The sequence below is a fragment of the Phascolarctos cinereus genome, unplaced genomic scaffold, assembly GCF_003287225.1.
Source record: "Phascolarctos cinereus isolate Bilbo 61053 unplaced genomic scaffold, phaCin_HiC Scaffold_1;HRSCAF=81, whole genome shotgun sequence".
In the NCBI taxonomy this organism is placed as follows: Eukaryota; Metazoa; Chordata; class Mammalia; order Diprotodontia; family Phascolarctidae; genus Phascolarctos; species Phascolarctos cinereus.
The window spans coordinates 40,623,541-40,767,719 of NW_027555514.1; the positions used below are offsets into that span (position 1 = coordinate 40,623,541).

At 39.2% G+C, this 144,179-nt stretch overlaps 1 protein-coding gene, 1 long non-coding RNA gene and 1 pseudogene across 2 annotated transcripts; 1 reads left to right on the top strand and 2 right to left on the bottom strand.

Moving 5' to 3' along the window:
- Positions 1 to 522: 522 nt before the first annotated feature.
- On the bottom strand, positions 523 to 46,734 carry NPHP3 (nephrocystin 3). Its single transcript, XM_020987289.2, is given in 28 exon segments — positions 523 to 1,754; positions 2,545 to 2,660; positions 4,471 to 4,596; positions 6,774 to 7,014; positions 10,300 to 10,427; positions 11,358 to 11,433; positions 12,381 to 12,622; positions 12,907 to 13,096; positions 15,206 to 15,328; positions 16,440 to 16,534; positions 17,998 to 18,162; positions 19,427 to 19,559; positions 20,852 to 20,934; positions 21,365 to 21,467; positions 22,674 to 22,771; positions 23,732 to 23,875; positions 24,146 to 24,260; positions 25,282 to 25,385; positions 28,313 to 28,492; positions 29,636 to 29,710; positions 31,683 to 31,839; positions 35,449 to 35,609; positions 37,161 to 37,294; positions 39,088 to 39,240; positions 40,695 to 40,845; positions 41,887 to 42,012; positions 46,265 to 46,603; positions 46,605 to 46,734. Coding segments are annotated over 28 exon segments (3,999 nt in total). The 5' UTR covers positions 46,665 to 46,734; the 3' UTR covers positions 523 to 1,573.
- A 5-nt stretch (positions 46,735 to 46,739) lies between these two features.
- Positions 46,740 to 51,266, top strand: LOC144456381 (uncharacterized). Its single transcript, XR_013485498.1, has 3 exons — positions 46,740 to 47,433; positions 50,079 to 50,162; positions 51,020 to 51,266. It is a non-coding gene; the product is annotated as an uncharacterized LOC144456381 (long non-coding RNA).
- A 54,114-nt stretch (positions 51,267 to 105,380) lies between these two features.
- LOC110209206 (lysophospholipase D GDPD1 pseudogene) lies at positions 105,381 to 106,299 on the bottom strand (annotated as a pseudogene).
- Positions 106,300 to 144,179: the final 37,880 nt, after the last annotated feature.

Consider the following 144,179-nt stretch of genomic DNA (forward strand, 5'->3'; position numbering starts at 1 on the left):
GGAAATACAAAGACCAAAATGCACCAGTCTCTGCCCTCAAGGAACTGACACTCAAAGAAGGCATGTACACGTATATGCCGTGACACGAAGTCATCTGGCGCGGGGAGGAGCCTTGAGGTGGGGGGAGCAGGAAAGGCCTTGTCGTAGCAGGTGGTATTTGAGAAGAGCTGTGAAGGGAATGAGGGATTCCAAGAGGTAGACGTGAGGAAGGAACCCATTCCAGGCACGGGGGCACAGTCTGTACAAAGGGACGGAGGTTGGTGTGTCACGTGTGATGCACAGCAAGGCCAGCTGGGCTGGATGCCGGCATGTGTGAAAAGGACCCTCTACAATAACACCAGCAAGAAAGGCTGGCCACAGACCGTGAAGAGCTCTGCCAATGCTAAACAGGACTTTGGTTTTTCATCCTAGAGATAATAGGGAGCCACTGGAGTTTACTGAGCATGTATTTGACATGGTCAGAACTGTGCTTCAGGAAGCTGGGTAGAGAAATAATTGGGCAATCTAGTAAAAACTAGGAGATGAGGAAGACAGTTTTCCATTTTTATTTTAAGAGTGGAATACAGTTATGTCATTTTTCACCTTTGCAATTAAGGCATGTTACACATTAAAAACTACAGACATATAAGACAGACAAAAAAAATTCTATGCCTACATGACAATACAAAATCCAATATGTCCAGGATGGGAAGGTAGCATCTTCTTTATGTGGTGTGATCACCTTTGGAACGTTTCATTTTCAGTACAAGAAATGGCAGATGTCTCAAACGTGAATGATGAGTAGACTGACTTTGCATAGTAAGTACGCTTATAAATGAGAAGATGCCAGAGTTATATTTCGACAAGCCAAAAATTTGTTCAGAAGAGGTTCGGGGTGATGAGGTGCAGTGCCTTTTGTTATCTCAAATACCCAAGTATTGTGATGAACAACAGAGAAATGCAGGAGTCACTCATGAAGAGGTTTCTTAAGAAAAAATGACAGTGCAAGAAGTCACCGGAATGTAGCAGCCAATGCTTAACACCAATAGTTTATGTTCAGATAGTCAAATCAAGATATATTCTCTCTTTGATCCTCAAAATCTCTACGAGGTAGATAGGGTAGGGCCGCTTCTTAAAGGAATAAAACTTTGAAAAAGATGCCGCCGTCAATTTCTAGCAGAGTAAAGACGACCAGAAACCTTGAGTTCCTGATGTGAAAACTGACTGACTTTGTTCCAAGAGATGGGAGGGCATCTCCTTCCACATATCTTAGAACTGCCACCCCTAGAAGTGAATTCTCAAGAAAAGAATAAAAATATTCCTAAACTTGGCAAAAGTATCCAGGTTTAACTCCATCTCTCTTGACTCTTACTATCCCAAGAGTCACTTTATCCCATAAAAATACCTTAAAACACTAGATCAGCATGAGGCAGCCAGAGACAAATAAGTTTAAAAAAAAAAGCAAAAACCACCTTGTTACAGCTTGAAATAATACTGTCCCAAGCCTTGAATAATTCATTGTAAAGTGCACTGATGTTTGCTTTTGTCTGGGTAATTCGTGCTTTTCATTAGTATGTGCTCTTGAGATGGAATGCTACCTTTGTCCATGGAGAAGGAAAACATTGGGGGAAAGGGTTGTTTTTAAACTAAATGTGTCTCCACTGGATGAGTGCCTTGAGAACGCATTTCCCCCCACGAGAGATGTTTCCGCTTCTTTTATATCCATTGCTCTTTTGTAGAGCTCAGCAGCCTTTTCAAAATCTCCTCCTTCGTAGCTTAAAGAAAATGAGCGAAAGTTTAAAAAGCTGCAATGGTACCATGGCCATTTAAAGAGTCTATCGGACGAGGTGGCGATGTGGACAATAAAGCTGGGAATAAGAAATCAATTTTTATGGTGAGCTGCTGATCGAGTATGTTTATTCACTCAGAAGGATTAAAGAAAAGCAGTAGCCTCCAATCCCGCAGCCTCCTCTCTCCTAATGGGGGCCTATCCCTGGGCAAGGCTGGATACATTGAGAACGGGAGGGAGCCCGTCTAGTCCAGTAGCACAAATGGAAGAAATACCTGGAGGGCATGGAAACCAGGTTTCTAAAAAACAAGTTGTGAAAAAAAAAGTTTTGCCAATGCCTTTTGCATTAATGTCACAGTCATTTCTTGATGGGTTCCCCAGTCCTCCATTCCGTGACAAAGAAAAGCTATCATACAAATGATGAATCTGTTGGGACATTACAGTTCATACTCCACTCTCATCAACAAGCAGATTTTTCACTCAAGCTCCACACATTAGCCTGGTGGACACCAAACAGCCTGTGTTATCTATCTTAACACCAGTTACAAATTTAGGGTGGAAAATAATAAATACTGGTGACTTGCCTTCCACTACCATCAGTATATAAAATTATGTTACCTGGGGAGACAGGAATAATTATTTTCCCCAGCCACCCTCAAATGTATTTGTCAATAAATTTTCTACATTCACTTGTAAAGTGTGCAAAAAAATTAAAAACATCTTATTTTCGCCCCACAAGAATCCAACTACGTGAGGGAAAAGAATAACAGTCTTACCTCAGCACAGCCAAATTTTTTAGTGTTTCACCCACTCGTGGGTGCATCCGTCCCAGGCTGTCTTCATAAATCTTTAATGCTCGTTCATACAATGGCAAGGCTTCAATAGGCTTTTTCTTGAAGTAAAGAAATAATCATATTGCTTGCTAATATATGATAAATATACTGAATTGCTGAAATGAATATTCATGCATTAAAACAAGGTGAGTTACTTTAATATGCATTTGAAAAAAAAATTTTTTTAAGAAAAAGAATACTTTTACTAAGAGAATAAACAGTTTACTAATCAGGAGTATGGTAAGGCTACTGGATGAGGAATCTTGGGTTCCAATCCTAATTTATTTACTGACCTGACCTTAAATCAATCAGATATAAGTTTTCAGTTTTACTTGTCTTGTCTGCAAAATACGGACAATAACTCCTGCCCCTTCCCTTAACTTTTTCTTCATCACTTCAACAATCTCTGATTTCATCTGTGTGGGTACTCCTCTTCATCAACACAGAGGGCAAAAGCTCTATGACTTGATAGAGAGTCTTTGAGAGTGGCTATGGGCAGGAAAATTCACACAGGTCAGAGCTGTGCACACTATCCTGAGAAGTCTTTGACAGTAGCTATGGGCAGGAAAATTCACGCAGGTCAGAACTGTGCACACTATTCTGAGAAGATGAGCCTCTCTGAATTCTGATTGGGACTGGTCCTTCAATGATGGATATTGAGCCCAGCACTGGCTCTGTACTCCAAGTCTCCTCAACTTTGCAAGAGTTGCTAAACCTTGTGCTCTGTTAGCATTTTCTTCAAGAACCGGCAGTCACTTGCCCATCAGGAGTCGGCATTAGACTTTAGGGCAGCATTCTCTTCCTACTTCTTAAGAGCATGAAGATAAGTAAAGGAAAATATTGAAGGCATTAAACTCATCCATTTTACAGTTATTTAGTTTAATTAATCTAGAGGGCTCAGTCAACTCTATCTTCTCACAAAACTTGATTATAATTTTTTTTTTGAGTTTGTGTAAATGAAGGGTGGAGCAGCTAGTGAATAGAGTGCTGGGCCTGGAGTTCAAATTCAGACTCAGACACTTCCTAGCCTTGTGACCTTGGGCAAGTCACTTTACCCTGTTTGCCTCAGTTTCCTCATCTATAAAATAAGCTGGAGAAGGAAATGGCAAATCCCTCCAGTATCTTTGCCAAGAAAACCCCAAATGGGGTCGCAGAGAATCATACATGACTGAAATGACTGAACTCCTGAAAGACAGCATTAGTGTATTATTAGGGTGAACAGAAAAGACAACTGGACTTGAAGTCAGAAGTTTTGGGTTTGGCTCCAGGGTCTCTCTGGATCTTGGCTCCTTATGTGCCTTTAATCACTCTGAGCCTCAGTTTCCTGATTGTAAAATGAGATTGCTATTGTCTGTACAATTGTCTGGTCTCACAGAACTGCTGTGGGAATCAAATGAAATAAAGTGTGTGAGGGGGCTTTTTAAACCAGAAAGTACTGTTTTTGTAGAAGCTACTTCTACTACAATTATTTTAAAGGGCCATTAAACTAAAAGATTCCTTAATGCTATTCCAAAGGACATATCAAAAAATTTTAGTTCTCTTTAAATTATTTTGACTTCAAACTTCCTTTGCCCAAGCTAAATTTGTCTTTAAAAATATTCCATCAGATTGGAAAGGTTTAAGGTACCAGCCTGGCAACGTTCAGAGCTGCCATATTTAAGGACCAAATGAGCTAAGTTTGAAGAGGCCTGTCAATGGGGGATCGTCTACCAGATGATGAAGGGGTTTTTTTGGCTTCAGCAGCTCATGACACTGTCTACTACTTTGGGCTGCATCAGAGGAGAACACATACACTGAAGGCAATGTGGATATTTTGACATGTACTACAAGTTGGGGGATTTGTAGAAGTTAAAAAGTCATGGAACTTACCATTTGGCTATAAAGGACAGCAAGGTTCACCAAGGCAGTAGCTACACTAGGATGTTTTGGACCAAAAGATTTCTGACGTATTTCTACAGCCAATTCATATAACGGCACAGCCTTATCAAGTTTCCCCTATAAAATAAGAAACATTAAGGAAGTAAATTACATCATGTAATTAAATAGCTCCTTTTTTTTTTTTAAAGGAAGTACATTATAGGGGGAAAAAAAAACCTCATCACAGAATTATCTCCTGGCTCACTGCTCAAGGTCAATTATGAATATTTAGTAAATTTACTCATTTTCCTCAACTACTATCAATGTTGCATTAATTTCTTAATTCAACAAATATTTATTAAACACCTATATCATGTGTAAGCAATGTACTGCATGCATGCTAGGGACACAAAGATAAAATCCAAAACAGTTCCTGTCTTAAGAAAAACTCACATCCTACTGCCTTACATTGCAGGGATAAATGAGACTGGGCAAGGAGAGTGAGAGCTCATAAAATATTTTACAAGTTTCAGGCTTACAGCACCCCACACTTGGCACATAGTAGAGTGGTGTGATGCCAAGGTCATTTGACATTTCCAAGGATTTGTTGGCATGTTCCTGAATGTGCTGGTGTTCAGTGCAAATGGAAGATGGGAAACTGGACAGTGTTAAGCCCTACATAAGAGGAAACACTGTAAATATTCATTATAAAGTAGTTATGGATAAGTGTTTTGTTTCAAGCTGAAAGGAGAATAGGACATTGGTCTGAATTTGCTTATATCATCTACTGGATTGAAATGTGCAAACATCTAACTAATTCTTAACTTTCCTCCCCTTGAATAGGTATCACTATAGAAATGCCTAACTGTGAAGAACTCATCTATTTATTTACTGTATTTAATTCTTTACTAGCAGAATTCATTCTGGTTTCCTTCTTTATGTATTCTGACATCAAATGCTTCTCACAAGTTGGGAGAGTACATCACCTGGCAAAGAAACCCCCTTTGGTATTCCTTTGATATATTTAAATATAATCCCTACAAAAGAAGAAGGGTGCTTTCGTCAACTGCTATTTAAATGGCAAATTAGGATCAGGTATGTGATTCTGACAAAAAATAAAAATTAACTTTCCTTCAGGTAAGTGACATGTGAAGACTACGTTCATGAAATAGAGTTGAGAGTGGTCACAGACATTGAATACATGGATTTACCACTAAGACACTCACCTCCCTTCCCTCCTCCTCCTCAATCTCATCATCAGCTTTGTCAGGATAGGTGCCATGTCCTCATCTTTCATAACAAACCTGCTGACGTGGCTCTGCATGGAGTTGGGAGTTATGGTGCGGGCTGCAGATTATGCTACAGGGCCTACCGTGTTCTAGCACTAGGTATGTTCATTTCATAATATTACTGATTCAATGGGGAAAAGATTATGTGATAAAAAATGCTCAAGTAACAGAAGAGGCCACTTAAACCCTACCTCGAGGGGCCTGTACAACTGAGCGTTTTACAATGTATGTGGCTGGCCCTGCTCCACTGCCTACTTAGGTTACAGAGTCACAGTTCTTTCTCGTTCCATGTCAGTAGAAGGCAAGGTCCTCCCCTAAGCCACAAAGGCCCCAAGTCGAAGTCCAGGGATAGCCCAGGTGTTGTCCTGAGGATGGGCTCATTGGCAGACTAACTGTGCTCTGATCTATTTTTTGGCCACTATCACTCTCAGAGACCATCCAGTAAGTCACAGACAGGTGGTGGGAAATCATAGCCACTTCTTTCCATACTTTAAGGATCTGGACGATGGCTGAAGAAGAATCACTTCAGAATTGTAAAGATATCATTTAAAATTGGGGCCATAGCCTAAAATCATCATGCTGGTAAAAAGTGCTGCTATTTATAACATACACTTTAGAAAAACTTCCGTTGTAAATTGTGAATCATTTTATGAGCCTCTGAGATCTCATCTAATTAAAGAAGGGGCCTTCTACATCTTGTCTAAATCCTCTTCTTACAAATGAGGAAACTGAAGCCCCGGAAAATTGTGTTCACAGATGGTCAATGGCAAAGCTGGACTCGCAGGCCAATGTGTTTTCCCCAAGTCACAATGGCACCACTTTATGAGGGCTCAAATCACAAATGCACTTCCATTTATCCATCTACTTGACAGAACAGAAAGTCCCTGCTACATAACAGCCCAAAGAGAAGTTATTTATCAAAAAGAAGTGAAATCATTTATTTGACAGTACTGGTGATTTAAATGGAACATTCTGAAACACAGAACCTACACATACAAAGTAAGCATGACTAAAAGCAACACAGACCACTTTCTTGTACAGGATTGCGAGATGCTTCCCCGTGTACGCCAGCGAAGGGTGGTCGGGGGCCAGCGCTCGCTTCCTAATGTCCAGGGCTCGTTCATAGAGTTCCTCTGCCTCTGCATACTGCTTCTTCTCATTGTAGAGAGCGGCCAGGTTGTTCAGAGACTGTGCACAGTCAGGGTGGTCTGGGCCCAAGACTCGCTCCCTCATTTCTAAGGAGCGCTTTAGAAACAGATCAGCGGCCCTGTGAACAGCGACAACCCAAACGGTCTTTAAGGAAATTAGCAAGGTCTGTACGGTGAAACTCTTGTAAGGTCCCGTCTACTCGGGTGAAATGAAGTGGAATATCGAGCAGATATTTTTATATTTTAATACAGCAAGATAGTTTAGAGAACTTGGACCAATATCCTACCTTCCTACACAAAAAAGCCATCCCAAAATAACTGTTTTCCTAAAAGCAAATTTGGGGGCATGAGTCACCTAAACAACGGCCTCAGTGTTTCACTTCACAACCTATGTGACACATACCTGCTTTGCATAAGATTTTAAAACAAAAGTTCTTTAAAAATCAAATCCCTCCTTTGGGAGACCGTTAAAAAAATCCAAATACAATGTTCCCAAAATATCTAATTGCTAATGGATCTTAATACAGTGGCTTAAAATATTTTTAATATTTTTCTCAAATCCAAAGGTTTCAATGAGTTATTTTTTTCTACAGTACAAATAAAGTACCAATACAAATCCCTTTCTTAACAAATAAACTAAATGGGGGAAAAGATAGCCTTAAAAATGTCCTTGTTATTAATTACTAATTCTATATTAACCCCAAGGATTCTTTTCATCATAGTTTCAGATAACAGAATTTCCCATTTGAATTTATTTTTCATGAATACATTTAATGTATTTTCAATAGCTTATTTGATTCAACAGACAATATTCTATCCATTAGGAGAGTCCTTTATTTGGGCTAATGTTTTTCTAAAGGATGCGTCTAGTTAAGGGTGGCGGGATTCAGCGTGAGCAGACTGACCACAGCAGCTCATTAAAAGCCCCTAACCAAGATACAGGAAGGATTGGGTTAGTATTGGAAGACAGTGCAGTCACATGGATGAAATCATAGATGCATCAGATATTTAAGTATTTTTCTAAGCATGCTCATTGGGTTTGTGTAACTGAGTTTATTTCCTTTAATTATCATTTGCACATCCACTGGTATCTTAAAAGGATGGCAGTCTTTGTTTTGTTAAGTACTATGCATTCAGAATATTGAACAATTACTTTTTTCAGAGTTAAATACTTAGACTGAAAGGCCAAAATACCGAATGGAACCTGTTATTCAGTCGTTCAGTTGTATCCGACTCTTCCTGACCCCATGGACCACATATCTCCTGAAGACTGAGATCATGTTCGTTGCTTCCATGACACTATCTGCTCATCTCATCCTCTGCTGTCTCCTTTTGCCTTCAACCTTTCCCAATATCAGGGTCTTTTCCAATGAGGCCTCTTTTCTCATTAGGGGGCCAAAGTAAGCTTCAGCTTCAGTATTTGACCTTCCAGTGAACGGCCTGAATTCCTTTAAGTACTGACTGATTTGATCTCCTTGTTGTCCAAGGGACTCTCAAGTCTTCTCCAGCACCACAACTGTGGTGCTCAGCTTTCCTTATAGTCCAATTCTTACAACTATGCATTGCTACTAGAAAGACCATATCTTTGACTATATGTACCTTTGGTCAGCAAGGGGATATTTCTGCTTTTTAGCATGCTGTCCAGATTTGCCCTATCTTTCCTTCCAAGGAGTGTCTTTTGATTTCATGGCTGCAGTTGTCTTCTGCAGTGATCTCTGAACCCAAGAATATAAAATCTGACATGGCTTCTATTCTCTTTCTATTTGCTAGGAACTGATAGGACCAGCTGCCAAGATCTTAGTTTTTTAACGTTAAGCTTCAAGCCAATTTTTGCACTCTCCTCTTTCATTCGCATCAAGAGGCTTCATAATTCTTCTTCATTTTCTGCCATCAGAGTGGTGTCGTCTGCATATCTGAGACTGTTGATGTTTCTACCAGCAACTTTAATTCTGTTTTTTGATTCATCAGCCTGACACTTTGGATGACACATTCTGCATATAAGTTAAATAAGGTGACAATATACAGCCTTGTCAAACTCCTTTCCCAATCTTAAACCATTCAGTTGTCCCACATTTGGTTCTGTTGTTTCTTAACCCATATACAGGTTCCTTAGAAGACAAGTAAGATGATCTGGTACTCCCACCTCTCTGAGGACTTGCCACATTTTGTTGTGATCCACACAGTCAAGGGCTTTAATGTAGTCAATGAAGCAGAAGTAGATATTTTTCTGGAACTTCCTTGCTTTCTCTATAATCCAACTAATGTTGGCAATTTGGTCTCTAGCTCCTCTGCTTCTTTGAAAACCAGCCTGCACTTCTGATGATTCTTGGTTCACATATTACTGAAGCCTAGCTTGCAGAATCTTAAGCATAACCTTGCTGGCATGTGAAATGAGTGCAACTCCTCAGTAATTTGAACATTCCTTGGCACTGCCCTTCTTTAGGACTGGGACATAAACTGATCTTTTCTAATCCAGGGGCCACTGTTGAGTTTTCCAAATTTGTGGGTCTATTGAGTGCAGCACTTTAACAGCATCATCTATCACTTCTCCTAGCCTAATTGTTAGCAATGCTTCTTAAGATCCACTTGACTTCATTCTCCAAGATGTATGGCCCTAGACCAGTAACCACACCATCATAGTTATCAGCGATGTTAAAATCTTTCTTGGTGTATTCTTGCCACCTCTTCTTAATCTCTTTTGCTTCTGTTAAGTTGTCTTTTATCATGCCCATTTTTTGGAAACATTCCCTTGATATCTCTAATTTTCTTAAAGAGATCTCTCATCTTTCCCATCCTATTGTCTTCTTCTACTTCTTCACATTGCTCATTTAAGAAAGCCTGATCTCTCCTAGCTGTTCCCTGGAATCCTGCATTTAGTTGGGCATATCTTTCCTTTCTCCTTTACCTTTCACTTTGCCTCTTCCTCAGCTATTTGCAAAGCCTCATTAGGCAGCCATTTTGCTTTCTTGCTCTTCTTTTTCTTTGGAATGTTTTTAGTTGCTGCCTCCTGTACAATATTATGAACCTCTGTCTATAGTTCTTCAAGTACTCTATCTACCAGATCTAATCTCTTAAATCTGTTCAACCTCTCTGCTTCATATTTATAAGGGATGTTATTTAGGTCATACTTATATGGTCTGATGGTTTTCCCTACTTTCTTCAATTTAAATCTGAATTTTGCATTAAGCAGCCCATGATCTGAGTTGCAGTCAGCTCCAGGTCTTGTTTTGACTGACTGTTTATAGAGTTTTTCCACCTGTCAGATTACATAAGGAATCTGGCATTGAGTGAAAAAGCTTTCAAATATGGATGTAAGAGAAACTTCCTTATGTATTATTACATGCCTACCTAGAAGCTAAACCCCAGAGTGTCTACTTAATTTTTTTGGTCAATGCATTACTTACTCAAGATTATTTTGGAGATAATAGAGAACACCCAGCTCGTTGAGGGTTCGAGCATTATCCGGTGTGTCTTTGCCTAATGTAAGTTCTTCTAATTGTAGGGCTCGTCGACGTAGGAGGGCAAATCCATACTAAAGCACAAAGAAAAAGCCAATTTGTCATCAGTTTATTTTGAAGCAATGCACAGTTGTTTATTCATCATGCTTTCTTTTTCCTTTAAAGGCAACTACAATATTTAAGTCATGTCTAATTTAAAATTATTATTCATTAAAAATCATCCACATGCAAGTATTTTCATCACTCGTGTTTCATTAAAAATGCTTATGTGAAAGCACTTGGTGGTGTTTCAGAAAACAATTTGCCAGCATACCATGTTTCATTTGTCTTTTCTTTTTAAATGAGCAGAATTAGAATTATAAGGCTGGCCCCCTGGCTGCCCATTCAGGATTTTTGCTTTTTTTGTTTTTGTTTTTAAAGTCTGAACTTAACCAGTACCATAAAAGACAGAACAATTTAAAAAATAAACAGAATTATAAAAACACTCATTAAGTCATTCCTATGTGATTAAAATCAGACACGGACTGCTTTTAAACCATGCCAAACAGCTCCCAGGTGAGACATATGGAAATTGAGGCTTAAATGAAAATACTTTGCCTCATTTAAAAAAACTAATTGCCAAAAGTTTTAAAAATTGTGTTTATGTGTAGGGGAAGAATTTTTTTCTTGCTCCCTTACAATTTAAAATGCAAAGATCTTGATCAGGCTTTTGTTTAAGGAGACCCTGCTTCTTTATTCTCTCTGAATATTCTTCAGTCACATGCTAGCTCAACACCCAAAAGAGTTTCATAGCTCTTCGAGCAACTTACTGCCCGCCAGTAGTCAAGCTCATCGAGAATGATGAGGACCTCAACTGGAAAGGCCTTAGCTAACACTTCGAGAATGCAAAAAATCAGTTCTCTGATTTTGTGAAAGGAAAAAGCCTATGATGCTCTATGCGAAATTGGTTTTTGATCATTCTTAGGGTTTCAGATACATAATAAAATAAAACTTCATTTCTTTACCAAATTGCCTTTCCTCCTTGCAACTTTCTGTCGGATTTTAAAGGACTTTTTCCTTAGATGTTCAGCTTGTTCATATCTACGAAAGTAATTGAGAAGAAAAATAAGCTTAAAAGGACAAGCATAGGTTCAAACACATCACCGGTAAAAATGAAATATTTTTAAATGCATATGTGAAGAAATATTTTTGGTTACTTAGTAATGCAGAGCTTTCATCTAATGAAAATGCTTGTGAAATTTAAAGGTTTCTCATCTCATAAAACCAAAACCTGGATCTTTATTATTATTATTTTATATTATTACAATAAATAATGCCTCAGGAAAAAAAAAGGATTTAACTTACAGAATAGGAATAGCCTCTAGGGCTTGAGTTTTGTTTTTTTTTTTTGTGGGGGGGGCGGGGAGAGAAGGGGAGGATGTTTTGTATTCTCAGTGCCCAGAACATAGTGATGCTTAATAAATGTTTCCTGAATTAGCCTTGCCAGAGATCTTAGATTTCATCTGATTCAAACTCCCCCAACATCAAAGAAGAGGAGCAGGAGGCACTGACTTGCCTCAATTCAGCAGCAGAATCAGGGCTAGAACCCAGATCTGCTATCTCCCATCCAGTGCATCATGAGAGTCCTATTCACTTCACAGCAACAGTGGATGACCCAAGTGAGTTATAATCACAAGTTCCAGGTTGACTTGGTCAGCCATCCCTGTGGATACTGCTGCATTTTTAATTGGGTCAGAAATTTGCTCTACAGTATCTCTTGAGGCAAAATGAAAGTTTTAATTTGTAGTACTAATTAGTTACCTGTTGAACACAATGTGGTTCTTGTTCAATCCTGTTACTCCACATAAATTCATCCTAACAAATTCTACTTAAACCCCACTGTATACACAAGTTATAAAAATCAAGAAACACACATTCATGTCCTCATCACTGCTCCCCACTCCTCCACCCTATAACATATTTATTAAAATACAAACCAACCCAAAGCTCCTCCCCTGACATGGCAAAACCACCGGCTTCATTCTTACTTGTTTTGTTTCTGATACAAAGTTGCAAGTGCATCAAGCTCCCGGGCAATAAGAGGATGTTCGGAACCATAAGCATTCTCCAGGATTTCCAGGGCTTGTTTATACAGCTGCTCAGCATTGCCAAATTTTTTCCACTGCACATAAACGCTTGCCAACTGGTGGAGGGACTGGGCCACTCGGGGGTGGTCTGGATCCAGGGCTGTTTCTCGGATTTCTAAAGACCTCTGCAAGGGAACAACAGCCTGTCCCCCGCCCCCGCCCCCGCCCCCCAAAAATAAATAAATTAAAACTGAGAACTCTTAGAAACCTGCTTTCTAATGGATACTTTCTAATGAACAACTGCCGGCCCCCTCAAAAGAAAATCAAAATAAAACTAAAAGCTCTCAGAAAACCGCTTTCTAATGAAAGCACAATACCTGTAGTATTTCACACTACAGGTGGATCAGAAAAAGGGGAAGGGGAAAGGACTACCCATTTAGTCACAACATGCAAACCCCCATTTCCAGGGAGTCTCTGAGACCCTTACCTGACTGAGAAGGCCTAGGTCCTTGAGAAACCGACCCAGGGTTTCATAGAGATCAGCTAAAGACATCATGCTTTCTTCTCCCTCACAGTTTTTCTCATACTGCTTCAAGGAATCAAAATACTCGGCGGCCATGGATCCCTTATCTCTCCCAACAAGCTGCCAATAGCTCAGCAGCTCAGCAAAGTGTCCTCTGTTTTAACAAAATCATTTAATGAGAAACCACAAACACGGGCACAGAGACACTGACAGACACAGACACCCACAATAGCTTGAAAACAAAATCCACACCAAGTCGATGTCAATTTTGTCTGAGATTTAGCTTTTTTCCAATTATGACGTGATGTACAGAAGCTTATCCTGGCTACCTACCCACTTTACTGTGATTCAGTGGCTGCTTTGTACTAAATAGTAAATGTGGGAGAACTGTTACTAAGAAAACAACCAACTCCACACCTTGTTTCCTGATGAAAGCCACAACAAGTACATGGCAATTAAAAGTATTTTCATGAAGAAACACAACCCCTCGACTAGTCAAATGCAGATGTGTTAGGAGAAGGATCATGTAGTGACATCAACACATTAAGCTGACATCCAAACATCTAGGATGTCAAGAGCCAGGCTCACTCTTAATGTAACTAATGGGAAAAAGAACACCATAGACTACTGAAGCTGAGAAAAACGATGGGCTCTAAATGGACTTCTAGTCTGCATTTTTTACCATCAAGCTACAAGACAAAACAAAATATGTTTCTTCTGCAGATGATTCCAGGTTCAAGGAAGACTTGCCATTCTCCAATGGAGAATGCATTAAAATACATACAGACAGGAAACAAAATATCAATTAGATTAGTGGCCATAACGAAGTAAAAAGTTAACCTGAAGAAAGGTCACTAGAGAGGGGGGAAAAAATTAAAATCCAAGCATTTAGATTTGTAAGGATGATGGGGAAAAACATTCTGATATTCATAGCGAGTCACAAGTTGTAATGTCAGTAACATACTCTATATTAAAAGAAAGCATGGCACTAAATAAAACAGATGTAACAGAAAAACCTCAAAGTAAATGACCATTATGCTCATTATTAATCAGGATCGATTTAGAATATAGCACCCAGTCTCAAAAACTTAAACCTGAAACATAGGAAGGAAGGTAAGGGAGATATAAGCATTTATTAAACACTTATTATGTGCCAGGCAATGTAGTTAAGTGTTTACAAATATTAACTCATTTGATCCTTAAAACAATCCTGGGAGGTAGATGCTATTCTTATCCCCATTTTATAGCTGAGGGAAGGGAGGCAAACGGAGGTTGAATGACTTGCCCAGGGTCACACAGGTAGTAAGTGCCTGGGGTTGAATTTGAACTGAAGTCTTCTTGATCCAAGTCCAGCACTCTGGGTGCCTCTAGATATAGGATTAGAGCTATAATGGACTGTGAAATTTTGTCTTTTAGCTAGTCCAGTACTTCTTAACCTGGGTTCTGGACACTTATTTAAAAACATTGGATAATTATATCTTAACATAATGGGTTTCCTTTGCAATGCAATATAATTTATTTTATACATTTAAAAATATTCTTCTGAGAAGAGCTCCAGAGGCTTCCTCAGACTCTGTGGGGCAGTGACTCCAAAAATGTCAAGAAGTCCTTCCTGCTCTTGTCCAACGCCCTCATTTTGTAGAGGAAACAAGGGCTCAGAGAGTGGAGGACATTTGGCCAGGGTCACACAGGACATAAGTGCTAGGGCTGGGATTCAATCCCTACACTCACAGAACATGAATGGCAGATGCCTCTGAGCTGTGCTGAGAAGTGGAGGAATGTCAGCCTCTCCCTATCCTGACCCTATGATTTTGTGAACCAGTTATTCTCTTCTTACTCTTTCTTTTGGGGAAACCTGGCCATACTGGAGTTTTCTACATGCAGTGAGTGGACAGAGTGCTGGGCCTGGAAATCAGGAAGACCCATCTTCGTGAGTTCAAATCTGGCCTCACTTACTAGCTCTGTGACCCCTGCAGGTCACTTCACCCTGTTTGCCTCAGTTTTCCTCATCTGTAAAATTAATTGAAGAAAGAAATGGCAAACCACTTCAGTATCTCTGCTAAGAAAACCACAAATGGAATCATGAAGAGTCGGACATGACTGAAGATGACTGAGTAACAATAACATTTTCTATAAATGGCCCCACTGGGATTTGTTTACTAGAATCCCCAAATGCCAGAGTGATACTGATTTTAAAATACATTTGTTCTAAAAAGTCTATTTTAAATCCAAACTAACTCACTAAGATCCGCGTTCTCCTTACCTTTTATAAAGATTCTGAGAGACAAAGAGGTTGAGCAGACATTCATGCAACTTGTGTTTGTTGCCCTGTTGTTGGAAAAGCCAAGGGAGCTCATCCGCACACCTCCAGGTCACTCGGGCTTTACTACAGAGAGGAGGGAAAGAAGACTTAATGAAATCGGCAAATGATGTATTTGGCTCCCCTCCAATGCAGTAGTGGAGGGAATTTGTACGTCTTCTCAGACAGTGGAGGGAGTGGCATGGTGATGAAGTCATGGGTTTTTAAGGCAGTGAAGTATATTAGTTCGAAGGAAATAAACTATTTAGAAATATATCCTGACTCTCTATATTAATTAGCCAATAACTAAGATAACACCGGGAACTTGAACCTAATGTCTCCTGCATCAAAGACCATGGCAACCACAGTAATCAGCTGCACCCTGAATGAAAGCCAATCTAGAAGATTTTTGGAAAATGCAACAAAGGTAATGATTATAATGTCAAAACAAAAGGCATCAATAAAACTTTTTAAAAAGGGCAACAAAGATCCCCAGGCCAGGAAAAAAAAAACCCCAAACAACAGAAACAAACCAAACCCTTCCAGTGAAGTAAAACACAAACCTATACTTTTTCTATAACTATTAAAGTAAAGAAAAATTCAATATCAGAGTATCTTCTATGCCCAATCCAAATTTCCCCGTCTTAAATTTGGTTTGAATCTTTTATCAAATATTGAGAATCTCTCTCTCTCTCTCTTACTAATATGACTGCTTTATTTATAAAATGAGGGAATCAAACCAGATGGCCTCTGAAATCCATTTAAGTGCCAGATGTAGGAACCTCTCATTTTTATCCATGTGGTAAACTTCTGGCATTGAAATCTTCTTTACCAAACCATATCAGCAACTCCTAAGAAAGTTAAGGTCTTTGAAAATTGACTGGGGGCAAAGAGAGGTTAAGTTATGCCCAAGGTCACACAGCCAGGATGTGTCAGAGGCAGGACATGCAGACAAGTCTTCAGGACTGCAAAGGTAGGCTCTCACCACTACGATGTGCTTCCTCTCCTCTGAAAGAAGGTTTACATTTTAAAGTATCAGTAATTTGATGCTTTTGGCATTTATAGGGCAAGGAGTGGCTTTGAATTTGTTTGCCCCTAACAAGTTACTAAACTATAAAACCACATGAAAAAAAATGATGTTGTTACCCACAGTTCACAATAGAAGTCAGAGAAGGACCAAACTGAAGATCTGAAATACCTTAGTTGCGAGGTGAAATATTCTATTAGCTTTTCTCTATAGGTAGAAATATCTTGACTTTCTTCCATGTATTCTAATCTCACTGTTTCCCAAGCCTAGGAAAAGATGAATAAATGACGTCATTTTATTAAGTGATATTCATATTACATAAGTGTTGTTTTCTTTATTAGATTGTGAGCCCCTTGAGGGCAGGGACTGTCCTTTGCCTCTTTTTGCATCCCCAGTGCTTAAGCACAGTGCCTGATGTATAGTAGGTGCTTAATAAATGTTTACTGATTGGTTGACACATATCTGTCATGGAATCTTTTTTTTAAAAGGAATTATAATTCCAAATTTATCACTAGAGTACTACAGAAAATAGTCATGAAGCTGCATTTTTGTTTGTTTTTTTAGCAAGTACCATATGCCATATAATAGTGATATTCGATAACATACATCCATTTCAACATTTATTTTTAGGAAAAGAAAGGCTTAATTCAAACTTTAATTCATGTGTGAAAGATCTCAGGTACATGGGAGGTAATGTGACGCAATGTATAGCAGGCCGTCTATGAAGACAGGAAACCTGGGTTCTTGTCTTTGATACGTTGTAGCCATGAAAACACACACAAGCGACTGTACTACCCAATGTCTCATGTAACTCTTAAGTTGGGAAAGACTTACTAACTGCATCAGCAGAGGGAATCTCCGCACTGGGAGTTCCTTATATCAGTGAAATTGCAGGTGTGGTGTTGGAGAAACATTAAAAATACCAAGTAAACTATGAAACTGAAAATAAAGGAGGAAGCAAAGCTGGAAAATGAGGCTGAACAGATTAACAGCAAAAAATAGGAATACAATACAAAAACACATTTCTCGTAATAGAAATCAACCATGAGATTACTTGTATGCAAAACAACTGGAATGAAAAAAAATCCTAAAAATAGAAATGTTATTAAAGTGAGGAATATATTTATCCTTTTACACAAATAAAATTTGATAAAATAAAACAGGTATTTGGACAGCATCAGACTCTACATAGTTCCTTTTAAAGTTTGCTCAAATAATATTTTTATTTAATTTCTGAATCACAGCTTTAATCACGTTGCCTTCCTCTCCCTATTCCCACACTGCAGAATGCTTTGATGGCATCTCTACTGCCCACTGCATAAATTCCTTAGCCTGGCATTCAAGGCCCAATACCTGCCTCTTCCAGCCTTAACAGGCTCCATGTTGTATATAGCCTGTATACCTTGACCTATTCTTTCAGCTCTGCACAGACAGATCCTACCCACACAGTTAGGCCCAGATCAAATGTGACCTCCTCTACAAAGCCTTCTCTGATTTCTGAGGGAAATCTCTCCTTGCTCCGAGCACCTGCTGCTACTTCCTCAACTGCCCTCACACAGGACACCCTCACTAGACTCTGAGGTCCGTCTCATTCACTTTTGGATTCTCCCCTAGAATGGAGCTCAGTGCCGCCCACATCAGAGGCTCTCAGCTGGTGCTTCTGGTTTTAGATGTATCAAAGGTTAGAGGTAAAAGGCACTTTGGCAAATAAGCAAAACAGACTGCTTACCTGGAGGTGTTGGAACTTGAGTAAACCACAACCATACGTCAATAAACACATTCTGTGCAAACTGTGAACAAGGGATGTCAGCACTGACCAGGACAGGTCAGGGTAGAGTTCCATCAGTTCAGATTCACTCACTCCATTGTGACTGACACTGACCAGGCAGAGGATCTAAAGGGCAAACAGCCTGGCATCATGATTCAGAAGCCTTACAAATAAGGCAGCAAACTGCTCCATAAATCCTTAATCCCAAGAATTGCATATTTCTCCTGATATGCCAATAATGCATTCAAAGAAGTCATTACACTTCAGGAATTCTGTTTTACAAACAGAACTGAAATAACACAAAATGCCTTATACTATAATATGTATTATATGTATAAAAAGGAAAAACAGAAACCCAATAAAACCCCCAATAAATTAACTGCAACATTTCAAAAGTTATGATGAATGTACTTCAAAGGGACTCCAGTTATCTTAACATTAACTTTCCTAAACAGTGAGCATTTCAAAAGCATAGTATTGAGAGACTTCTAAGTCTAGAATACATTTAAGAGGTAAGTTAGCTGGATACTCCTCTTCCATTCAGTCAAGAGTTCATCTGCTTAAACTTTTTCCATTCGTGACTCCTTTTCCGTTTCGGCAGCGTTCGTGTGTGTGGTCTGAGGGCACATGCAGCGCAAAGTGCACACGCTGTGTGTTCAGAACTAAGACTGCAGTGAAATTGTGGGATGCAACACGGGCAAGTGCTGCCAGAAACACCTTGGATTCGTTATGTGTTTGATTTGGAATTAATTTTTGGTTGTCACGTTTTCGGAAACCTCTAACTGTTGCCAAATTTTTCATGACCCCATATGGGGTCACGACCCACAGTTTAAGAAGTGCTGGATCTAAATCATACCATCTGCACATTTCAATCAGGCAGATCTAGAATTGTCTGCAGACACTTGGGCACATTCTACAAATATCTAAGAGGTTGTGAGCTTGCCCACAGCCTGCTAAGCAGCTGAGAAACATCCATGGCAAGCATAAAATCAGGGCAAAGGCTTCCCTTCCCCAAATCATTTACTCAGCAGCAGAAGCTGGAGGTGAGCAGGCCCTGTCCTGATTCATCATACACTGCTAGTGCCTTCCATCTCTGATCAGTAGAATCAAATGAAGTGTCTTGAGATGTCAGTCCACCTGGGTACATATGGATTTTCCTGGGCAACGTGGACATTAGATGTTTTACCAAACAAATCAAATTGTTATAAGGCCCCACAACAAGCAGGCATGTTGTGATTTGCTGGCATTCTTGGATTTACATGAAACATCTTTAATAACAACTTAAAATTAGAGCATTAAGCAAAGAATATCTAACTAATCATTAATTCAAGTCACAGAGAACAAAGTATATTTTTTAAAAACAACCCCTTTTATGACACTGTGCACTCACCTCCTTCATTAGGTCTCTCTCCTTATCATTTTCCATGGATTCCTGAATTGATCGCAACACTAGCCTATATAAAGACACAGTGTCCTGACACTGGAAACATTGTTGCAAGATTTCATCTATGTTGCCGGTGCCGCTGAAATATAGGAGAGAGGTTGAAAATTGCTTTTCATGCTATCAAAAAACTTGTATTAATCCTTAGATGGAAAGCAGATTTCATTTCTTCAAATGGTAAAATTTGGTGATAAATATCGCTACCCAAAACATACCAGAGCTAATAGCAGAAATCACAAATATGCAGGACAGTTAAAAAGAGTGCTTCCTCTGATTCCTAGATGCAAATGGGCAACAATTGAGGCACTTGGAAAATAATCACAAGGAGAGCTGGTTAGTGAGCCAGGCAAATTAGTGGGGTGGGGTGGGGAGGGCAGAGCCCACAAGAAATCAACCTGTAGGTAATGAACAATTTTAGCAAATATTATTACATGAATTGAAAATATGACTCAATATTTGTGCTTTTTACTTATGCTCACGACCAGAGCTGGCACATAGGAGTCTTCGTGCAAGAGGTTACAACAAAGGATGCTTTAAAAAATATTACTCTTTACAAATCCACATTTCCAATGGAAAAAATATGATTCTCTATGATCTTGATTTGTGATAAGTCAAGCCCAGGGTCAAAGTGCCCAGTGGATAATACCAGAAGGGGACAATTTTCAAACCTTCCTCAGATTGTACCAATGAATGATGATTTTAGAGCTAGAAGGGTGGGGCCTTAGACAACAGCAACTAGTCTAAAAGGACCTTCCGTTTTAAAGAAAGGAAACTGTAAAATACACGCTTAAGGACATACAGTTAAGTAGATAAGGTATCAATACACATGAAATCAGCTGCTTTATCTGAAAGGAAAGGAATTCATCACTGAAGGAATTTAAAATTCAAATGTTAATATTTTAAAGTTAAAGAACATAAAGATTGTGAAAATAAAGATAATTTCCAAAGAGATCTGCTTTTGCAACAAAGGAGCACCCCCTCTCCCCCACCCCCGCCCATCCTCCAGATAAGCTTTACCCTTTGTGTCTGGTGTTTACCTGTGTGGCTCACCCTATGGCTAAGCAAATTTTCAAGAGCAATCCTCACCCTGGCCAAGGGTTAGTACTAAAAGGTTAGGTAAATATATTTAATAACATCTAACAATTCATTAATTACCTCAGGGTTCAGTCAACCATGCAGGCTATTAGTAACTTCCCAGTACTCTGTAGTTACTATTACAGTAGAGCAATGGCCCACCAGTGTCCTGGAAAGAGTCACCACCACCCCCTCTGATGAACAGTGATGGTGACAGGCTTCCCAAATTCACATGCTGATGAAATGGTTTTCAGCAAAGAAAAAATGCACAAGAGAGAGTTCTAAGGAACCACAACTTACCGTGTGATCATTTTACACAACAGGGTGACATACAAGGCGTTGCAGGTTGTAGCGGAACGACAATGTCGCTCTAGTTTCTTTTCCTAGAACAGCATTTTACCAACAAAACAAAACACAAAATACAACCTGAAATGAAGCAGCCAGAACCACTGAGACTTTCACATCACCAAATAACGGCCTGGGCTGTGCAATCCTGATCAAGGTGACAACTTCTACATGTCAGAATACATTCAAATTTGGTAAAGTTCCTGATTTTACACAACAAAGGAGGTGGATATGCATTTTTTGGGGGGTGGGGTATACCACGTACCCAGACATATGTAAGCTCATATTTCCAATTATATAAAAGCATGGGATACCAAATCTGTCAGTACTAGTTTAGAACAAAATATAGTTAACCACGTAGCGGCTACAACTCATTTTTACTTGTGATAGTGAGCAGTCCCTATCTTCAGTTTAAACAACATTTTCTTTAAGAAAGTGAGATATCTATACTAAAATTAAAGTACGTACCTGCTCTTTAGTCAACTTAATATCTACACAGTTGCATTCTGCAGTAATAAGAGCTTTTGCATCTTTTGAATTTAAAGGATCAAGATGAAGTGTTGGCCACAACCTTATGTTTAAAACAAGAGATGAAAAAAGTGATATCCTGGTCTCATAACATACTATGTGCTATCATAATCTACCAGCAAAAGACTAAAAACCTTTGATGAGAATCAGAAATTCCATTCTCCCTTGGAAATATATGAAATATATCTAGTATCCTATATACTAATGTTAACTTCATTTGTTTCCTCCTAACATAATTATTTACATCACCACTCTTAACAAATTCTCACAGTCACACACAGTGCTATGAAATAAAATAGCATAAATACACTATTGCTAAAGGATGATATATTTAGATGGTATTGTTCTACATAGTAGCTTAAAGCTACATTAATTAAACATTTATTGCGCGCCTGCTATGAGTGAGGCACTGTTCTTAGGGAAACAATGAGAGGTACAAGCTACTGTATTCTCATTCAGGGATGCTTGAGGTCTCCTCTACTTCAGGACGTGGGACTCTGATCTTGAGAGTTTACTGTGAGTCTGTATTATAGAAAATCTCAAGCTTGCCAACTGGCCCCCACTGGTCCTCTCACTCTACCTGATAGGAAAACCACCATTTTCCTTGCTTTGCTTTGCATGATGTATCCAAGAGGGTCCCCAAACAAAAATATTGATTCCCAAATAAGACTATCATTGATAACTGAAAATATGTATGATAAGTTTGGTATTTAAAGAAAATCTCAAATGCATCAGATTTAATGTTTACCAATTTCATTCTTAAACATCAAAAGTAGAAAATATTAACTAAGTGCCCATCATTCAATAACCCACACATTCAAATTGACACTCACCACTGATGGGTGAAAAATTAGCCCTGGCAAGAGAAAAATGAGGTGACGGCACAGAATGGACTGCAGGCCATTATTGTCCTGCTAATGTTGATGCTGGCTGGCAACATCAGCTGCATCTTGGTGTTACTTGTGAGTAGAAAACAGAAAGAGGAAAATGTTAAGCCTTTGTGGGAGTGATTAAAAAAGGAGCAACAGCACAGGGACAAAAGGGACACGATAATAGGCAAGAGGAATAAAGATGACTGATATAAGGAAGGAAATTGCCAAGGAGAAGGCTCATAATTTTTCTTGGCAGGTTAGTGAACTTTTTATGGCAGGACAAGTTAAAAAAATTGATATGTGACACTGCCACATACCACATACTGAATTTACATATTTATAGCTAGACAGTCTGAAAGAATAACTTATTATCATACCTCCATGCCGGAGGGCATGTTTCTACATTCACAGACACAATTACTCTCACATTCACAGGCAGGGGATCTATCAGCCATTTCATGTGTTTTTCGACTTGCTTGAAAATACAAAAATAACATTCAATCTATTAGTTCAAACTCACTGAGAATCACCTTCCCAGTACTAACCAAAGCAGAAAAAGCGAAGTCATCATTCAATGTTTTGGACCTATTTTTGAAAAGTTATACCAAAAATTCTATTGAGTACTTCTTGTTAATGATATAATACCTTCCACGTTAGGAGTATTGTATGGTAAAACCACTAGATTCACTATGTAGAGAGCTCCAAAAGGTGAGGAAATACAAAGTCTTTTAATTTAAAATATGGTGAAATTAATCTTAATCATATAGCACCAGTCATCAGAAAAAGTTTTTAGACCAGTCTATAAATACCAAAATACAAACAAATTAGGGATCTACTCAACAACATCAATGGCTTCATTAAAATGACAGACCTTTCCTTGATTAATAATCAAAAAAACAATAATCTTTCACCTGTCTGGCTTCCTTCCAGGAAGAAATTATAAAATCAATGGAACAGAAATGCAAATGGCTACTCTTGTCGCTGGTAATGGTTTTGCTTCTTTTTCAGAAAAGGCAGTGCAGTATAGCGGGCAAAGCCCTAGAGTCGGGGTCAGAAGTCACTGGGTGGAGTCCAGCCTCCACAACTTACAAGCCGTGTGGCAAGTCATGCTATCTATGATTCTGTTTCCTTGTTTGTTAAATGGCGGTAATACCTGCACTCCCTGCCTACAGGGGTCCTGTGAGTCAAGAGCTTTGTAAATTGTAGGAGAAAGGGAATTACAGTTGGAAGGGACCTCAGATCCTGTAGTCAATGCCCTTCATTTTATTGATGAAGAAATTGAGACCCAGAGGGGTAACTTGTCCAAGCTCCCACAGATAATGAATGGTGGAGCTGGGATTTGAACCTGGGTCCTCCAAGGCTAGTGCTATAAAAGCAGGAGCTCTTATTATTCAAATTCACCAAGAAGATTATGAATGGAAAGTTGGAACAGTACCTGAATTTGATCTATAGAATCAATAATGATGATGATACTGCCTTGATGACGAGCAGAGAGCTTTTCTAGCCATCGTGGAAATTCCTCAAGGAGTTTACCAGGATCCAGTGTTAGCCCAGACACCGACCAGGAATGCTGCATCAGCTGCAAGAAGAGACACATGTACACATGCATACACATACACGCAAATTAGCTGCTGCATAATTTGTACAGGCTGTGATGGCTGGCAGCAGATACTTCTATCTGTAGAGACCAAAATGGAGATGTGAAAAGGACAAGCTTCTACAGCCATGAGAGTTATTCACTTAACAAATTCTGCAAATACCTGAATTATTGTCAAGCACTTAGAGACTAACTACAGCTATAACACTGAAATAAGCATTTTGCTCACATGGACAAAAGGTTCCAGTTTACCTTTAAAGTCAGCCGTTTAATTATCGAGGCTGACTCTGAGCTGGTGGACGTGGGCCTCCCCACAAAGTGATACAGAATTAGTGTGTTTGGAGAATGCTTTTGCTGTAGCTGAATCCTATAGAAAAGACAAAGTATTTTTTGAGAAACAGTTTCAAAAACTAGCTGTGCCATTCTCCAAAAAATAAAAAAAATCCCCCAAATGTCTTTTAAATTAATCTTCTAAGCATCTTAATTCACAATAAGGAGTCTTATCAAATGCCATCAATCTGTCGGCAGTTACACATTCACTATCTATTTCATTGTGCTAAAATCTGGCTCCTAAGGGATTATGGAATTTAGGGATTCTTTGGAACACTCATCACTTCATTACAGATTCATTTCGACTATAAATTGAAGCAACTCTCTGAATGTCTCCAGCCAGGATTGTTTAAATTAGAATTTAAAGTATAACTAAAATGATTGATCACCTTTTAAATAACACATTCTCCTAATGAACTAAAGCCATTTCTGTGGTAAGAGATAACCTAAGTATTTCCTGAGTGTAAACACAAATTAAATTAAAAGGTTCTAGAAAAAAAGAAATTTTAGCTTTCTATGAAGTGCAATGCAAATAATAACTATGACAAGACTCCTTTCTTATGACACCTTGTTCAGCTTATGTGCCACAATCAATTAAACATGCAGAAAAATTGTTGGTTAACGTTAAAACTCCAAGGAAAAGGCTGAAGGCAGCAAATACCATTTTAATAACTCAATATTAATCATCCATTTCCTAATTTTGCCATCATTAATTTTGGCCCAATTTTCAATGAAATGTAAATTAAAACTAGAATGTGATATTTCAGTCTGAAATAGCTTCACCAGCTCCAAGAAGGAGCTTATATAAACCCTCCCCACAAGCTGATCATTCTCATGCTCTCCAGTGCCCCAGAATGTAATTACTGTTTGTACTTCATGGTCACGTCCTTATATGTAACAGAATTGTTTCCTCTATGCAGATCTGAACTTCCCAAGGATATCATAAGCATTTAAGCAACAAAGTTGTGCCAAGAATAGGTATTCCGCCTAATTCTAGTTAAATAAGTGAATCTCAAAAATGAAAAGGAAATTGAAACAACAACAACCAAAACTCAGACCACTTAGACAACAGAAGTGACTTCCCAGAGCCTGGTCCTCCGGACACAAGAAGGGGGGGGATTGGTGCCGCTGCTGCCACAAGGTCATTAAGGCGCTGGTAATACTATGAACAAACAAAACAATAGAAGGGGTAAGGGTTCTAATACCGTTAATGCTACAAGAAAAGAAATAGCTATCAGTTATCTGCTTAGAACAAAGAGAATATGAATAAATGAAATCAAGATCTAGCCTGAAAATCCTAATTTGAGATAATAATACCTTGCCAGGACTTCTATCCATAATGGCTGATTAAAAATACTTAGATTCAAAGGAAAGAATTCAAATCCAAATGATAGAAGATAAAAAAAAAAGGCTGCAGCTGGCTTAGAGCCAATAATATGTGGCTGGAAGTTTCCCACAGCCCTAGTAAAATGATTAGCTGGCATGGTACTTTAAATCAGCGCCTAAAGTTCTATTCCTGGAATCTCACACAGAGTGACGCACTTGATTGGCCTCAAATAATTTTGATAATGATGATGGTTCTAAAAATACAAAAGTCCTTCCATTCTTTATCTCATAAAACTCAGTAACAATCCTAATTACTTATGTGACAAGATCTACTCTTAATTACAGCAAAGAAAACTGATTTGGTTTAAATGACTTGCCAAAGTTCCCACTAAATGTTAATGGCAAGGCCAAGAAAAGATTCCGTTCAGGATTCCATCCACAATGAAGAAATAAAAGTGTTACCAGAGGGAAAACCACATCATTCCAATGTTCAAAAACCTTTAAAGATTCAGTTTGGCATTCAGGACCTCCAAAGCTGGGTTCCCATTTACCTTTCCAGTCTTACAAATGTGAACTCCTAACTACAGGCTGATTCATGCACTCACTGTCCTCTGAATGTGCCTTGTACTCTCCTGCTTCCACATTCTTGCTTAAGCTGTTGTATTCACCTGTAACACCAGCACTCCTCCTTATTCCTACGTAAATCCTTCCAATTCTTCAGTACTCTGGTTGGTTCCAAGTTTTTCCGTAGTCTGTCCTTACCACTCCAGACTAGACTCTGGATGTGGCATTTAGCGTCCCATGCCTGCAACACCCAACTATCTACCTTCTAGTATTACTTAAGCTTCCTCAAGCTAGAATGTAATGGACTCAAGCACAGAGCCTGAAGGCTTATGTCTTCATATCACTTACAGTGCTGTGTGCCCTGTACACTTGAAACATGAAATGCAGGGTGGAGGGGAGAAGGGCAGGCATTAAAAATTTATCGAATAAACACTACATAAAGAACAAATGAATAATTATGATTCTACCTACACTTCTACTGTCAAAATGGTTAGAAAATTATGGTGTTTAAAAATGATTGCTGAGCTGTCTGGGGTTCCTAAGACAAATTCTGGGAAGTCATGTAAATCACGAATACGTGCTTCAAAACCAGAAGGGCATCGCTCTCTTTCAGAAACCTGAAGATGCCTCGTTTGAAGGCTAGGTTAGCGTGGGTCCTGAGGTCAACATTTCTCAAACAAACAAGGACAGTTTATGGAGAAGTTCCTGCTATTCCCTCAGGGAGCTTACTCTTTCTGGTTTCCAGCTGTCCAGCCTCCAGAAGGGACCCTCTTTGGTGGCTCTTATTCTGGCCCTCACTGATGGCAGACAAATGGATGACTAATTCTTGCTTTGTATCTATCTTCTTCCTTTTTGATGGGTCAGTGAAACAGACTAAAACTGGACCTCATGGCTTTTCAACATACTACATTATGAAAAATTCTCTACGTAAAACTTGATTTGATCTTAAATTAAGCATTAAGATTCTAGTATAGTAAAGTTTTAAACTGAAAAACTGTGTTTTCAAGTTGCTTTTTTAAGTTAGTGGTTTGAAATCTGAAACTGAAATAATGGTCAGATTTTCTCATACAAACAATGCTCTAAATGGTTAGATTTCCAGGCCAGGCCACAAGAGCTTTGACCTGAGCATTACTGTTGCAAGACCTCCAGTGGAGATGGAGAAGGGAGTCATACCTGGACAGCTCCAACTTGGGAATTTTCTACATGAGCAAAGGAGAAAGTGCTGCTTCCACAAAAGAGAAGAAGACCCTCCCTATGTCCATCACTGCCCAGAGGGATGGGAGTCTCCAGCCCAGGCTCTCCTCACACTTACTTTTATATTTGGGGCTTTGGTAATTCAAGGGTTGCCCTGCTGTTCTAGTACTTTCTGCTTTCTCTCTCCTTTGTGCTTAATTTGGATGTTTTCAGATCTTGATCTAAATTCTTAGCTTTGACTATCCCATATCTCAAATTTTGTTTGTATAAACACTTAATAAAAAAGGGATTAATTTGGCTACTCTATAACTGAATAAATGTGCAGCTAGGTAGTGCCATAGTGCACACAGCATGGGGTCTAGAGTCAGGAAGAACTGAATTCAAATTCAGCCTAAGATACTTCCTAGCTGTGTGACCCTGGATGAGTCACTTAATCAGTTTGCCTCAGTTTCTTCACCTGTAAAATGAGGAAACACCTAACTCCCAAGGTTGTTGTGAAATCAAATGAGATAATAATTGTAAAGTGTTTAGCACAGTGTCTGACACATATTAAGTGCTATATGTTAGCTATTATTATTAGGTGATACATAATGATATATTTGTCTTATCATAGTATACAATTTATATCACACACACACTCACACTCCAAGTTTTCTTAATTTTGTCTAGAAACTAGAAGGTTGGGTTTGCTCTCACTATTACCTTGTGACCCTGATCCTGAATTGCATTATCATGTACGTAGCAAAATAAGAGACATCCTGACTCCTGGCTTTCAGTCACAAATTACAAAGGATGTTTCTAACTGATTTTTAAGACTTTCTGCTTTGTTGTGTGCTATTAACAAATGAAAACGTGTTCCACGTTCCCAAGCCTTTCACGTCACCGTAGGGACCTAGCTTAAGCCTATGCTCACGTCTTGCTACCTATAATCAACCCTAAGTTCTTTTAAGGTTTTTTTTTAATGAAGTCACTGTTTTTGACTCTATGATATAGCTAAATACTTACTTTCTCAAATCCCAGATCATACACTGAATTAGAAGCCTGCTGAAAAGCTTCCATTTGCTCTTGTTCATCATGGATATCCCATAAAACATCCCCATAATCATCTTCTTCTGGAAAGGCAGAATCCTCTTCATTGTCCAAATCTGTCATTTCTTGCTCTGTGTTTTCAAAGCCTAATATATCCTAAACAAGAGAGAACATCCACATAAAAACAGAAAGGATGAAGACACTTTCGTCTCATTAAAACCCAACGTTAACATAATTCGTGGTCTAAAAAAATGGTAAGATAGTTATAAAGTTTACCATTCTAGCTAGTGAGTGAGAATACTTTTCTCACAACACTAATGCCTTATTAATGGCACAAGGGTAGATCGTCTTTATATTTTGGGCCTGTAGAGTGTGTTCAGCTATTAAACAAGAGCATTCTCCATGACATTAATGAATATTATTTCTTGTACCTACCTGAATTTCAGTCTTTGACTTAACAGATAAAATCTCTGGCTACCACTTAATCCCAACTCTAAGGACTTACTAGCTTCCTAACTCACATTAGAAGATAGATACAGGTGCACAGCTATAATCCTGGCTCCCAGGAAGACTGAGGCTACTGGATCTCTGAAGTGGAGGTGTTCTGAGCTGCAGTGGGCCATGCTGATCAGATGTCTGCACTAAATTCCACATTAATGTGGTGAGCCTCCTAAAGTGAAGGGCCACCATGCTGCCTAAAGAGGGGTGAAGTGGCCCAGGTCAGAGATGGAGATCAAAGGTCCTATGTCAATCAGAGTTGGAACAAATCTGTAACTAGGCCCTGCATTTCTAAACTGGGTGAGATAGAGAGACCCAGTATTTATTTTTTAAAAAAGGAACACTGTTAAATATAGCATTTTTCACTTCCTGCATCAAGAATTCCAATTCTCCCATCTAATTTCTTGTGTGTCAAAGCCAGATTTTTAAATATCATATAAGCTAATACAGAAATAACTAATTTACCCACATTCCAGAAATTTCTCTCTAACACTTTTCAACAGAAGATATCAAAATGCGTCACAGCTGTCATAATAATAAACAATTCTATGAGCTAGGTAAGGAACAAAGAGAAATACTTCCCCATAGTCACTTAGTAAATACCACAGATAAAAAACCATGAGAATGCACTATACATTCTTTAATAGGAGGGATGAATTGTTCTGTCTTATGAAGTTTAAAAAATCCACAAAACCAATATCCCTCTTACCTGGTTTTCTCCTGAACAACCGTTTATGGAAGATCATTGTCTAAGAATACTTAACATCAAGCCTTAAACGTAATGCCTGTAATCCCATATACCTGTTTAATAATTTTTTCCATGTAATTATAAGTTTTATATACTCCTTCTGCAGGCTCTCCTTGGTGGTCAATAATCTGAAAGAATGAAGCACAGAACATTTTAGGTATTGAATTCCTTAATGAACATGGGACTTATAATCATAAAGTCTTAAATGGAAGGAACCTTAGATATCAACTAGTCCAGAATTGCAGAAGTTCAAAAGAAACATGAGATTTGCATATCTAGAGACATCTCCACTCCAAATGTTCATATGGACTATTTGTGGTAGGGCCTTCTGAGCTTGTGCTGCTCTGATCAGCCACAGCTGGACACACTGTGCCTTGATCCCAACATAGTGATGTCATTTTGGTCCTCTTTGAGTATGAAGGACAACCACCACCAGTCCAATGACCTCATGAAAGAGCATGAAAATTTATCCTACTTTTAAGTCTGTAAATTAAAATAGATATTCTAATGTTTTGCTCCTTTTTTCCCTTTTACTAAGAGGAAAAGGTATAGGGATTATGTTCATGATTTCAATGGTACAGGGAGCTTCCCAGTGAGAAAACTCCCTCTGCCAGTGCAGGTTGAAGTCAGGAAGGTCTAAGTGCTAATACTATTGCCTTGGTCACTTACTAGTTGTACAACTCTGGGCAAGTCACTTAACCTCTGATTTAACCTTTCTCAGTCTCATGTTTTTTCATCTTCAAAATGGGGTTAATACCAATATTTTTTTCACCAGTATTCTTCTGAGGATCAAATGAAATTTAAGGTAAAAGGTGTTTTACAAATTTTAAAGCATCATGTTAGCTATCACTATTATCACTAAGTTCTCACTGAAACAATGGGATGGAGCCAGACAGAAGTAATATGATCATTATCAGTTGTTTATTATTTTTCTATGTTTTTGGAAAAGCAGCCCACAATACACTGAATAAAAACGTTCCTTTCCAGGCAGTTTTCTAATAAAAAAATTAAAGCTATAGCCATATGAAAAAATGCTCTAAATCACTATTGATTAGAAAAATGCAAATCAAAACAACTCTGAGGTACCATATCACACTTATCAAAACAGGAAAATGATAAATGTTGGAGAAGATGTGGGAAAATTGGAACACTAATGCATTGTTGGTGGAGTTGTGAACTGATCCAACCATTCTGGAGAGAAATTTGGAACTATGCCCAAAGGGCTATAAAACAAACTGCATACCCTTTGGCCCAGCAATACTACTTTTAGGTCTGTATCCCAAAGAGATCATAAAAACAGGAAAAGGACCAACATGTACAAAAATATTTATAGCAGCTCTTTTTGTGGTGGCCAAGAATTGGAAATTGAGGGGATGTCCACCAATTCGGGAATGGCTGAACAAGTTGTGGTATGTGAATATAATGGAATACTATTATTCCATAAGAAATGATGAGTGGACAGACTTCAGAAAAACCTGGAAAGATTTACATGAACTGATGCTAAGTGAAGTGAATAGAACCAGGAGAACATTGTATACAGTAACGGCAACATTGTGCTATGACTAACTGATAGATTTAGCTCTTCTCAGCAATGCAAGGATCTAAGACAACTCCAAAAGATTCACAATAGGAAATGCTATCCACATTCAGAAAAAAACTATGAAGTCTGGATGAATCAAAGCATATTTGCTCTCTCTCTTTCTCTCTCTTTTTTTTTCTTTCTTGTAGTTCCTCCCATTGGTTCTAACTCTTCTTTACAACATGACTAATGTGAAAATATGTTTAATATGAATGTATATATAAAGCCTATATCAGACTGCATGCCGTGGAGGAGGCCCTCCACCTGTTCTGGATATCAAGGCTCTGTGGTGGAAAATAAGTTGGCAATTTGGCCTATACACTTAGCTATCACTCCCACTTTCACCTCTCCATCATACAGTGATGCTCTTGTCCCTGCTCTAGAACCCAACCCAGTTGGCTAATTAATGAGAAGTCTATAGGGCATAGCCCCAGATCACTTTTTGGGCTGAACAAGCCTTCTGCCTCTCGCCATTATCACAGTGGGGCTTCACACATAGGCCAAATTTCTTTAAAATTTACCTTGACCTTGTTAGTCTTGTTCAAGTAAGAAACTTGTTCAATCAATCGCTGGACAGAGTCAGAGCTGACTTGGCCATCCTCCAAGCGATGATAGATCAATCTAGGCTTTCCTTCGGAGTTTTTCAAAAATGCCTCTTCACAGTCCTCCAACAAACAGCTAGATTGGAAATCAGCATTTCTTGTGCTACATTACACTGTTGCAGCAAACAGTTCAATCAATCAACTCAAGTTTCAATAATGGACTTAATTATAAAGACTGTTCATAAAAGTCCTGATGCAAAAAAAAGCAGCATTTTTCTAAGTATTTTGTGTTAGTCAAGGAGCAAAATTTTCTTGAATAAGCCATGATGACTTACATGTTGGGGGCCATTTAAACTTCAATATCACACAGTTGTACTCCATTTTTTTCCTTTATGTCTATAAAACTTAGAGAATATTCTGAGCTCAACAGTAACTTAGATTTTTAACATAATGGAGCAAACTCATGTTATAAATGTAAAATTTAACCATGCCATGTATTTACACATAATTTCAAGTGAAAATCTTGTTCCTATTACTTTCAAACATCCCCTCAAGCTCTCGTTCTCTCTCTTCTGTTTTACTGTGAAACTCCTGGAGTCTATATCACAGTTATGTTGCCCATACCTGGAATGCTCTTCCTCCCAACCTCTGTCTCTTAGAATTCCCGGTTTCCTTGTAAGACTCTGCTCAAACAGTACATCTGCCATCCCCTCGGAGGTTATCTTCTCTCTGCTCTGTATTTATTTCGTATGTTCCAATTTACTATGATCACATGTGATTTCTATGTGGCGCTCTTCACTAGAATGAAGTGGCTTCAGGGCAAAGGCAGTTTTCGATTTATAATTTTTTTAATCCTTGGAGAACTCAGCTTGTGTCTGACACAAAGTAAATGCTTAATAAATGTTTGTTGACTGATCTATTCATCAACACAGACAGCATCTATCAGTGCCTCCCTTTCTTCATCATGTTCTCACTTTTTCAACCACTACAGCTGGGCTTCCAATCTCACCTCTGTAAGAAAACAACTCTCTCAGAGATCACTAAGGAACTCTGACCATTCCCAAATCAAATTGTCTTTTCTGTTGATCTCTTTTTTTTTTTGCCGCTTTTGACAGTGTTGATGACACTGCTCATTACCATCTTTTTCCATGGGGTGCTGACCTCTTGTCCTCCTCTCCTTTCCTCAACTTGTCTGATAACGTCCCAGTCTCCTTTCCTGCTTCACTCTCCATATCCTACCTCCTAAGCAGGGAGATTCCCAAAGCTCTATCCTGGCTTCTTTTCTCTCTCTTTTAATGGTCACATTATTCTCTCTTTGCAGATGACATCCGTAATTCCAGGCTTATCTCTTTCCTAAGCTTTAGCCATTCTCATTCAAGTGCCTCCTGGACTTCTCTGCTTGCTAGATGTTCTGTTGACACCTCAAACTCAGGGTGCCCTAAAAAGAAGTCAACACCTCCTCCCTCCCCAACTCCTCTATCTCTGTAAAGGGCACCAGCACTGTCCTGGGCACCAGCCTCATAGTCATCACTCCTTGTTGCCCCTCCCCCAACCTCTTTATAGTCATCTGCCAATATCCATGCAATTCTTTCTACCTGTGCATCTCTCACATCCTTCCCCTCCTTGCCATTCACATGGTCACAGCCCTAGTTCTCTGGCCCTCATTTCCTTTTGCCTAGATGACTACAAGAGCCTCCTACCTATTCTGCACCTCTCCAATCTACTCTTCAAACAGCTGACAAAATCATCTTCCTAATTTGCAAGTCTGCATTTCCTAGCTCAACAATCTTCCATGGCTCCTATTATAAAATACAGACTCTTTAATGAGTCCCTTGGAGTCTTCCACCATCTTGCTCTAACCCACTTCTGTGCTTTTATTTCATATTACTCTCCTTTACATGCTTCATGTTCCAGCCAAAATCAGACTACATGCTATTCCTCAAATGCAACCCTCCATCCCCTGGCACATCTTCTTTCATTAGACTATGAGCTCCTTGAGGGCAGGGACTCTCTTCTGCCTTCCTCTGTATCCCCAGCACTTAGAAGAGTGCCTGGCACAGAGGAAGTACTTAATAAATACTGACTGACCTGTGTTCACATAACCAACACGTCCTTTCTGATACCCAGTCCCTCATCAGCACAGCCTTTCAGAATATTGATTGTCCATCATGCTCCCTGCTCCTAAGCCTTATACTCATCTGTGTCCCTGCTGTAGCCACCTTATAGAATGTAAGCTCCCTGAAGGCAGTGCTGGCTTCATTTTTGTCTTTGTATGCTCAGTTTTTAGCACAGTGCCCTGCTTGTAGTAAGTATTTAATAAAATTTGTTCGGTGGAAAATCTGACTCTTACTGTCATCATAGATGTCATTTCTCAATTTTCTTCTTCTTTGGCCCTTTTCACTTGCCTTCCTTTTAATTATATTTATCCTAACTAAAGAACTAGTTGAATTGAAGAGATTGAATAGGACAGAACAAATTGAATTGACAGCTTTAATTTTTAAAATTGACTTCTTATAGTCAAGAAAAAGAACCAGAAAAAACCCTGATATTATCAAAATAACAGAAGAAATAAATTATTCACTATAGCACTATCTCCCCCTAACAACACAGGCAAAGTACAAGAAGTTACAAATAATACCACATATTGAAGGAACAGGCTTTACTGAAATCATTAAAGAAAAGGAACTCTCAGAATCTCAGGATTAGAAGGGACCCTCAAGGCCTTGTAGTCCAACCCACACAGGAATTAAAATTCCCTCAAAAACATAAGCAATAAGTGGTCACCTAGACTCTCCTGAACATTTTCTATGAGGGTAAACACATGACTGTCCAAGGCTGTTCCCATGAGATGTTCTTGACCAATTTTTTTTGGTGTCAAGGATCCTTTGTCAGTCTGTTGACTGAAACCTATGAGCTCCTTCTCAGAATGTTTTTAAAAACACAGGATAACCAAGGAAATCAACTGTACTGAAATATGGTTATCAAAATATTTTAAAAAGCAAGTTCTCAGGTTGCAGATTAAGAACCCACAGCTACAGAGGAACTAAATCTAGATTTTTAAAAATCTGCAAAGATACACCTAGACATTCCTATTTCTTCTTGACCATTTTTTCTTCTAAAGGCAAGGGTTCCATCTTGAAAGGAGTCTTCAAACAGAGGCTGCACAACCACACTGGGTTACGGTATCTTAGGGATTCTCTCTGGAGTATGAATTGGAGAAGATAACCATCAAAAGCCCTTCCAACTCTGAGATTCTGTGATTTTCATACTTAAATATACACGGTCTGCTTTAAAACAAAAAACTTAGTATGCAAAAACCAACTAGTAAAGCAGGCCAAAGAAGGGTCAAAAATAAATTTTCATTTTAAAAGTCTGAGGATTCTTTTAAATAATGAGCTCCCTTGGTAGATTTGAAATGTGCTTCAATTTACATGTAGCTATTTAAGAACAAATTACAGAAAGTGATTTATACTTTTATTCTTACCCAAGAAATGAATATTGGACTTTAAATGGTCCTGAGCCAATACAGATAATGAATTTAAGATACACTCAGTAAGACAAATGGGTAAGCACATTTTGGTGATGTGTTCCAACTGAATAAAGAGCCATTAGAACACTTTTTAAATAGCATCAATTAGGAAAATAAAAAATCAAATTAGAATGCATATTTTAAGTTCATTTTTAGCAATCTGTTTACTATATATAAGTGCAGTCTAATAATAAACTGTAGATTCATTACACTTACCTTGGTAAAGTTAAATGAATAAACAAAATAACTAATGAACTCTTTTCAATTTCCCATTTTCTTACACTGAAGTAATGACTTCCATTCTCTATTGGAAAATAAATTGCATGGAAGAAGTATCCTATTGTCTCACACATTCTCTGGAGTTTGGGTGAATAGTCCTAATAGCAAAAATGAGAAATATGAAAGCGTGATTTATTGAAGTTTAGCTAAGGCTCAAGTAAGCTCCATACTATTTCAAGGCAATGTGGTATGGTACAAAGGGCAAAAGATTTGGAGTCCTAAGACCCTGGGCTCCAATCCAGCTCTGCCACTGACTACCTGTGTGATCCTGGGCTATCACTGCCCCTCCCTGGGCCTCAGTGTTGTCATCTGCAAAATGAGGCAGTTAGATCTGTAGCATCCTACCATTCCACAAAATGAGTATTATATGCATAAGTCATTTTGGGTCACTGTGGACATCCACCCATCAAAAAAGAATAAAATTACAAAATCTGAAAGATTAACTTATTCTCAAAAATGAAGGTAATCCCAAACATAAAAGATAAGTAATATCAGTTCACCACACCTAATAACATTCTTCAGCCAAGGAAGTAATACGTAATATCATGGAAGAACCAAGGACAAAATGGTGTATTAATCTGCCTTGGGTCCTGGATTTCCTTATGAAAAAACATGGAGAACAGATCTCTAATAATAATGTTGGCAAGTATCTAAGATAAGGATTCTTAACTTTCTTTTGTGTCATGGATCTCTGACAGTTTTGTGGAGCCTAAGGAAGCATTCCCAGAATATTCTTAAATGTATAAAAGAAAATACAAAAGATAACTAAAGAAGACTAATTATACTGAAATAAAGATGTATTTTTTCCCATCCAAGACCACCTGAAAATCCATTTACATACCCCCTGGGGGTTCATGGACCCCAGGCTAAGAACCTCCTAAGACTGTAAGTTGCAGAGGGGTCCCACTGGTAGAAGTTTATCACTGGGGACTCCCTACCCAGATAACTGGGGGTGAGGAAGCAGGAATGGAGTTTTCCTCTGCCTGGGGAAGTTGCTATGTTAGGAGCTTCAAGGGTTCAGAAAATCTCCTCAGAACAATACCCTGTCCTTCAGCTTTGCAATAGGGGGCAGAAGCTGATTCAGTTCTACTGTAGAAGAACAGAACAAAAGCCAGGGAAGGGACTGGGACAGGGGGCAGACAGGGGTTACTGTGAGTGTCTGCAAGGGATCTGAAAGAAATGAATGAATTTTTTAAAAAATTTATTAAACACTTATTCTGTACAAAGCACCGTGCTGAGCACTGGGGACCCAACCAGAAAAGCAGAAATGATCCCTGTTCTTAAGGATCTCAAATTCTAACGAGGGAGACAATACACAGAGGTTCCAGCTGCAAATCAGCCAAACTAAACTAAATTATTAATTATATACATATATTATATATATATACACAAATACATATAAATATATTATATATGTGTATATGCATATACACATAACATAAATACATACACGCATATAAAATATAATTAACTAAATCACAGTTGTGGCCAGTCTTGTCTTCCCAGGAGTTGCCTTGGCCCCAGTCACTCTAGGACTAGGACTCTCACTACAGAAGATAATCATCTGGACTAGAAGAGGTAGGGTTGGCTCTCTAAAAGGGGGTGAACAGATTTTATTTCAGGGAGTCTGCATTTTCTAAGACACTCACCCTCAAGAAAATGTCCATTTCAGGCTGTGTTTCATCCGTGTTGATGAGGTAACATCTGACTGTGTTACTCCACAAAGAATGGGAGAACAACGGAGTAACTTGTAACAAGCTAGCTACAGCAGCATCCCAGTCATCTGTAAACAAACAAAATATGATTGTTTCATAGAATGACTGCCAGACAATCTTTTCAATGATGTCCATCAAGAGGCTTATAATCATAATGAATATTTTTTTTACTGTTCTTTTAAGTTTGCAAAACACTTTTCATAGAGTACCTCACTTGAGCCTCAAAATAACTGTCTGAAGTTGGAACTGTACATATGATGACCCTCATTTTAAAGGAGGAAACTGACGCTCAGAGAGGCTTTGTCACTTATCCGGAGTCCCCCAGCTAGCAACTACTTGTTGCAGAATTCAAACCCAGCTCTTCTTAACTTCAAGTCTAGCATCCTATCCACTAATTCACACTGTGTACCAACTTTAGAAACCAATCAATAGATTATTTGGATACTTATTAAAGTAGATATGATCTTTTAGATTAATAAATTATACTAGGGGTCACCAATTACCCCTTCAAATTTCAACCTAGGACTAGACTCCCGGGGTAAGGAGAGCCACTGGTGGTCCAGCCCAAAGATGTCAACTCCTACTAAGATCTCTCTTTCAAGGGAACTTCAGCCAATTTTTAGTTGAAGGGTAAGGTAAGCCATTTTTTTCGATACCACCTTGGGTCAAGCCAGCCTCCTCCGCTGGTGTGTGGACTTACTTAATTGGTGATGACACAACTACACTGGCTTCAGACACTTACCAGCTGTGTGACCCTGGGCAAATCACTTAACCCTGTCTGCCTCAGTTTCCTCACCTGTAAAGTGAACTGGAGAAAGAAATGGCAAACCACTCCAGTATCTCTGCCAAGAAAACTCTAAATGGGGTTATGAAGAGTCAGACACAACTAAAATTGACTGAACTCTGAACTACAGTTTCCAAGACCAGAGTTGAAAAAAAAATGGATATGTAATTATCTGACATTTAGCTAAGAGATCATTAAGCTTTTATTAATACCGATTTTTTTTACATCAGTCATTTTTGGACATGCCTGCCACTAAATTCCTCAATTTCCTTATAACAAACAAAAATAGTTAAAGGAAACCAAGAGATACAGGGACCACATCATAGTTTCCCTTCTCTCTTTTTCTAAAAGGAGACTGGCATATTCCTGACTTTGGTAAAGATGTTATGCTTGTTTCCAAAGACAATCTTTTTGTAAAATGCTACAGACATTTAGATAAAAGCCACAGGCATTGGAATGTCTGGATCAATAATAACAACAAAACTCCTATTTATATATTTATATAATGTGTCTGTTTGACAAAGAGCTTTTCTCACAACTGTACTGTGCTCAACTTAAGAGAAAGCTCATTTCAAAGGTCCAGAGAGTCACTTACCAAGACTCAGGTCTCAGAAATTGGGCCACCCTGAGTGGCCACCCTGACACCTCATGCTTCTAGCTCCCATTCTGCAGGGATAGAGACTAAAGCAAATAGGGCCAAACTCTTTGTTGGCCATATTCTTGATGTTCTATTTTACTGTGAGCAAATTCAGGAGTAGAAACATGGTCCTTATACATCTTAGAGAAGACATCCATGAACTGTGCTGTCCCAAGGGTTTATAAGTGGTTAGACTTTTGTGTGATTCCTGGGTAAGCCAGGTAGGATCACTCTGTTTCACAGCCACACCCTGCACCCCTAACTCTGGTCAGCCACACTGCAAAGACATGCTGCTATATAGGGCTCCCTTGCAGACAGGGAAATGGAGATCCATTATTACTCTAGAAAGAAAAAATCAAACTTATACTCGGATAAAGGTGCATTATAGAAACTGTCACTATTGGGCCAATCAAGTTAGTTCAAAACATGGTGTATCTTACCTCGGTTAACATTTGCAAATGGTCCTTCCACGTCTATAGAGCTATGGGCAAACTCAGGTCCCTTGTGAGACTGCTGAAGCTGCATCATACTGCCTATGGAAGGCTCACTCCCCAAGGCCCCACCACGCCAGGAGTTATAGTGAGTTCCAGTAGCTTAAAAAAAAAAAAAAAAAACCAACAACCAAATTTTTTTCTAATAAAAACCAAGTTACAGAATGTTACTTAATAAGCCTACTTAAAAAATTTTACTATTCTATTTTCTTTACTAGCTTTCTAATTACTTATCATGTCCATTAAAAAAAATTCCTAATTACTTGTACAGAGCTATATGGGAGACCATTATTATTGGATACCAAAACTATGTTAACTAGACCCATCTAAATGAGAGCCAATTAGTATTTGAATACTTAGGTTTGTAGGTAGAAAAGTACCTAATTGTATAACCATCTATACATAGTAAATATATAGGCAGACTGTAGTTACTGCATGTCTCAGTATACAAGCAAGCTGGGGTAAAGAGGTCAATCTGATTTTTGTACTCAATTTCATAATATTAAGAATTGCTACACTTCCCTCTTCTACATTTATACCTATACAAACCTATATCAAAAGTTTCTGAATGTGCTCAAATCCTTTATATGAACCAGGAGCTTTTGTAAAGATAAAGGAGGCACTCCAAAAATGCATTTCTGGTTTTTTATAATATGGTTTAAAACTTAAATCTTTAACAGGTATGGTATTACTTCATTTATATTGTATCATCAAAATGAGATGTGATATGTGATTTTCTAAATAACTGAAGTCTTCCCTTTACATGCCAAAACTTTTAAAATTTTATCCATTCTGGAAAGAAATATTTCAATATAATTCTGTCTTCTTAAGCAGAAGAAATTGTATATAACTTCAGTTTTTATTAATGACTCAGGTTCATCATTACACATATCAACTGCTATACTAGGCTGTTATAGAGATGTCCTCTGTGTATGGCTCTATAATGTTATACTACATACATACCAATGGGCATTGTATAATCTTGCATCTGTTTTGTTTTGTTTTTAAATAGGTTTTTTGTTTCTTCTTGTTACTATCAGTATAACTGCTCTTGGCAATCATGCCCTACTGGATTTATGGTTCAATAGGCTTGTAGGAGACATATTTAAAGTAAGAGTTAATAGACTCTGAATAGGGCCTGATGGGGATTTTCTGGGAGTAAACTACATGAGCTTTAGGTCATGGACGTTATTATGTATTTTTGCTGTTCAGAGGCACCGTCTCCTTTAAAGAAAACAAACAAACCACTTATTTGAAGGTTCTGGTTGTATTTTTGGTCAGTGGTATCAAACTCAAATAGAAGAGGATCCCTGTGGCCACATACTGACTTAGAAAACCACAAATTAACATCATCTATGTTGTACTGTATCTATATTTGTTTTGGTAATTCCACTGTGATCTGGTTCCAGCTCCAGGAAGTGATTCTGACATCTCTGTTCTGGATAGTTAAGGTTGCAATTAAAAGGAATTTTTCCATTGCATTGTATTATAAATACTCAGGTTATGATTTTCAGATCTCTTCACTGATATCATAACTAGTGTTCAAACATCTTTACCAGTGACATCTGTGCAATTGTCATCAGAATCGGACTCCTCAGGATCAAAGACCTGGATGCCTTGAGCCTGGAGTCTCTGAAGTTTGGTTTCCAATTCGCGTTTGGCTCTTAACAAATCCTGGATTTCATTTTCCTTAGTTTCCCTAAAAATCTTTAAAAAGAAAAAAAATGCAGTTTTCATAACTAGAATGTTGACTGACCATCTAAGAATACTTCATAAAAATATATTATACATGAAACCATTATTAATTTGACCCTCAAAATACTCTTTGGTAAACTGAATAACCCAGGTCTTTTAGGTTTTTTTCTGAACGATCTTATTTAAAAGGCTGGCTATCATCTGTAGGATCAAACAGAAAACTGTGCTTCTCATTCAATGCCCCTCATAACTTGGCCCTGACAACCCTTTCCAGTCTTCTTATACCTCCCCCTTTGCCCCCCACATTTGTGATCCAGTGACTCTAGCCTCCCCGCTGTTCCTCACACAAGATACTCCCTCTCCAGACTAAGTATTTTCAATGGCCATTCCTCATGCCTGGAATATTCTCCCTCCCAATTTCTACTTCCTCACTTCCCTGGCTTCCTTCAAGTCCCAGGTAAAATCTCATCTTCTAGGAGAAGCCTTTCCTGATCCCCATAATACTAGTGCCTTCCTTCTGTTGCTCATTTCCTATTTATCCAATACATAGTTGTTTCCAGGTTGTCTCCCCCATTAGATTATAAGTGCTTTGAGAGCAGGACTCTCTTTTGCCTTTCTTTGTAACCCTAGCACTTAGCATAGTGCCCGACATGTAACAGGGCCCTTAAAAATGTTTAAATTTAAATTTAAAAATGACTAACACCCATCACCTAACTCCCTGGATTTCTCAATGTTACTTGAGCAAATTCCTATGTGGTATAGAGTCTACACTGTAGATTGTAGAAGATTGGACTGGATAATCTCAAAGATCTCTTGCAACTCTGAGATTCTCTGAATTCAGAAACAGACTAAGGATTTTTGTTCTCATAAAAGTGGCTTACTTATTCACTACACTGGGGCGTCTTCATCTGCAACATGGGAGTGGACTAGGTTATCTCTAAAGCTCCTTCCATTTCAGACATGAGATGATGCTATTAAGCGGGTTTTCACAACGTCCTGTGTATTTAACTCCTGTATCTATATAAAGGAAAACAATCAAAGGCATTTATTTACCTTGAATTGTCTTTTAACTTTATCTCTATCCTGTTCAAACGTTGCTGCTCTCTCCATAGCTTGATATTTAGCTTCTAAAGCACTTTCCTTTTCTCGAAGTATCTTCTGATAAGTTTTCTGAAGTGCCTAAAAAAACCACGATCTTGTAAATGCTTCTGACAGGCAGCACCCCCATGCAATTCTGCATTGCTTTATCCGTAACAAATAAGACTACGCCATTGTTTTAGCCACACATATAGCAAGACAACTCTGCAAACTGAAGATGTCTCATCTGAATTGTTCCAAGGAGAGGGTGTGAGCTTGAGGCAAACTGTTACTTTTTCTTTTAGAGCACTGGGTCAATTCTTTTGTTTTCCCATGCCTCATTTGCCCCAACTGTAAATGAGAATAAAAACACCCATTTCATTGACTGAGCTTGAAGAATGCTATCATGTGACTTTCATAAGATGCTTTGAGATAGAAGAGAAAGGAAATAAGCTACATGAGGCCACAATCAGGGTTAGCAGCGGCAGAGTGAATGAACTAGTCCGTATATACTCAGCAGCACCCTGACCAGCCAAATAGAGGCATGTTTTATCCAGTTCCCAGTTTGATTCAAATCTCCTTTGACCAAACTTTTGCCTGACTCCCTTATTCTGGGCAGGAGCCGTATGGGGGAAACCAGAATTTGAAAATCCCACGCACATTTCAGACATTTAACCATTAGACAGTGCAGCAGGTGGGCAAACCACTGCTAATTAGCATGTCCCTCTAATTTACTGCTAAAAAGTACTGATAAATCCTGGCTAAGTTTAAAATATGTATTATGTATAATATATATTATATATAAATATTATGTATAAAAAACCTCCTATCCGAAGGCTACCTTTCTGTCTATGGAGTAGTCAGTAATATTTACTGAGTTATTCCTCTTGAGTACTGAGTAAAACATGAGCAAAGACGTTAAGACGTAACAGTGGGGGGGGTGTCTTGAGGATGGCACATTGCTGTAGAATTAAGAGGGAATGTATTACACACGGATGAGGATCCTGGAAGATAATGCTGATTTCAGACAGGGTATTATTGTTGTTTGTTCTTCATTCTGGAAGAGAACCAATGACATCAGGAGGATGATGTCTTGACTTGCAAGTGAACTGGATTTAAGTGAAAAGTCATCAGCTTCACTTTCTCCTCCAGAGTCACTGCAGTCCATTGGCAAGATGTAGGTCAAGATGACTGGAGATGACCCCTGACTGGGTGGGACCAGATCATGGAAGACCTCGACGGCTGAGTGAAAGAATATGAATTTTATTTAGTATGCCACACAGTCATACTTGCAGAGTTTTGGGCAACCTTACCCATTCTGCATCCACTCAAAAAACAGGCAGACAGTAAAAGGGGAAAAAAAGAGGTCTCTGAAGTGGTAAAAATTGATATCACAATATCCACGTGCACCCAGGTGTATGTGCTTTACTTGCTGGGAAGTCTCCAGATCCATATTGAAAGTATGGCTATACATCAATCTAAAAAGCACCCGTGTCCCATACGTACTGTTTATAAAAGCAAGGTCCTTTGGAATTGGTTTTAGGTAGATGCAAAAGAGTTAAACTTTTAAAAAGTTTTAGCACTCACAGGGGTACACCAGAAATCTAGAAAACTGGGTTACCATAGAATTCATTGCCTGCAGGTTCTAGATAGCCAAGGTTTTATGGCACTGCCAAGATCAAGATGCTCCCAGGATCTAGGACCACAGATCTAGACCTGAAAGCAACCTCAGAGGTGAATTAGCTCAACCTAATTTTTACAGTTGAGGAGACTTGCCCAAGGGCACACAGATATTAAATGTCAGAGTTTGGATTTGAACCAAGGTCTTTGGGTTCCAGAGCCAATGTTCCTTCTATTGTACTATTCCATTGCTACCTGTGTAACCTTAGGCCCATCACTTTGCCTCACTGGGCTTCAGTTTCTTCATCTGTAAAATGGGAGGGGTAGCCTAGATGAGACCTCTACAACATATGTATTATATAGCATATATAATTGTTATGTTATTATATTTTATCATATATGTGTATATAAAATACATACACACAGAGGCTATCCTAAAATTTTAAGCTACTACAGTTTATAACTGTACTATGATTTTTGGGACACCCTGTATTTTGTATTACTTATGTGTGTAACATGTTGTTGCCCTTACTAGAACATAAGCTCTCTTAGAGTATAAACTGCTTCGATTTTGTCTTTGTGTTGCCAGCACTTAGCATGATTCCTGGAACTCGGGAAGCGTTAAATGCTTGCTGACTGATTAGAGGATCCTGATGAAAAATCTTTGTGAGACCAAACACAGGTACACACAGATGTGAGTGGGCACATATACAACAGACAGAGGCCGGCATTCTCCTTAAACAGATTATGCTAGAAGTTTTTTATGCCCTGCCTGAACCTCGCCAATGAGTAAAATGCCAAGTGGAACGCTCAGGCGGCAAAAGCACTAGGCTTGCATTCAGACAATTCGGGAATTTTGATCCTGGCTTTGGGTGACCTCGGGGATGTCACTTCACTCTCTCTGACTTGGTTTCCTCATTTGTAAAATAAGAGAGTTGGCTCATCATCTCTTAAGAACTCTTTTAGCTCTAAATCTCTTATGGTGAAGAAAACCAGCTATTCCAAGAGCCTGAAAAGTCAAGAAAGAACTGGGAACGTTTAGCCTGGAGATAAAAGGATATGGGAAGGACAGGATAGCTGTGCTCAAGTATTCATGTAGAAGAGGGATAAGGTCTGTTTTGTTTGGCCCAAGAGGGCAGAATGGATATGTATTGCAAAGAGCAAATTGAGGCTTGATGTTAAGAAAAACTTTCTAACAATTAGTTGTCCAAAAGTGGAATGGGCTGCCTCTGAAGGTGGTGGGCCCTACCTCCTTGGAGGTCTTCAAGCAGAGACTGGACAACTACTAGTCAGGTATGTTGAAGCAGGTGATCCTTTCAGGTATCAGCTGGAGTAGATGGATGCTGAGGACCCTTCCAAAGCTTAAACTGTGGTTCTGTGACCTCTTCAGAGTCTTACTCTACTGTTTGGAGACATGTCTAGAAATCACAATGATTATTTCAGGTCTCCTGTTAGTTAATGCCTCAATGGGACACATAAGGTCCCTACGGCTCCTATGAACATCGTACCCTGGAGGCCCATTTGGGCATGGGGTGAGCCGAAGGAATGGAAGAGTAGACATGGAGGAAGCCTTAACAAAGGCCATCCCATCAGAGCACACCTTCTGGCCGGTCTTATCAAGTGATAATATTTTCAAGTAGGGGTGGCAATGGCCTTAGGACCAGCCCTGTTTATCACCATGCTAGCCAGCCACAGAGGGATGAATTTTCAGGAAAGATCTTCTAATACAGGGGTTTTCAAACTTTTTCAGTTTGTACTCCCTGGATTTCAGAAAACCCCTCTGGACCTCATTCTATAGGAAATGAAATAAATCATACAGTTTAACATGCAAATGCACGTAAGAAATAAAATTAAACCATTTCAATGGGCAGTTAGGTGGTGCAGTGGACAAAGAGCTGGCCCTAGAGTCAGGAAGACTCATCAAATCTGGCCTCAGGCAATTACTAGCTATGTGACCCTGGGCAAGTCACTTAACCCTGTTTGCCTCAGTTTTCTCATCTGTAAAATGAGCTGGAGAAGGAAATGGCAAGCCACTTCAGTATCTTTGCCAAGAAAACTCCAAAAGGGACCACAACTAAACAATTTCAATCAGATAATACAGTCCCCCCCCCCAAATATTTCCAGGCACAATATCTCAGACTGGGAAGCCCTACTAGAACAGGTTACAGAGGGGTGGCGGATGAGAGACCTTCACAGACAGGAAAGTTAAAGTCGGTTTAGCATAGCAGAAGTGGCCTGAATGAATGAGAGCAGCTACCAAAGGTGACTTGGAGGATTAGTTAAGGCAGTGGAGAAGAGACTAACTGGCAGTGAATGAGAAAGTGGAAAAAGAACTGACAGGGTCATTCAGAGGACCCGGGTTAAAATCTTGCCTCTGCCACGTTATCACCTGTGGGACCTTCGGCAACTTCACCTATCCGGGCCGCGGTTCACTTCTCTGTAAAATGACTAAATGGATTCCAACTCTAGATATATGATCCTATCAGCCTCTCTGAAAGTCAGTTTCCTCTTCAGTAAAATGAGGGGACTGGGTTGGATGGCCTCCCTGGTCCCGTCACGCTCTAGAGCTAAGGTCCCCTCTGGCCCTCAGTTTCCCCATTTGGCCCTGGAGGTCCCTCCCAGCTCTAGATCTCTCTGGGTCTTAGCATGCTCCCCTGCAGTCCTCCTCAATTTCCCCCCTCGGCCCCCGCGGTCCTCTCTGGCCGTCGGTCTCGGGCCCGGCGCGCAGGGTCACCTGCAGCTCGGCCCGCAGCCGCTTGTTCTCCGTGTCCAGCTTGGCCTCCCGGCGGCCCATGGCCAGCAGCTCCTGGTTCTTGCTGACCCGGAAGATCTCGTACTCCTTCTTCAGCCGCTCGCACTCGGCCGCCGCGTACTCCAGCTCGGGCACCGACGAGCCCGTGGACTTGAAGCTGGCCCCGAGCAGCCCTGCGCCGCGCGCCCCGGCCCCGGCCCCGGCCGCTGCGCCCGGCCCGGCGGCCCCCGCGGCCCCGGCCCGGCGGAACGAGCCGCGCAGCAGGCGGGCCTTCGGCTTCACCTCCACGGGGATCTCGCACGCCTCGCCCCCGCCGCCCCCCGTACGTGTCCTCGATCACCTCCCCGGCCGCGGGGCTCACCAGGGACGAGGCGGTTCCCATGGTGCCCCGGACCCCGGCCCCACCTCCTGGTGCTGCCCACCGCTGGGCCGTCCTCGTGGGCGTGGACTCGAGGCTGGGGCGGCCCCGCGGCCCCGCTCCGCTCCGCCCGTGCGGCTCCTGGGGGTCGGCCTGGGGCCCTGGGCTCTCCTCCAGACTTCCCTCCTCCGCCTCTCCTCCTCCTCTCTTCCTTCCTCCTCCTCCATTCCTCCTCCTCTTTCCCTTCTTCCTCCTCTCCCTTCTTCCTCCTGGTCTCTCGTCCTCTGTACCTTCCTCATCTATCTCTTCTCCTCCTCCTTCCTTCCTCCTCCTCCATTCCTTCTTCCTCCATTTATCCTTCTCAATCCTCCTCCATGTCACCTCCTCTTCCATCTCTCCTCCTCATCCCTTCTTCCTCCTTGTCTCTCCTCCTCTAGGCCTCCCTCCTCCATCTCTCTTTATACTCTCTTCCTCCTCCTCCATTCCTTCTTCCTTTTTGTGTCCTCAATCCTTCTCCATATCTCCTCCTCCTCCTCTATTCCTCCCTTCTCCACCCCTTCCTCCACATCTCTTCAGTATCTCCTTCTCCATGTCTCCTCTTTCTGCCCTTCCACCTTTATCTTTCCTTCTGCGGCCACTGAGGAGACACTTCTCAGCAGGGGGCTGGGCAGGGCTGCTGTATCCCAAGGCCTAGAGATGAGGGTCTTCCATCCCATGTCTCCTGCCCAGAGCAGAGCTGTAAGCCAGCCCCACTAGACTGGGGACAAACAGAAGAAGTGTCCAAAACCTGTAGGTGAGAAACCAGACAAATTTTTGGATGGAGTTTTGTAAAAAAAAAAAAATCCCAGTATGTAATGTGAGATATATATATATATATATGTGTGTGTCTATCTCTCTCTATATATGTATGCATATATATGTTGCCTCAAAAGTCTTAGTGCAGTTTTAAGCATTAAAGCTTAAATGTATGCACACATTTAATGTATGTGTATGTATATTGTTGTTCAGTCACGTCTGACTCTCCATGACCCCGTTTAGGGTTTTCTAGGCAGAGATACTGGAGTGATTTGCCATATCCTGTGCCAGCTCATTTTACAGATGAGGAAACTGAGGCCAACAGGGTTAAGTGACTTGCCTAGGGTCACACAGCTAGTAAGAGTCTTAGGTCAGATCTGAACTCAGGAAGAGGAGTCTTCCTGGCTCCAGGCCTGGCATTTTATACTGCACCACTTAACTGCCTAAAAAGGAGTTAGCATTTTATTCAGTTGGCATGGGGGATTCATTTAAGGTTTTTCAGTTGGGCAGTAGTGTGGGCAGAACTATGCATTAGGAAGATTGCTTTGGCAGTAGTGTGAAGGATAGATGGATTGGTGAGATGGAGAAGAAGTGGGATGTTAGAGATAATGTAGGATAAGTTGTTCAGTTATTTCCAATCGTTTCTGACTCTTCATGATGCTATTTGGGGTTTTCTTGGCAAAGATACTGGAGTGGTTTGCTGTTTTCATCTCCAGCCCATTTTACAGATGAGGAAACTGAGGTCAACAGGGTTAAGTGACTTGCCCAGGGTCCCACAGCTGGTAGTGTCTGAGGCCACATTTGAATTGAGGAAGATGACTCTTCCTGACTCCACTCCATAAACTATGACACCACCTACCTGCCCTAGCATAAGGAGAAGCACCTGAGAAAATGACAAAGATAAGAATTTCCAAATAAGGAGAAAAGTCAGGAATGGTTAGCAATCTCTAAGATTATTTATGTAGGTAGAAAAGCAGTAAAACACGTCTTCCTTAGATGTATTTGAGAAATTCATAACTAATGGAGGATTTAATTATGTTCTTGCTCTACTCAAAAATAGACAGTGGCTTCCCAACGCTTATTGGGACAAATTCAAACCCCTCAATTCACAGCTTTGTTAAGTGCAGCCTCCCCTAATCTTTCAAAATCAAGGCATCATCTCTTACTCCCTAACAGGCTTCATTCATTCTAGCCAATCTGATCTCATTACTCCTTTTGCCACAATAACGAGTTTGTTCCCAACTCCATGATGACTAATGTTATTCTACTTTCCTTGAAATGTAATCTCCCTTCTCATCACCCATCCAAATCCTAATTTTCCTTCAAGACTCAGCTCAGAACTCCCTTCTTCCAAGAAACACTTACTGACTTACACCATGATGTTCTTTCTCTTACTTGAGATTTAACCACTTGTCATACATTTACTTCCGTGTTTAATGAGTGTGCATCCCATCAGACTAGTCTTATTTCACATGTAATTTATTGCTCAGATGTCCCCTCAAGACACTTAAAATGTGATTGTTATCTCTACCACTTTAACTATTTACATTTCATAGAAGCCAGAAATGCATATACATATTCTTCCAGCTCTTGGAACTGATTTTTATGTTCCATTTATTAGTAGAAATAAAAGCAAAATATTTAGTTATCAAATTGGATCTATCAGTCATTTTAAGGGATTCAGAGAGCAGCTTTTATTTTCCTAACCTTCTGACTAACTCAGTGCCAGTACTTGGAGGCTATCCAAATGAAAATGTAAAATACATTTTGCCAAGTTGTGATATAATAAAAGCACAGATGTTAGAGTTGGAAGGAACGTTAGAGGTCATCCAGTGTTTGAATCAACCCTGTGACATCCTATCAGGTGGTCATTTAGCCTTCGCTTGAACTCTGTCGCTAGATAGGCCAGGAAGCCCACTGGTTGGTAGTTAGGAGACCTCACCTTCTTCCCCTTTTTGAAAATAAGGCTACATTTACCCACTCAATCCTGCAGCACCTCTCAGTGCTTTCTCAAAGGTCACGAGCAATTGAACAAACACCTCTTCAAAAGCTTTCTGTACTCTGGGATATCATTTGTCCAGGCCAAGTAGCTTGAATTCATTTTAGACTAGTGAGGTGTTTTCTTACTATCTCTTCACTTATCTTGGATTTCAACTCCTCATAATAATTTTTGTCCTGTCATTTTTAGTCAGGGTGATTCTCTTAGACAGAAGAATAGGAGCTGAGTGATTCTTCTTTCTCCCTGTATCTGATTCCCTTGTATTATCTACCTTGAGCACTAGGCCTTTCTTTTCCTTGTTTTCCTTTTTCAAAACATAACCTAGAAAGCCCTTTCAAGTAAACTGGAATGTATTATGTTGTCGTTCAAAGATGAGGTATTCTCGATAAAGTTTCATTAGGCGTGAGCCACTACCAGGAAAGCTGAATTACATTTCTGAGTAAGATCACCGCAATCAAATGATAACGTTTATATAGAGCATTAAATTTTCCAAAGCACTTTGTGCTTCCCCAGATACACACACACAAATATATATACATGTATGCATATATACATACACACACACACGTGTATATGTATATATATATATAAAATCTCATTTGATCCTCACAACAACCTTGTGCTTTTGTTATCTTCATTCACAGATGAGGAAACTGAGATTGAGAAAGGATAAACAGCTTTCCCTACCAAGTGTCTGAGGCCGGATTTAAACTCAGGTCTTTCTTATTGTAAGTCCAGTATTGTTACGTTTATGATGTGGCTTTCTGAACAAAAGAATGAGTTGACTAGGTGTCAGTGGGTAGGAAATGGCAAAGCACTCCAGTATCTTTGCCTAGAAAACCCCAGATGGGATCACGAAGAGTCAGACATGACTGAACAATGATAATAACCAACATCAGAACTGTTATGAGGATCAAAAAGGATGATGTATGTATGATGTTTTCCAAGCCTTAAAATACTTTATATTGTTGTTTAGTTATTTCAGTCGTGTCTGACCAGATCTTCTTGGCAAAGATCCTGGAGTGGTTTGCCATTTCCTTCTCTATCTCATTTTATAGGTGAAGAACTGAGGCGAACATGGTGAAGTGACTTGCCCAGGGTCACACAGCTTAAAAAGTCATCTGAGGTCATATTTGAACTCTGGCCTTCCTAACTTCAGGCCCAGTACTCTATCCACAGAGTCACCTAGCTGCCTTAGAACTATACTTTACTGAGATCTATTTGACAGCTGAGTGGAATATAGACTGGAGACAAGTTTGTGTCAATGAGAGACTTGGAGACCAGCTAGTAGTCTGTTCCCGTAGTCCAGACATGAGGTGATAAAGTCCTGTGCCAGGACAGTGTAATGTCAGAGAAGGGGGGCATATTTGAGAGATGATGACTTATCATTGTGGCCTTTGGGGGTAAGATGAATTTTCTAGATACTTCTGGTGAAGGGGTGACCCCCCCCAAAAGGGCTTTTTGCTTTGGCTTGATGCAGAAAATTGTGGGCGGCTCTGTGGTCTTCACTTGATCTGTGACAGTAGCGGAGGGACGAGTATGGAACCCTGGATGCTTTTTCTGCTGTGTTTTCTTTCCTGAGCAGGCGATTGGATATCAGCATTGAGGTGGAAATGACCACTCTAGGAAGTGACCTCATGAGTCTGAGAAATCCTGGGTACAGTGACTGTAGCTGGCTGGTGACAGGGGGAGCTTCTGCATTGGAGAAGATGACCTTTGACAAAAAGCTTGGCACAAACCTGGCCAAATTTTGTCAGCAGATGTACTGGGGATTGTTTGGACAGGGCAGAACTGAAGTGAAATAAAAGCCTAATCAGAAATCCCACAAACTGCTTCATATTCTGATGATGCTTAAGTATCAGCCTCCTAAAAGATTATGACTGTAGGTTTTAGGCAAGCTTCTGGATCCTAGTTAAATGTGTGTGTGTGTGTGTGTGTGTGTGTATGTGAATGTTCTGTGTTTAGCATTCCTCTTATGTGTAGGAAATACATACTTGTCCTGAACATGATTCTTATTGTACATTAAGTAACTTTTAAAATGTCTCTTTTTGAAAAAAATAAACTGTAAGCATGACCCTTAAACTAAGCTTTAAACAGTGTTTCCCCCTGCCAGGTTACAGTGGTGGTGCTTTAAGAAAGTCAGAGTATAAGGGAAAAGGGAACCTCTCCTACCTCATGTTATAGAAGGTGAATGAATGAGGTTGAACAGCATGCAGAGGGGACTCTTACTGGAAAGGCGAGTGGGGATAGTCCTTTGCACCTATAGGCTCCACAGCTGATTTTTCGTTGTTAGACTATGATCCTGTGATTCCTGCAGTTCCTTCCGGCTCTCAAATGCCATGATGGTGAAGATGCAGCATGGTATCCTGAGGGAGGGCCAAGAGGTGGCGGGTGCTGTCCAGTCAAGCCACTACTACCATCTTGATCATCAAATCTCCTTAAACCCTGTGGGAGACAGCTTAAGACTCTGAAACCCAAAGCAAAGCTTTCTCTCCCCAACCCCCAACACAAACCCTGTTATAGGCAGCCCCCCCACCCCCAGCCATCATCGAGAGGAGTGACCTTTGTGGAGGATGACCCTTCTTGATTGCCACCATCAGCATCCACTTTCAGTGATGAGGCAAGAAAGCTAAAGAGCCCCAGCAATTGCAGTGCCCCACAGATTGTTGGCCCTGTATGCAACCCAGTCCCCACAGGCATCATCCAGGGTAACAACCCTCGTAGAGATGAGGCCAGCCTTTCCCCTCAGTTGTTAACGATTTGCCACTGCTAGGGCAGGTGAGCCAGTCTAGCTGAAACTGCAAGGCCGCTTGAGGGAGGGACAGAAGGTAGCATATGTCAAACCACGGCCACCCCCGATATCACCACCTCCCCAAAAAGAGAAGATCCAGGAGCCTGAGCCTGAGAGACCTGGGAATAGTGACTCCTGCTCCTAGCCCATCCATTGTAGCCATCATCCAAGGAATAAACCCTTGTGGAGATGTGATCTGGCATCTGCCTCTCTCTGTAGGTGCTTCTGCCCCTTCCTCCTCAGTGCCATAGCTCAGAATTAGTGAATTAGAAAGTTCTCACCACCCAAATCCTTGACATTATCAAATGGGTTAGTATCAGAAATGGAAATAGTTTTGCCATTGGAAATAATATCAAAGAAGATGCATTACTGTCTGCTTTGCTACTGTACCTTAAGAACCATGGAGACTGTCTTTTCCATTTGGGTCCTCTGAGTTTAGTACAATGTGTTACACATGCTTCTTCGTTCATTCATTCATTCATTCATTCATTGTGCTATGGAAAAAGTATTAGCTGGGAGATAAGAACCCTATAATTGATTTATTAACAATCATCTGTTGTTGGGGCAGCTAGGTGGCGCAGTGGATAGAGCACCGGCCCTAGATTCAGGAGGACCTGAGTTCAAATCTAGCCTCAGACACATAATACTTACTAGCTGTGTGACCCTGGGCAAGTCACTTAACCCTATTGCCTAACCAAAAAAAAAGCCAACAATAGTCTGTTGTTGTTCAGTCATACCAGACTCTTCGTGACTCCATGGACCAGGAGCAATTTGCCATTTCCTTCTCCATTCTGGACCTTTATAGATAAAGAAGTGAGGCAAATAAGGGTTAAGTGACTTGCTCAGGGTCACACAGCTAGTGAATGTCTGACATCAGATTTGAACTCTAGGTCCAGCGCCCTATCTACTACACTACCTAGCTGCCTCCAACAATAGTCTGACCTTGCTTAATTTCCATATCTTTGACTTAAAATTTCTACCACTAGGGGTCAGCATGATTTAGCAAAGACAATCAACACCTGGTAGGACTAATATGTAGCTTGTAAAAGAAATACATTCTCCTTCATGTTTGAAATTGATATTACCTACCCACTGTCAGTTGGGTACATACACATAACACACTCATGTACACACACGTACACACATGTGTGTATATATTCTGAGTTGTTTTCCGGTAACATGAAATTACTCAGATGCATTTGTACTCCCACTTGGTGGCTTAAATTGCAAGATGGTGGCCTAGAGTCAAGGGGCCACATATTAGAGCAGAATTAGCTGGTTCGTGTGCGGAGCATATTTTTGGCACTGGCATCACTGACCCAATGTTTCCAATGAACCAAACACAAGGTAAAATAGTTTTTGCTAGCAAGTTGGAGTTTTGTTTTTAATAGTATTTTATTTTTTCCAATTATACATAAAGATGATTATTAGTATTCATGTTGACTGCAAGTTAAAGTTTTTGGAATGTTTCTATAGCTAAATTGGTTGTCTATCCTCTTAGATGGTTAAATCTTCAAAAAGCTAATATTGGCTCAACAAAAGGACTTTGAGCTTGGTGTCTTTAGTGGGTATATTGTCTCATTACTGCAGTTACTCCTTTCAACAGTACAAGTCATAGCCCATTTTTGTTATTCTTGAGAAAATCCTCTGATAAACTCTCCAGAAAGGATCTACCCAGTGCTTTGGAGGCCTTGGCACAGTGTCTGGCAAACAGTAGGTGCTTAATAAATGCTTCTTGACTGACTGACTTCCATTAGGTCTTATAACATTCTGTTGTTCCTGTTGCTATGGGCTGTTTATTGGTTACCCCTACTTCTTTGTATGTGCCCCTTCTCCTTTTCCTGATGTTTCTTGGAAGTCATCTTTTATACTATAAAGTAGAGGACAAGCACTCCAAAGGGACTTCATTCAGAAAATTTCGACTTCCCATTGCAGTTCTACTTAAGGCCTTTCCCCTTCATGAACTATGTTCCAGCTAAGCTGGACTAGTAGCTGTTTCCCCCAGTTCTATACAGTTATTTCTTCTACGTTGCAACTTTCCCCGTTGTCGTTTCTATATATCGGGGGTTGGGATAAGACAGAGGTGGGGAACCTTTTGAAGGGATTTGTTCTGTGAAGTTTGGATTCAGTCAAAGGGTTGCACTTGAGGACCTAGAGGGCCACATGTGGCCTCAAAGCCACAGGTTCCCCACCCCTGGAATAAGAAATTAAATGGCAATTTTGGGGGAGTTTTGCAGAAGCAGCTGATGACACAGGAAGTCCAGCAGATGACATAGAGCCTATGACCAAATACTTAACCCAAATTGTACAATGAGGTACTGTAAACACCCTCTTAAAAAAATTCAGACTTCTTTTCTGGTATGAAGGGAGCACCAAAACTTCTACAGGAATTTTCTAGCTCATGGGGGCCCTGTGCCCCAAACCCAGCTCACTTCTCCACACTCCCCTCCCCCCCACCTATATGAAAGGGATAACTACTTTCTCACTTAAATGCATTTGCAAAAGTCATCACCAGTATCTGGAATGCACTGTCTTCTATCCTTACTTCTCATATTCCTTGACTTCTTTCATGGCTCAGCTCTGGTTTTGCCTCTTTCATAAAGTCTTCCCTTAACCTCACCCCCAACCCTCAGTTGTTAGTACATTTCTTCTCCTCAGTTTTTCTTCTACCATACTTAGATGTATATGTGTTGAATTCATCAGTACCTGGGGCCTTTTCACCCTGGAACATTCTTCTACCATGTGCCTGTCTTCTCCCATTGGTGAGTTCCCTCTGGAATTATCCATTTGGAGAATGGGTCCAGGCTGACCACATCTTATTTTCTTCCCTGCTGTGCTTCTGACTCTGGAATTCATCTCTGTGCCTTCATACGGGTATCTTCTCTCTCTCCCCAATTCCTTTTAGCTCCCTTTTATATATTGTCTTCTCCCATTAGAATGCAAGCTTCATGAGGGCAGGAACTATGGTTCTTTTCGCTTATAATTGTATCCTTAGCACTTAGCACAGTGCCTGACATATGATAAGTGCTTAATAAATGCTTATTGCCTTGCCTTGCCTAAGGAGAGTATGAGGTTTTTGAAAGGAGAGACTATTTCATTTGTAGCTTTGTATCCTAAATACTAGTACAATCCCTTATTTATCATAGGCCCTTTGAAAAAGTTTGTTATATTGAATTGAATTTGTCTGCTTACAGATTGGGAATGGATATTACTCATAAAATTTTTCTAATTCCTTATAAATTTTCATGTTTAATTTTTAACAGAAATATTAATCCCAAAGATTTTTCCATAATTTGTTCCTTTTTTTTAATTGTGAATGGATGCTTTTTGTTTGTACAAAAAAATCTTACTTTTATGTTATCAAATCCATCAGTATTTTCTGTCATATTTTCCATGTGTTTGTTGAATAGCTAAAAATGTTCCTTCTTTTCACAGTTATAATAATTTGATTCCACTTTCCTCTAATTCTTTTTACTTTAATCATTTGAAATTAATTGCCACAAATAGTATATCTATAAGATGTCCCATTTTCTACCCTATTGCTATCTAATTTTCTCAAGTTTTTCTTGAATGATGAATCCCTTCCCCAATGTTTTGTGATTGTGGATTTGCCAAACATATCTATTATGTGCCTCTGCTTCTAAATTCTGAGTTATCCCATCCTATTCCATTTTAAAAATCTAATTTTCTATTTTTAAAATAAATTTCCAGAGAGTTCACCTATCCTCTCTAGGATGTCTAAGCTCTGAGAATCTATCTTCCATCAGAATTCAGCTCTGTTTAACTGTTGCATGAAGTTTTTTTCTGAGACTATATGTGCTAGTCCTGAAGGAAGTTACATTGCATTTATTTTATATTATATTTTTATGATATATGTACAACAATCAATGAGTGAATGTTACCTCCAATAGAATACTTCTTTAAAGACAGGCATTGTTTGTTTTCGTCTTTGTATCCCTATTCCCTAGCACTGCTTGGCATATAGTAGGTGGTTAATAAATGCTTGTTGATGGATTGATTTGATGTAATTACAGCTTTAGAGTATGACTTGAGCACAGGCAGTAGTTTTGGGTTTTGTGGGGGGTTTTTTGCTTCATACTTATCTTTAATATTCTTGCTTGTCCTTTCATTTTCTATAAAATAGCCCATAATTTGTATTTTGATTGATATTGTATTAAATCTGTAAATTAAATCCAATACTGTTTGCATATTTACTAATTGATTTGACTCAGTCAATTAGATGGCTTTTAATTATTTCTTTATTTCTATTAAAATTATTTTATAGTTATCTTTATGTATGTCTTAGGTATGCATAGATGGGTTAGCACCCAGATATTTGAAACATTTTTGCCATTGTTGCAAATATTATTTTCCATTCTATCCATTTCTTTTGGTTTTTGTTAGAGAGAGATTTTTAAGTCTATTTTTCTATTGGTATTCTATTGGTATTGGTGTTTTGTATATGTTGGTATTTTAAGTTTATTTTCTATTGGTATTTTGTTTCTTTTAATATATTTTTCATTGTAGTAGAACTTATATTTACTCATTTTGAGTGTTTTTTTTAAGATAAATTTCTCTTTGTGGATTTTTTTAAGAGTTTTTCTTCTTTTGGTTGTTTCTATTGAGTTTTTGAGGGGAATATTAAGGAGAAGTACTCTTGTAAACTCTCACTAATCATCTTCTAGAAATTCCCCTACTGCCTTCTTGAAGAAAGAGCTCATGATATACAGATTTGAGACTTCTGAGTCATCTGGAAGCCTTTCAGCCTCTTTAACTTCTTAAACCCAAGCCGTATTTTCTAACATGCTGCTTTTTTTTCTTTCCTTTCCTGTTCCCACCTTTATACTGAATTCACTGAGTGTTAAGGTCTGGAATAACGTATAAAGCCCCTCATATAATTTTTCTACTTTTTCAAACTATAACAGATATTGACATATAAACTATAATAACATTCATGATGGTCTTTTTGCCTTTTCTTATCATGATCATGCCCAAATGAGATATCCAAGTGTCTCATAGAGCAATATTTCTTGTTGCCTTTGGGCTCATGCTAAAGCCAAATCCTCAAAAGCCTTTATTTGCTTCTCCAAGAACCTGTGAATCATCCTTCCATTTACTAGTAACTGTATGTCTTCTGGTTTCATCTACAGTAATATTGATGTGATTCAGTTTCTCTATTAGTAGATCAATTCATAGCTCATTGGAAAAAGACCTTACCAAGAGTCCTAATGGTTACAAGAATCTTTAGTATTACTATAAAATTCAGGTGATTCTTAGCTCTCTCTACTCTCCTTTCTACCAATAGCATCATTACTGAGAAAATGGCAAAGGGCTACATATGTAAGATTAAGGATCCATTTTCATTTTATCTATTTCCAAGGTCACCATGATTGAAGAATTTATCACATAATGGCCACCCTTCTGGTACTGAACCTCTCAATAGTTAGCTAGGTTGGTCGTCAGACAGCAGAAATGATATCTGTTGCTAGAAACATTCTCAAACCCTTGAGTAGAACCTGCCAAGAACATGTGTTCTATTGGCAGAACATTTGAGAACCCATAGTCACCTTCATACCATAGTGAGCCATCAGAATAGGACTTCTGTGAAGGCCAAATTATATGCTACATAACATGTGTTAATTATATGTTATAGAACATACAACTAAAGCATATCCTGTATGTTACAGAAGGACATTTGGTCTTTCCTTCTGAATTGGTGCTTGAGTTTACAGTAGGTAAATGGGAAAGAGGAACGGATGCCAAGGTGAGTACATTTGGAAATTGGGGTAGAATTTTTGGGGTGGTACTGGGGAATAAGATTGGGAGCCAAAATGCTAGACAGAACTCCAGTCTTCCAACTGGATAGAAGTAATTTTATAAAGACACTGATATAGTAGTAATAATAACTCACAGTTCTAACATGCTTTAAGGTCTACAAAGCCCTTGCCTACAAAGTGGTATGTTAACTAGCTTTCTTGTGTTTTACTCATCTATAAAATAATGGTGACAGGGGAAGATTTTGAGTGCTTAGAAGGGTTAGACTTCAGTAAATTTTATTCAGTGGTGATCTAGAGAAGTATTACTGATGTGCCCTCTCCCTAATGTAGCTGCTTCAGGGATATTCAGCTTGGCCCTGGGCTGTTAGAAATTGTCCTCCCAGGAAGCCTAGCTCTCCCTTTGCCATGAATTCCTTGCCCAGCATGGATTTAGAGCAGAAAGTCATCTCAGAGATGATCTAGTCTAGTACAAAGGCCTTATTTTATTGGTAAGGAAACCACGGAACCAGCAGATGGAACATCATTGCTCAAGTTTGCAGAGGCTCTGAGATGCAGAGCTGGGATTGAAACACAGGCTCTTTCTCTCCAATTCAGGGCTTTTCCCAACATACCACTTTGCAAATTATTGATGAATTTTTAAAGAGAAAACAAGATTATCAGTTGTGATATTCAGAGACTGTGCACTTTTTTTTGAGGCAGCTGGGCAGCTCAGTGGATAGAGCACTGGGCTTGGAGTCAGGAAAATCTGAGTTCAAATCTAGCCTCAGACACTTCCTAGCTGTGTGACTCTGGGCAAGTCACTTGACCTCTGTCTGCTTCAGTTTTCTCATCTGTAAAATGGGGATAATAATAGTTCTACTTCACAGGGTTGTTGTGAGGTTCAAATGAAATAATATTTGCCAAGCACTTAGCAGAGTGTCTGGCATATAGTAGGTGCTTAATAAATATTAGTTTCCTTCCTTCTTTTTATTATCAAGCAGTAATAGATTTAAGTGAAATAAAATAGAGCAGGGATTCAGCAAGCAAAAGACTGATTATTAGAAAAAAAGCTGTTTTTTCTCAATTTGGTTAAATTCCTTTCCACAGATGATTCAGCAGTGCTTCTCCAAGAAAATGTTGACAGGCTTGACAGATACATTTCACTTATGGAGATGTTGAAGGGTGATTCGATTGACAGCCCAATAACACTTAAACTCTTGAAAACAGACTGGGCACTGACATATCTGCTTCAACACATATATATCACTGGGGAAGCTAAATTGGCATCTCTCGATGGACTGCTCCCTTGGTGGCCAGCTAGGATCTGAGAATCAGACCATGTCAAGAAATTGGCTCATCGGGTCTTTTAGTAAAGAGGCAAAAGATTGCTCCCCTCTCATTCTCGCCTCTGTCTTCTTTATATCATCAGGTTATCATTTCATGATTGACTTTAGAGAGGATGGAGCCATATGAGAGGGATCAATTCTTTAGCATGAGAGTGGTGACTAGGACCAGATACTGGCATCCGGTGAAATTCAGGATTTTAGGCTAAGCTTTGTTGCAAACCATTGGGTAGAAGCACATGGGTGGTAGTGTGCTTCATCAATGTCTTTCATCTGTGAATAATGGGTCCTTGATTCCCTTTGCTCATGAGAATCTTTCAGATGTTGATTTTATGTTTTTCTCTGTCTATATTAGATTCCTGCATTAGACAATCCATCTCTGTAGATTGAACTCTCACCTGTCTACAAAGCCTTCAAATCTGCTTGTCTACTCCTTTCCCTTTCCCCCGTGGTCCAGCGCTCTGCCAATGAGATATCTCAAATAGGATTTTCATTTATAATTCAAATTTAAATGTGGCAAAGACAGAACTTCTTGACTGTTCCTGCATGTCCTACCTCAACAGGACTGTTATAAGAAAAAATGCCTCATAGGCCTGGGGGCACTGGAAAAGGGGGGTGCTGGTCATTACTATCTCTGCCACATTTCTTCTTCATACTGGACAATTACATCATATTCCTAACCTACCAACAGAGCTGAACTACCCAAACAAAGCAGCTTGGACACATTTTTGTGATTCTAGGCCAAGAAGGAGAGTGGCCAGTGGTGCCAGACCAGGAACCATAGGATCACAGGACCACAGTTTTAGACTGGGAATCTAGTGTGAGGTGATCCGGCAGGTGCTGACACATCTGCTTCAGAGGTGATCTTGTCAAACCTCTCCATTTTACAAATGAGGCAACTGAGACCCAGAGAACTGGAGTCTCTCCTAACATCATGGAGATAGTAAGATGCAGTTAGGCTTGGAACCCAGGACCTCTGACTTCTGATCCAGCACTTTTCCTACTGTACTGCGTGATCCTTCAATCACTGTCATTCCCTCCAATCACTCCCTCCAGTCAAGCCAAGAAGCTTGAACTTATTGCCTGCTAGGGTCATCTAAACATTTCCCCCAAGAAGGAACTTTATCTAAGGTAGTGAGCTCAGCTTAATTAGCTGCTACTCTGTAGAAGACATTTTTTCTCTATCACTGGAGCTGGTCAAGGAGAAGCTATATGATCAAATATTGGAGATGTGATGGAGGGATTCCTACATATGGTATGAGATAAAGTAGTTTGGTAGGACACTTGACTTCTGAGATTCCTTCCAATGTGGTTTCTATGATTACTTTTAAATTGGCCACTGGTCCTGCCAAGTCCTGCAAGTTTTTATTTTACCCCATTGTAGATTTTACCCCAAGCCTTGTTTTACTTGGGCCAGGAGGGCAGAACTTTTATTTTTTTGACTTAATATAGAGAATTAAATTTAATTAAAAATTAAAGAAAAGCTTTGTAATAGTTGGTTCCATCCAAATGTGAAAGAGGCTGCGTAGGTTAGCTTAGGGGGTCAAGAAAAGTTTGGATGACTACTGCAGGAGATGTTGAAGAGGGGATTCTTGGCTGGAATCTGCAGATTATCTGAACCTGTGAAGTTTATTCTTTCCCATTCATCTCTATGTTCATAGCCTTCACTGCCTGACTCATAGTCCTTCAATCAATGAGCATTTATTTGGTACCTGCTATATGGCAGGCAAATACAAAGCATGAAACAACTCCTACTGTCAAGGAATGTACATTGTAATGGGGAAATTAAAAGGTTAAGGTTTGGACACAAGAACTAATAATTCTTGCATAAGAAATAACACTTATTCAGGACAGTAAATATGGGATTACTGTTCAGTACAATATTCCCACATTTACCTAGAGATCACTCATCCAGTAACCTTAACTATGCAGAGCATAGAAGGGTAGCTAAAAAATAAGTGAAAAAAGACATTAGCACTTGTAATATATGTCATATAGTCCAGCAAGAATGCCCAAGTACTATTGCCATAGAGGAGAAGACTGAAAACTTTAAAGCCAGCACAAAACCTCACAAAGCCTGGCAGGTTTGGGGCTCATTGGAGCCCTCCCAGTCTCTTTCACCCCAGGGGTCTCCTTTCCGATTGCATCATGATGCAATGTTTGTTCTTCTTGATGACCTTAGAGGAGGTTAAATTGTGTTCAGGGGACTTTGTTTGTGAAGGCAAGACCATATGTAATGTATTTTAGAAAGATTTCCAATATGGAAAGACTTAATGTAGTGAAATCAGCAGAACATGCAGTCTAGCATGAATGCAGACCACAACTGTCTAAAAACTTACAGGCAACAGGGGATTTAAATACCAGTATGGATTTGGAAAGGGGAACAGAGCAAATGTATTATTTATTGTTGTTGTTTTTACATTTTCTTTTTAATTAAAGTATGCAATTCAAATTTAGGAGTTTAAATGGGAGATTTAATCTATTTTGTCTCTATTACATAGTTTGCTGGTCTGAAAATTTTACTTATTTCTCTTTTATATGTCACATTTATTTCTAAATATATCTCTTTGTCCTCCCATACTTGGCAAGCCATTCCTTATAACAAAGAATAAAAAAGAGAAAAAAGCAGTTCAGCAAAACTAGCCACCATATAAACAGAATCTGACAGCACATGTAGTGTTCCGTATCTATAGTACCCCACCTCTACAAAGAAGGGAGAGAGGGAGGTAGGAAGGTAGGGAGGTAGGGAAGAAGGGAGGAAGGGAGGAAGGAAGGAACATTTTTTCATCTATAATGACCTGCAAAGTTTGGTCACTGTAAGTATAGTGGGTTTTTTTTGTTATTAAGTTTATAATAGCAGCTTAAAAAAGAGAAAGATTTATATCCAAATAATTTAATTAAAAAATTAGTTTGACATTTCAGTGGGAGGCATCATTGGTCTTTAAAAATAACTTACTTGGAAAAATATCAGCCCCAGACAGTGCCAAATAAATTATGTATTCTATATAAACATTTTAACCTCCAAAGCATCATTCAAAATTACAGAACCACAGAACCTCAGAGTTGGAAAGGACCTTGGAGTCTCATCTAACCTATACCTCCTATGCCTGACCTAGAATCCCTTTTCAACATTTCCAACAAGGGATCATCCACTTTCTGATTAACCTGTGGCCAAATAGAACCCTCTTCCTACAAAGGGAGTCCATTCCACTTTTGGGCGGCACAAATTCCAACATGAAACAACCTCTGCCTCTCCACAGCTTCAATCCATTGCTCCTAGTACTTTCCCCTGGAATCAAGAAGAACAATCTCTTCCACATAATAGCCAGTCACATATTGCAGTACAAGAATCATGTTTCTACTAAGTCTTCTCATCTCCAAGCTAAATTTTCTCTGTCCTTCAATTGACTTGCATGTTGCATGGATTCTCGTCACCTCTCCCTGTCCTTATCACCTTCTGAAGCCTAGACACTCTCTAGTTAGTCAATGTCTTTCCTGAAATGCAGTGCCCAGATGCAGTACTCCAGATGTGGTCTGGCCAGAGCATAATACAGTGGGACTATCACCTTACTCATTGTGGACACTATGTCTTTTTAAATGCCATCTAATATCATTATTTTTAAAAATATATATTTCAGTGTCGACTTGTCTTGAGCTTGCAGGCCACTAAAGTGCCCAGATATTTTTCAGATAAACTGTTTCTCACGACATCTGGTACTTGTAGAATTGATATTTTTGGATGACAGATGTAGAGCTTTATTTATTTATTCCTATTAAATTTCATTTTATTGGATCTTGCCCAGTGTTTTAGCCTACTAGGATATTTTGGGTTTCTGACTGTCGTCTAATGTATTAGCCTTGTTTCTGGGCTTAGTATCATCTAAAAATCTGATAAGCAGCGTAGGGACAAGTACAGTTCCTGAGACACCCTACTAGAGACCTCCTTTTAAACTGTCAGTGAACCAGTAATGACTAATCTTTGGTTCCAGCCGTTCAGGTAGTTCCAAATCCACCTAACTATACTATTGAGTAGCCTTCATTGTTCTGTCTCGTCCAAAAGAATAGCATGTAGGATTTTGTCAAGTGCTTTACTAAATCTCAAGGATACCTTTGCTCCAGGAGGCCAGTCCATCGAAAAAGGAAATGAGGTCAGTCCAGAATGGCTTGTTCTTGGGGAGCCGTTTTGGGGCTTTGTGATCAGTACCTCACTTTCTAGATATATACAAACTATCCTCTTAGTAACAGGCCTTCCAAGAATTTTGCAGAGTCAATACTTGGTTTAAAAAGCCCCAGTTACTCCTTGTTGTATATAGGGAAAAAATATAAACTCCTTGGTTTGTCATTTGAAACCTTTCAGAATGCAAGCCCAGCCTACCTTTCCAGAGCTGTTATACATCATTCCCCTGTATGTAGCTGATATTTCAGCCAGACCATCCTGCTTGCTGCTCCCATTACACAGCATTCCATCCTCCATCTGCATGCCTTTGAATTAGCTTTCCCCCATGCCTGGAATAGATTTCCTCCTCATCTCTACCTCTTAGAATCTCTAGCTTCCTTAAAGGTTCAGCTCAAGGGCTGCCTCCTACAGAAAGTCATCATAATCCCTGCAATAGCTAGTCTCCTCCATGGGCTCCTGTAAATCACTTTGTATTTCCTTGTATTTACTCTTCTGAGTTTATGTTGTCTCCCTGCCCTGCCCTGCCTTCTCCAGTGTAAGTTCCTTGAGGGCAGGGACTGTTTCATTTTTGTCTCTGTTTTCCCAGCACCTAGCATGGTCTCTGGCACATAGTAGGCATTTAATACATACTCATGGGATGAATGAATGAATGAATGAATGGAGGCTCTAGTTTATAAAGTCCTTTTACTGAGTTCCGTTTCTTTGGCAATGATAGACTCCCTTTGGATAACTTGGACCTGTCTTTGCCTTAAGTAATGAAACCTTAGGCTTCCAGCCTCTGCTAAAAATAATTTTCTTTCATTTTCTGCAGCCTTGAATTATCCCCAAAGTTTCCACTTCTCAGAGTAAATTGACTTCTCTCGACATTCCAATTTATTTTAAATTATTTTTCTTCTCTAAAAAATAATTCATTTATATGATTGTGCTCTGCTGCAAAGCCCTGATTGTCTCCAGTGAAAATGTGTACACCCTGAGTGCTTTGCTTCTCTTATGTCTCTGGATTTCAAATAGGGCAGTATCTATGTGAACCGCAGAAGCTGAGATGTGTTATCCAGGTTTGCTGGCGTCAGTTGAGTTTTGTCATGTTTCTTCATTGAGCCTTGTTTTTCTTTTTCTTTTTTCTTCCTGAAATATATCAGTGATCTTGATCATCAGTGTTGGAGGGCTGCTTTGTCAAAGAGGAGCAAACCACAGAGCAGCTGGGAGACACATTGACATCTCCCTGGGATGTTTATGTTATGAATTTGAATTTTTGCATCCCATAGGATGCAGTGATACGAACTGCTTGTTCTTGCATTAAAATGTCATGACTGTATCCCTTGTTTATTTGGTGGTCTCTTTGCCTGTCTGGTGACTTTTGGGATTTCTTTTCGTATAAATACCTAGAGGCTCTCTGGGAAGCATCTAAAGACTTTTTCTTTTCTTTATCCTTTTAGTGGTTCTCTTTTTAAGAAGAACAAATTTTTTCAATAAAGTTTTTATACCAGTCATTTCTGAATCTACTCTCCCTACCCCCGCTCCACATACTTTCTTGTAACAAAATAACAACAACAATCATAAGCAAGAAAAAGTGACACGGTGACCATATTGAATGATATTTGTAATTTTGTTTTTTAGTCTTTTGTGACCTAACTCCCTACAGAAAGTAATAGAGGACCATAGATCTAGGGCTGTAAGGTAAGCTGTGAAGTCCATCTAGTGCAACTCCTTGATTTTCAGATGAAGAAATGGAGGCCCAAGTCATGTTAGGTGAATTGTCTAAGAGCACACAGATAGTAAGTATCAGAAGTGGGATTTGAACTCAAGTCCTCTGCCTCTAGAGCCAGTGCTTTTCTGCTGCATTAATGTTTATATTAATGAAAACAATAGTTAGCATTTATGTAGCAATTTAAAGTTTTTCCAGTGTTTTATAAATTTTGTTTAATTTTATCCTTACAACAACCCTGGAACATAAGTACTATTCTTATCTCCATTTTACGAATGAGGAAACCAAGGCAGAAAGAGGTTAAGTGACTTGCCTAGGTTACAAAGCTAGAAAGTGAGGCTGGGTTTAAACTCAGGTCTTCCAGAGTCCAAGTCTAGTGCTCTATCCTCTGTGCCACTAGCTATACCAGATGACTATGTTTTACTCTCTATACTCCGTGACCAATTTTTGTTTTTTTTTTTTAGTTACTCAAAGGTTGGCTTCCTTTTAGAGATCCTTTTATTGACATTGTCCTTCTAATACCTACTTATTTCACTCTGCCACCATGGATCTCCCTTCACTTCTTGAAGGATGAGGAGGAATTTGGAGTGAAAGAATCCTTTGGCTCTGGATACACCACACATATGGGTGCCATGCCTCATCATGTCCTAGAGGTTTAGATTCTAGAAGAATATGTCAGTGGAATGAAAGCCAAGGTATTTCCTGCTGAATTGGAAATGCTTTGAGTACAGGCCTGGTGAAGGATTGTGTGTTTGTGGTCCATGGACCAAAGTCACTAAATTCCAAAAGCCTTGTCACCAGCTTTGTATCAGAATGATCACTTTTTTTCAGCCGCAGCGACTCTAGAGGACAGCCTACAGTGTTGTAGAGAGCAGAGGGTATTTGCATTGACAGTATCCCTAGATGCTAAAACAGTTGAAGTAAGAAGTGATCTAGCATGACTGGGGACACAAAAGAAATCCGAGTCCTGTGAGGACATTACAGTATTGTTAGGGTAATAAGGCTTAACACCCATAAGTCAATTGAGGGAAGAACGAAAGAATGTATAAACAAGTGCCAAATTATGAGGTATAGACTATTACAGCTTTTGGAATTTAAGGAGAGCAGAAATAAAAGTTACAGTAAGATCACAGGATCCAGGATTGGGAGAAACCTTAGAGATTTCCTGGTCTAACATTCCTCATTTTATGTAGGAGAAAACTGAAGACTAGATAGTTGAAGTGTTCCTTCACTATAATAACAATAGTAATAGTGAGCATTTATATAAGCTTTGAAGATTTCCAAAATGCTTTACAAATTGCAGCCCACAGGCCAAGGTCATACATGTAGTATCTGTGTGACCTTGGCTGGACCAGGATTCCAATGTAGGTTCTCTGACTTTGAATCCACTGTCTAGTCTTTGTGGAGGAGCTAAGACTTTGAGCTGAGTCTCAAAGGATGGTAGGTTTTGGTTGTCAGAGAAACATTCCACGAAGGGCTGATGACAGCATTAGCAGACCCAGAGGTAGGAATGAAGATTGTATATTTGAGGGGTGGTAAACAGACCAGCTTAACTAGAACAGGAGGTTCTTGATGGGGATTAATGAGCAATAATTTTGGATACCTAATACACAAAGCTTTGTAACACTTGATTGGCTCCCTATATTATTAACATGGGATTCACCTTCTAGGGCCACTTGCATAAGCTCTGGCTCCAGTAGTAGGAAAGAGAATTTTATAATGATAATTTATTGTTACCATAGCTTTGCTTAATTCCATTCCATCTTGCCCATACATATTAATTAAACCTGCTTCCTCATGGTATTTTCCACTGTATGAAGTCCTAATCTATCATTCAATCAACAAACATTTATGATACCAAATATGTTTATGATACCACATTAACATGATGAAGGGAGGATAGGATGCTGAGATACAAAGTAAGTATGAATGAGAACCTACAATGTAATTGGGGAAATGATCAATACATGCAAAAAGGTTATGTGCTGAGAAGACCTGTTTGAAAGTAGCTCAGAGGCAAGAGCACTGTCAGAGGTAAGGATGACTGCAATCTGTTACTATTTGCCAACTCATTTGCATATGACTTCAGAATTTTAAAGTATATGACTGAGAAGTTGTAAATCAAATAGCTGTTTGGGGATTGTTGGAAGATAAGGACTGTTCTCTATTAGGACCTGTCAGATCATACCAGATGAGAAAGGTGAATTTTTTGAGTTTTACATCATAAGGTAGGGATATGAGTTAGTAAAGGAGGTCTAATGTGATCCAGAAGTGGCTATTTGATTCAAATTCAGGTTGATTAGATCAGTTCCTTTACCCAGAATGAGAGGAGGGACACAGAGGTAGAGACAGCTAGATTGCTTGCTGAATATCCATTGGTTCAGCCCTAGATTCTGAAGGAAATCTGCTGACTCCTGTACTTAGCCCTGTCTGCATTCCTTGAATTCCCCAAACCTGGCTATCACACAGTTGGATGGCTGTCTCTCCAACCTTCCCTGGAAACATCAATTTGTAAACACCTTGAAAACATCATTAACAGAACATTTTGATAAACGTCTCAACAAAAGGGCATAACAACAGTATTTACCATCTCAAGTGCTACTTCTTTGGAATCAACCAGATATCCCTTTTACATCTGCTTTCCCCTCACAACCCTCAAGAATTTGTTAAACACCATGCGAAGCAACAATGATTAGTGGGCAAGAGTTGGTAGGAAGTTTATAAAGAGATAAGGAGGTGGGTCAGTACTTACAGAGAGAGCTACGGATAACAGATGGATAGTGAGGGTAGCCCTGGCCCCCATGGAATGTGAAAAGAGCTAAAGTAAGGCTTCTAGCATGCCAAGTAGATTCCATATGGATGATTTATGAGAGGCTATGAACAGGAATCATACAGGATGAGTAAGCATGGGTTGCAGTCTTCAACATTGAAAAGAATCCCCACATTGCTGAGATCCTGGATCGATTTAACTAGAATGTGAATATTAATGGATAGGAAACAGACTTTCCCTTCCTCCCCTCCCCCACATTGATGACTAGGTTTTCTTTTCAACAAGGTTTGGAAATAGTATAGATAACATTTTAACACATTTTAACTCCAAGATCATTCAAACATTTTACCCAAGCGACCAAATCTTTTAAGATGTTTCCTAAGGAAACATCCAAAGTAGGGAAATTTCAGATTGTTTTCAGTTGAGTTATCTACAACATGAATGACTAGGGTTGAGTTAGGCTTATCACTTGGCATGGTTTTGAAATGAAAACCTGAAAAAGTATGAAAGCAGTTGCTATTCCTGAAGTCTGAAAACTAGATGGGTTTTAGACTGGTTTTCCAGGACAGTTCTAAAGGCAAAAGCAAGATGTTTGGACAGATAGAGCACTGGGCTTGGAATCAGGAAGACTCGTCTTCCTGAGTTCAAATCTGGTCTTACTAGCTGTGTGACCCTAGGCAAATTACTTAATCCTGTTTGCCCCAGTTCCTCATCTGTAAAATGAGTTGGAGGAGGAAATGGCAAACCACTCCAGTATCTTTGCCAAGAAAATCCTAAATGAGGTCAGAGTCAGACAGGACTGAAAAATGACTGAACAGTAGTTAATTTCAATGGCTTAACTTATTTTTTCCTCATTATCAGAAAGTAGAGATACCTTTATATCATTGGATACGTAGTGAAAGGAAAACTGGTGTTTTGTACTTAGAGTAAATTTAAAAACCTACTTATCTTGTTAATGGAAGACACCTATACAAGTCTTTTCATGGAATGATGCTTTGTCAATGGAAAGATTTATGTGAATATCATGCTGTAGCTGAAGGGAATAGTTATTTGGGGTTGATTCAATTCCTTATCCAGTCAAAAGGCTGACTGTAGAGAGAATATCATGGCAGGCTGATGTAAATGCTTGTGCTGCTCTTCAAAGGGCGTCTTTATTAGGATCAATTACAATAACTTCAAGGGTTGAATGTTGGCCCTTTGTACAAGAAAGGAGGGAAGGGAACAAGTATTTATTAAATGCCTACTATGTGCCAGGCACTGTGCTAAATGCTGTACAGATATCTTATTTGATCCTCAGAACAGCCTTGGGAGCTAGGTGTTATTTTTGTTCCCATTTTATAGATGAGGAAACTGAGGCAGACAAGTGAAATGACTTGCCCAGGTCACACAGCTAGTAAGTATCTGAGCCTGGATTCGAATGCAGGTCCTTCTGACTCTAGGCCCAGTGCTTCATACACTTCACCACCTAGTTTCACAATTAATTAACTCCCCAGTTGCTGGGCCAGTTCGAATTTTCCAGACAAGAAAACTAGTAGGACACAGAAGTTAAATGACTTGCTGAGACTTATCATATAGTTCTTTTTAGAGCCAGGAGACATGTGCAGGTCATTTAACTTAAAAGAGTGCTCTTTCTACTATATAAAATCCATTGTTTCTAGGACATAGTTCAAGTGTATTTTATTTATCTCATTTGGTCTTCATAAGACAAATGTGAATTAAAAAGCACCTCTGATAAAAGGTCTATTGCTTTTAGCCTTAGCAGCTCTGCTACCTCTTCTGTGGAAACCTCCACGCCGCAGAAATCAGCCATCACAGCCTGGATGTCCACAAAGTCCTCAAAGTCATCTTTTATATTTCTTTCCCCTCCAGCTCAACTCTGTTTCCTTCTTTCTTACCCTTTGAAACCAATCTTTATGTAAAAACTAATGTGCATGTAATTTCATAAGATTAAATATTAGCTTTCTTAATAGATTCTCAGCTCTTTCCAAACTGTCTTATTAAAAAAGTTTATCTTTTTTTCCTTAAAAATAAAAAAAATTAAACACCCCTGACAGAATCTATTTAAAACACAGACATAGGATGGTTTCTTTATAGTGTAGCTAATGGTTCCCTAAAATATGTGAGAGCTCTTAGAATTTTAACCCAGTTGAGAGGACTTTCTATTAAAGAAGTTCAGGTCTATAGTCTCTTAGTGTTTTCTGGATTGATGTTACAGGTCATTTTATTGCATTTGTCAAAAATTAATTCAGGGGCGGCTAGGTGGCGCAGTGAATAGAGCACCGGCCCTGAAGTCAGGAGGAGCTGAGTTCAAATCTGGCCTCAGACCAAACACTTGACGCTTACTAGCTGTGTGACCCTGGGCAAGTCATTTAACCCCAATTACCTAAAAAAACCCACCCAAACAAAAAAAAACCCTCATTCAGTAAAACTCTGCACTTGCAAGTTCTTGTCATGTATGTTGTCAAAGTTATAGCTCAGCAAATGGCTCTTTCCAAACCATTTGTTCATGAGGCAAATGTATTTGTAGATATTCAAACACATCTAATGTGTATATATTCATAGAGAGAAGAAAACAAGTTTATCAAAGTACAGTCTCCTCATTTATCCAGTATAATCTCCTTCTTCTTGCCTATTCTATACCCCTAACCCATCACATTCTTTGCTCCCTTCTTTTACTCAAGTATCTGGTGAAAAAGTACCTTTCCTTTTAGTTTTAGTGTGTGTGTGTGTGTGTGTGTGTGTGTGTGTGTGTGTGATTTCCCAATACATTTGACCCTTCCTTGAACCTTCCCTTATGACAAAGAAAAACTGTTAAGCAAAACTAGCCACTCTTTCCTCTTTTCCCCACCTTGACCCTTTGGTGAACCCATTTTAGCTGTGTACTGTCCTCCTCTCTTGAATCCCTAGCCCCCTTATATCACTGATGACCTTTGCCAAACCTCAACTTTTGATCACTCCCACCATTTGCCACTTTTGCTCCTACAAGTGTGCTGCTGAATAAAGGTGGAGAAAAATCATGCACCCATTCTGGATCCATTACAAATTTGTGTTATATAACTTCAACTGGGCCCTCACAGCAGCTAGACAGTCCCATTATACCCTTATCAATTCATTATCCCACCCTCTACAGTGGTTCTTCTAAACCTCATCCCTCCTCAAACTTCCTATGGCTTCCCACCCCGCTCTCTCAGCTGAGAATCCTGCCTCATATTTTAAAGGAAAATTGAGATTGTTTGTTGTAAGCTCTCTCTTCTACCTTCTTTCTCATCTCCTGTCACTGAGATGCCTTCTGCTACTCTTTCCTCCTTTACCCTCATTCCACATTATGAAGTGGCCTCACTCCTTATCAAAGGTAACCTCTCCACCTATTCAAGTAATTCCATTCCATCCTGTCTCCACAAAGAAATTGCCACCTCTATCATCCCCACTGTTTCACTTAATTTCAATCTTCAATCTCATAATAAATGAATCTACTGGCTCATTTATTACTACCTACAAATATGCCAGTATCTTTCCCATCTTGAAAAAACCCTCGCTTGAGCCTTCCATTCCTACTAACTACCATCCTAACTCTTTTCTGCCCTTTGTAGATAATCCTTGAAAAGCTCATCTATAATTGGAGTCTCCATTTATTGTCCTCTCACTTTCTTCTTCACACCTTACAGTGTGGCTTTTAATCTTATCATTTCACTAAAACTATTCTCCAGATTAACAGTTTGATCTCTTAGTTGCTAAATCCAGTGGTGTTTTCTCGTTCTTCCTTCTCCTTGACCTCTCTACAGGCTTTGACACTGTTGATCACCTTCTCCTTTGTGATACTTTCTTTTCTCTAGGTTTTCAAGGTACCAGTCTCTCCTGGTTCTCCTACCTATCTGACTGTTTCTTCTCTCTCTCCTTTGCTGGATCCTTTTGGAGATCATACCCTCTAACTATTTGTGTCCCTCAGGGTTCTGTTCTGGACCCTCTCCTCTTCTCCATCTCCATCTTGGTGATCTCATCAGCTCATACAGACTTAACTACCATCTTATGTTGATGATTCTCAAATCTGCCTCTCTTGCCTCAACCTCTTTGCTGACCTCCTGTCTCACATCTACAACTGCCTTTCAGACATCTCAAGCTGGATATCTAGTAGACATCTTAAACACAACACGTCCAAAATGGAACTCGTTATCTTTCCCCCACCCACCTTCCCTATTACTATAAAGGGGAATATTATCCTTTCAGACCCTCAGGCTTGCAATGTAGGAGTTATCCTGGACTCTTCACTATCTCTTGTTCCCCATATCCATTCTGTTGCTAAGATCTGTCATTTTCACTTCTACAACATCTCTCATATATGCTTCCTTCTTGGCTCTGACATTGTCACCACTGTAGTACAAATCCTTATCACCTCGTGCCTGGGCTATTGTATTAGCTTGCTTCCCTAGGTTTCTCATCTTTCTAATCCATCCTCTAGTGAGCCACCAAAGTGCTTTTCCTAAAGCACAAGTCCCCCTCCAACTTTCTAGTTTTGTTCTGCCTTACTCTCTGCCATGTACTCTTTGATCCAGTGATACAAACCTCCTGGTTGTTCCACGAACAAGACGTTCCATCTCTCAACTCCAGGCATTTCCTCTGGCCATTCCCTATGCCTGGAATGCTCTCTTTCTTCAGCTCTGCCTACTGACTTCCATGGCTTCCTTTCAATTCTAACTTCCCATCTTTTGTAGAAATCCTCAATCTCTCTTAATTCTAGTGCCTTCTCTATATTAATTATTTCCTATAAATCCTGTATATAGCTTTCTTTGTCTATATTTGTTTGCATGTTGTCTCCCCTATTAGACTGTAAGCTCAAGGGCAGAGAGTGTCTTTTGCCTCTTTTTTATACTCCTAGCACTTAGCACAGTTCCTGACACATAGTAGGTGCTTAATAAATGTTTATTGATTGTTTGAAAAAATAACTTTGAAAATGAACTCGTATAACTGTTTGCAACATGTGGCTCCTATAGTTCCTCTTTACTGAGAGGAGGGAGATGTATTTCATTATTTGTTCTCCTAGAGTAGACCAAGACTGGTCATTGCAATCAATTTCACTCTCTTCCTTTTCTTATTGTTTTGTTTTAAATATTGTGGTCATTGATTGTTCTCCTGGTTTTACTTACTCTACTCTTTTAGTTCATAAAAATCTTCCTGTGTTTCTCTGAATTTCTTAAATTTTTTTCTTATGGTACAATAACATTCCATTATATTAATATAGCACAATTGTTCAGTCTTTCCCCAATAGGTGGATCCTCACTTTGTTTCCAGTTTTTTGCTACCATAAGAAGTGCTGCTATGGATATTTTCATACAAATGAGACTTTTGTTTTTATCTTTGACCTCCTTGGTATATATGCTTACTCATGTGATTGTTTGGTCAAGTTTATGAAGAGTTCAGTGGTAATATTTATCATGTGATTCCAAATTGTTTGCCACATTCACTGCAGTAATTCAGAGCTCACCAACGGCATGCCTTTGTTCCCACATTCCTTGTAACATCAACTATTTCTTTTATCATCTTTGTGACCTTTCTGTGACCACTTTGTGACCACACTATTTCTGCCACTGACACCATTTTCTTATGTCTCCTTTGGGATCTTGCTGCTTCAATCATTTCCCAGTCCTGTTCATCCTGGCATTGAAGACTCTCTGCAATCTTGTCCCAAATATCAGCTTGGTATTTACTCAAGGCCAGTGTGACTGTGATCCCTCCTAGTCAAAGATATCACCACAAAACATCAGCTGGCTCTGCAGCAGTAGAATTGGGAGATGCCTCTCAAAACACGTGTCCTGGCCACAAGTGTTCCGCAGTCTATTCCTCCTTGTTTGTTCTCTGCTGTGTATTTGAGAGAAAGTGAGAATAGACCCCAGGATTAAGGAGGGCAATATTATATTGCTACATTAAAAGCCCCAAAACAACAACTATGCTATTTTGTCAGGTATCCTTACTTTGAACTAGTAAAAGTGAGCACATTGATATGGGCTCATGAACTATGGTTTTTGAGTGGATGTAGACTTACAGAGTGCCTTGAACCTGGTTCTGGGGGAACTCATATTAAGGAAGATTATTTTGAATGTTACAAAAAAAGCAACGTGATGAAAAACTTCTAACATATTTGACTCCACACTTTAAAATGAAGTGTTTAGCTTCACATATAGATGGGTTATCTCATTCCAAATGAGATAAATTGCTAATAAAAAGGATCATAGGACCATAAATTTAGAGTTGGAAGGTACCTTACAGGTCACATAATCCACCACCACACCCATTTTACAAACAAGAAAGCTGAAAGTCCAGACAAGTAAGTGTGACTTGAGGTCACACAGGTAATGATGGCAAAGCTGGAGGTTTGAACCTAGGTTTTCTGATTCCATAGCCATTATTCTTTCCACTGTACAAGGGCACATTCTAATGAATTTTTTTTTGTAAGAAATTACTAAGTCATCTGAAATTTTGTCCCAGATATCTCCATTTCTATGTGGATTATGTCAATCATCTCACCCACATGAAGCCCCTTTGGGCTGTGGTCTCCTAGAATGGTAGTTTTGAGTTGGAAGGGACTGACGTAAAGATCATTTAACTCAAGGTTTTTATTTTATAGGTGAGAAAATTGATGTTAAAAGAAGCTAAATAACATGTTTAGTGTCACCCAGAAAGTCGGTGACTGAGATGGGATTAGAATGCTGCTTTGTCCTCCAATTTAGTGCTTTTTTTTAGCCTATCTCATACTGAATATTATAAGACAGGAAGTAAGTGTAGGTATAGACCCAACATAAGTAGCTTCTTGCTGGGTGGGATGGTGCATGCTTGTTATCCCTACTACCAGGTGGCTGAGACTGGTGGATCATTTGAGCTTGGGAGCTCTGAGCTGTGATATGGCTAAAGCTGACTTCACCAAGTCCAGCACCAATATGGTGGGCTCTTGGGAGTTGGTAGGGTTAATGGGGAGGAGAAGAGGCTGCTCTAGGAGGGATCAAACTGTCCAGTCTTCTATGTTGATCAGCAAAGGGATCAGGCTTGACAGGGGCTGCTGCATTTCATTGAGATAGAAACCCAAGCCAAAACAAACAAACAAAATTTCTAATTTTGGGCTTGGTAGGAAAAAGCTTGAAATGCTTGTTGGCCAGGAATTTCACAAGCCCAAAAGGCCTTAATAATCATGATAGCTTCCGTTTACCATATAAAGTGTTTTCACATCTATGATTTCATCTGATCCTTTGAGAGGTTGGTGGAGCAGAAATTCTCTCTCTCTCTCTCTCTCTCTCTCTCTCTCTCTCTCTCTCTCTCTCTCTCTCTCTCTCTCTCTCTCTCTCTCTCTCTCTCTCTCTCTTTTTCCTAGACAATTGGGGTTAAGTGACTTGCCCAGGATCACACAGCTAGTAAATGTCAAATGTCTGGTCTGAGACCAGATTTGAACTCAGGTCCTCCTGACTCCAGGGCCAGCGCTCTATCCACTGCTCTACCTAGCTGCCCAGGAATTCTCATTTAGCAGAAATTTTAAGAAATGAAACTTACAGTTATTAAATTATAGGCAAATTTCCATTAACATTAAGTGGAAGAGTAGGATTTGAACCCAAATCTTTGGGCTCCAAGACCAGAACTCTTGTTACTGCACTATACTACTCCTCTTTAAGCTTTGATGGAAGCTTTCTGGTTCTCAAATGAGCATTTGAAGCAATCTAAGATCATTGGAAAAAAACGTACTCAAAGCAGACACGTAGAAATGAGCCAGACATGTAGAAAACAGGAAGTGCAGCCCTGTTGCAAGAGCAGGTGCAGCTAGATGGGGACTGGCAGGGAGTTTCTTGTCCCATTTCCCCCAGCATCAGACCGTGCTGTGCACATCATACTACCAGATGTCAGGAGGCAAAATTCTTTGGGCATTTTATTTTTCTCGATACATTGAAGGGCAGGGGGTAGAACCAAGTCTTTTAAATTTACTTCAAAGAGCAAAAAATCTGCAGTCAAGACATTTTCTCAGCTTATTTATGAAAAGTGAATCATCACTTCATTTCAGAGTGAGGTAAACAAAGACATAAAATTGTACCATCCAGAACTGTCACAGTGGGCTCAGCTTTTAAATCATGCAGAATGGTCACCACTGCAGCTTCCAGCTGGTGCTTTGTCATGCCCAAGTAAGTGGCTGAAATGGGGATAAGAAGGGAGAAGAGAATCCTCTTACTGTTTATGTTGGTAAACATAATATCTGGGTCCTTCTTAGTAAAGGCACAGCATGACCAGTGGTGCCATTCAAGTGACCTTCAGGGAGTAAACCTTTTCTTTTCTTTTTTTAAAAATATTATATATATATAAAGGCAATAGGGGTTAAGTGACTTGCCCAGGGTCACACAGCTAGTAAATATTAAGTGTTTGTTCTGAGGTCGGATTTGAACTCAGGTCCTCCTGACTTCAGGGCTGGTGCTCTATCCACTGCACCACCTAACTGTCCCAGTAAACCTTTTCTTTTAGTCTTTATGAAAAGCCTTCTTGTTGCCTGGCTTTATTTCAAGTTAGCTGAGTCACCAGCTGAAGAATAACTAGTTTAAACACTGATCAGAGGCACCTTCAGGCAGAGCATGTTTTATTTATGTCCAAGTGCCTGGTTGGACATGGTAGTAGATGAGGCAGTTGTGAACTTTTTGAGGCTCATTTGAAACCTAATTCTGAATGCATTGTTGGTGTAGTTGTGAACTGATCCAACCATTGTTTTTGGCTAGGCAGTGGGGTTAAGGGACTTGCCCAGGGTCACACAGCTAGTAGCAGGTATCTGAAGCCAGATTTGGACTGAGGTCCTCCCAAGTCCAGGACCAGTGCTCTATCCACTGCGCCACGTATCTGCCCTCGATCCAACCATTCTGAAGAGCAATTTGGAACTATGCCCAAAGGGCTATAAAACTGTGCATACCCTTTGATCCAGCAATACCACACAAAGAGGTCAAAGGAGAAAAAATAAAAAGGACTTATATGTACAAAAATATTTATATTAGCTCTTTTTGTGGTGGCAAAGAATTGGAAATCAAGGGGATACCCATCAATTGGGGAATGGTTGAACAAGTTGTGGTATGTGATTGTGGTGGAATACTATCCTGCTATAAGAACTGATGAGCAGGATGGTTTCAGAAAAACCTAGGAAGACTTACATGAGCTGATGCAAAGTGAAGTGAGCAGAACCAGGAGAACACTGTACATAATAACAACAATATTATACAGTGATCAACTGTGAATGACTTGGCTATTTTCAGCAATACAAACGATCTAAGACAGTTTTGAAAGGACTTTATGAGGAAAAATACCATCTACCTTCCAAGAAAGAACTGTTGGAGTCTGAATGTAGATTGATATAATAATGCAGATGCTTTATTTTTCTTGGCTTTGTTTTTTTGGTCTATGCTTTCTTTAAGAATGTGACTAACATGTAAATATGTTTTGCATGATGGCACATGTATAATCTATATTGAATTGCTTACCATCTCAGGGAGAGGGGAGAGAAGGGAGAGAGAGCCAGTTTGAGCTGGCTCTGCAACACTAAGGTAAAATATAACAATCACACAAACTACTTTATGTTCTGATGAAGTTTATGTTTCATCCTTCTGTCAGATTGTACCAATAGTTACATTAAGTTACCGAAACCTGTCCTATTAATTCATGCTTGTGGTTTCTTTATGTTTAGCCTTTGTTTTGTATATAGGAATAAATTACCTGTCCCGTCCCTGACTCATATAGTACACTGAATATCTTTTTTACTCCATGCTTTGGGGATACTTGGATGTGAGCCATAACCATGGCCTTAAATTTAAAAATTTTAAAGACACATGTTAAAAATTGTTTTTATTATTTTAAAAAATTCAAATTAAGTATTCAAAATATCAGAAATAAATATTAAAAAAGAAACTAATTCTGAAAAGTAATCAGCATATGTGGTACTAAATTAATTTTGATATTTGGATGGGTTCTCACTGTCATCATCATACTTCCTCCACAGATGTAGATCGCCAATCCATTCATGCCTACGCAATCTGTATCTTCTCTATTGTCTTCCTAGAAAATTCTCCCCATGAGATGCTTTACTATGTATCTGTGAGGGGCTTTCCTCTAGCCATAACACTGTATATAGTAGAATACAGTTGATGGGGTAGATTCAGTAGTCATGGCCTCGTAAAACTTTCATTCCTATAAATTGTCTCTTTCTTACTTGGAGATGACCAAAATCTCTAAACGTGGAAATTTTGGCTTTACTCTTGAGATCCTGCTCTCTGATAGGTAAGTTATTTGCTTTATTTTACTGGGACCCAGGCCTCCACACAATTTCCTGCAATCTTTTCTCCATCTATCTCCTGGCTTTCTAGCTTCCCTCTCTATGTTATCTTCCCGTATTAGCATGTTAGCTCCTCGAGTGCAAAGACTTTCTTCCTTGCTTGGACTTGCGTCCCTAGCACTTATCACAGGGCCTAGAACATAGTAATAAATTCTCTCTCTTCCAAAACATCTATATGTATATGTATGCATATGTACACACATGATGTATGCAGTATGTTATTTTATAATTGTATATAAATTGGTGGTCAGTATGGTCGCTATCAATAGAAGATTCAAATAAAGGTAAATAAATCCTCTGGTGTTTTTACTTTACCAGGCTTTTAAAAAGCCCAAACAGAAATGATTCTGATATTAACTATGTTCACCTTCATTTTTAAGGTACTGATCTTATAATCATTTTCGTCTTCAGACACAGGGTCATTGTTTGGAATCAGGTGCATTTAAGTGTGATAGAAGGGTAGGGTACATGCAGGGATGTGCTAGAGCCGGTTGTTAAATTTCCAGTGTGAGCATTTACTTCTTAGAAATTGTCAGATGCTACAAATCAGGGCTTGGTTTATTGTTTTGTCCATTGTCTAGACTTGATAAAGTGATAAAGCAAATGTTAACAATGCAGATTAAGCTTAAAAGTGTGTTATGTGTACATTTCCCCTATCTCCTATTGGAGAACTTGTTGTTAAACATTTACCCCTATATGCTTGGCTGCATTAAACTAGATGCAAGTATTGTAAACAACCCACTTCAACTTATAAGCTGCCTTTTTTAAGCTTTTGGGAAGGTGGAAGACCTCACAAGGCAATGTATTATCTTAGTTTTCCACCAGGTGGTGCTATAGTCAAGTTCAAATTCAATTGGTTTTGCCTGTATCTTTGGCAGGCATGTTCAAAAAAAGCCTCCACCGCCACTGAGCCCTGTTGCTGTAGAATTCTCAGACAAGTGTTTTTTTTTTCAAGGCAAGTTGGCCGAAATATACATTTAAACCAGAGGATACTGAACTATCACTTAAAATATGAAATCTATGGTCTGCACACAGTTCAGAGACTTCGCCCTCTCTGTCTGAACTCTCCTTTTTCTATCTAACTGATCCTACAGATTCAAAGAGCACAATTAATCAGCAAACGATGGCCACATCAGTTTATTTAATGTAGTAAAGAAAGTAAAAGGTTTCACCATTTCTGGTTCAGGTGATCGTGTGGAAACTTCAGCAGGGGCTACTTGCAGATATATGTAACCCATCGCTGAAGATCTTGCACTGTGAGATGACAAGGAATCTCCTTATTTGTTGTAGAACTGTAAGATCTAATGGCTTAGAAGATGTAAAAAAGGTAGTCTCCCGCCTCCCTTCTTTTCCATTTGTGAATTTTGCAGAATTCTCCTTTTTAAATTTATTTTCAATACTTATTTTAAAAAATTTTGAGTTCTAAATTCTCTTTCTCCCTCTCACCCCTCCCTCACCCATTGATAAGGCAAACACTATATTATGAATTATATATTTGAAGTCATACAATATTTACATACTAGCCATGTTGCAAAAGCAAACCAAAAAGTAAGAAAAATAAAGAAAGTGAAGAAAGTATGCCTCAATCTGCTCCCGGGGTTCATCAGTTCTCTTTCTGGAGGTAGATGGCATTTTTCCTGATGGGTCCTTTGAAATTATCTTTATCAGAGTAACTAAGTCTTTCAAAATTGATCATTGTTATAAGGTTACTGTTATTGTGTAGTGTTCTCTTGGTTCTGCTCACTTCACTTTGCCTCAGTTCATACAAGTTTTCCCAAGTTTTTCTGAAACAATTGGGCAGGATTTTTTTTTTTTAGGCAAGGGGTTAATTGACTTGCCCAGGGTCACACAGCTAGTAAGTGTCAAATGTTTGGTCCTGGGTCGTATTTGAACTCAGGTCCTCCTGACTTCAGGGCTGGTGCTCTATCTACTGCGCCACCCAGCTGCCTCCACAGGATTATTCTTCAGCTCCAGATGAATAATGTGGAGGATCAGGCTACTGGCTCACCCTTTCACTCTTGCTTCCATGTGACTTCCAGTAGACAGTAGCTAAAGTACAAGTCCAGGGTAGGTAAGCTTGATTCTGGGCTACCTCTTTTGTTTTCCTTTGCTGAGAAGTGACCGAGCATTGACCTGAAGATGGAAGTGTCTAGGGAGCGACTTTGTGAGTTTGAAGGACCTAGAGATCTATGAGTACAGTGGCTGAGGCAACAGCAGACACAGGAATGGTTGATTTTAGAAGTAGGTAAGCATGAAGTTCAGGTTCAGAGCGGAATGATAGGCAGTTATATGCTGGTAAATGTTTGACAACCAATTCTATCTCTAAAAAATGGAAGGCTGCCTAGTACACTTTTAAGTTTAATCTGCGTCATTATTTTCTCTGTCACTTTCTTAAATCTAGACAATCAGACAATAAATTTTGCTCTAATTTGTTGTCTGTTCTGATTTGTGAGGTGTAACTATTCTCACTGAAAAGTTGACAGTCAGCTTTCCAGCGCCAGTTTGAGCTGTCTCTGGCACACTAAGGTACAACGTGATAATCACACAAACTGCTTTATGTTCTGGTGAAGTTTAAGTTTCATCCTTCCGTCAGATTGTACCAGTAGTTACGTTAAGTTACCGAACCCTGTCCTATTAATTCATGCTTGTGGTTTCTTTATGTTTAGCCTTTGTTTTGTACATAGGAATAAATTACCTGTCCCATACCTGACTCACATTGTGTACTGAATATCTTTTTTTTGTTGTTGTTTCATGCTTTGGGGTTACTTGGATGTGAGCCATAACCATTGCTTTAAATTAAGGAAGACTTATTGAGCTAATGAGCCTGATCCTTTTAATTAGAGGTAGGTTTCTTAAGACTAAACCTAGTCCAAACTGTATGCCTGGATACAGAACAAGATTGGTGTAGTACTCCAGCTCTTGTGGGCTCAGAAATCATTCTTCCAGGCTAGATGACCAAGGGAAAATAAAGGAAAAATAGGGCAAGTGGATTGGTCTCCCTAGTTTCTCATTACTCAATTAGATTTCCAAGTATTTCCCTTCCCAGCCACTGGTTCAATCTTGCATCATACACTGGTGCATGACTATCTCTCTCTCCAGGCCTGGTTCACCTTCATAAACTGGTCTAACTGCCCACCTGCAGGTTCACATCAGGTCTTCGTCCGCAGAGCCTGATTACACCAAATAGAGGCACAGGTCAAGGAAACTGATAACATAGGAGTCTGAGTACCATGTACCATGATGGGCAGGAAGTCTCAGGTTTATTCTCTGGCCCTCTATACCCTCATGGCTGAAAGGAAGTTTCTCTCAAAGTGAATCAAAAGGGAGGAAGGGGATAAAATGATTTAGGGTGAAGGCTTGCATGGCCACCAGAAGCACAGAGGACAGAAAATGCTGTGTCATCAAATTATCTGCAGTAGGAATATTATAATTCCTAACAGATAAAGGTGCTGTGTAGCCATTGGTTATATTATGAACAAATTGAAAGCCTAGAAAGAGAATTGCATGGTTAGATAGGCTGAAGCATTGACTACATGCAGGCTCTAGTCTAGAGTTCCATCTGAGCTTTGCCATTGTCTTGTCATTTGTCTCAGTTCCAAAATATAGGGACTATAAGGCTCCTTGCTGGCATTCACCTTGAAAATCCTTAGATCTCTTGTCTGAGGGTATCCAAAGAGGCAGCAAATGTTAAATTAGAACCATGTAGGTTCCAAGTTGAGTGAGAACAGAATCTTGCTAAAGGGAGCAAATGGCAGTCCTTGACAAATAAGTGAACAGCTTGGACTCTGCTTTGAATGACTTCGGAACTCTGCACTGAAAGTGACCTTGTTAGATCAGAAAAGGCAGGAGAGCTTAGCCGCAGATCAGCAAACAGGTCCATCACCAAAATGATAGCAGACGTCGTCGAGAGTTTGAAACAGTTCCTCTGACCTGTCGCTAATCACCTAATCACCTGATTATTGCTATTCATACTGAACTTTAGATTGCATTCATCAGAAATCAGCAACCTGATCATGCCTGTGTGACCAAACTTTAATCATTTTCAAAATATAAACAAATGATGAAACATTATGGCAAATGATGAAAAGTGAAGTCTGCAAAAGTGCTATTTTCTACAGTGATTAAATTCTTTAGTCTTAAGGATCCTTGAATTTTAATTGTGTGAATGAAATGGATAGAGATGTTCATATTAGATGGGAAGGAAAAGATGTCAATCAGCATCTTGTTTAGTCTGTGGTTGTTTTAGTCCTTTACGTTAAAGGACACCATAGCTAAACATATGTTCAGGAGTGCCTGTCATGCACTGATACCAATCAACAATTAGCAATTTAATAAACTATTCTAGTCTCTTCCCTTTCTTCTCCACCCTCCAAATAGTTGTCAAAGCAATTTTCTACTGAATAAATCTGATTGCCATGCGCTGTTCAAGAATCCTTGTTGTTGTTATTGAGTACTTTTGGTCCTGTCCAACTCTCAAGTGACCCCATTTGGGGTTTTTTCAGCAAAGATACTGGAAGTGGTTTGCCATTTCCTTCTCCAGATCATTTTACAGCCGAGGAAACTGAGGTGAACAGGGTTAAGTGACTTGCCCAGGGTCACACAGCTAGGAAGTGTCTAAGACCGGATTTGAACTCAGGAAGATGAGTCTCCTGACTCTAAGTCCAGTGTTCTGTTCACTGTGCCATCTAGCCGCCCTCAAGAATCTTTAATGGTTCCCTTTTGGCCCTAATATAAAATGCAGACTCCTTAGCTTACCATTTAAATCCCTTCCCATTGTTGGCTCCAGTTGATTTTTTTTTCCAGACCTGTTGCATTATTCCCCTTTACAATTCCAGCCTGTCTGTATTACTTGCTCTTCCTCAAACTTGGCATTCCATCTCCTGTGGCTGTTTCTTTGTCCTGGTTGTACCTCCATGACTGCAACGGACTCTTCTTTACCTTTCTGTCTTAGAATCCTTATCTTCCTTCAAGGCTCAATCATTTAGAGTGAAGGCTTGCATGGCCATCAGCAGCACGGAGGACAGAAAATGCTCTGTCATCAAATTATCCTCAGTAGGAAACCTCCTATGGAAAGCCTTTCCTTACCCCTACTTGTTAATATTCTCTCCCTTCTAAAATTATTTTGTATTTACTTGAACTTGGGAAAATGCATGAATATTACCCTGCTGGTACATTGGGAGACCTTTTTGGTACCTACTTGTAAGCATTCAGTTCACAGTGTTAGAGCAAGAACTTTTATTAAAAGGAGGAAAATGAAATTGAAACCTGAAAATGAGGAACCACACAAAAGATGTTTGTAAATCTCCACTGGGCCAGAGACTGGATCTGGGATTGCCTTGATATAGGGAATTCCCAAATGAGGAAACCCACTCCACAAATGCAGGTTGGCGCCTTTTCTACCACTTATAATCTTGGGGTAGAAGTTCTACCTTTTTGTGTGTGTCATGGATCCTGTGGACACAGTCTGGACCTCTTCTCAAAATAACATTTTTAAACAATGAAAGGAAATGCCAATTTAGTAGTTAGTGAAAATAAAAATACTTTTTTCACATCTAAGTTCATGTCTTGCTCCTATTGTTTTTATCCATAGACCCCAAGTTAAAAGCCCCTCTCCTAGGGAGCTGACTAGAGCACTGGGAGGTTAATGATGATGTATAAACCGTACTTTAAGATATGCAAAGCACTATCTCATTTGATCTTCACATCAACAGCTCTGGCATATAGGTGCCATTTTTATCCTCATTTTACAAATGAAGAAATAGACTAAGAGAGGGTAAGTGATTTTCCTTGTTTATTTATCACATAGATACTAAGTGTCTGAGGCTTGATTAGAACTCAGGTCTTCCTGAATTCGAGTTGAGCACTAAGCCATCTAGCTGGACCCAGATGACTTATCTAGGTTGACATAGCCAGTATGTGTCAGAGGCAGGACTTGAATTCAGGTCTCCCTTGCTCCACGGCTAGCTCTCTATCCACTCTATCACACTGCCTCACTATAGTCATTAATAATGCCTTGTATGAGGGCTTTTCTGGTCAAAACCTTTCCGTATGACTCCTGCCACGTTTTGCTGCTTGCTGACTGCTCTGTGCTGCCTGGAGCTGCTGCTGGTAGAGAGGTGACGTTCCCTCCTTCTCCTTCCTTCCATTCCTCTTCAGTCCATCAGGACAGATAACCAGTCTCCCAGTTTTTCATCAAGGCAGGGGTGACTCTTTATAAAGTCCTGCAGTGTTTCAATGCAGCTCGGTATTATAGTAGAGAAAATGCTGACTTGAAGTAGGGAAGACCTGAATTTGAATCCTGCCTCAGATGCTTATTACCTGTGGGCAAGTCCCTTAAGCCGTCAGCCTCCATTTCCTCATCTCTAAAATGGGGATAGTAATGATGCCTACCTCACAATTTGTTGGGAGGTTCAAATGAGATAACATATGTAGAACACTTGGGAAACCTTTAAAGAATTATATAAATGTAAGCTCGTTATTAGTATTGTTGTTATCATAGTGCCGTTTCCTCAGTTTAAGATGAAGGCAAAATAGCTCCAGGATCCTTCTTGCTTTTAGTGGCTGTCACTGTCTCACTATGAGCCCATCTTTGTGGCTTGTCCTGGTTAGTAAGCCCTGTCCATTCATGTGCTTTCAGGTGGACACATTCTGTTTTTCCCAAACAAACGGGAAAGGAATGGAGAGGAGGGAAGGAGCAGGTGTCAGTACCTGCTACAGTTAATGATGTCTGCTCTGTTCTTTCCGTGGCTGGTTGCTGGTATCTTTTCTTCTCATCCTTTTGAATTTTCAAGATTCCCTAATGAGGTCAGTTAAGTTAAGTTAAGTAGTAGGTCAGGAATAGAAGGATGAATGCCAGTAGAATCTCTGAAATATGAATTTGAGCCCGGGTAGTGGCCCCAACGTCTGGGTTTAGAGACTATTTGAGTAAGTGATTTTTTACATGATGCAATGGCGACTGTCATATTAAAGGGGAGATGTTGAGAGGCAATATGATGCCAGAGGAGAGCGTATGGGATTTGGAGTCAGGATTTTTTGTGCAAATCCCAGCCTGCCACTGACTATGTGAGAGGCGTTGGGCCCTCAGGGCCTCACTTTCCTCAGCTATGGAATGAGGAGGTTGGAGTGGATGTTCTTAAAGGACTCTTCTAGTTATGATTTTGTGACCTCTAAAAGAAGGGGATGAGAAGCCTGGCAACCAAGGAGCACAGATAAATAAACTAAACATGATTCTTCTGCACGCTGTGATCTGCCCCGGGTTCTAAAGAACAAAAACTCTCCAAAGACAGTTTTGTTGCCAAGTCCTGTCTTTTCTACTTTCACATCACTCGTATACATCTCTCCAATACGCTCCCTTCTCTCCTCTGACCCTGCCCCCTGCCTTCATCTTCTCATGCCTTAATTACTGCAATAGCTGCTGGTGCATCTTCCTGCCTCAAGTCTCTCCCTACTCCAGTCCATTTTCCATTCAGCCACTAGAGTGATTTTCCTAAAGCTCAGTTCTGATCGTGTCACCTCCAATAAACTCCAGTGGCTCCTATAGCCTCCAGGATCAAATACAGAATTCAAATTCCAGTATTCAGAGCTTTACCTGGCCCCCTCCTGCCTTCCCAGTCTTCTGACACCTTTGTCTCCTACACATATTCTTTGATCCAGTGACACTGGCTTCCTGGTTGTTCCAACAACAGGACTGCTTCTCCTGCCTCAGTGCCTTTGCACTGGCTATCTGCCTTACCTGGAGTGCCCTCCTTCCTCATTCCTTCCTCCTGGCCTTCCTTGCTCTTTTTTCCTTTTTGTTGGTGAGGCAGACAGGGTTAAGTGACTCACCCAGGGTCACACAGCTAGTAAGTGTCAAGTGTCTGAGGCCAGATTTGAACTCAGGTCCTCCTGACTCCAAGGTCAGAGCTCTATCCACTGTTCCACCTAGCTGCCCACCTTCCACCCAACTCAAATCACATCTTCTGCTTGAGTCCTTTTTTTGCTCCCACCCTCTCACTTCTCAGTACCTTTCTTCTGATATAGCCTTCCATTTATACTACATATACTTTCTTTTTTTTAAGAGAATTTTAAAAATTTATCTATTTATCCATTCATTCATTCATGTATTTATTCATTCATTCATTTATCTATCTATCTATCTATCTATCTATCTATCTATCTATCTATCTATCTATCTATCTATTTATTTATTTTAGGCAATTGGGGTTAAGTGATTTGCCCAGGGTCACACAGCTAGTGAGTGTCAAGTGGTAGTAAGTGTCAAGTGTTTGGTCTGAGGCCGGATTTGAACTCACATCCTCTTGACTTCAGGGCTGGTGCTCTACCCACTGCGCCACCTAGCTGTCCCCTGCATATACTTTCTATATACATTTTTTTATATGTTGTCTCCCTGATTTGAATGTGAGCTCCTTCAGAGTGTGAACCATATTTTCGCCTTTCTTTGTATTTCCAGACCTTAATATAGTGCCTGACAGATAATAAGTGCTTAATAAATGCTTGTTGACCAATTATCCTTATATCCCCTTATATAGGAGTAGGTGGTCTTTGAGACCACCCAAGTGCCACTATAGTATAATGACTGCTGGACCAGGAGTCAGGGAGACTTAGGTTTCAATCTCACCTCTGATAATAGCTGCATGACCCTGAACCAGTCATTTGAAACCATTTAGGTGATTCAGTGGATGGAATATAGCACCTATAATCAGTGAAGACCTGAATTCCAATCCTGGGCAGGTCACTTAACCCATATCTCCTTCAATTTTGTTATCCCTAAAATGAAGATAATAGCACCTACCTCATTGGGTTGTTTTGAGGATCAGTGAGATAACATATATAATGGGAGAGGATAAGGAGAGACTCTTAGAAGGTTGGATAGATCAAGGCTTAGGAGGGTAAGAGGAGAGGATAAGGGAGGGATTCTTAGAAGAGGTACAGATTAGGGAGGTAGTAGTCAGAAGTAAATTAGACATCTGAGGAGGGAAAGAGTAAAAAGGAAGAGAGAGAAGTATAAATGGTGAAGAGAAATAAGATGGAGGGAAATATACAACTAGTAATTATAGCAAAATGAATTAAAAACCAGAAGCCAACAATATGTTGTTTACAAGCAACACAAAAATGAGAGATAACATAGAGCAAAAATAAAGGGCCAGAGTAGAATTTATTGTTTTCAGCTGTTGCAAACAAAAAGCAGGGGTAGCAATCATGATCTCAAAGTTAAAGCTAAAATAGATTTAATTAAAAGCTATAAACAGAGAAACTGCATTATGATAAAAGTACCATAGATAATGTAGTAATACCAACACTAAACCTATGTATACCAGATGCTATAGCATCCAATTTTTAAAGCAAAACCTAAATGATGGAAATAGCAAAAAATGTAATGGGGGACTTCAACCTTCCCTTCTCAGAACTAGATAAATCTAACAAAAAAAAATAACAAAGAAGTCAAGGAGATGAATAGAATCTTAGTAAGCTAGATATGATAGATATCTGATAAGAATTGAATGGAATTAGAAAGGAATGTACTTTTTTTTCTCAGCAGTACATAGTATCTTTACAAAAATTTACTGTGCTCTAAGAAATGATGAGCTGGGGCAGCTAGGTGGCTCAGTGAATAGAGCACTGGCCCTGAAGTAGGAGGGCCTGAGTTCAAATCTGGCCTCAGACCAAACACTTGATACTAGCTGTGTGACCCTGGGCAAGTCACTTAACCCCAATTGCCTAAGGAAAAAAAAAGAAAGAAAAGAAAAGAAAAAAGAAAAAAAAGAAATGATGAGCAGGCTGATTCTGGAAAAACAAGGAAAGATTTGAATGAAATAATGAAGAGTGAAATGAGCAGAGCCATGAGACTATTGTATACAGTAATAGCAATATTGTTTGAAGAATAACTATGAATAACTAAGTTATTCTGAGTATTATAAATACTCAAATCAACTTCAAAGCACCTATGAAGGAAGATGTTATCTACCTCCTGAAAAAGAACTGATAAATAGAAGTACACACACACATACATCTTCATATATACATATATACACACACATGTACGCACATATGTGTGTGTGTGTGTGTGTGTGTGTGAAATGGTGGCCTTTAGTGTGGGGTGGGGAGAAGGGAGGGGGACAGTTTGGAACTTAAAATGTAATAAAAAAAATGGAAATTTTAAAAAGAAAAAAAGCATTTAAGCGATATTTCCACCTTTTGGAACCACACTAGCAATGAATCCTTTGGGCTTATCCTATTAATAAGGTATTTTACTCCTCTTTTTTATTTCTAACAGTATATGATAATTCTAAATACTAGTATCAAAATTTTCTGTCATTGACCTACTTCTCACAATATTTATGCTCAGTATCTCTGAAAAATGAATCATTCTAAGAACAGCACTTACAGTGGAAAATAAGATCTTATTTTATCAGTTAAGAAAGAAGCATGCTCAAATAGCATCACTCAAGAACACAGTAGTACTCTTGCCTATTTCATATTCTAGCCAGGGATTTTATACTATTGCATTATAATCTTAGGGCATTCATAAAAAATTCCCTCATCCAGAAGAGCAGATTGTAATAATACATATACATATATATATATATATATATATATATATATATATATATATATATATATATATATAAAATGCATAATTTTCATTGTTTGGGTTCATGGTCATTTCCGTTTCAGTCATGGTCTTCAATGATCAGTAAGAACACTGAATAGGGAATACAAGAAGGTTAGATGATTGACAGTGTCATCAATGAAATCCCATGGCTACAATCAAGAATGAGAGGTTTGGATCTTCCTGGAAGCATCCATACTAATGAATTGTGACCTGATTTTCAAAGAAGACTAAAATCCCCCCAAATCAAGCCTTTATTTACTTGCCACATGCAATTTTCAGATCTATTTCTCAGCCTCCCTCCCTTTGTATACTAAAAATGCTGACTGTAACTTCCCAAAACCCAAGAGCTTCATTCTCAATTCTGTGTGAACCAACCTTGTTATAAGATTTTTATTTTTGCCTTTGTAAAATTTTGACCAAATTGTTGAGGTTTTATTCCAGCTCCAAATACTTAATGTTCTATCTTTTAAATATCGAGGAATACATGTGTACTAATATACTGTTGGTGGAGCTGTAAATTGGTCTAACAGTTCTATAAAATTAAAAAAGGAGACTCTTTCTGCCATCTTGTGCTGCTTTTGAGGGAAGTTTCCCCTCCTACACGAGATTCCCCAAGAAAAAAATAGCAATTCATTGGCAATTTGGACCTATTGGTGATTTTGCTCTAGAAAACAAATACTCTGGAGAGGACAGAAAATCATTAAGGCTAAACTTTTGGCAAATGTATGTTATACAGGCATAAGCAAGTGTCCGTTGGGAAAGATGGCCATCTGGTATCAAATTCCACACTGCTCATATATTTACTTTTCAGCTATGAAAGAGAAAAAATTAGGACTAACATTGTGCTTGAACCATACCATGCCATGTTTTCTGTATAGAAGAATATTCTGTTATTCAACCAGGAAATGGAGAAGAGACTGCTTCCCACACAGCCACAAAGTCTTGGAAGTATTAAAAATAAAATAACATGGAGTATTTTAGTAATTCACTTCTCTCATTATAGTGTCAAAATATATTTTTCCTTTGTTCAATCTGAATCTTGTGGCTAGTCATTACAAAAATCCTTATAGTTATGGAAGCAAGATTAATGTAATATTTAACATGGTCTTAGATAGCCAGTGCTTGGACACTTCAGCTTATCTGTCTGCAAGTACACCATTTTATGTTCCAATTTATGCTCAAGTTCATGACCTGCCGATTGAAATATTAGTCACTAGTCAAGGTCAGCTATCTCCCTGAAAGAACAATACTGCTTTACAGAACAGTACTTTTCTGGGATATTGGATTTTGTATTTCAGGTATAAAATTTGATCCAATCATATATTTACCAAACCTAAACTTGTTTGAAAAACAGAGGCCTACGAGATGATGTGGGGTAGTGGAGAGACCTTTGGACTTGAAGTAAGAAAGAACTAAGTTCAAATACTGCCTCACATCTTTACTACCTGTATAGACATCTCAGAATCAAAATGCCCAAAGCAGAATTCATTATCTTTCCTTCTCAAACCCACCCCTCTTCCAAATTTTCCTATTACTGTCAAGAACACACCATCTTTAAAGTCATTCAACCTTCCTGTCACCCTCCATTCCTCACTCTCACCCTACATATGTAGTCAGTTGCCAAATCTTGTAATTTCTCTTGTTACATCATCTCTCCATGCATCCTCTTCTCCCCATGTACACAACCACTGCCCTAGTTCAAGCCCTCATTAACTCTCTTTGGGAGATTTGGAGACTGTTTTCGTAGACTATTACAATAGTCTCTCATCTAGTCTCCTTAACTCAAGCCTCACCCCAGGCCAATCCATCTTCCATGAAAGTAGAATGGGATTTTCCAAAACTGATTTTCCTAAAGTTCAGGTCTGACTTTGTCATCCTCATACTTCATAAACTACAGTGGCTACTTGTTATCTTTAGGAATATATACATATATGTATACATATAATAAAATATATATATCTATAATACATTGTTATTCCTAATATATATTTTAGGAATACATATTCCTAATATATAACACATATACATGTATTCCTAAAGATAACAGGAAGCTACTATGCATATATACACATATATTATATAAACATATATGTTCCTAAAGATAACAGGAAACCACCATAGTATATGTGTGTGTGTGTGTGAATATCTCTCTAAGAAGTTTGGCATTTAAGATTTAAATACATAAAATATTTGTAATTGGGCCTCTCCTCATCTTTTCAACTTTCTTATCAGCTGCTCCTCTCTATGCACACTAAATCTAGCCCAGAAATGTCAAACAAATTGAAATGGGAGCCATGAAACATACATAAGGATCCCTGCAGGCACTATGCTGATTTAAATAGCCACACATTAATATTATCTATGTTCTATTGTATTTTAAATTATTTTTTAAACATTTCTCAATTACATTTTTGGAAGGGTGGGGGGTAGGAGGCAATGAAGTTAAGTGACTTGCCCAGGATCACACAGCTAGTAAGTGTCTGAGACTGTATTTGAACTTAGGTACATTTGATTGCAGACCTGGTACCACCTAGCTGCCCCCCCCCCATTATATTTTAATTTGATTTGGCTGTACTTGAGAATTTTGCTGGCAGCTGGCCAGCCGTGTGTTTGACACCTTTTGTCTAGCCATATTGTCCCAATTACTGCTCTGCCTATGACTTTCCCTCATCCCTAGAATGTGCTTCTTTTCCCACCTCTGCCTCTTGGGTTTCCTGGTTTCCCTCAAGACTTAATTTAACCACCATCTTCTATCAAAGGTTTCCAAGCTTATTTGGCCTATTGCCTTCTTTTTTAAAAAAAGAAATTACTCAATGCCTGCCTGGAAATCTACTTTCTTTAAGATGCATCTTAAACTTAATGATTTATTGTAAATTTGTGTTTTTGTCCTGCACTGAAACTTTGATGATGCAATATTACATATGTAACCATGTAGCATCATAGTGTAAACACACACATATTCCTGCCAATGCATGACACAACTTTGCTGCTAATACTTGCTTGTTCAGACCTGTTGGTGGACTTGACCACTGGTTGGTTATAACTTGCATTTTGTGTATTTATTTGGAAAATAATGTAATCACTATGACTTTAATTCTGTTATACCACAGATGAAATGTATGATTTTTCAAATTTTTCTTCTCTTCTCTTCTTTCCTTATGCTTACACCACCGTCTTATTTTTATTCAATTCCCCCGAGTTGCACCTGAGGCCACTACCACCCCCCATCACTCTAGCACCCCAAGGGGTGGTATCACCCACTTAGAGAACCTAAACGAAGTCTCTCCTTTTATTTAGCTACTAGTACCCTCCCTGCCAGCACTCGCTTCTGTTCATTAGAGGCTCTGGCCTCTCTCTCCCAGTCATAACTTCACTGGTAGGTTGGGTTCACAGAGCAAGGGAACTTACTATACTCTGCCCTGAGTTCCAAGAATACTCCTGAGGGGTATTCCAGTGGAGTGTCTCCAATATCAATTGCCAGCTGTCTCTTTAATATCATCAAACTAGTGATGATCACTCTAACCATAATTCCAGAGGACTGATGATGATGTATGCTACCCACATCCTGATGGAGAGATGATGGATTCAAGGAGCAGAATAAGACATAGAAGATATCCCTCAAGTCTTGGTGAAGTTTTAAGTTATTAAAGATTAAAGCAACACTTAGATTTTTGGGACATTGTATATTTTTACACGTGGCCAAAGTAGGAATTTGTTTGCTTGATTGTATTTTTTTAAACAAGGGTTTTGTTTCTCTTTTTCTCTTCCAGTGACGTGGAGGTGAGGGGTGTGAAGTAGGAGGAAAAGAAAATAAATGAAATAATAATAACAAATTTAAAAAAAAGTTACGGCCAATTGTGCTAGTTTCTGCTTTGGGTGAGATTGTTTCCTCACTTATTTGAAATTAGAAACAATTATTTTAATGGTGTTCAGTGGACCTTAATATTTCGATGTATTTCATCAAGAATAGCTTCCCAAATAGCCCATTATGTGATATAGTGGAGGAAATGCTAAATCTGGAGTCAGGGAGGTCTGGGTTCAAATCTCAGCTCTAATACTTACTACTTTGTGGCAATGGAAAAGTCACTTAAATTCTCGTGGCTTCATCTTACTCATTTGTAAAAGGGGGATAATAAAACTTGCACTAATTACTTCGTCTGTTTTTGGAGAGGCAAAAATAAGAAAATGTGTGTAAAGAGCTTTGTAAACCTCAAAGTGTTCTATAAATGCCAAGGATTGTTGTTATTTAATTCTCTCATCTTTGTGTTTGATGGAGCTCAGATAGAAATGATCTTGTGACATTTCACAGTTTCACTATTATTCTTTTATGGTTAGTGTGCAGTGAACTATGGGGCAAGTAGATAAAATGTGTGGGGTTTTTTAGTAATTGATTAAAAGTATTAGATTATAGGCTTATATCCTATTGAATATTCTATTGAATCACTGAAGGCCTCTTTGAGACAAATTCAGTAGTAGAAAGGATGATGGGCAAATAACTATACAAATTCCTTATTCCCGCACAGGTTTTAATAGTAATACCTAGCAATTATAAAGCACCTTAAGGTTTGCAAAGTGCATCACCTCTATTATCTCAGTTTATCAAAGTTATATCCAAGTGGTTATGTAGTTACAGATAGTTTTATCTGTAATGCTGTTCTAGTTCCAGCACACAATTTGTTTCTTGAATTCTCAAGGATATTTGGGGGTTTGTATTTGGAATGTAGGGATTTGTCATTTGTTAGTTTATAGATGAGCCTCTGACTTGTATAATTCTGGCCACTTGATTGTGTCTTTTTAGTGTGTGTGTGTGTGTGTGTGTGTGTGTGTGTGTGTGTGTGTGTGTGTGTGTGTGTGTTGGAGCAGGGTTGATCAGGGGACTCCTGATCAATTGAATCCCCACCTCCCCCAACTTACTTGATTAAATTGAAGGATATAAGGGGCAGGTAATAGAAACATTGAGTTGTAAGGTTTTGTCCCTTTCTGATATAGAATAATTGCATTTAAACTTTGAGCAAATAAATCATTTTGACTATTATAAATACCCAAATAGACTACAAAGGGCATATGAAGGAAGACTCTATCTGCATCCAGAGAAAGAACTGATAAATAGAAGTATGTATGGAATAATTTTACATCCATACATCCATACATATTCATGTCTAGTGGTAGCCATCTCTAGGGAAGGGGGGAGAGGGAAGAAAAAGAAGAAATTTACATAACTTTAGTATATATTTAAAAGGAATAGCAAGTTGTACATAATAGATTTGCATTTTCATGAGCCAATTTTTATTATACTATATTATGGGAATGCTTATTTTATTCCATAAATTAAAAATAAAATAAAATTTAAAAATAAAGGGTCTAAGAGCAAGTTACAGAAACAGATTTAAAGTACACCCCTTTCAGTTTCTATAGAGGGTCATTTGCACCTTCTAAAGAATGTGCCCTTATTGTAAAGAATGGTTATTTTCAGTCAGTATCCCCAGGGTCACAAAGCTAGTAAGTGTCAAGTGTCTAGTCTGAGGCCAGATTTGAACTCGGGTCCTCCTGACTCCAGGAACAGTGCTCTATCCACTGTGTCACCCTCGGTGCCTCTCCAATAAGTTTCTTAGCAGGCTAGAGTTCTTTTCTTTTCAGCTCAGTCTCCCTCATTTGCATTCTCTGTAGCAGTGATTGGATGGGGCAAAAGATGCCAGGACAAGCCCGTGTGCATCTGCTGCAGAATGTTGAGGGAGTTATCAACTCCCCGCTCACATAGGGATTTATTAATAGGTGCTACGTATTTTTTTTTTTTTTTGCCAATTGCAGTGTTATGTTATACATTTCCTTGCAAAGGCTTCATCAATCAATTAGTCTGAACTACTTAAAAATAAGATTGATGATGATAATGGTGATGCTAACAAAAGCGATGATAATGATTTTGGTCAAGAACTGTTATTACATTGGTAAGGGAACATCTAATGCAGAAACCACTTGATCTCATGCGTATTGGTGCCAGTTCTGTAACATATAGTTTTAGGAGAGATTCCTGGGGCACTGATGAGATCAAGAGTCTTGTCTAGGGCTGCTCAGACAGTTTGGGATGGAAGCAAGATTCAAATCCAGCTCTCCCTGACTCTAGAACCAACTTGCTATCAATTATGCCATATTGTGCTTCTATTATTATTCAAATATAAGACATATATTAAAATAATGTTACACAAGCATGTATAAATATTATATATGTCATAATACATGATATCTTTATTAATGAATTACCTGGAAGTAGAGTTCCTTCATCACACAGTCAGCCAAGGTAAAAATCATCCTCATAAGCTGAGAGAATCATCCAGTCTGTCAAGAGAGAAAGGTTTGGTTTCAGCTTTGGTGGCTGCAGAGCTGTCTACTACACAGATGATACCAGGCATCATATATGGGTTCCAAGCTGCTGAGAATTTTTTAAATTTAATTTCCTTTATTAGAGTAAGCTGTTACAACATGATAACTTATCCAATAGATTTATATTTGGATATTGCATCCATAATTAGACTTCCATGACAGATACAGCAGTGGTTGAAAAGAGAAGTAACAGCTCCTGTTCTGCTCTCAGGGACTTAAGGAGGCAAGACTGGCATTGAGAGACTGTATAGGCCCAAATAAAGTCAAATAAATAAAGTACCTGTCTAAGAGCATCCTATTTACTGCCTGTAAGTGGAAACATGAAAAAGAAGACATGTTTATCATCACCAACTTAATCAGTAACGCTATCCCTGTCCACTAACCTTTCTTCCTAATTCAAAAGGTCAGAATACATCTCAGAGCAGATTTCCTATTTGTTTGCTGAAAATGTTTTTATTTCTTTCAGAAAAAGATAAAACCAAATATGAGGTAGTAATGAGAATCAGTTTTGCTGCATTCACATGCACCTCCCTTTAGTACAGCAACATAAAAAAACCTACCATTCAGAGAAAAGCTTCCTTTTGGCATAGTTTTCAGAAGTACCCTAGAATTAGAAACTAATTAATTAATAACACACACCTGTGTGCACAGCACAGCTGCAGTGTCTGGGGAACTGTCCAGCTTGGAGGGAAGAGAAGAAGGTTGGTAATTAACCAACAAATTCATCTCCATCCTTTTCTTGTGCCTTTCTCTTTGCCTTATCTTTGCCTTAGCTTTTTGTTTTGTTTTTCTCTCTACCCCCACCCCCACCCTTACCCCAATTCATCCCATCATTCCCACTCCAACATGCTGTTACTGTTATGATATGTGATATGTATTTATTTTCCATATGATTTTTAAAAGCACCACTTTCCTTTACATCCATTATTTTTCTATCTCTCTATATAAAGACAGAAGCTGAGATATTCTTTATTGAAACTAGTAAGTTGAGGCTCTGTGTAATCTCTGGTTCTCTAAGCCATATCTACAGGTGAACACTCTCCCAAGGTTTCCCAGTGGCAAAATACCAAGATGTGACTACTATTTTATTGGATTGCCTGGGCTGTAATTGCATATAAACAGTTAGGGATTTAGCTCCTCTTATCTGGAGAATTTTCTGTTTGTTTGACTGTAGCAAAATAGTAATACATGCTATTTCTTGCCATGCCCATTTTTTTTAGCCTATTCTTTGGCCCAGACCTTTTTGTTTTTGTATTCATCTATGCCTCTAGTTCTTTCTGCAGTAAAGGTCCTCTGGCCTTGTGTTAATAGGAAAGAAAACATTCATTCAGCCCTTACGTTTTCCAGAGAATGTGCCTGGTAGTCTGCTTGAATTTTCCACAAATAAAGCAGGTAGGGATAATTGCCCAAGACATTTGTCATGTTCTTCATGACATAATTTGTGATCACAATTAGTTTCATCATTTTAATCTTCTAAAGGTTTTCTTTCTAGGTTGTTGTTTATTCCCATGTGCATAATTCATCATGGGGATTTGTAAAGCCCCATTTTTCTTCAACTAGAGCATAAGAAACCAATGTGCTATTGGAAGAGGAAAGTAAGTGTCTTCTTTTCAAACCATCACAATGATTTTAAAGAAATCCCACTGTGCAAATTCAATTATATGGAAGGAAATTGAGAAGTGTTTGTTCATTTTTGCCTTGCTTATGTTGATGGCATGACGTACCATTAACTTACAATGGTCATTTACACTATAATAATACAAGCATAATAATAAAAACAAGTCCCACTTCTGGCATTTATCTTTGCAAATGCCATTTGTAAGACATCCAAATAACAGTAATGTGAAATTATATTTTTGTCAAGCTACATTGCATTCAAGTTATATGAATATGAAAATAGCGGATGAAATATAACTCAGTGGCCCTAAAGTTTCTGATGATTGTCATCTATAATTTACAAAGGCATTGTGCTCATGTCTTCTTGGTACCAGCTTCCAGTGATTTAGGCTAGAGTGGTGGTGGTGATTTAGTAGTAGAAAAGTCCTGGTATGTCCCTGTTCAATGACACTAGAAAAAATTAGTGATGGAGGCAACTCAAAGAACATTATATTATGGCTTTTTGGAAATTATTGCATATCTTGTATAATGGTAACAGGTGGATTAGCTGACAAGGGCCCAGTTCTTAGAACAGATTTAATGTTTATAAGATCACATGACTTAAGGTTTTAGGCTTTTGTTGTTGTTAAATGATACGCCAGATGGTTTTTTCCCCCAATTCTATCTATACTCTGCTATGAAATTCTTCCAATTGCAGAATCTTGATTTTGAAGGGAACTTAGGGGTCATCTAATCCACTCCTACCTAAATGAGGAATTCCTTCTATAAATAACCTTTCCCACTTATGACCATCCATCTTGAACATCCCTAGAAATAGAGTAGGTTGCCTTAGGGAATAGTGAGTTCCCAATTTTTAAGATTGCTCTAATTGCTAGGAAACTCCTCCTTGTCTTAGTCAAAATTATTTCCCTGTAACTTCGAATTACATGGTCATAGGTTTAGAACTGGAAGGGACAAGAGGGTCTCTCACACCCAATCTCTTTATTTTATAGATGAGAGAACTGAGGCCCAGAGAAGCTAAGTGATTTGCTTAGTTAGTTAGATAGTAAGTGGCTTCTTGAGATTGTTTTCCTTCCTGGACTCTAAACATGAGTACAGAAAAAAAAATTGCCTGGTCTTGGATCATATGACTGAGTGATTCATTAAGATCAAATTTTTGCTTCAGGCAGGGGCAAGTAGATAATATGGTAGAGGAAAACAAAGATTTCAAGGTGAAGAGAGTGAGAAAGATGATTGTATTCTAGTGTCTAGTGTCTAGAGAAAAGGCCTTCCAGGCTTTCTAAGATCAGTTTGTGTTGTGGAATTTGTAATTTTCTAACTATAAATTTATCCGAATAGCACTATTCAGTGCCATATGATAGCCATTCTTTTATTTTTAATGTTTTATTGATGCTTTTAAATATAATTGCCATCTCCCAAGGCTTTTTCCCAGAATTTGTAAAGCAATCCCTTGTAACAAAGAAGAAGAGTTAAGAAAAATAAGTGGACACATCAAACACTCTGGCAATGTATTTAGCATTCTATAGATGTGGTCTACCATATCTCTACAGAGAAGAAGGAAGTATGTTTCATTTTTGACTTGTGCAATCAAGATTGATCTTTACATTAATTTGTATTCTGATGTTTATTGTTTTCTTTTATGTCATTTATTGTCTATAGTTTTTTTGGTTCTTTATTCTGCATCAGTTCATATAAGTCTTCTCAGGTTTCTTTGACTTCCTCATTTTTTGTTCTTTTATTTTTTTTTCCTGATGACAAATTGCATAACATTATTCCCATTTAATAATCCTAAATTTGTTAAATTGTGGGAAGATATGAAAGGTTTTAGGTGAAACTATGTTCAAAGGAAAACATTATACTTAAGTGAGCTTCAAGAATTCTCTATGTGTTGACTTGCCTTAAACTCTATTGAGAAGGCAGCTAGAGAAAGCAGAGTCCAATATTTTTGGAACTACTGCAGTATCATTTAGAGCTTTTATGGAAATGATGCTGTTTATGATGTTCCTATAGGTCTCACTTCTCCCTTTTCCTCTTTCATGCAAATTTGTATGTTGAAAAGAGTATAGAAAGGAATGGCTAATTATTTGAGCGGTATTTTTCAGAATTTTAAAATCAATTTTAAAGATTCACCAAATTTTATTTTTTAACTTTATTAATTAATCAATCAATTAATTAATTAATTAATTAATTTATTTATTTTGATTCACCAAATTTTTTAAGAGACTCTACACACTTTGTTTTTCCTAAAAAATTCTCTCCTTAAATAATGGATCTCATAATAATAATGCTAACATTCTTTCAATGCTTAAGGTTTGCAAAGAATTTTACCTGTGTTTGATGCATGCATGGGAAATACTTTGTGGGAAGGGAGACTTCAAGGCAGCATTTTGCCTTACCATATCAAAAGATTAAGAGAGAAGATGAAGTTATAGACAAAGATCTAACCTGGAAGCCAGGAAGACCTGGTTTCATGACCCACCTCTGACACATGCTGGCTTTTGATCCTTAGCAAGTCATTTAATCTCTGGGTGATCCAGACACCTGTCTAAAAATTAGAAGTTGTAGAGAAGGTGTCATCCTACATTGATAAAGGGAATTTCCTCACCTGGGAGTTCCTATATCAATGAAGTCACAAGTCCAGTCTTCATCTTTATCAAAAGTTACTAGTGTTGTTATATGACTGAAAGTCACAGAACACTACAATTTCAGAAGAATTAAACATGAGTGCCAATCAGATAATAATATAGATGATGGATATGAATAGGGTGCAATGTGTCATTAATAAGAAACCATGAAGAACTGGAAGAAAGGATGTTGAAAAAAAATTATGGACTAGTCATGTAGCAAGAGTAAAGGCTACCCAATGGGCTGTCTATATGCTCCATTGCTGTCCCTGCAGATTCGAGAGAAAACAAGGAAGTTTCTCAGTATGTTGGGTGGACTTACTGCAATGGACTTAAGAGAGAATGTAGAAAAGAATTACGTGAGGTGGGAAGACTTTTAGCGTTGCAAGCTTTATCACTGGAGGGAGCATCCACATTGATAAGAGAACAGATTCACTAGAGTTTTTGAGAATCTCATTTGATTCTCATAGCAAATCTGTGAAGTGAGTACTATAGCTGTTTGTTGTTCATTTTCAGTCGTGTCTTACACTTTATAACCCATTTTTTTTTGGTTCTCTTGGCAAAGATATTGGAGAGTTTGCTGTTTCCTTCTGCAGCTCATTTTACAGATGAGGAAATGGGGGCAAATAGGGTTAAGTGACTTGCCCAGAGTCACACAGCTAGTAAGTGTCTGAGGTCAGATTTAAACTCAGGTCTTCCTGACTTCAGGCCCAGTATTATATCTACTGTGCCACATAGCTGCCCTATAGCTATTATTATCCTCCATTTTATAGAGGAGGAAACTAAGGCTTAGAGATGTTAACTAACAACTAAAAATGTCAGAGGTGGGATTTGAATTCATATCTGTCTTGATTTCAAGTCCAGTGCCCTTTGTGCCGTACTATACTGCCTCTTATTTTTATATATTGACACATACATACCATATATTGGCCAAACTCTTATTATCCAGTTAGTTCACAACTCCAAATGATTGCTATAACTTGGAAGAAGAAAATAAGAAATCATAGTTCTAACAAATAGACTGGATGCTTTTCCTTTATATAGGTTTAAGAGTAATGGATTTACACTACTATTTCTAGAATTTGTGTTTTCATTAATGTGGTATCCCTTTCCACAATGCAAATCAAATCTCCTTTGTGATTTGTTACTGTGTTCAACCTGGAAATGAGCCTCCCTGACCTTAGCTAGGGTCTTTAAATGGTAGACATGAAGTACCATCCTCAAAGCTCTCCAAGTTTGATAAATGATGTCAGAGCTTAGATTCGAATAATGTAGCCTCCAAGATTCCAGGACTTCCTCCATGCCATTCTGAGACATTGGAGGACGGTCCTATATGGGAATGACTAGACTTACTCTATGTTATTAAGGGATAGATAAACTTCATCTTTCTAAGTAGCCTTGGACAAAGTTTTAATGGGAATACAAAAGATGGTAGAGCTAATGTCAGACTACTATGTAGGATAATGGAAAAATTACATTCTGGCAAGATGCCAGAATTCTAGGTTGAATTTCCAGGGGTTGCAGGTCAATTTTCCCCCTTATTACCTCTCTTTGAAAGAGAGAAATGTTTAGATATCCTCATAAGCTGAATGTTCCCTAGGGATAATCTAACTCTCCTTCCCTCTTGCTTGCAGAGTGTTTGTTTCCTACACTTTTCTCCTCATGCTTCCAAACATACCCAACTGCAGGTTCTTTAAAAAATTCCTAAAAGCTTAATATATAAAACTATTTTAAAGCAGGGATTTTTGACCTTTTTGTGTTGTGGACCCCTTCAGAAGTCTTGTAAAGCCTATAGATCCCTTCTCAGATCAATACTTTGAAATGTGTAAAATAAAATACATAGGATTACAAAGGAACCAAATTATATTGAAATATAATTATAATTTTTTTAAAGCAAGTTTGCAGATCCCAGGTTAAGAACCCCTGACATAAAGCATTCAGAATGGACTATTCTAAACATGTATTATTAAATTTGTTCTAAAATGAGGGTGTAGAACCATAATATTATATAGTTTCTTGTATAAATTTAAACATACCTTAAATGATTTCAAAGCTGTTTTTAATTTGAGTGATCCAGAGAACTCTAATTGAAAGCTTAAACTTGTCTATCAGGGTGGACAACCTTGGCAAATTAAGTTCCTTCAGGTGATGATATGCAAAATATTATGCTGCCAAAGTAGGCCATATCCATTGCTATCAATGCTGGTTCCTCAATAGCTTTCCTCTGACTGCTAAAAAGATTTATAGCATGCATTTAAAAAAAGATAATGTCCTCATGCTCAATTTAAATCTCTAGCTTGTGAGAACATATCCTTGCTTTAACAGTTTTTCTCCCCTAGTTCTTCTTTCTTTCCTAGAAAACAATTACAGTAAAACATCATAATATACCTTGCTATTCTGTGGATACAAGAGATCGAATAATGTCCTTCTTTTACATCAGTATGTGCATACATTGTTTCTGTAACACTTAAAGTCTGTAACCTAGATGTTATTGAGCCTGGGTAAACTCCAAAAGTGATTACAAAGAGTCAAATGTAATGGAAACAACTGAACTGTACATTTGGAACTATCCATGGTTCTGAACCAGTCCAATGCTGATGCTGCTAAATTGTGTCTAAGGTACAGAACCAGCCCACTTCAGGAACATAAACACCACCAGCCTCCCCTCCCCACCCCCTCGCCTACCTCCAATACCATATCTTTTTATACTTTGCCATCTGGATATTGATATTACCTAGAGAGGTTGCCTACTCCTTTCTGGTTATCTTGACATTGCCATCACTTTCCACTTTCCCCAACATACTGAGGGCTTTTGCTTAGTGCAATGATACTGGGAGCTAGGAATTCCAATGACTCCTTAAAGGACATCTATTTTGTTCCTAAAGTATTTGGTGTTTAATACTTACCTACCTCGGGTTGTGAATTTAGTGTGCCTTGCTTCTGATCAAGACTCATTTTATGGACTCTGATATACAACGAAAAAGGAAAATGTTGGATGTTGGGGGAAAACTGGGACACTAATGCAACGTGAACTGATCCAACCATTCTGGAGAGCAATTTGGAACTATGCCCAAAGGGCCATAAAACTGCACATACCCTATGATCCAGCAATGCCACTACAATCATATACCACAGCTTGTCTAGCCATTCCCAAAGACATAAAAAAATTGAAAAGGACCTATTTGTACAAAACTATTTGTAACAGCTCTTTTTGTAGTGGCTAAGAATTAGAAATTAAAGGAGTGCTCGTCAATTGGGGAATGTCTAGACAAGCTGTGGTATGTGATTGTAGTGGAATATTATTGTGCTATAAGAAATGATAAGCAGGATGATTTCAGAAAAACTTGGAAAGACTTACATGAACCAACGCATAGTGAAGTGAACAGAACCAAGAGAATGTTATACACAGTAACAGCAATACTATTCAGTGAAGAACTGTGAATGCCTTAGGTATTCTCAGTAATACAATGATCTGAGACAATCCCAAAGGACTATTGATCAAGCATACTATCTGCCTCCAGAGAAAGAACTGATTTTGTTTGAATACAAACTGAAGCATGCTGTTTTTCACTTTCTTTCATTTTAAAAAAATTTTTTTGAGTCTTCTTGTACAAAATGACTAATATGGAAATGTTTTACATAATTGAAGTGTATAACCTATATCTGATTGCTTACCATCTTGGAGGGGGTAGGAGAGAGAGGGAGGGATAGTATTTGGAGCCCAAAATTTTAAATAAAAATGTTTTAAAAAAAGATTAATTGCATGGATCTGAGGGAAACCTGTCTTATGTGCTATGCGACAAATTAAATTTACTTCAATAAGAACTTGTTAAACACTTGTTATGTATAAGGCATTGTACCAGGCACTAGAGATACAAGGAAGAAAAAGGATCTGGTCTTCAAAAATCTTACAGTCTACTCTATGTGTGTTTGTGTGTATGTTTATGTGTGAGGAAGGACATATGCACAGATACCAGATATAAGGTTCTTTTTGAAGATATTATGGTCTGTTTATGCTTATTAAAGGATGGAGGGAATCAAAACCTGTGCCTGGGGTAGTTAAGTTGCTTAGAGGTTAATAGCCTAAAATATTAACTTATTCTCAGACTGATCTTCCTGTATGTGGGCCTTTGCCTAAATCTGCAGGTTATGAAGTGCCATTTTTATTTTTCATTAGTGGGAATAAACAAGGTGAAAAATATAGCAGTTACATCAGGGCCCAAGGGGTTAACAAAGGGCCATGGGACCAAGCTGAGGGCAGAAGACAGCCACAAGGCAAAAAAAACCCCATGGAGTGGGCTAACAACTGCCAGGTGGATGAGCGTCAGATAATAGGCTAAGGGATGTAGGGAGTTGCTGTTTCTCAGGAAAATTCTTCCACTTGTAGGGAGGAAGCAAATTACCAAGTTCATATGGTAAGTGATGTACATTAGAGTCTGAATATCAGACTATTTTTTCCCAGTATGTCCTTGGAAAACTTTATTTCTGTTTTTTTTTAAATGTTATTTTTACCCTGATGGGAGAGAATGATTATCCTTCATGACAAAATGGTTTACAAATGACAAGTGTCTGAGATCTCACCTGCCCTACCATAGACCATGGTCTGCTGCTGACCAGAGGTCAGAGGCCCCACTGATGACAAATAGATTAGAAATAAATTTACACATCGTTATAGAACAAAGGCTGAGAGAGGTAATCTTAGAATGTTGGTAAATCTTATTTCCATTTAACATCAAAAGGGACTACGTGATTAGCAAAACAGTGGATACAGATCAGGTGGGTTATCTAAAAGTATGGAAATAATGATGTCGCCTTCTTTACATCATGAAGATGCTGAAAAGTCAAAGTGGTTTTGTACATCCAGCAATAGGCCCGCAAAGTACAATTAGGCCTCATCACAAATTGTATCTTCCGTCTCTTGAGAGGTTCTAGCCCACGGGTGGGGAACCTGTGGCCTTGAGGTCCAGCACTCTATCTTGTTCTGTGAAGTTTGGATTCAGAGGGCTGCACTTGAGGACCTAGAGGGCTACATGTGGCCTTGAGGTTGCAGGTTCCCCACCCCTGCTCTAGTCTCACTAATAACCTACAATGAAAATAAAGTTAGCCTTACAGTTGATAGTTATGTATGCACATATGTACATATACACACATGCACATGCCCCCTAAAACTTCAAAGATTAGTCTAACATTAACGAAAGTATATAAAAATAGCCAAAGGAAAATTAATTCAGTCTACAGATTTTGTTTCTGGTCAGATTGTGGTATTTCCAGTTATTTAGTGTGTGTCTTGACAGATAACTATGTCATTGTTTTTTGCTTGTTTGTTTTTACTGCTTCTTCTACTGGTTTCTTTTTCACTGTACAGGCTAGCAATATGTCTAGAAATAAAGAGCCAACTTAAGAATGGCTGCAGTTTTTCTTTTTTCTTTTTTTGGCAGTTTTTCCATAATTTAGTTTTACTGATTAACTGATCTCAGCCCAGTGAATGTCAAAATCCATCCAAGTCCTGGATTTTACCTAGTCTGTTTATGTTAGTCTTTGATTTGCACATTGTTTGCAATAGGTAGAACACAGAAATCTTGATCTGCTATTCATCTCCTACCTGCTCTATCCCAGTCAGTGTTAGCTTTCTAAACACACCATGTACAAACATAAAATCTGGAATATATTTTAAAATAAATATAAATTATAGTTTCTATGTTGTGAACCAGGCTTGAAAATGAGTTAATGGAACTCAATTGATTTACATCTTTTACCATTCTGGAAATGGCTTATTTCTGTGATGCTGAAAAAAAGAGAGAATATTCCTTAGTCTTCTTTACATGCATTTTTATGTTAACTTATGCATAATTATGTAAAAATTCTTTGAGCTTCATTGGATAGTCTGTCATCACCCCAGTTGCTCCGAAATCAAAAGCTTTTTTGTATTTGTGCTCTTCATTTAGTGCCCAAACAGATACCTGAATGCCTCGAGCAGTGAGGTGGTCAAATAAGGCTTTCCTCATTAGCAACCTGTCAGCATGAGAAATTTTTGACTTCTTGACATGCTCTGTGGTTCCTTTAGTTGCAGTATTATAGAAGGCATTGGGGTTTCAAAAAAACTGCTCACAGAAGGGCACAAAGGGCAAGAGGCCAGTGTAGAACAGGCCAAGAATGAACAGAACATGTAGACTGAAGAGAGTGTGGGGATATCTGAATTCTCTTTGTGACGCTTCTCTGCAGTTTCTTATTTGGCATTGCCCCACATCGTCAAGTGTTCTTATTTGTACTGAGTTACCAACTCTTAAATCTTCTTAATCAGCAGGTTGCTGACTTTGATATCAGTGTTTACTGGAATGTGAGGGAAGGCCTCAAAAGCTTGCTTCAGTAGTGGAAGGTGCTTGTCTTCTCCCTCACTCAGGCTTCCTTTTTGAAATGTTGCTCCCAGTTTGTCAAGGTAAGGTGGGAGTTCACAGTACTTCAGGTCAGAGTTGTTCACACTTACTCCAGTTGATCTCTTCAGATTCCCATTGCAAGCTAAGCCCGCTCGTTCATTCTTTGTGATGTGGCAGTCCAGTGCCAGCATATCAGTTCCCATATTAACTGCATGCTGAAAGGCTGCCATTGTTTCCTCCAGCACTTCCACAGTGAGAGATGTGTTTGCTGAGGAATTGTTGCTTCTTCCTCTGGGTATTAGGGTCAGGTACTTAAGCAGCGAGAATGAGGTCACCACACAGCCCCCAGGGTGGACAGCAGGTAAATCGCAGCCTAGGATGACATCACAGATGCTTGGGTGGGTGGGTGGCGTCCCCTCCCATGATGGCCTTTGCCCCTACCCGGTGTCTTGAGAGCTGAGCAGCAGAGGCAGCAGCACCTCCGGACCATTTTTTAAAACAAAAATATCCGATAGGAGGAAGGATTAGAGGGAGGGACACTAATGAGAAAGAAGGAAAGCTAAGACAGACAATAGGGCATACATCGCCTCAGCTCAAGAACAGATGGGGATTTCTAGACCTGATAATAAGCCTGTGGGTACAGTCATTATTTGGAGACCATCCCAGTCTTGCTTTTCAGTTTTTAGTGTGATCAGGGTCTGGCCAGGGGGCACCTGTTCAGTGTCTGACAACTACCCTAATCCCAGGGTTCTTTTGTGTCTACATCTAGGTTTTACACTCAAATTCTTTCAAACTGTGCATTTTAAGGCTTTCAATTCAGCTCAATCCATATTTGTTATCAGTCCTGGGCCTGCACTCTCTTGATTGGTGAGTGTTTTATTTGGCCCATTATATTTAGCTGGCATGAGCCATGCTTCACCTTACACCCCAGGCATCTTTTCTCCATCCACTCAGATCAATAGTGCCATTGCTACTGGAAAGAGTATATCATTCTATTTCCCTAAGGATCTACTCAGCTTCCCTGTGATTTTCCAAACCCAAGTTTTCCTCCCTACCCCTCGTCCCCTGTAGGAGAACTGGCATGGAAGATACCATTGGAGAGATGTATGCCTTGAAAAGTGACAGGGCTTGTAGTGTATCGAGAGTGAGGGATAACTGATGGCTCATATCATTCCTCCACAGCCTCAGAGTTCAAGAGATTGAGGAAGACCCTCAGCATTAGACTGTGAGCTCCTTTAGAACAGAAAGCTTTGTTTTGTTTTGGTTTTGCCCTTCTTTGTATTCCCAGTACTTAGCACAGTGCCTGGCACTGATTGGTAAGGCACTTCATAAATGTTAGCTTACTAATTGACTGATTCATATGTGGACTGCTGCACCACATGTGGAAGATTTACTGGAGGACTTGGATAAGAGTCAAACAAAATGCAAAGGCGTGGAGGGGGTGTGGTCACAAATCCACTGGTACCCTGAAGTATGGCTTTGCTCCTACTTCTTGGACATTTCAGATAAGGATTACGGCGCATAAAAGTTTGAGAGACATAGTGTCTGGGTAGTTAATTATTTTATTAATTATTCTAGTGAGTAACTAATAAAAGGGGTCAGTGGCACTCTAGAGTGCCCAAGATCCTTCATGGAACCCACTCAACATTTATATGCCCTAGGAAGAATGAGTGTTCTTGACAGTGGCAATGAACTCTGATTGGTTAATAATTAGTGAGAAGAATGAATATTATATAATGAGAGGTGGACTTACTCCTTTTTATTTTTTAAATTTAATTAATTTATTTTTAGTTTTCAACTTTCACTTCCATAAGATTTTGAGTTCCTATGTGGATCTATTCTAATGAAAGTCTGGGGGTTGTGTCTGATCACTCTTGCTCCCAGACTACTCCCAGCCTTGGGAAATCTAGATAAAGGAGCTACCCCCACCCTTCCATCCAAGCCTGAGAAGAACACTATGGGCTTCCCCACTTGGGTGAGGTCTGAACGAGATTGAGGAGAAAGTTAATCCAATCTCATTATCATCAGTGTCTTTCAGATGCTGGCTTGACCTAGCAGAGTTTATTTATTTATTTATTTATTCATTCATTCATTTACTTATTTATTTATCTATTCATTCATTTAATTCATTAATTATTTATTTACCTACTTTATTTATTTATTAGTTCATCTATCTATCTATCTATCTATCTATCTATCTATCTATCTATCTATCTATCTATCTATCTATCTATCTTGTTTTTGGTAGGCAATGGGGTTAACTGACTTGCCCAGGGTCACACAGCTAGTAAGTGTTATGTATCTGAGGCCAGGTTTGAACTCAGGTCCTCCTGAATCCAGGGCTGGTGCTCTATCCACTGCGCTGCCTACCTGCCCCTTGACCTAGTAGAGAATAAGGAAACAGGAAGAGAAAAAACCCTGGATCTCCCTAATAATTGATTATTAATAATCATTCCTTTTAGGACTTAATTTTTTTCAACTACGAATTCTATCATAGAGCTCTTTTTACTTTAGACTGTTTATAACACTTTGTATATATCATTAAAATATGGGCAAAGTGGGACAGTTTTGCACCAGGCAGTTGTTCAAAGGACAAGTCTTACTTTTTTTTTAAACATACTTAGAGAATTAAGCCAATTATTCTTTAGTAATTTTGTCATTTGTAAATTCAACATCAGTGATCTGTCAAGTGTAATACCATCTCAAGGTACTTGGCAAACTAAATCAGAGTTAGAGTATGCAGGAAGAAAAGAGTTTTACATTGGGGGAAGAAAACCACTTCAGTAGTTTAAAATATTATTTTCTTCTGAGACTCTTCAATAAAAACAACTTAGGTTTATATCAATTAACACAGTTCCCAGAGAAGATGCAATTCCATGCTAATGGATTTTTTTCCTTGATAGTTCAAACCTTGGCTTGGTCCCAGAAACATTTTCTAGTTTTATATGACTCCCTGATTGTGCTCTGAAAAGAAAAGCCTATCAGAGTAGGTTTTTAATCTTCTATATTGTTTTTAGAGATCCTATGGTAAGGTGTCTAGAGGCTTTCAGCAACTGGTAATCCAGTCTCAAATAATGTATTTTCTAGCTAGTAGGCCTCTCACACTGTTGTACATGTATGCAGCACATGCCAGAAGAGATAATTATTAAACACAACATTATTTCCAATTCGAATTTGGATGGAATCTGCGGTGATATATCTTTCCATGTAAGGACAAGAGAGCTAGAAGACATTTAAATCATTTGTAAAACATTTGTGGGACAGATTTTAGCATCTGCATATGTATTTATTACACTGATCCTTCCCCATCAAGGGTTTTGGTTCTAGTGCTCTAATGTGGCTCCAAGGCCGCCTTTCTAAAGCAGACAGAAATTCAGTATATTACTATATTAATTATCCAACAAGGAACTACAATATCTGAGTTGCCCACTAGGTGGTGTTCAATTGAAGTACCAGATCAGCATTGTCCATTTCTGTGGCACATATATGCAATAGTCTTTCCAAAAAGCTTTTGTGTCCCAGCTGGTCATCAAATATATTTATTTTGAAAAGACCTGAGCTATACTACCCAGACTTTATGCATCTATGCATGTGTATATACATATATACACACACACATGTTCGTAATACAATGCACATGTGTATGTATGCACATAGACACATGTATAGTGTGTGCATGTGCTTATTATATACTCATGTGCACATGTAGTACATTAGGAAGATGTTTTTCTTCTAGGGAAATATGATTATGATAAAGGACAAAGAGCACATGGCTTTGTTATTTCTGAATACCAAGTTGTTGTATGACCTTGGGTGAATAATTTCATCTTTTTGGCCTCAGTTTCCTCATCGGTAAGATGAAAAAGGAAAGTGAAGTAAATGACCACTAAAGTCCTTTCATATCCCATGATTCTGTTTTGTAGCTTGGTGAGTCCAATTGCTATGTCCTGGGGATTGAGAAAGTTGTTCAAATTCAAGTTCTAGAAGTTTATATTCAGTGCCTCATTTAGCATTCCAATACCCTTTGATGAATGGGACATCTTTTTTTGATGTTACTTCTAGAAGTTGTAGGGTCTTTATAGAACTGATCAACTTTGGCCTCTTTGGCATAAATGAGTGGAGCATAGACTTGTATTACTGTGGTGTTGAATGGTTTGCCTTGAATTCAAACACATATCATTCTGTCACTTTTGAGATTATACTCCAGTACTGATTTTCTCACCCTCAGTGGCACAGTGGATAGAGTGCTGGGCCAGGAGTCAGGAAGACTCATTTTTGTGGATTTAAATCTGCACTCACACACTTATTAGCTATGTGACCCTGGGCAAGTCACTTCATCCTGTTTGCCTCAGTTCTTCATCTATAAAATGAGCTAGGGAGGAAAATGGCAAACTACTCCAGTATCTTTGCCAAGAAAATCTCAAATGGGGCCATGGAAAGTCAGACACAACTGAAAAATGACTGAACAGCAATTTGCATATTAGTATGCAATTAAGATTAAGAAACATCCAGGATCCCCCCTCATATGTAGCTTATCTGAAAATTAGCCTATGTCTAAGGCATGTTGTGGGTCAGCATCCACTCAAAATTGTAGTTTATGTATTCCCCACCAAAGTGTTTCTTTTACTAGCCAACCAGAGGACACATAAATTCCTAGCAGAAGACATTTAATTAAATAGTATGGCAATTTAAGGGACATATGTACAGAGTTATTTTCTCCCATAGCTTGCAATAGCAACAGTAGAGAGGTGGTATATGCAGGGACCAGGATGTATATATGACCATATGTAGCTATACTGCATATAGCTAGGGCAACTCATCTCCAAAAGTAAAGTATGTGTGCATCTCTATATGTTTCTCTCTCCCTCTCTCTCTCCCTCCCTCCCTCCTTTGCTTCAATTCCCACCATACAAATGGCATTTCATCCTTGTTATTTCTATTTTGTGAATTTTTCTATGGTGAATGTTTCAGTCCTGAGCCAGAAGCTCCCTAGCTCCCAGCACATTCCAGGATGCATCTTGAGGCAGTGCAGCTGTAGAGTTAAGCTGACTTAGCCTAATAATATCAGGATTCATAAAGTGAAATACAAATGACTTTCATATTATTTACTGTACTGTTTTGGATAATTCACACCATTATTTCCCTACCTCAGTATTCTTATTTAAGGGGCTAGCTACTACTATCAGAGAATAAGAGGCTTTATACAAAATCATGAAATCTCTTTAGTTGTCACTCTATAGAGGAATTCAATTGGGTAGTGTTCTAAAAATTGCTGCAGGATGAGGGGAGGAGTATTGTTTCTGTTTGTTTCACTCTTGGTTTCTTCCTTGGGTGTTTTATTCATTCATACCTTTTCAGGATCCTCTGCCTAATTTTTAACTTTGTCTCCTAATCTTCCTGACCCAAACTAGTTACTGGTGCAGGTAAAGAAGGCATGTCCTGGGGGGTAGCTAGGTGGTGCAGTGGATAGAGCACCAGCCCTGGATTTAGGAGGACCTGAGTTCCAAACCGGCCTCAGACACATAACACTTACTAGCTGTGTGACCCTGGGCAGTCACTTAACCCCCATTGACCAACCAAAAAAAAAAGAAAAGAAGAAGGCTTGTCCTATAAATTAAATTGGGGGTGAGGAGACACTCTTTGGGAAAGGACAATGAGAGAGGCCTCTAGGATGGAAGGCTGGTCCCTTATTAAATGGCTTCTTGGTCTTTTACCTCTATGTCTAGCATCCTTATCTAAGGAATGGATTTCCTGGGCTGATCCTCATTCCTGGCATTGTTGGAGAAGATGAAGTGGAAGGTTGTCAACAGGGTGAGTACAGATTGGAGCAGCTTGTTTTTTTTAAAATCTCCCCTTGGGAATTCCCTTTCTTAGAGCCCAGATTTTCACTTAGGCAAGCTGCCAGTAGTTATCACACTTAATGTTAGGCTCATCCTGCCAGCATATTGATAGAATACTACTCTCCAACAGATAGTCTTTGAAAACCTATGGATGAATAGTCTTTAAAGAGGCTACATAACCAGAGAGACATAATAGCATAAGGATCTGCCTTGAATGATTAGGATTCTATGCAGCTCTTCTATTCATATGTTTCCATCTATAGGTTTGTATGAAATGGCCATGTATTATCCTCACATAACTATGTAGAACTCATGTATATAAGAATTCACAGGTAGTAGGACTAATTTGGTCCCCTGCTTACTCAGGAGCTACATACAGATGATGAAAAAAATTGGCCTTGGCCCTCAGAAGTTATGACTTGTTCTTGGGTCATTCTACTGCAGCCAGAGTGTTCGCTAGGGACAGGTGGTGATTGGTTAATTTTTATCATTAATATTAGATGTCTTGCTGGGCTGAAGAGCCATATATACAGTCTTATGAAGTAAAGGTATTCACTAACATAAATGTGCTTCCCTGAACCTAAAATAAATGAAGGCTAAAATTTTAAATAATATTTCCTTCTACTCAAATTGGGGCTATTGAGAGGGACTCCAATGTAAAACAAAATTGTAAGATGAATGAAAGAAACATTTCCTTACAGAAGGCTTGTTCAATTGCAGGTGACTAGTGGCAAAATCTAGAAACAATTTGATGACCCTTTCTACATGGGCCATTTGGATGACAAGAAATTTCATTCATTCTATCATTAATTCTTTCACTCAGAACACACTTATTAAATATCTACTATATATAATGCACTGTTCTAGGCAGGAGGAGACAGAAGAATAAATAAGACATGGTCCTTGTCCTCATGGAGACTATAATCTAGTATATTTGAATATCTTCCCCTCGCTTCTGATATTTAAATGCTATATTTGCAATTACTCTTCTGATTCAGCTATGTTGACTGCTATTATGTAGAGTTAGTCATTTTCCATTAACTAGATCATAAGTCCCTTGAGGTTAGAGACTATGTCAGGGGCTCCTTACCTCTTTTAGATCATGGACCCCTTTGCCCCAATCTGGTGAAGCCTATAGGGCCCCTTCTCAGAATGTTTTTAAATAATCAAAGAAAATGCTAAATTTCAGTTAGATGTTAGTGAAAATGAAGATATCACTTTTTTATTTTTCCAACCCAAGATCTGAGATTCCCCCTTGATATGATCTGTGTATCACTAGGTTAAGAACCCTTGGATTGTGCCATTTTAATATTTGTGGCCTCAGTGCCAAGCACAGTGCTTTTAACATAGTAAGTGGTTGATACATTTTGTTGAATTGAAGTATGGTGTGTTACATTAGATTCTTTGTGGTAGTTTGGTTTCCTTATCTTGGATGCAAAAAACAGTTTTATGTTTGAAAAAAAATGTCCCTGCTCCCATTGTTTTAAAACAACCAAACTCACCAATAGTTTTAATTTATTATTTTGCATCTTGAGTGGATTCTCTGGAATCACGATTGGTTGTTACATTGATCAGTATTCTTAAGTCTTTCAAAGTTGCTTGTCTTTAAAATGTGGTTTTACTGTATAAGTTGTTCTCCTGGTTCTGCTCACCGCACAAATCTCCCTAGGGTTTTCTGAAAATTCCTTTTTGTCATGTCTTACGACACAATAGTATTCTGTTTCATTCATGTTTCATAATTTGGTCAGCTATTTTTCATTGGGTAGATATCTCTTTAGTTTTTAGTTATTTGTCACTATAAAAACAACCACAACCACAACCACAACCATCCTGCCGTAATTATTGTTGTAGTATGGGTCATTTTCCCTTTTTATTTGATCTCTTTGGGATATAAGCCCAGAAGTGTATCACTAGGTCAAAGGGTATGCACAGTCAAGTGATTTGAGGAACATAGTTTCAAATTACTACCAAAATGGTATACTCATCCACAGCTCCACCAGTAGTGTGCCAATGTATCTATTTTCCCACAGTCCTACCAATATCTTTTTTTGTCAACCTTGCCAATCTGGTGGATGTGAGGTAGCACCTCAGAGTTGTCTTAATTTGAATTCCTTTATTTATTAATAATTTGGAATCTTTTTTCGCCCATATGGCTATTGATGGCTTGTATTTCTTCTCTTGAAAACCGCCTATTCATATCATTTGACATTTACCAATTTCTGAATGGCTTTTTAGTTAATTTTAGTTAATTCCTTATGTATCTTGGAAATGAACCCTTTCTTAGAGAAATTTACTGTAAAGATTTTCCCCAGTTAACTTCTTCCCTTCTAATTGTAGCTGCATTTGTTTTGTTTGGGCAAAAACTTTTTAATGATCATAAGTGTTCATTTATCTTCTGGCATCCTCTGTGACCCTTGTTTGAGCAGACATTCTTCATCTGTCCATAGATCTGAAAAGAAATTTCTTCCATGCTACTCTAATTTGTTTATGATGTGACCTTGTATTTTAAAGCCATGTATACATTTGGGGGCTAATCTTGGCATAGGGTATGAAATGTTTGTCTTAACCTAATTTCTGCCAGGCTGCTTTCCAGTTTTCCCAGCAGTTTTTGCTTCAGATAACATTCCTCTTTGGTTCCTAGGACACTTTTTTGTGGTGTGGAAAGTACTTTTGTTGGAAAGTTATTATGTTTATTTCCCGAGGTATGCTGTTGGTCTACTCTTCTATTGTTAGCTGACTTGATCAATTGCAGACTTTTCAAACACAGCACCAACTGAAGTTGAGACAGGCAGTTTTCTGCCACTGGTATTTAGTAAATGTTTTTGGATTGTTTAAATGTTTCCTGTGTGCCAGACACTGAGGTTAGGGATAGGTGCTGGACTTGTGATTTTCTTGAAAATAAAGAATGCCGAATTGAGGAAACTCCTTTTACCAATGCAGTTTTAGCATCTTCTCTGCAGAGAGGATGCCGTGAGGTTAGGAGGGCTGCCCAGGGTCACCCAATCAGTATGTGTCAGAGACCTCAAACTCAGGTCTTCTTGTCTTTGAGGCCAGCTTTCTATGCACTTTGTTACATTGATATTCTGAGAGCACTGGGGATACAACAACTGTGCTCTCAAGTGAAAACAACACGTTTACATATATATGAATAAAAAAATACAAAGTAAATACAAGATAATTTTGAAGGTGAGGTATTAGCAGCTAGGGGATCAAGAAAAGCCTCAGGCAGAAGGCAGCTAAGGATTTTAAGAGAGATAGGTGAAGGCCAGTGTATTGGAGGAATGGAACATAGGCTCAGAAGTGTATCACCGGGTCAGAGGATGTGTATAGTTAAATGACTTGGGGGACATAGTTTCAAATTGCTACCAGAATGGTATACTCATCCACAGCTCCATCAGCAGTGTGCTGATGTATCTATTTTCCCACAGTCTCATCAACATCTGTCGTTTTCTTTTTTTTGTCAACCATGCCAATCTGGTGGATGTGATGTGGCACCTCAGAGTTGCCTTAATTTGAATTCCTCAATTTATTAGTAATTTGGAGATGGTCATGGAGATGGGAGGTGGGAATGTCATATGTGAAAAAGAGCCAGTGGGCGAATTTGGCTGAATCATGAGATACATGTAGTGGAGTAATGTACAGTAAAGCTGGAAAATAGCCTGGAGGTATGCCAAACAGGAGTTTATAGATGATCCTGCGGACAATAGGGAGCCACTGAAGGTTTTTGAGCAGTAGTGAGCTGGTCAGAACTCTGCTTAGGGAACATCATTCGGGTAGCTGTCGTGCAGAGAGATCTGAGGCAGGGAGGCCAATTAGGAAGACATGGCAATAGTTCAGATAAGTGGGGTTGACGGCCTGTACCAGGGTGGTGGCCGTCAGAGTGGAAAGGAGGCGAGGGCCAGAGTGTTGTGGAAATGGCATGGGCAAGATTGGACCAACTGACTGGCTGTGGAGAGGATAAGGGGAGGGACGGTGACGAGCCAAAGATAATTCTGTAGCTGCAGATCCAGTGACCTGGAGGTTAGTGTTGTCCTTAACAGAAATAAAGACATTTAGAAGAGGGGAGGGTTTGGAAAGGTGGGACAGAAAGTAGGTTCTGTTTTGGCTTGAGTTTGAGATGCCTATTGTGGCACAGTAAGACATCTAGTCCACAGATAAACCAGATAATTGGCAGTTAGGGAGAGAAATGGAAAGGCAGTGATCCACACTAGAATATCTTAATTGTGTGATTTGGCTTTGTGCATGAATTCAGTTAATCATGTAATTGTCAAAACGGCCTTTCACTCCTTAAGATCCCTGATTATCTAACCTTGGGCCAATCATTTTACATCTCTGAGACTCAGTTTTCTCATCTGTATTATGAAGATTGCTATCCCTATAAGAGCTACCTCCCAGGGTTGTTGTGGGTAGGACAAACCTTTTCTAAACCTTAAAGGGCTAGAGAAATCCGAGTTGCTGCTGCTGCTGGGTTGACACCGAGGTATGTACCTGCCAAGGGATACCTTTAGTGGTGTTTCTCAGTTTCTGCAGGTGTCACTTTGTACAACAGACAGGGTGACTTTTAGAAGCACATGAACATGTTACAGCAGATGTGACACACCACTAACTGACACCATCTAGTTTTTTCTGCAGCTTTGTGCACTGGGACACATCTTTGCAGCCAGCCAGTATCTCCCAACCTAATGGAGGAGCCAGCAGGGAGCTTTGGAAGCCAAAGATTACCGTGAAAGGGTCAACAAGGCTGAGAATGCCATGACATTCCGAGAAGCCTGAACGTGAAGTGGGAAGCTGGTGGTGGAAGCCTGCTGGCTCTCGCCAAATGGATAGCCAGCCTGTCACTCGGACTTTATCTTCCTCTCAAATAGCCTTCCAGGAGACCTTGTTACATTAGGAGCTCAGATTCTAGGAATCCATTGCTGGTTTACAGCAAGTGTTACTAAGGCCAAGGCCCCTGGGTGTCTCAAGTGGTGGAGATGATCAAGAATCTGTCTAAATGTCACTATCCATTTGGATTGCGGGCTGGCACCCTGTATATAAGGGCTAAGTTGTGGGAATTTGCTCCACTGGGAACAGCAATGAGAGTTTACCCAGAATAGGATATGTCAAGCCATCTCTGCATAAGTGCTGCTAAGGGATGGAAGCCTGCCTGGGCAGTAGTGGAGTCTTCTGTGACTATTGAAGTCATTGATTGAATTTATGTCCTTTTTTTTTTTTAATCCTAAGGCTTCTCATTTAGGTATTGAGGCTTTCTGCACTGTTATTTAAGAGATTTGAGGATAATAATATTATAATTGATTTTGGAATAGATTTGTGATTTCATTGGCTTAGGGAACTCTGAGGGAGGAAACTTTCCTTCCCAATGCAGATAAGTGTCTGCTCCCCAAGCTAAGAATTGTGGCTGGAGCACTGAGATAGGAAATAACTTGTCCACAGTCACACAGCCAGTGTGTGGTAGAGTCAGGACTTGAACAGCTCTTCCTCACTCTGAGCATGACTCTCTATCCATAATGCCCAAACTGCCTTGGATTAATTAGGAGAACACAAATGAATAATAGAGCTCACATAACAATGTGCCAGGCACATGGAAAGCCTTAATAAATGCTTAGTGACTTGATTTGACTCCCATTCACATATCGACAGAAATATATTAGATATAAAGCACTTTGAAAACCTCAAAGCACTACATAAATGCACGCTGTTATTGTAATAGATCCAATTTAGGCATCACATTAGCATGTGTAAACTTAACTATTTCTATGTTCTGTCCCCTCAATAGAATGTATGCTTCTTGAGGTTGGGAGAGGTTTTTCATTTTGTCTTTATATCCCTAGTTTCTAAAATGGTGCTCTACATGGAGTAGATGTTCAATACTGCTTATTGAACAAGACACAGGGCTTTAAGGCTTGCAGTATTTGCCTCACAAAATCCTTGCAAAGTAGGCAAGAGGAATGTTGCAGTCTGCATTCATAAGTTATAATCTTTGCTAGCGCCTTTAATTATATCTTGTATCTCTTTAATTTATGTGTCTCTCACCTGACTAAATCATTTTTTCTCTTTTAGGTTTTTGTTTTTAACATCTCATTTGAAAATATCTAGAAACCATTCTTTCTTTGGGAGTTAAGGGAGATGTAGGTTGGGTTTTTTTTAATGATGTTATTTATCCTCTGTTGTTTCTTTAAGGCAGTTGAAGACTGTCTCGATCTGTGTGAATTCCCTCCGGCAAGCCTTCCACATGCAAAATCTGTGTTTGGTCATGTGTAGATGTTTGAGTTTAAGTGAGACAGTATCTTAAAAGTGTGCCTAGCTGCTGTGAGGTAGAGGTAAAGAATTCCGTCATTGATGAAAGGACTGTTGGGAAACAATGCCCTGTTTTCAATGTTCTTATCTCGGGCTTGTGGCTTTTTCAAGTCTTCTGGGTACTGAGTGATATTTCTATTCTTAGTCCTTCTTTCACACTAAATAAGAATGATTGTATACAGAATGATCCATTGAAAATAAGACATATTTAATAGACTGTGGTTAAAGTTTATACGCTTTATAGAAGAAAGGGTGCTGGACTTGAAGTCACAGGGCTTGGATTCAAATTCCACTTTTGTCACTAACTTTGTGATGTTGGGCACATTTCATTTCTTTGGACCTGAGTTTCCTCATCTGTAAAATGAAAGAGATATATTGGGTGATCACTGAAATGCTATGAACAGAGTTCACTGGAAATACATCAGCCGCAAGCAAGGGATGTTAACCGGGGATCTGTGAACTTAAAAAAAAATGATAACTATTTCAATATAATCGGTTTTCTTTCTAATCCTATATGCTTGCTTTTGTGCATTTAATAACAATAGATTGAATTTACTTAGCATTTTAAAGTATGCAAAATGCTTTACACCTATTATTTCATTTGATCCTGATAACAACCGTGTGAGGTAGATTCTGTTATTATCCCTATTTTACAGATAGGGAAACTGAGTCTGAGAAAGGTTAGGTGGCTTGCCTAGGGTCACACAGCAGTAAATGTCTAAGGCCAGATGTGAACTATTATCTTCGTATTTCCAAGTCCAGCGTTCTATCCACTATGCTATTATTCTTAGAAGGAGTACATAGCCTTACATTAGGGTCCATGAGACAAAAAAAGGTTAAGAATCCCTAGTCTAGAGTGTGCTACCTAATTTAAAAATCCTTTTTCCCCCCTTTTAACTGTTATACCTTTGAAACCTTTTTATTTTGCTTCTCCTTCTGAAGGAAGGATTAAATATCTCATTCCATTTAAACTATAATAAGCAAACAAGAACAAAATTCAATGAAACATTTGAGAGAGCAACCATTTTTTTTGTTGTTCATTTCACTCCCACAGTTTCAAAGGTTAACATTCCTTCTTTTTCTGTTTTCCCACCAGGAAACCACTTTAAACGAAGCATAGTCTTGAAGCCTAAGGATTCACTTAATTTTCATCATCCGTATTAAGTGATCCAAGAGTTTCAGAATTCTCCTTCTCCCTTTTCATATTTGTCTTCATTTTGGCAGCTTCCTTTCAGCTGGGACCTAATTTTTTACTGTGTAGCCTCTTCTTCCCCAGATGACTTTTATTCTTGGAGTCACAGAATTCAGAGCTAAATGAAAACCCAGAGCTTATTCAGTCCAGTGCTGTCATTTGACAAATGGAGACACTGAGGCCCAGAGATGACAACTTTCTTCAGTTTTCACTAGATCTGACAGATCCTCCCAAGAATGATGGTTGACATTTATATGGTACTTTCAGGTTTGCAAAACACTCTACATCATCTCATTTGAAGTTGAAAAGGCTTTGAGTCCAGGCTGGCAATGTCCTGTGTGTCCATCATTTGCTGAGAGCTTGCCTATTCTGCAATCCTTGGCAATATCATAATTATCTCTTGACACCTTCATATTATTTGGAATGGAGAAAATAATAACTCTCTATTCTCTCACTCAGCTCCCACCAGAGTAGTAAGTAACTGAAAAGGGGGCAGCCATGAGGGGTTTGATAAGACAGCTTTTTGTTGCTAACTGGTTTGAACCTCCTCAGTTCCAACTGACTTATGCCTTAAAAAGGAGAAGCATCCCCCTTGACCCTCCAGTCCAACATAGAGCTTGGAATGCAGAAGGTGTACAGAAGGAAGCAAGGAGAATGCTACAGAGGAGGAGTTCTCGGGCTTTTCTGTGTCATAGAGTTCCTTTTTGATATGTGAAGTCTCTGGACTCTTTGAGTAATTGAAGAAAAATTCATAATTGATAAAAAAGCTAAATTTCAATGAAAATTGAATGAAAATCGAGATATGATTTTTTCCACCATCCAAGTTCAGGTGGTGGAGTATAGCCTACTGCAATGTCCTATCACTCATTTTCTTTGAAGGTCAGAAGAGTTGCTACCTTGGAACAGGAAGTGAGTTCATAGGATCATTGATGTAGAAGAGTAAATGACCTCAGAGTCCACCTGGTCCAATGCTCTCATTTCACAAGAAGGGGAAACTGAGGCCTAGAGAGGTTGAATGACTTGCCCAGGGTCATGCAGTAAGTAGCTGAGCCAGGATTTGAACCAGCAGACTCAGTGATCTTTCCATCACACCATGCTGTTTGCTGGTCCGGAACCAGTCTAAGTATGGAGAAGCTCCTCACTGGAAGGCAGACTATTAGATAACATTTTGACAAGGCTATGATAGGTAATTATTTTTATATTGCGTTTTGAGGATTGTGAAATACTTTGAATGCATTATCTCATTCAACCTTTGCAGTAAGTCTGTGAGGTAGGCATGGCAGATGTTTTACAAATTACTCCATTTTAAAGCTAAAGAAACTGAGGTTCAGAAAGTTAAATGACTTCACTGACTTACCTGTGGTCCCACAGCTAGCATAAGAAGCAGGATTCAAACCCAGGTCTTGCAGTTGCTCTTTTCGCTATACCATACTAACTCTTGTTTTGTTCAGACAATTTATTACAAGTATAGAGTGGTTGCCATATGCATTAAGGAATCAAGCATCTGAAGCCATGAAACTGTAATCCTATTGAAGAAATACATCAGTGTGATTTCATTGGTGCCCACCAAAGTCCTCTTCTGATCCTTTGTCATGGCGTAGAGTTGAATAAACTCCAGCAGGATCTACCAAGTAGGAAAGACTTTCTATTGTGTAGCTGTCACCAGAGGCTATCTAAGTTTAGAGATATTCATCGCCAGGTCTACTGAAAGATGATAAAAATCTGGACCCAGCATCTTTGGAATTGTTATAATTATACAATGACATCTCATTTTAATGGATGATAGATTTGAAAGACTTAAGAATTCTGGTCAATGTAATGATCTCCAGATGACTGATGATGACCCATGTTTTCCATCTCTTGGCAGATGGTGGGGGGACTGTGGGTGCAGAATGAGACATACATTTTCAGATATTAACCAATGTGGCTAAAATTTGATTTTTCTGGACTGTGCCAATTGGTTTGAAAGGAAAGGTTTTATTGATGGGGGTTTTTTGGGAGGGGAGAACAATGGGGGGGATTATAGAGATAAAAGGAGAAAATGAAATATTTTAAAAAGATATAGAAGAGAATAGAAGGAAGGAAGTTCAGAAGGGGATATAGGCAAGCAGGGGAGTATGGGTACTACCATGCCAAATTTAGTATAGACTTTTAAAAAAAGTACTTTGTAATAGAAACCCATGGTGTCAGAAACAGCCCTTTTTTCCCCCTCTTTGTTGTATATGGAAATGTTCCTTTATGGATGTTTGCCAAATTCATAAAAATTTTTTGTAAACAAAAACAATTATTATGGTTATTTGTATGTACATTTTGTCTCCTGTACTACTAGATTGTGAACTTCTTGAAGAAAAGGCCTCTGTTGTTATTAATTTTTGTGTCCCTTTGACTTCACAGAGGACTCTGTGCAGAGCCTCCTTAACACTAGAAAGATTGGGATTTAAGGATCCTTAAAAGGTCTAAATGTCTATTGAATTTTACCTTTAAGAGGAGTTAGTGTCATAAAAATGATTGTACAGGTCACTAATTTGACGATGGAAAACAGAATGTCCCCTCAGTCAACAAGTATTTTTAAACCACCTACTGTGTGCCTAATTTTGTGCTAGGCCTTGGGGACACAGAGAATGAAACAATCTCTACCCTTAAGGAATTTACAGCTGAAATCTATGAAAATTTCAAAGGAGCCTGGGCTCACCTGGAAGGCAACCTCATCCTGGGGGTTTGACCCAGTGGAGACTCCAGGTCTCTCTCTCTCTGGCTCTGTCCTCATCTCAGAGTAACTCCAGGAAACTCATAAACATAAAGGTTGGGGATGACTTATGTCTAGGGTCTCCCCAGATTGCAGTAATAAAGGCTCTTCTAGAAAGGTATTCAACATAGAATATAGGTATAGATAGTGTAGAACTGTTTATTATCTCCAACTTAGAAATTGCATAAGAAGCAAAGGCATGCATGAACAAAATTCAGGAAATTCAAAACATCTCAAATGGCCTGTTGTTCTCCCCCTGAAAGTAAGGACAACTGCTGTAGAGATATTTTGCTTTCACCTTAGCTCTGCGTTATCTGAGCAACTCACAAAGTATTGGTCTCCTGGCCAGCTGGTCCATGGTTTTCTCTAATCTGTCAGCTACAGAATGATCTCACATTTTCCTCTAAGAAGCATGCCGTTAAAGAAATTTTCCCTTACTTGGCAGCAGGCACCCAACTCAGAAACTTTTAAACTAACAAGGTAATCAATAACGAAGGCAAGAAACAACCGTTTCTCAGGTTTGTTGGTTGCTGATCTGTCTTTAAAGAAGGGTAGAGAGAGACAAAAGGCACAGTTATTACTTAGGAGTGCGGCTGGGGTGGAGGGAAGGAATCCCTTTCCTCCCCTTCCTGGAAGTCCAAGGGAGAGCAAGCACGTGCAGAAGGAGAATCAGTCGGTCAACAAACATTTATTAAGCTCTCATTATGTTTAAGGTACTGTGTTAAAAGCTGAGGATACAACAAAAAGGAAAAAGGCAAAAACAGTCCCTGCCCTCAAGAAGCTCACATTATAATGGAAGAGACAACATGAAAACAATTAGATATATATATAAGATACATGTAGATTAGGTGAAAGATGACCTTAGAGGGGAAGGCCCTAGCAGCTGAGGTTAGGAAGGGTCCAAAACCCAGGATTTAGTCATTTCTCCTCAGCTTGTATTATAGTCAGTCATTCAAGTGGCATCAATTAGGCACCTGCTGTGTACCAAGCACTGAGATACAAAGAATGGCAAAAGCCAGTACCTGCCTTCGAGGAGCTCACAGCCTAACGGAGGAGACGACGTGCAAACAGCTATGTACAAACAAGACATATTTAGGATAAATTGGGGGTTGATTATCGTCCTTCATCCTTGAAGAGGACCAAAATGATATCACTATGTTGGGGTCAAGGTACAGTGTGTCCGACTGGCTGATCAGACCAATCTGAGCTCAGAAGGCCCTACCACGGGCAGGGCACAAATAGTTCATCTGAACACTGGGGATGGAGAAGTCTCTAAATTTGTACATCTCATGTTTCTTTTGAATTACTGCAGTTCTGCTCTGCTCGTAGAGTATAGCACCTTCTTTGACGCAGGCACATCACGCTGGGTAGTTCTGTGCCAGTGTCTCCCATGTCTCACAATCAACTCTAAGGTTCTTCAGAGAGACCTTGAGAGTGTCTTGTATCACTTCTGACCTCCATGTGAGCACTTGCCTTGTGTGAGTTCTCTATAAAATAGTCTTTTAGGCAAATGTACATTTGGCATTCAAACAACATGGCCAGCCCATCAAAGTTGTGCTCTCTGCAGTAGTTTAAATGCTTGGCAGTTTAACTCAAGCAAAGAGCTCAGTGTCCAGTACCTTCTCTTGCCAGGTGATCTTCAGAATCTTCCCAAGATAATTCACATGGAAGTGATTCAGTTTCCTGGCACAGCACTGGTAGACTGTCTTGATTTCCCAGGCGTGCAGTAATGAGATCAGCACAACAGCTCTGTAAACCTTCAGTTTGGAAAGCAGTTTAATACCCTTCTCTGCCATACTTTCCTTCAGAGCCTCCCAAACACTGAGCTAGCTCTGGCAATGTGTGCATCAACCTCATCATCTATGTGGACAACCCTGGAGAGGATAGTGTCAAGATAAGTGAACTTATCCAGAGCATTCAAATTCCTCCATTTGCTGTAACCAATGGTTCCATGTATGGATGTGTGGTGCTGGCTGGTGGAGAACCTTTGTTCTCTTGTTATTGCTAGTCCAAAATTAGCATAAACAGCAGAGAATCAATCCATACTTTGTTGCTTTTCAGCCTCAGAGGCTGCACTGAGTGCACAATCATCTGTGAGGAAAAAAAACCCCATGCACCAATTCTACCTCCACTTTAGCCTTGGCTTGTAGCCTTTTCAAGTTAAATAATTTACTGTCAGTGCAATAGCTGACCTTGATGCAGAGGGGAAGCATTAGGATTAAGGAGGATTGGAGGCTTCTTACAGTAGCTTTATAGGTTACACACGTGTGAGAAGAGTGCATCTACCCCGAATCTCAATCACTCATCATCTTTGAAACAGCTTCCAACCATTAGGAACCAATCGAGAGTAGCTGTGTCATCCCAGCAAGGCATATATCCCTCAGCAGGAGGCCAAACTGTACATCCAGAGCTCTGTGGGAGGCACACTAGTTCAGTAAACCAGCAAGTCCGCCACTCCTGTTATGTATTCTATTAGGGGAAGCAGGTACATACATGCATATGTACATATCTAGTCTATGACTTAGTTGCAATCATCTATGTCACAGACTTAGACATGTGCACATGCATGTATATGCATATAAGCAATTAGGGGTTGAAGTAGGAGGTACCAGCAGCCCTGGGGAATCAGAAAAGCTTCAAGTTGAAAGGGCTACTTTAGCTGAGTTTTAAAGAAATGTGATTGTAAGAGGCAGAGGTGAAGAGAGAGTGCACTCCAGGCATGGCAACAGCCTGGGTAAAGGTTTGGAGATGGTAGATGAATTGCCATTTGTGAGGAATACAGCAAAAAGGACAATTTGGCTGGCCAGAATAGTGAATGAAGGGATTGGTCCTTATCAATACAATGATCAATCACAATTCCAGAGAACAGATGATGAAGCATGCTGCTCACCTTGTGACAGAGAGGTGGAGGACAAAACACATATTTTTGGGACATGCACAAAATAAGAATTTATTTTGCTGGACTATATGAACTTATTACAATGATTTTCTTTTCCTTATTCTTTTCAAAATAGATTTTTATTAATTGAAGAAAATAAAATTGAACTTAGAAAAAAGTACATAAAGGGAAATGATATATAATAAGGTGAGACGGGTTTTGAAGACCTTTAAATGTCAAGCAGAATTTATATCTGATTTAAGAGATAATAGGGGGCCACTGAAATTTACTAAGGCAGAAGGGTGATATAGAACAGAAACAGAACACTCTTTGGAACCAGTGTGTAGCCATCACTGTCAATCCAATCATTTTGACCATCTCTATAAATGACGGTGCATCATTCAGCCAGAATGATTATGGCAAATGGCAGTCATTATTACGATGGATCAAACCAGATATGGTCATTTTGATTTGATATGTCTGTAGCCCACCACAACTAGATTGTAAGCTACATAAAGGCAGGGAACGTTCTTTTCTCCCTATCCTTCCCGTCTTCCAGTCCCCAACTCCCACTACAATGTTCTCTCTACATAAAGAATCTAACAATGTTTCTGAAGTCAAGGCCCTGTTCTCTAGGATGCTAGAATTTGTTTCAGTAGAACTGGGTGGAAATGAAGTGGGGCCCCTAGCTGTGAATCTTTTCTTTAAGACTTCTGATGATGTGGTTTAAAATGAAAGCTGTTTAATTACACAGAGAAGGCCATTGGCGCTGTTGTGTTTTGCTTTTGTTTTTTATGACTTAGCCAGGGCCCGTTCCCTCCCCCTTTTTTCTTACATGAGCACATTCTTCCGTGTTTTCATTTAGGGTGAAAAGCAGCCCCTCAGGCTGCTTGCTTTGGATTGCCCCTGGATTAATAAGCACAAAAGCTATTATTGTTCAACTTTCATTACTGTTCTCAGCACTTTCCTATTTGTTTGAAGCTGAAGGGAAGCCAAGGAGGCGTAAAAACAAATATATCTTCTGTGGGCTCTTGAGGTGTATCAACACAAGGACCAGCATCTGGGTTCAAAGAAACTCAGCTCTCTTACAAGAAAGAGACTGATAAAAAAAAAAGTTTCATCTTGTTTGTTTGTTTGTTTTAATCTGTAATCTTGAAAGCAGCCTTCTTACAAATGGGGAAAATGAAAGTCTTTCCTCCACCCACCCACCCAGCTCAGGGTCCTGGTCCTCTTTCTAGCTGTTGCAAAAAAAAAAAAACCAACTGTAAACACAATGGAAAGAAAGAATAGGAAAGAGTTATTAAGTGAGGATCATGAAAGAGAAATAAATAGAAGCTCCAGTTCTGTAGCTGAGAAGTTGAATATCCCTGTCGAAGAGGGTTATTTTGAGCACCAATTTTCAGGAATGCTTTGATTTTTCGGGTTGTTGCACCCTTCCCAGATTTTCTGCAAAATAGGGTTTATTTTGTTTTCTCCAAATTGAGAAGAATATTGCTGAACATTAATTGTGCATCTCACATACATATCCTATCCCTCAAAGGAGCTAATGGTTTCCTTGTTGGAAATCTGGAGGAGGTAGCTCCATGAACAGGTGTTGCCTTTCTGTTTTTGGTGGGGTATAGGACCAGACCTGTGGTTTTATTTGTATGGGAAACTCCCTCTGCCAATGCAGATTGAATTTACAAAACAACAAGGCATCATGTACAGAGCATTTTCTTTGGGGTCAGGAAGATCTGGTTCAAGGTATGCCCTTGAGTTATTCTGGGTAAGCCACTTAACCTCCTAGTGCCTCCAAACCTCTATTTAAGACTCCATTTCTATACAGGAGAGAAAAATGTTGAGTTAGCCTTCTCTCTATTCCATCTGAAATACTTGACTAAATTTCCCTCCAGAGGATTACAATAGTCAGGCTGCAGGAAGGAGAATCAGGCTGAACAGATCACATTTGCTACCTCCACAGATTTATCCTCAGTGGGGCAATGTTCCCCCATTCCCTGCACACAAAGTCAGCATCACAGCTCTAACTTTGGAAGTGTTGGGTAGCTATGTACAAGTTAAAAAAGGCAGACTAGAAAGATGATTCAGTCCTGAAAGACGAAGGCTAAGAAGGAATCCCATCGTTAAAGCCTATGGATCAGTGAAGTCTCTAAAGTCATGCATGCATTTGGCTAGAGTAGATGTGGCTTTGTGGAGGGACCTCACTGGCACAGTATTGTAGAGAGATTCAAATTCAGAGCAAGGAATAACAATAATAATAATAATAATAATTTATAAAATGCTTTAAGGTTTTATTAAGGGCTTTACATGTGTAAGTTATTGCATAACAACTTTATGAGGCAGGTGCTATTATTATCCCCTTTATGCAGATGAGGAAACTGAGGCTGGTGCCGGTTAAGTGACTTGCTCATGGTTACATAGCTAGTAATTGTATAAAGTAGAATTCACACTCAGGTCTTCTGATTCCAAAGTAGTGCTCTATCCCCTACAAATCCCAACTAGATTGTAAACATCTCAAGGGCAGGAATTTTGAATCCATTCCCTTTATTGCTTCACACAGTATGTCCCATAGAGCAGGAAGAATTATTTGTGTTTGTCAACAAATGAAAGTATCATTTGACCCAGTGAAGTAGAGACAAGGCAAATTTATAGGACTCCTTACTCTGAGATGGTTCAATCTGAAAAAAAGTTAAATTCAGAAATGTGAGAAGGTTAGAGATGCAGAGTAAATTTCCAATGAGACCTACAGTGTTTGAGGTTGTAGACCTTATTCCTTAGATTGAAGTGATTGAGGAGAGTGTCACAGATATCTCTAGGTGTCCCTTCCAGATGAAGACTTCTAGGCCAAAGCTGTCTTGTGTCTGACCCAGCATGAGAATAATTCTCATGCTATGTATATATTGGAGGCTATTTACCCAGTCCCACATTACCACCATTGTTTGCCTTCTATAAAAGCTCATGTTCCTTTGGGGATGATGTAGGTGCGAACCTACAAGGAGGGAAATTTTCCATCCTCCATGTCTTAGAACAGTATATTCTTATCCAGTCTGAGTGTGTAAAGGGATAACAGGACACAATCAATGTGATTTAAAAGATGGCACATTCTGATTCTTACAAGATGCACTGGACCTGACTTTCTCAGCTTCATTTAAGCCAAACTCCCTTTAATTTAGTTAATTTAAATAGGGTTCTTCTTGTGTGCTTTTTGGGTGATGTTGTCATCTATCTGGCTCTAACTAAATTGATTCTCAGAATTAGATTTGATTTGATTAAAACCCTCATGTCTTGACCATATATTGACAGTTATAATGAACTGTGGGTCTTCAAAGATTTTGTGTCTACCACAAAAGCTCAAGTCAGCCAGTTTTCCTTGAGTACGTCCTGTGGACAAGGTGCTGGGTTAATGGCTATAGGCACTGAAAGGAAGGATAAAGATGCAGTCCTGCCCCCTGAGCAGTTGATAATCTAGTTTTGGAACCAAGACATAAAGGTGTCAAAATCCAAGTGACAATGCAGATTGTCAACCCAGGAAAGTCCCAGCCCAGGTCAGGACAAGATTAATTGCTGAATGTGTTGTACAAAACAAGAACTAGTATAGGAGTTCAGAAGGCATGTTGGGCTAGTATGGGCTAGGGAGAAATTCTGTAGGAAGAACAATTTTGTGCTTGGTCCTGAAGGATGAGAGGTTGGAAAAAGAGCAACACTCAAAGTAATTAAGCCATTTCCCTCCTTTGTACAGGCAGTTCCCAACTTAGAATAGGTTATGTTCCAGAAGTTCCCCACTAAGTCATTTGTTTTGGAACGTGGAATGTATTTTCTCGTCAAGACAATGCTATAAATGCTGGCCAGGTTGTCTGGCCAGCCTGCTCCAGCCTTTATTACATTTTATGAGATCAGTGTGTGCTGTATCTTTTGAATCCCATTCATTATGTTCTCCTATCTTTTAACTGCCCAGACTGGACAATAGTGTGCTACTCAAAGGCCTGGAGGATAGAAAGTATCTGGAGAAATGTTTGGGTTCCCTAGAATATAACAATGCTTCTATGAAAAAATATAGTCAAAATTCAGACTTGAGACTCCATGGATGCTTCTTTTCCAAACCATGCAGTGAGAGTAGGTTCTGTCTCAAGCCACTGTGGTCTGGAGCAAAGGTTCTAAAAGGAGGAGAGGTGGAAAAGAGTGGGGGGTAGGAGGGAGACCAGGGCTTCTGGAGGGTAAGGTGCTGTGGGGACCCAGGGCTTTCTAGCATATTTAACTTCATGCTTTATTTTTCTTCTCTAACCACATTGCTTCCTTTCTAATTGATATCATTAACCTCACAGTTCTAGAACAAGAAGTGATCTGAGAAATCTCCTCAAATACTCTAATTTCACAGATGAGGAAACTAAGCCCCAGTCAGGTGGATGCCATGCCCTGATGTCATATACTTAGTAACAGAACTGGGATTTGAACCAAGGTCCTCTGACTCCAAATCACTTTCTACAAGGTTTCTTTTGTACACAGACTTTTCATGAGTTTCTAAGGGTTTTTTAAACTTCTGGTAAAAGACAAGGAGGTTCAGAGGAGAAAATGTGTGGAATCCCTTACTCTATGAATTGGCTTAGTCTGACCAAAAGAATAGATTCAGAAATGTAAGAAAGAATAAGTTACTGCTGTGTCCTCTATCCCCTTTCTTTTTTCCACTTAACCCTCATAATTTTGATTGTTCAGGGATCGTTTCATTCCACTCTATGGTAGAGAGAGCCAGGGCAAACAGGTGGGGAGCTGGAACCCATCAGCAGTATCTGTAAAATGATAGAAGACTGGGGCAGCTCAGCAGGACCTGAGTTCAGATCCGACCTCAGACACATAACACTTACTAGCTGTGTGGCCCTGGGCAAGTCACTTAACCTCATTGTCTAATTAAAAAAAAATGATAGAAGACTGAGAATCCAGAGTAAATTCTCTTTAGGGGATTTTGGAGGCGTAGTGGCTACACCACAGAAGAATTAGACATGTTCGGTTTGACCCTAGAGAGTAGAGCTAGAAGGGGGACTGTCTCCTTTTTGTCTTTGTACCCCTAGCAATTGGCACAGTGTCTTTGTGCATAGTAGGTGCTTTATATGTGTTGGATTTAAATTAATTGCTGAATAGGTGGAAGTTATAGAGACAAATTTAGGCTCGATGTAAAAAAAACCAAACCAGCCCCAAACCAACTACTCCATAACAATTAGAGGAGGGGTTTTTCACCTTTTTTTGTGTATGTGAAGACCCCTTTGGCAGCCTCATGAAGCCTTTGGACTGCTTCTCAGAATCATGTTTTTAAATTATTGAAGGAATTGCTTAGTTTCAGAGATTAGGGAAAAGAAAGATCTATTTTCTCCCATTGAAATTCAGAGACCCTGCGGCATCTGTCCATGAACCCTGTGAACTCCAGGTTAAGAAGCCTTGAGTTCAAGCTGCCCAAAAGTGGGGTGGGCTATTTGGGAATGTAATGGCCTTCATTTTTTTGGAGGTCTCCAGGTGAAGGTTGGATGAATATTGGCCAGAACTGATGTATAGGGAATACTTGTTCAAATATGAATTGAACAAGATGGCTGCTAAGGTCTCTTCTAAGTCGGGGATTCTGTAATTTATAGCAGTATTATTTGATTTTTCTTGTGATCCTTGACTATTGGCCTGGCTTCATGAATGAATGGATGAAAAATCATTTATTAAATAGTTACTGTGTGCAAAGCATTTTGCTATATGCTAAGAATATAAAGATAAAAAGCAAGACAGTCCCTTCCCTAAAGTAGCTTACATTCTAAATGGGAAGACAACTCATATAGGCAGCTGGGTGGCATGGTGAGTGGAGTCTTAGACTTGGAGTGAAGAAGATCTGAATTTGAATCTGGTCTCAGACACTTAATAGCTATGTGACCCTGGGCAAGTCTTTTAACCATTCTCTGCCTCAGTTTCCTTATCTGTAAAATGAAGATAATAATACTTCATAGGGTTATTGTGCAGACCACATTAAATAACATATGTAAAGTGATTTACAAACTTCAGAGTGTGTTATCATCATTGTTGTCATTATTACTACTGTTGTTATTGTTAACAGAGTGGGGGAGGGTGGTTAAGGAGGGGTTATTTGGCCTGGGAAATTACAGGGTTAGTGAGTGGAGTCATTGGACATGATCGATAATACTCTCCAGGAACAGTACTATTGATTTGATTATTATTTTACAAATTGTTTTCCTCTAGAGTTTGGAGAAGAGCCTTTTTAGGTCTTTGTAGCAGGACTGTTCTCAACTGGATAGTCCTTGCGGAGATGTCTTATTCAGGTCGGCATTCCTTGAAAAGAGTGCATTGATACACAATTGCTCTTTCTGCTCAGATACAAATATCAGAGTGCCATAAATTAGGCAGAGTTCTCCTAAAGATTCCCACGAAAATTATAGAATAGGCAAAATCCTGGGTTTTAGACCTGGTTTTGATCTCCCTTGCCTGATTTTCGAATTTCCTATTGAAGTTGGTGCTGCAAACCTCAGCTTATTTTAGACTTCTCTTTTAAAAAATTTTTTTTAAATTTATTTTGTTAAATATTTTTCAGTTGTATGTAAAACATTTTTAACAATCACTTAAAATTTTTTTGAGTTCCAAATTCTCTTCCTTCCTCTGTCCCTCCTCCTTCCTTGAGAAGGCAAGCACTTTGATATCAATTATACATGTGAAGTCATACAACATATATTTCCATATTAGCCATGTTGCAAAAGAAAATATAAAACAATAAAAATAAGAAAAGTGAAAAAATTATGCTTCAATCTTCATTCAGAGCTCATTAGTTCTCTCTCTCTGGAGAGGGACAGTATTTTTTATCATGACTCCTTTGGAATTGTCTTGGATCATTGTCTTGATCAGAGTAGCTGTTTTTCACAGTTCACCATCACTAAAATGTTGCCATTATTGTGTACAGTGTTCTTCTGGTTCTGCTCCCTCTACTTTGCATGGATTCATATATGTCTTCCGGTTTTTCTAAAACCATCTTGCTCATCATTTCGTATAGTACAGTAGTATTCCATCACAATCATATACCACAACTTGTCCAGCCATTCCCCAATTGATTGACATCCCCTCAATTTCCAGTTCTTTGCTACCACAAAAACAGAGCTGCTATAATGTGTTTTTATACAAATAGATCCTTTCCCTTTTTCTTTCATCTCTTTGGTATACAGACCTAGTAGTGGTGTTTCTGGGTTAAAGGGTATGCACAGTTTAAAGCCTTTTGGATGTAGTTCCAATTTGTTCTCCAGAATGGTTGGACTAGTTCACAACTCCACCAACAATGCATTAGTGTCCCAATTTTCCCATGTCTTCTTCCACATTTATAATTTTCCTTTTCTGCCATATTAGCCAATCTGACTTGTGTCAGGTGGTATCTCAGAGTTATTTTAATTTGCATTTCTCTAATCAGTAGTGATTTAGGACATTTTTTCATGTGACTATTGATAGCTTTGATTTCTTCTTCTGAAAACTGCCTGTTCATATCCTTTGACCATTTATCAACTGGGGAATGGCTTTTATTTTTATAAACTTGACTCAGGCCTTTATCAGAGAAACTTGCTGTAAAATTGTTTTCCCCCAGTTTCCTCTTGATACTGGAACATTTTTTAAACAGGTTCCGGGGCTGCTGTTCTTAAACCTTGACAATGGTTTGGTCTGGAGAGCTCTTAGAGGCTTATCATGGAAAAATAGTAGCATTAAAGAAGTTCCCTGTCCTCTTGTACTCTGTTGCTGAACATCTTTTAGTTCTGTCTTCTGTTTATTTTTAACTCAAGAAACCTCTTTTTTCCTGTCAGAGAATCAAATCATACTTCATTAATACTACATCTGCCTTCCTTACTCTGAAAGTGTTGGAAGTCTGTGCTATATGAGCACTACTAAATATATCTCGAGCATTGATGGCAGTGTGGAACTCGAGATATTATCCCTTTTATTTTTCTTTCCTAACAGGACACCGTAAGTTCCTCGAAGTCAGGGACTGTTTTCTTTTGGGATTTTGCATCCCCAGCATCTACCTCATTGTCTGGCACATAGGAGGCACTTCATAAATATTGCATTTAATTAAATCTAAGGGATATGCTGGAATCATAAGGATGGATTTGATGCACATCACTTTGTAGATGAGATGCATGCTTGAAAAGTTGCCCAGAAAAATGTATGCCTATATTTCAACACCTATTTTCCAGATAATTTTCATTATATAATTGGAAATATTATTTCTTTTTCTTCCCTCACCCATCCATATTTCAACCTTTCAATATCAGTGCCAAGCTAGGGTGGGGTTGAGCTAAGTATAAACGATGAGTGGTAGTGTTCATGAGTTTCACTGGCTGGCTCTGATTGCATTTTAAAACTAGATATGACCAGTTTTTATTACTCATACTAATGAAAGAGCAGAGGCACAGATGATCCCCAAATCTTTAATATTTGGCTTTGGAATGAACTGGAATGCACAGAAAGAGAGGCACATGGGTTTTTAAAAGGAGAAGCGATCCTTAGTACCACTCTCTTGTTTGGTAGATGAGACATCTAAGTCCCATAGAAAGTAAATGCATTGCCCGCCACCCCCAGATTTCTGTCTGGAGCAGCTTTTGTTTCAGCTGGCTGCTTTTGTTTTTCTTGTATCATTTCTTGGCTCTTTTAGGTACCAGAAAGAACAAGAAACACATGATAATCTCTGGACATTTCACTCAAATGGAGTTGCCTGAATTCATTCTAATGTGAACCTATGAGTGGGATATTTAAAGTGAGTCCGCATGTTTGGTGGGATAGGGAATAGACATCAGAAATGCTGAACCTGTGAAAGGTAAGCAAGAGATGGTGGAGATTGCTCTGTCTTGTGTTGAAGAGGGGATATGAACTCTTGGGAGGTTAGCAGCAACCTTGGGAAAAAGTGCTGAGATTGGTGGTGCATAGCTGTAGCTCCTCTGTGAAAGCCTGTCATTTCCTCACTTTAATTGAGATTTTCCTCAGTGTATGCATAGATTGTAAATCCTATAAAGATTCTGTAGTGATGACAGAGCAGAAATATGGGTTAGTAGTAGTGCCTTCTTTAAGACAGGTAAAAATATTCCTGATCTTTTTTCATTCTTTTGGGCCATTGAGATATGTTTGAGATATGTTGAGAATAGATTCTTTTAATCAGTGCTATCTACAGCATGGATTCCTTCTGTTTATACATGGTCAGATCTAGCCACTGTTTCCTACTTCATCTTCCTAAGAGCTGTTTCCATTATTTCACATGTATTGGCTGGTAGAGGTGCTGGAGTCCAGATGTGGTAGTTCTGTTGTTGTTGTTGATGAGAAGAAATCACAGAGAAAATGCTGGTAGATCAGTTAGCTGCCAGTTGGTGAGATTTTTGCCCACAGCAACCCATGAAACAAACAAAAATATCTACTGTTTATCTCTTGTGCGAAGAAATGTGAACGCATATGATTTATTGGTAGAGATTGGGTTGGGGGTGAAGGAAAAACAAGCCTTTTGGAAGCACCCTATGTTCATTTGTCTCTGATTTGTAGTTTGACATTACCAACTCTGAAGGAGATTTGGGCTATTTAGTCTTAGAGACTGGAGATCCCTCACCCCAACTATTTGTGATAATATTACATGGTAAATTTTTACTGGTTTCCTTGGAAACCACTATTTTTATCTAGATTCTGATCATGACAGGTGTAATAATAACAACTGTTGCTGTGCTCAGGAGGGCTGGGGCACTGTACCTTCCCTCTGTCTGCTTAGGGGCCTTGTAAAGTCTGGACTCATGCACATGGATGGAAACTTGCCCACCTCCAAAAGGGTTAGGCGATCCTTTGTGGCTCTTTTGCCTCTACCCTATAGTCCAGGGGAAACTTAATTAAAGCTCAAGTTTTGGCTTTTGTTTGGTGCTGTTGTTCAGTCATGTTCAACTCTTCCTGACCCCATTTGGGGTTTTCCTGGCAAAAATTCTGGAGTGGTTTGCCATTTTTTTCCCTAGCTCATTTTACATATGATGAAATTGAAGCAAACAAGGTTAAATGACTTGCCCAGGGTCACACAGCTAATAAGTGTCTGAGACTATATTTGAACTCAGGTCTTCCTGACTCCAGGCCCAACACTACCCACTGCATCCATCACCTAGCTGTTGTTTAGGGTCTTCCAAGAAGAGATGGAAATAGAAAGGTACCCAATGGACAATGTAGAACAGGCATAAAAGGGCTGTTTATTTCCTCTACCCCAAAGAAATGCTTAGCACATACAAGACCCAAAATTTAAACCAGACCATTAACATGTAATCACTCTTATACCCTTTCAGAAAATTGATACTCAAATATCAAGGCATAAGCAGTTTGTAAGCCTGCTGAATAGGCATCTCACGTGTCACCTCAGTTCTGCACTGTCCAAACAATTCCCCAGGTCCAAGTTCTCTGGTAAACCAGAAGATGGTTTGGGCTCATCCTCTTGTCGGTGGTCATCTTCTCCTTTAAGAAGTCCAGCAGTAGATGTAGAGAGGGTGCCTCTGGAAGCTCAGCTAGCCTCTATTGAGGACCCAGAATCTTTCAGCCTTTCAGATTTATAAAGTGGCTTCCAAAGCTGGATATATTCATCTCAAGATTGGCTGCTCACTCACCTATGATCAAGCAAAGGAACCCAAAGATTCTAGGTCTAGGGTGCAGAGGTCTAGGATCCAGCTTGCTTAGCTGATCCCCAGCTCTAGTTGCCACATGGGATCATTTGCTATACCAGTGGGTGGGGAAACGGCCACTATCTCTCTCCTACCCCCTCACAGCAAGTCTAGTGAGGGAGAACTACTTGCCACATAGAAGAGTTGAAGCAAGAAAGACAATGGCATCACTCCTATTTTAAAAAGCACTGAGTGAGCCACTCTCCTCTGGCTTAATTTGAGTATAATAGTTAATTCAAATGACCATAACCAAAGATCTTTCTTCTATTTAGTGGCTGGTGTAGCAAGCACATGTGTATTTGCTTCTAAATAAAACATGGAATCATAGTTATTTGACACAGTTTGACGTAACTTTTCCCCAACTTCATTCATTATGTACTAGGGGACTCCCATGGTTTGCTGAATCAGCCCCAAATCACAAGTTCTTCAGAGGTAAGCACATCATTCTTTTGGAAGTTTTTTAATCTGACTTGCAGCTGAAATCTTCCATATGTGTTTTCTCCCCCATTAGAATATAAGCTCCCTGAGAGCAAAGACTCCCTCTGCTTTTCTACTTGTATCCCTAGTGCTTTGAACTCAGTAAGTACTTAATACATGTCTTATTCCTCCATCCATTCATTTTAACATTTTATAGGTACTCAGCGTTCAGACTGTTCATTTGTCATCACTTGCATTGGTTCCATGACTGTCTGACCATTTCATTTGTCTCAATCATACATTTCCTTGATATGTTTTATGCTTTTCATGTCCTTGTCATGGGGTGCTGGCTTTGGGTTCTCAGGCCAGGTCAGTGAAGAGCAAGCTTCTAACAAGATAGAATACCTTTGCATACAGGCCTGGTGTTTGTCATCTGAGGACCAGCTTTGGTTTGGAGAGGCTGTTCATTGAACTGGTTATAGCACAATAATGTTCTGTCCAGGACTCTCAAAGACATTCGATTGAGTCATGTGATTGAAATCTCCACTTATGGAGAGGTGTACCTATGTGAACAAGGTCACAGTTTCCCACAAGTTTTTTTTTAATGTAACTTCTTGCCTTCAATGCATTGTGGGTAATATGCTATAGTCTACTTATGCCTCTCTTGAATGTAGCTGCTTGCATTTTGTCCCTCTCATTAGAATGTGAGCTCCTTGAGGTCAGGGACCATGTTTTTGCCCTTCTTTATATTCCTAGCACTTAGCACAGTGCCTGGCACATAGTCAGGCCTTAATAAATGCTTGTTTATTGACTTACCATTTATTGGATCATCTGTGATTTTGAGTCTCCTGAGATCATCGTTTTATGTGATTTGAAGCTACGTAGCATCACTAGTAGAATACTGACATCAGAAGATTGGTTTTTATGACAGGAAGTAGTTTTGGATCATTGAAAAAAGTGGCACAACTCCCAGCTTATTTTCTTCCTCCTTTTTAATGCGGGATCCAATTCCTTGTCCCCTTCTGGTTCATGTCCAAAATCTGTGTTCCAATAGACTAACTCGGCGGGCTGCTTACTCATCTGTATGATAAGCATTCTTCATCTGCTTTCTTTTCCTGTATGGCTAACTAAGCCCAATCTCTTCTCAGGGGCTGTGAATCTTGGTAGAACCTGAGCTAGTGGGGATTTGGAATGCAATCAGTACCATGTCATTCCCCAAACAGCAGCATCTGGAGGACTTCAGCACCTCTAGGGGCATAGCCCTAACTGGACTTTGTGTGTCACAGCCTCCAAGACTAATCATGCTGATCTACACAGAATGTAACTTAGGAATGAATGAAAGCTTGTCATTTGCTTTACCAAAAGACTCAAAATAGGATTCCTTTAACAATCCCTCTTTTCAAATGGGATTTGGCTTTTAATGATTTAGTTTATACACAAGTTTTCAGGAGCACACCAGCTTCTTAAAATAAATTCTATCTGTACAATACAATATGATAAGTATTTATTAAGCACCTACTCTTTGTTAGACATTATGCTAAGTTTTGGGGATATAAATAAGAAAAAGAAAGTGGTGCAGTGGATAGAGCGCTGACCTTGAAGTCAGGAGGACCTGAGTTCAAATCTGGCCTCAGACCAAACACTTGACATGTACTAGCTGTGTGACTGTGGGCAAGTCACTTAACCCCAATTGCCTAAAAATTAAAAAAAAAAAAGAAAGTCAAGGAACTTACAATACGATGGGGGAAGACAACACACAAAAGGAAGCTAGACAGCAGGGTAGAGGGGACCAAAGGGTGTCTGGCATGGGGACATCACGTTCCATGGAATCCAAACCAAGCAGGGCTGCTGATGGAAAGTGTTGGAAGATGTTGCTCAAGGCTTTCATCTAAATGAAGAAAGATGTCTTCCACCTTAGGTTAGCGTCTCTTGCTACATCTCCATCACAATCCCTGCTAGACTTCTCTGTGTAAAATGAATGGTAATAGATGATGTGCACAGGCAGCTTGTACCTTATTTCCTTCTGGCTCCGCTTCAAAATAAGATTGGGGTTGAGACCTCACAGGAGCTGGGGTTATTTGTGTGCAGTTATTGGAAGCAAATTAAGTGGGGATGTGAGGAAGTATGTAGAGTATGGGAAAGGCTTTAGCCCAAATTTTCTGTCCAGATAGGGACAAGATCATAACATTAGCAAACAGGTGATACAGCTCCTGAAAGTGAATAGAACAGAAACATCTGAAATAGAAGCCAAAATTAGGAGACAGGAATTCTAAGCATCCTTTGTATCCTGGTTTTTTCCTACCTTTCCAGTCTTTCCATACCTTAGGAGCACTCTGTGGTTCAGCAGCACTGGCCCCCTGACTGCTCCTGGCGCCCATGCAGGCTGGTTGTCACTCATTGTCTCTGGGGTATATGGGGGCTTAAGGGAAGACTAATACCTCTGGTGTGAGGGCTGTTTGGTTCACCTAATCTAACCCTGGCCTCCTTACTGCAGCAGACAGGGATCCTGCCCTGTGGTTGAAACTCAAAAAAAGTACAAAAACTTTTGCAAAGATGATTCCACTCACCATTGGTACATGGAATGTATGCATACTTATAGGTAACATGAAATCCAGTAGACCTGAAAGATGAACATCTCTTGTTGTGAGAGATCTCAACAAGTATCACATCCAGATGGTAGTCCCGAGTGAAACAAGACAGGCAAATGAAGGCCAGCTTACTGAAATCAGGGCAGGATACACATTTCTCTGATGTGGTCACTGGGATGAGGAGTGCTGTGAAGTTGGCATAGGTTTCACAATCTAATCTAGTCAAGCTTGTAGACCTCCTAATAGGAATGAACAAGAGCCTCATGACAATACAGTTGCCACTTGCAGCATCATGCCACCATCATCAATGTGTATGCTCCCACCATGTTGAACTCTAATGAGGTCAAAGAAAAATTTTATGAAAACCTGGAGACCCTCATCATCAAAGTTCCGAGAGAGGATAAGTTTGTAATTCTGGGTGACTTTAATGACAGAGGAAGCAGAGCCCACCAATTATGGCAAGAAGTCCTTGGGAAGAATGGAGTCAGAAACAGCAGTAGCAATGGTCAGTTACTGCTGAAGACGTGTATCTCATGACCTCATCACCAACTCTGTCTTCCACTTACCTAAACACAATAAAACTTCATGGATGCACCCTCACAGCAAACATTGGAATTTGATAGACTGTCATTGTAAGGAGAAGAAACAGACAGGATGTGACAGTGACAAAGTTAATACAGAGTGCTGGACTGATCATAGACTTATCCTGATCATATCCTTATCCTAAGCACTTTCATTCAACAAAAGCAGTGGTGTCAAGGCAAGACAACTACCAGAAGAAAATTTAGTGTCAGCAGATTAGAGCGCTTCTCAGTGTGTCAGCAGTTTGGTGCTAACTTGAAGGGAAAACTGAGCCAACACATAATTGCAACAGTGGAGCAGAAAAGGAATGGGCATCTTTCAGAGATTTGGTATATAGCACTGAATTTGCTCATCTGGGCTAGACCACTCACAAGTATCAGGATTGGTTTGATGAAAATGATGGGGAAATTCAGAAGTTACTAAATGAAAGATGAGAACTCCACAGGATTTACCAACAGGATAGTTTGTGCATCTCTAAGAAGGCAGCATTTAACTCCATCAAAAGTAAAGTGCAAGTGAAGCTTAGAGAGATGTGGGATTCTTGGTTCAGTAAGAAGGCAGATGAAATTCAGTTTTATGTTGATACTAATGTTGATAGTACTTTTATGATGCTCTGAAGGCTATTTATGAGCCAAAGACCTATGGTGAATCTCAACTACTCAGCATTGACAGAGCCACACTGATTGGTGTGATGAGGACATGATACTGGAGAGACAGACTAAACACTTCCCTAGTGTTCTTAACAGACTGTTACGAACCAATGTTGAAGCCATTGACTGTATACCTCAGGTTGAAGTCAATCCCTCTTTAGCCGAACTTCCAACTGAAGAAGAGGTTTTGAATGCCATTAGGTTCCTCTTGTGTGGAAAATGCCTGGTGCTGATTTTATTCCAGCTGAGATTTGTGAGGTAGGGGATATACTGCTCATACAAAATCTGACAGAAATCTTCCAGGTTATATGAAAAAGAGGAGGTTATCCCCCAGGAGTTCAATAATGCCTCCATTGTCCATCATTATAAAGAAAGGGAAATAGGTTGTCCTGTGACAATCACAGAAGGATCTCATACAAGGCAAGAACTCTCACAGAGATCAGAAGAACTGATACAAAGACACTCTCAAGATCTCTCTGACGAACTTTGGAATTGATTATGGGACATGGGAGACACTGGCATGCTTCCATCAAAGAAGGCACTGTGCTCTATGAGCAAAGCAGAATTGCAGTAGCTCAAAAGAAACATGATATATGCTAATTTAGAGATGTCTCCATTCCAAATGTTCATACAGACTATTGTGCTCAGCGTGTGTTAGAGCCTTCCAAGCTCTTACTGGTCTTATCAGTCCCAGTCAGACACACTGTACACTGACCCCAACATAGTGATGTCATTTTGGTCCTCTTCGAGTATAAAAGACAACAACCCTCATTGTCTCTACTTTCTGACTTCCATGGCTTTCCTTAAGTCCCAGTTTCTGTAAGAAGCCTATTTTAAACCCACCTTAACACTGCTACTGCCTTCTCTTAGAGATTATCTCCAATTTATCCTGTATTTATCTTATTTGTACATAATTGTTTTAATATTGTTTGCAACATCTCTCTTGTACATAACTATTTGCATATTGTCTCCTCTCTTAGACTGAATGCTCCTTGAGGGCAGGTACTGTTTTGCCTTGCTTTGGCTTGAATGGGCTCAAAGAAAAAGCAAGGTCTGAAGAAGAGACTAGGTCAATCCTAGGATCAGAACCAAGACAAGAGGGCCTAATAGGAGGTGAAAGTGGAAATCGTGGACATATCATTCATGTACCAGATCGTCTGGAGGACCTCACTGGCAAGACTTCAATAACAGCTGAGATTCAACAGGGACATCTCAAATTTTCCACTCTTGTCCTTTTTTTTGGCACTTGCAAGTTAAAGGACCTATCCAGAATCTAGATTCTGCCTTTCATTTCCTCTTGATTTTCATTTAGTTAAAGATGCGCCCCTGCTATTCCATTGTAACCATAGCAGACAGACCTTGAATTAAATAGATCTCATTTATGATCCTCAATTAGCTACTTCAGAATAAATATCACTAATTTCTGTAAATGAGGGTTAACTGGCCATTTCCAAACCACACCAAATGTGCTCTGATCCTCCGCCTCCTCCCATCAGAACTCAGACTCTGCCCTTGGGACCCAGGGCTCAAATAGGTGAGTTTGTACCTTATTTTTCCTAGAACCAGATTTCCTAGAGCCAGATCACCTTGCCAGCTGTTTCTAACTTATGCCATCTTAAGGATATACTTATCTTCCTCTTCCCAGAACTTTCTTTCTCTAGCTCCTCTTTATGTGATGTCTTTCTTTATTAGAATGTAAGTTCTTTGAAGGCAGGGGCTATCTTGCTTCCTTGCTTTTGTGTCCTCAGTGCCTAGTACAATGCCTTGTACATATAAGCATCTACGTGGCACAGTTAGAACATAGATCCTGGAATCAGGAAGACCTGCATTCAAATCTGGCTTCAGACTCTTACTTACCCTGGGCAAGTTATTTAACCTCTTTCTGCTTCAACATCCCTCAACATTAAATAGAGATAATAACAGTACCTACCTCTCAAGGTGTTGTGAAAATCAAATGAAATAATATTTGTAAAATGCTTAGTATAGTGCCTGGCATATAGTAGGTGCTTACTAAAGAAATGATCTTTTTAGTAAGCAGGAAAACAAAGGAAGATTGATGTGGTCACTTCCCAGTTGCTCAAGTCTGGACACTATGGACCAAACAAGGGACATCTAGAGAAAGAGGCTTATGTGTGCATTAGCAGATTCCAATCAACACCATTTCAAAGAGAATCTTAGTAAAGTGGTCCAAACTGATGCAGGTGATAAAGACACAGTCATTATAACTGTCAGATCAGACGTTGATCTGATGGTAAAGTGGAAGACATACAGTGCCCTAAGGGTTAAGAGAATATTAATGTTGCTTTTCCAGCACTATGTGAAACCTCAGTTTATTCTGTAACTTGAAAGGTGTCCTAAAGTCCTTTTCCCCATATCTTGAACTTGTACCAAAAGAATTGCTTTTGTATTCCTTAGCCTATGTTCTCCCTATCCTTTAATTTTTAACTTGTGCCCTCATGCCTTGTAAACCATGAAGAATTCCCTTCATCTCCCTCATCCTATGTCATAAAATCCTTTCTTGACCTGTCTCTAATCTTTAACCTCCATAAAACTTCTAAAACTTATCTTGTAAGCAACCATCTTCCTCATCCTGTCCTCATAAAACTGTCCCTGTCCCTTAAAGGTTGCTAGTCCTCTTTCCAGGGCTAGCCCGCTGCTTTTGCATCAATAAAGCTCCCAGTGGTTACAGAGAAAGTCTAAGTGAATTCTTTTGCAGCTGAACCAGCTCTCCCAACTCTAAACCTCAGCAATGGCACATGATGTCCTGGTGGAATTGGTGATGGATGATGAGGAGTCATATGTTCATGATGGGCAAATCTGTCACATATGAGTTTGGCAACTGCTAGAAGAATGAGGAATGGATGGATAGAAGAGATCATTTCTGCTAATAAAGAAAGAACAGTGTCATTATGTGGCCCAGACTGAATGTAAATGGGCTCAAGGCAACTAGCAGAATGCTTCCTTTTAGTTGTCTTTAGTCCAGTGGTAGAACTTGTGCTATACGGTAAGAGATTATTCATTTTGTTTTCTCAGTCAGCCATTTGCTCAGACATAAAATGATTTGCTGCAACACAGAAATATTGAGGGTTGAAGAGCTATCTTCCGAGTGATTTGGAAGCATCCTATTTTCACAATAGCTTTTTATTTCTATCTTGTCCAGAGCTTAATATTCCCTTCAGGGCCCCAGAGTAGATACCAGTGTTTTTCTTCACCAAGACTGCTGTCTTGGACAAGAAATAGAAATGTTAATGAAGTGAGACAAGGGCAATTATTGATTGTAAATACAACTATTATGGAGAGTGAAGAAAGACTCCCATCTCACCTCTCCCTGACATCAGGAAAACCTGATTTAATGATATTAATAGGAACTGCACCTTATGGATCTTCCAGCTCAAGTAATGTCCTGAGAGCAACAATTCAGTTAATGTCAAAAGTTCTTTTATGTGAATTAGCATATGTAGTACCACCTGGGACAAAAGCAGCAGATTGTGTGTGGATTTTTAGCAGGACTCAGGAAAACCCCCCCGTATTTTCTGACTAATTTAAGATATATAGAATTTACTGTGAAAGACTGATACATCTCTTGAAGCTCCTGGTTTAAGTCCCCAGAAAGATCATAGGATTATGGCTTTAGAGCTTGAAGGGACTTTCATGATATGTCTAGTCTAGAAGTTCTTAACCTCAGGACCATGGATCACCAAGGTATTCATGGATAGATTTCAGGAGCTCTGTGAACTTGGGTGAAAAAAAATACATTATTATTATTATTATCATTATTATTACTAACCTCGAGTTGAAATTTATCAATTAATTTATGCTATTTCAAAGAGAAATGTTAGTAAGGTGGTCCATACTGATGAATATTTAAAAATATTAGTCTGAGAAGGGTTTCAGAGGATTCCCCAGATGGCCATGGTATTAAAAGATTTAGAACCACTGATCTGGTCCAACCTCTTTATCTAATAACTGAGGAAACTGAGACTTCCCTGGAGGTTTAGTGACTTACCTGTGTGAGACAGATAGGAAGTGACAGAGCAAGGACTTGAACCCAGGTCCTTAGATTCCAAATCCAGGTCTCTTTCCATAGCACCATGAAGATATGCTGGGTGGGTGGAGGGAAGCAACAACCAAAACTACTGTGGCATTAGTTTGCAGAGTATTTTTTTCATTTGGTCACTTCATTACTTTCTTTGTGATATATCACATATAATAGAAAAGATTAAAGGAGCTGGAAAGTTATTTGGAGATCATCTGGCTTAATCCCTTCATTTTACAGTTGAGGAAACTGAAGCCCAACAGGTTGTAATTTTCTCAAGTTTGCACAGAGATTTAGTGGCAGTGCTGTTACTAAAATCTGGGCCTTGCTCTTTTCTCTCCCCCTATATCATTTCTC